At 41.9% G+C, this 144,179-nt stretch overlaps 4 long non-coding RNA genes across 11 annotated transcripts; 2 read left to right on the top strand and 2 right to left on the bottom strand.

Moving 5' to 3' along the window:
• Positions 1-464: 464 nt before the first annotated feature.
• On the top strand, positions 465-41,047 carry LOC135575562 (uncharacterized). Of its 6 annotated transcripts, none has more exons than XR_010466538.1 (6): positions 465-6,168; positions 21,705-21,796; positions 23,917-33,081; positions 36,652-36,706; positions 38,847-38,989; positions 40,015-41,047. It is a non-coding gene; the product is annotated as an uncharacterized LOC135575562 (long non-coding RNA). The 6 variants fall into 6 exon arrangements; XR_010466539.1 differs by having other exon boundaries at positions 23,917-30,425; positions 32,763-36,706; XR_010466542.1 differs by having other exon boundaries at positions 23,917-30,425.
• LOC110358955 (uncharacterized) lies at positions 26,045-65,601 on the bottom strand. Of its 2 annotated transcripts, XR_010466535.1 has the most exons (5): positions 65,452-65,601; positions 65,241-65,335; positions 36,354-36,530; positions 33,407-33,519; positions 26,045-26,352 (listed from the first exon to the last, which is right to left on the bottom strand). It is a non-coding gene; the product is annotated as an uncharacterized LOC110358955 (long non-coding RNA). The 2 variants fall into 2 exon arrangements; XR_010466534.1 differs by lacking the exons at positions 26,045-26,352; positions 33,407-33,519 and having other exon boundaries at positions 36,088-36,530; positions 65,452-65,600.
• Positions 65,602-88,853: 23,252 nt separating this feature from the next.
• On the top strand, positions 88,854-91,679 carry LOC135575563 (uncharacterized). The gene is made up of 3 exons (XR_010466543.1): positions 88,854-88,995; positions 89,792-89,837; positions 91,326-91,679. It is a non-coding gene; the product is annotated as an uncharacterized LOC135575563 (long non-coding RNA).
• A 20,618-nt stretch (positions 91,680-112,297) lies between these two features.
• Positions 112,298-115,092, bottom strand: LOC135575537 (uncharacterized). Of its 2 annotated transcripts, none has more exons than XR_010466492.1 (3): positions 114,371-115,092; positions 112,864-112,906; positions 112,298-112,665 (listed from the first exon to the last, which is right to left on the bottom strand). It is a non-coding gene; the product is annotated as an uncharacterized LOC135575537 (long non-coding RNA). The 2 variants fall into 2 exon arrangements; XR_010466493.1 differs by having other exon boundaries at positions 112,864-112,937.
• Between the last annotated feature and the right edge of the window lie 29,087 nt (positions 115,093-144,179).

The following is a 144,179-nucleotide window of genomic DNA, read 5'->3' on the forward strand; positions in this document are numbered from 1 at the left end:
TGCCATGTGGCTGTGTTTCAAAGAGAACAGTGTATTTTCGTGCAGCTAATTGTCAGCGGACTAGGGTTGTCTTAGCAGCCCTGATTGCTGGCTGAAATATGGAGTATAGTTGTTTGGCCCACGATCTAAGACTAAGGTCAGGCCTAAGGCAGCCCTCACACCTTGTCTAAAAGAGCCACATGAGACAAGTTCGTACAGCTCTGCCGGGAGCAGGTTGCCGAAGCCCCATTGCAGCTGGGAGATGCTCTGCTCTTGGGTCTTGCTTTAGCAATGCTGGGGCCATAGCATCAGTAGGAAAAGAGGAATCTTCTGTTTCTCAGAAAATATCATCTTCAGATAATTTCTCGGTTCCTTTTGTTCTCTGTTTCGTTTCTGGACTGTTCAAGCTGGGGAAGTTGTGGCCTGAAATTAAATATGAACTCATCCAATACGAATGTACATATCTATCTTGTGGTATAGGAAGACTCAGTTCAGTGAACTCAGGCTATTGGCATTTCATAATTTCCTCTTGTTCCAGCAGGTAAGGGATTAACCTGTTGTTATTCCTTTCTAAAGGAACAGAGAAGACATACTCTGCTAAGACCCTGATTTTTTTTTCTTTTAATAGTAATCCGTTGGGTTTTTAAAGAAGTATTTTATTGGAACCATAAGGTTTCTTTTTTTGAAAGAGAGAGAAAATTTGAAATCCGGAGTTTATTTTTCCTTCGGTGTCTTTCCTAAGAACCAACAGGAATTGAGATATTTTTTCTTCTCTCTCGTGTTTGTGCCTACTTATTAAATACACATGTGGCCTGGATTCCTTGCGTAGGTGCAAAGAGGTTTGGAAAAGAAAGAAAGGTGTAACCCAGTCCATTGACCTGTCTCTTTGCCCTTAGGACTCTTTCGAACAGCTGTGAGAAAAAGAAAAAGGGGGGGGGAGAGAGAAAAAAGGAGGCAGTTTAACGAGCCAAATCCAGATGTTCATTTCATCCACACACCCTGAACAGCTTTTGCATGGTTTATTTCGTTTTCTGAAACCATTTTTCACCAGCCTGTTTTCTCAGCTGGGAAACTTCTGGTGTAGTGTTTTCAAAAAAATATTGCATTTGGCATTACAAGAAAACAGAGCCTTTAAGACATTAAAAGGACAATATCCTTGTTTGACTTGGCCCAGGGAAGCAGAGCTATAGGAATTTTAGATTTTCGTACCACCCAAAGAATAGGTAAAAGAGATTTTCCACTCTTAAACCCAGTTTACATGGGAATTTGAGATTTAGCTTGATTTTTTTTCTTTCAAAGACTACTCTGAGGACTTAATGTTGTGAGACTTTATTACCGTGAAGGAATAAGCACAGCGATAGCAACCAGTTGACATCTAAATTCTGATGAGCCATGGTTCAAAACTCAAACTGATGCCGAATGAGCCACATTTTGGTTCTGTGGGGACCAGATCCCGATATGCTCGTTTACACCAACATCTACAGAATGTAGACAGACAAATTTGGAGTTATTTAACAGTGGCACAGATTCTCTTTGCTTACAGTAGAGGTAAACTACAGAACGTGAACCACAGTTCTTATCAGCTGTGCGAACAGCACTGATAGCAGAGATGGTGACAGTGTCTACACAGATTTTAGGGGTACCCCAACAGCTGGCAGGTAATAAACAAAATTAGGGAAGGTCAGGTGCAAGCCAGACCTACACCACTATTGCTTAGCTAGTCAAGGGATATATTGCCCTTCAGAAAATGCAGTATGTTGTAAAACCCCGACTCTCCTGAAGCCAGTGGGTGATTTGTGGTTTGCTGTCTTTCACAGCTGAGGTAAAAAGCCCCTATGTTTTTTACCTATAAGATTCTGCAAGTGCATTGACTGTTACTTGTTGTATTAGAGAGACACTTGATCTAAATTCCTCAATGTACAGAAAGGTCTATAACTTTGCAAAAAGTTTGAGCAATGCTTTGATGCTCTTTTTGTGGAAAAATGTGGAAATTGGGTATATTCAGATACAGAATTTGAAGACGTACCTTGAAGTTAAATTAAATAGATAACAAAAAAAAGAATTTGAAAGGACCTAACCGGAAAAACTGCATTTCTAATTTAACAAGTAAATAGACATTTTAAAGGTGTTAAAATGTCCCTTGTCATGTTTTGCTTTCACTTTGCTCTTGCTAAAATAAGGACAAATCATGAAGTGTCTCTCTTTTGGCATTACAGAGCATTCAAGTATATAGTGTCCGTGTGCCTGTTTGTGCGTATGTACAGGTATGTGCATCCTTAAGCCTTGGCAGTGCCTGGTAGTGGGAATATTGGCATTTTGGTGTCAGAACACCACCAAACAGGCTATAAATATTTGGTCCTTGAATTAATATTCTCTTTGGACAGAATTAAAAAAAAAAAAATAGTAAGAAAAAAATCAAATTAAGACGTAAAATGCATTAAGGAGATTATTTGGCCAGTACAAAACTAAAGTGGAAAGCTGCCAAGCAGTACTAGTAAGTTCTGTTGAGGAAACCAGTAGTCTTTTTAAAGCCACTGGTACACAGACTGAATAATCTTGGAAAACGTATATATTATCTGTCCATTTCAGAAGACTGAAAACTTGTGATGTAAAACAGTGCCCTGATGTGGTTTTTTCCTCTCCTGTTTATCTGGCAGTATGCATTACATATAGGTGTGTGTATGTCTCTGCATTTATTTGCGTGCTTACTGTTTTATTTGTAGGCTTGTGTAGGATATTATACACATCTATACAAAAGTGTATGTTTATTATTTGATTTAAAAGCACAATGTGTTTGTGTGGATATCAAACTTAGAACCCAAGCAGCTTCACATCTGACTTTTGGTAATACGAACTCCGAACATCCAAGCTCAGAGACAGATAAATCCAGGAACTTCTTAATGGATTGTTGTCATGACTCTGCATTTGGAAATATTCTGTCAGTCAATGTATGTACAATGCACTTAGATATTTGCCTTTGGAAATGTAATTTTAGATTCTCTCTAAAAGGCAAGCAAACTGTTGATATCGGGCTGTCAATGTATACAAACACCAATATATCCATCTCTGCTGGAATGACAGTCCTTGAGGCACGTTGGAAGTGGTGTCAGGGTTCCATTCGGTGCTTGCACGGTGCATCGTGGCCTTGGCTGGCGGGGCAGCTCTGTGCTGTGGTGAGACAAAGTCAGTAAAGGTGATTCAAGAGCTGAGAAGCAATTCAATGGTGTTGCATGGGGGAGTTTGCAATAATCCTGCCTTGTGCTGTCAGCCTGGACCCTTCCAGTCATGTAAAGCGAAAAGAGTCTGGTGAAGTGTGAGTGCTCTTATCTCATTCCATCTTTCAGCAAAGCAATGACCCATGCCACATGGCCTCCCAAAAATGCCTTCTTTGTTTAGCCAAGAATTACACCCTGTAAACATTCCCAATCGCTGCATTGAAATGGCTGCATTTATTATAACAGCCTGCCATAAACGTTGGTTCAATAGTCTGTTCTGAGAGGGGTTAATCCATGCTCTGGGAACATTGTTATCAGTGCTGAGGAGTCCCAGCAGTGGTCTCTGAGGTCTCATTTGGTTCTATACAACACAGGTGAAGCTTGGTGATGCCCACTCCTCTCCATGCTCTGTCTCTCTTATGTTTCCCTACAACTCCACTCAAGGTTTGCCTAATATTTTGCGAAGTATGGGGAAATATTTCCCATCAAGAAGATTGAGGTCAAGGGGAAATCATGATATGCCTCTTTGTCACACCCTGGTAAATTTATTTTGATACCACTAATTGTCACTGCAGGCAAGTTGTGTGTCAACCTTAGTTGTCCCCTCTGCAGGCTCTCTACCATCATGACTCTGACAGTGAGAACAGGTGCATCATGTACATCAAAGGTAGCTAAGGTTTCTCAGGGCCATGTTCTGTCAAGTTTTTAAAATCTGCAAGGTTAGGTGTTTTACCATCGTTCTGTGCAACCTGTTCCATAACTTAACTGTCCTCCTTTGAATTTATTTTTTAATTAAAATGGAATTTCTCTTTCTCGTGATCATTGCCTCTCATCCTTTCACTGTGCGTATCTGATAAAAGTTGGACTCTATCTTCTTTGTAGCCATCTCTCAGTTAGTAGAAGCCACCGATTAGATCCCCTCCTTTAACTTTTCTCAGTGCTGAACAAATTCACCTCCCTCAGCTTCTCCTCGTGTGTTTGGCTTTCTTGATAACCCACTGCTGGACTCAGATTTGTTGATATCCTTTTTGCACTAAGAGGAGAGAAAACAGTCCAAAAGTGGAACTGGGGTTTTAGTTGCAGTTCATGTTTTGTATTAACTGTCTATTCTGCTGACACCAGATGCTCAAGCCTGGGCCATTATTGTAAATATAATGGCTCTTACTCAACTGTTGGGAACATCAGGGCGTACCTGCTCAGCCTTCTTGGAAGAGCCTGTTTCCTGAACACGCTGTACCCAGGTCATCCTGTCCCAGTCATTTGTCTCTCTGTGATGGCAATACAATTGTTTGCCTTTTTCCCCCAATGCTGAACTGACTGGATCATCCTGGTGGTGCTGAATTTGTTTTCTGCTTTGACAAAGTGCATACACTCCTACAGCTTTTTACGAAGGAACCAGAAACATCTAGGAAAAAGCAGGAGGAGTGGAAAGCCCTCAATTTCTTTTTCTATGAATAATTTAGTGCCAAGTTAACTGAAACATTTGAAAAAGAGATTTTTGGTGCCTAGCTTCATTAAACCCTCTATCCCCAAATGTATTCTCTGTGAGTGCCAGCATCCAACACTTCATCTTGTCCCAGTCACAGCAAAGACCTTGTGGAAATAAAATGCAAGGGAAGGGAGAAGAAAAGCAGATTATTGTTGCCATTATGCATGTCTGTGTGTGCACACGTGCTCTACAAACTTACAGCAAGGGAAAAGAAGGAATGAAGCCCCAAGCCACATCAGCCTTCCAAACCGTGCACTCCTTTTGGGGGTACAAGCCATGCTCCATCCCATTAAAGAGCATTGTGCCACACTCCAAACCCGTTCTCTGGAGCACGTGTTTTAATCAGAGTATTATATTCTCATCCACTAAGCTTTTACCAGCTCGATGAGTGGGACCTCCTTCACTTGGCAGCGGTTTCTGTCAGCGATCTGTCTTTGCAGCTATTTCCGTGGGAAGGTCCCTCCATCTGGCGCTTGGCAGAGAGGGGAACTTTCCTCTCAAATGTTTTCTCTCTCTCTCTCTCGCCCTGTTTAAGGTATACCCTTTGGAAATCTTCAACTTCCAAGATTTATTTTTGCACAGGGTACATACTTTGTTTTACGTGGTCTGGCTTTCTTTTCTTTTAACAAAACGCCACCCCCGTGCTCTGCTTATCCTGGCAGAGGGAGAAGAATGCTGTTTGCTTTAATATTACCTTCGGTCTCAGTATGCAACAGGTCAAAAAGATGTGACAAGTACACATGCTAATCCCTTTCCCTTTCAGTTAATAGAATAACACAGATGGGAAAGTTTACATTGGGATCTGACACTCTCTCCAAGCTGAAGTTAAGAAGGAGACGGGTTTGGACGTTGCCTTTCAGATCAGAGCAGTTACTACACAAACTCACCTTCCCACTCAGCGTCAAGTTGCTCCTGTCATCCTGAGCTGTTTGCTCTGCTAAGAATGTTCCCCTTCCCCTTCTGCTCCCCTTGTAAAAGCAGTAGCTGGAGTTGGATAAGATTCTGAAAGCTTCTGTAGAATGAAATATTCCCCAAGAATCAGTGATGTTCCAGTGAAAAATATCAACGTTTTCCACTGGAACACCATCATTTGTTTTGAAATGGTGACTTTTTAAACATTTGGCATTTCTGGGCATTGAAATATCACATAAGAAAATAATTCCCACTTAAATCAGATAATTAGAAATATTAATTTAATTGCAATAAACCCCCATATCACCAGTTTTGTATAATCAGATTGTTTATCTTTCATTTGATTCTGTTTTCTGTCTCTTTGTAGCCTCCAGAATATGTTGTCTGACATTTTGCATGTCATAACCCATTTGTATATTTGCATGCCTGAAGATTTGCCACTTAGGCTATTTCTGCAAGAAAAGCACAGAAGAATAAGACCCAGGATTATGCCTATGATGGGAAAAGCTGCAGCAGGGACTGGCTGAAAGGGCTGATCCATCACACACCAAATATCACTTTCTTCCCAACCAGGTAGGTACCACTTCACAAAGTTTCCCATGAAAATGTTCTGCCAGCTCCCCACAAAGGAGCAAGTTTCTGGTTACAGGAAACTCCTTAACATAAAGGTTTTGACGATATCCCTGTACTGACATGAATATTTAGTGAATATCTAAGATCTGTTCTTAAGTAGACGTGAGCCTTGGAGTATAAATCTAAACACAGAGAAATTGTATTTTGTATTTTCTACCATAGTTATTTTTAAAATTCTTGATTGTATAAGCAAAGCTGTATGTTAATGAAAATAAGATCAGAAATACAATTAAAAACACAATATTTTTTTACTGAAAAAGACAGATATTCACACTCAACTTACTAGCAATGATAAGACTTAATTTGTGTTAGAAACTGTGCCTTTCGGGTTTGCACAACCACAAAGGGATTGCTCATGGGAAGCACTCGGTGACCTGCTTTCTGATCAGAGAACCAACATTTGTGTTTGAGAATCGCTGCGTTTTTCTTCTAGTTTCTTTCAAAATGTGCAGTTTCAGAACTGCTTTTTCACATTGCATTAGCCAACTCTCTATGAACTGCAGGACAGAGTGTGTACCTCTTTCAGCCTGCTACCCACCAGTAACCCTGATAACTCACTAATACTTGATTCAGAAATCAAGATCTCGAATTCACAATTCAAGATCTCTGTCTCTGACCTGGCAACAGCTGTGAGGCTCGTTCATTTTTGCACAGACCATGCAGAGGAAAGAAAAGATCAAACTCAGTTCAAAGGAGTTCAAAGCCTCAAATTTAAGTGGAGGGTCCATCTAGATCATTGGGGAGATGGTTCCCCAGAGGGAGTGTAAGGAAGATCAGCTTAAGCTAGATGCTTGTATTTTAATAACTAGGATAAGGTGAGAGAAATCCTGTGATCAGGGCTGGTCCACAGAGTGGCTTAGATACACAGGCCAAGAATCAGGACAGCATAGCTTGGGCAGTTTTCTGAGGTTTTATCACAGGGAGTCATGCTGATCTTTCTTTCTGGTTGATGCATGAGACCGGCACCCTCAGGGGAGCTGAGTGTCCAACAAAAGCTCTGATCTGACCTCTGGAGGTGCTTTTGTTCCTCCTGTGTAGAAGAACCTGAAACAGCAGCATTTTGAATGTAGTGATGAAATGTGGGTCAGGATGTGATTCCTACATAAGGTTCTGATGGAAGTTCAGGCTCCTTATTTGGGGCAAAGCACCTAAATGCTTTTGTCAATCCCGACATTTACTCTCTGTTGTAATTTCACTTCTGACTGCTTGACTAAAACCTCTAGCAAGGGAGAGCAATTAGTGCCCATCACAAGGAAAGCTTTAGCAACATGGGTGACTACCCGCAAGAAGCACAGTCGAGACCACCAACTGTTTTATTTGTTTTTATTCCAATTTCTGCTGATTGAGAAGCTGATGAGATACATCCCGTTTCCCTGGAGGTCCCCAGGGAAGCAGTGGTCAGACTATGCTTTTCTAGCCTGCTTTGGGCAACGCTGGTGGTAGAGCACTGCTGCCACTGCACTTGGGTCTCTGTGTTGGTAGGTCTCTTAGCACAGGGAGCTACATGGGTTATTAAAGTCTGAAATGAGCTCTGATTCAATACAACTTGAAGCTTATTTCAGCCACCAAACTCTCGTTGTTGGATGGTAAACACTTTAATTCATTACTCAGAGCATGATTTGAACAAGTTACCTAGAGGAAGATGGCTTAGGTAACTTAGAGCTACAGGTTGTGAAGAATTAAACAAAATTCTTTCATAGTGGGGATGGTGCTAGAGAGGCTCCATTATGGGTGTGAGCCACTGTCCTGGCCTTTTTAAAAATAGCCCCCTACACCCTGTATTGCCAGATGGAGGTTTTCAGATCTATATCTGTCTGCAGACCTCTGTTTTCGAATTTCAGATGTCCTTGCATTTCTCTGCACCAGGTTATGCCCACAGGTATTGCTCAGTGCAGTAGGTAGCATCTAAACTGCGTTATCCTATGGCTAATTGGAGCAGGAATTTTGGTATCGCTTGCAATCATGCTCCTCCCTTCTTCCTCCAGTTTGAGGGAGGCCAGTAATTTGCTGTTGGTCGTTTAACCTCAGGAGGCCTTTTCACCTTCCCGTCTCCTACCCCACACAGCCTAAGATGCTCTTGCCAGCAGGCTGAGCTGAGGTTCCCCTCATTTCCTCCCCTGTAATTCCACTCTGTACTTGGAAGAGAAAGGCGCTGAATAGATTGAACTTATTCCATCCTCTGTGGCCAGTCTATCAGTCCTTCCTGTGTATGGGAACACAGACCAAGTCACACCAAGTTCTAGTAGTAATTCAGATAGAGACAAAGCCTTTACTATAACAGGGCCTTGCAAATTAGTATCTCAAAGTATTAAAAAATTACAGTTCTGCTGTGCAAATAAAATGTGCCAGCACATCCATCTTGCAAACCATCTGTACTATACTTAGGACGTGCCTCTACTGATGTTATTTGGAGTATTTGCACCACGTTTAGTTTGAGCTGGATTATGTTAGAAATCACTTTTTTTTGATGGCGTCATTTTTGTTTCTTTGTCAGTTTTTTTAATTCTACCTGTTTTCACCTAAGAAAAATCTTTGCTTCCTAATGCAGCAGGTACAGCACAGACCTGATCCCTGCGATCTCACAAGCCAGAAACAGTTACAAGACCATGTCCACAACAAGTAGTAAAATCTTGTTTTGCAAAAATGTCTCATCTATCTAGAAAATGTGTTTTCATAACAAGACTAAGGCACAGCATGAGTGTCAGCCATTTAAAGCATACAATTAAATACATGTTTGTGTGTAGATTATAAAACTGTTAGGGGAAGAAAACAGCTAGGAGATAAATATCCAGTTTGTTATTTGTATGTTAAGATAGCCCATGTTTGCTCTCATTCCAGGGATCATGTGACTGATCAAACCAAATTTATAACAAAACATTCAAAATGTGGGTTGTTTTTGAACCAAGAGAACAAAGTTTTGCTCTGCTGTGATGCCTACAAAAGGAGCTGGCAATGCCAAGGAACGTGATGTGCTGAGACTATTGCTTATCGTAACTGTTGCACAGATCTCTACTATTTCTTGTTTGTCCCCGTCTCTCTCCAGCCCAGAATTTCAATATTAGGCTCCGTGGGTGGAGAGTGATTTTGCATTCGTTGTTACAACAGTTATTATTCCAAAGGAGCCCATGGTTTGGGATCAAGCAATGATGATAATAGATATTGAATGGAAGCCACCAAAGCAAGCTCCATAGCTGAGCTTGAATTTTAAAATGCGACCTTGTAAAAGGTTTATGAGAAAGCACAAATTTGCAGAGACACTCTTAGTTCCTCTTTCGGTCTCTGGTGTATTCCAGGGAAGAGGTGACCACACACATCTAGCAGAGTTTCCTCCTAGTGAGACCTCCGTGAGTCGGACGTGGCAGAGAACACTGGGTCACACTTTTATTTTTCATGTGACTTTCCTATGAATCATTTCTCCTGTTGTCAGCAGAGCATCCCATCTTATCACTCACTTTCTGAGAATTTAGGTGACTCATCCCCCCTAGGTTTCTTTTTCCTTGGCACACTTCTCTTTCCCTTCATCTGGTGCCAGTCCTGCCTTGTTCCTTGACACCGTTGTGATACATGGGTGTGTTTCAGTGCCATTTGCAGTGCCTAAGTGTGCCATTTGAACACAATCCTAGAAGAAGGGTACAAAGAGGTAGGTTAGAGTGGCACCATTCCTGGAAGACCAGCAGGAGATGGAAAAAGTCCATGAATTCAAGGCTGTTTTCAGGCAGTCTAAATTCTGCTTATGTTCTCATGCCTAATGTTATCCACAAGATAGTCTGGACATAAAGCATTGCCAAACCAATAGGCAACCCAAGCTGAACTAGGAGAATCAGATGGAATACAGCTGTTGGAGGCCGCATGTGTCCTTCACAGTCATGGAGCTTACTGGCAAAGCTATGTGAATAATGGAGTATTTTTGTTTTCTGACAATTCTGAAAACATGCAGCGAAAATATTTGTAAAGAACTGTTGAGTGTATTCAAAACAATCTGTCTTTAAAAAGTGCATGAACTGAAAAACTGTCAGCCCTCCTTTTTGGGTCAAATTAGAAGTTTCATTTAATTTTTGTTAATTTAATTGGTTTTGTTAAGGTAATTTTCTTTAAGCCTGAAACAAAAATTTGCAGTAACTTTAAAATTATTAATGAAAAATGCATATGTTTTGAAAATTTGAAAACTAAACATATACATGTTTTTGAACTGTTTTTATTGTTTAAAATGGTTATTTCAAAACACTGGATTTTTGAGAAACTAGCACAGAGCTGGGGAATATTTTGGTTGATCAGAAACGAGATTTTGGCAAAATCTGTGCTTTAGCACCTGGCCAAGGTATAGGCATCACCCACAGGTGTCCCGGGACATCCAAGAATTCAAGATTATTTCTTTAATAAGAGGGCAGTGGCACTAACTCAACAGCAAGACATGTTTGGTGCATGTGTTCCTCATGTGCTGTCATATGGTACCTCCTGAAACCACGAAATATGGTAAAAATGGACCTGTGTGTCTGGAAAGCAGAAAGTCAATATCTGACAGTCCTCAGCTGTGACATTCACATGAGAGAATTTAAGTAGTTGTGGTGCATCTCAGCACCCAATAAACTACTATTGTTTTCCACATCACACAACACTAAGGTTATTTTCCAGACTGAGGAACTCTCTCTTAGAAAGTGTGGTTCCAAGCAGCTTCTTTAACACCCTTCCCACCCCTTTTTCCTGCGTAAGATGTTTTATATACCATAGGGTGTAAACTTTCATCATGGTGTGATATTATTTGGCAAATGGTGACTTGTAGTGGTGCAGTTTTGAGTAAATAAATAAAAAAAATCTTAGCAAGATTCGGCCTTTAAGAGTGCAGAGCTGTCTCTGTGCAGTTGTTATAGTGACAGAAGTAAAACATTTGTACAGAGGGAATATACTAGTCACTAGCTGTTATTGTAAGCCTTTCACATTGTTTAACAACTGGAGTAGGCTTTAGGCAGCCAGGCAGGGGACTGAACCGGCCCCTAAGTGCCTCTTACAGCCTTGTAAATCCAGGGCATGATCTTACCCTCTCTTATCTCTGATGCTACTTGTGAAACAAAATGTACTGGTATTTGGCCTTCTAACCATAGATACAAACTGCTGCAGAGCTTGAGGGTGTTTCATTAGAATTCCATTAAAAATGGACAATCAAGATTTAAAACAAAAACCAGAATCCACAGAGCAAAGCCTCACAATATAAAACTTATCCAGTCTCCTTTCCTGTGAATATGAGTGTGTTGCTTTAATTTGCAGCTCTTGCAACTATTAAGAGTGGCAGAATACTTTTATTTATCTCTTTATTTAAACAGAGCTTTAAAACCCTGCACAAATCAGGGCACAGGCTTGTGAAAGAGAGCTAGCAAAGGCTTGGCGTGGTGCTGTTTTGTTCTGCTTTTAGATGCAATTTTATCCATTGCTGCAGCTGGCTGTTCCTCTTTTAACAGCCAGGCTCTTCAGACCATGTGCTTAGGATAGCTTATAAATTGCCAGGCTAGATAGAGATGATTGTGTCTGGCAGAATCTCTTTATGGTGTCGGTGGTAAAGGAAAAGCATATGCAATGCTATTGAATGCTGCTGGAAATGTGATACCTGGCGGGTGCCTCGTGCCATCTGTGATCCAAGCGGTGGTGGTTCTGAAGTGACAGCCTGCTTGATATTGGTTTTAAACTATTTTCCCTTAGAAGTGGCAAGCCTGATGGATATCTAAAGCAAACTTTAAGAGAATTTAAGACAGATGACTCGAGATTATTGGGGCCCAGAGTGGTTAAATTTGAAGGCACCTCTGATCTGTGGTAGCACCATTTGCTACTGAGATATCTACATGTATCTGCCAAAAAAGGGTGGATAAAAGAAATATCGGAAGATCAACACAGAGTTTTAAGGGTCTGCTCTCAGGAAGAAGATGATATGCTAGTGAGACACCCTACCTAGTATAACTTGGAGATCTCAGGCAAGCAAGTGTCAGTAAACTGAAGTCCTCGGGGAGCCACGTCCAAAGCAATGGTTTGATAGAGCATCTGTGTTCAGCACAGAGACCTCAGCCTTGCTCCTTCAACACCCTCAGACTAAGCTTCTTGACTCAAAACAGCCACTTTCACACACCAGTCTGCCTCAGCCACATGGCAAATCGTGGTCAGACAAAGCCAATATTCCAAAAACTTTTACAGTTAACTTTGCTCTCCTAGGCTGTCTTTGGAAAGCAGGTAGAAACAAAATTTCATTAACTTCTGCGGTGCTGGGATCTTAGCATGGAGCATCCAAAACAATTTTCCTTTTAACCATCTTTCTTTTACCAACATGAGCTGAGAATTTAAATCTCAAAACACTTGGCAAACAGGTAACTTCAGCATTTTTGGCATGTTCTGACTTAATCATGTTGAAAAACTTTGTTTGATCTTCAGTCTCTAAAGCGTTACTTGTTTGCTTATAAATGAATTAACATTTTTAAATGAAAAAATGGTTGTACTAGGAAAAAATACAGGGATTTTGGTGCCTAACTCTGTTAGTATTGTATGTAGATCCACTTGGCCTGTTTAATTACTGCTTTCCTTGGTTGGGAAGCCCGTTGCTGGGGGAAGACGCAGAGGTGCCACGTGCTGTGACCTCTCCTGGGATGGTGGGACAGGGGCTCACGGTGGTGGCCGAGCACGCCGGCTTTGCACGGCACTGCTGATGAAGTGAAGGGATCGTGTGCTGCTGGCTCTGAAGTGAAAACAATCACTCTGAAATCTCAGAGCTTCCTTAGAAATGTAAAAAAATGGGGTGGGAGCATAAGTTAATTGTGCTTTTACACACTGTTATACTTGTCACTGTGCCAGACTCTACATTTCTTCCAAGGGTGAAATGAAAACTCCAAATTCATGTGGTTATGAAACAATTTCAGTATGAGCACTCAGTGAAGAATTATAAAGTGGGAAAGACATAGTCCTGTGTCACAGCTGGTTGAGAAGGGTCAGAATTGATCAAGGCTTCTTCCAGCTTGGAGGAGCTATTTGGAGTGTATTGAAACCATTCTGCATCTGTATGTTGAATGTATATAAGGTACTGCAGAAAAGCTGATTTGTTATGACATTTCTTTGATTAGGAGATGAGGCAACTGGCAGAAAGCATCAACATCATCCAAGAAATCTCGTTTCTCTGCAACTGGAGAATTAGGAAGTTAATCTGGTTTGCCCTGATTTACACCAGAATAAATTCATACCTTGAAAACTGGGCATGGCAAGAAATCACTGGCACTACAGGGAACTTCTAGAGAGATATTGATTGCAGTGGGAGACCTTGGTGAACAAGGACTGAACACCATTTTCTCTCCTGCACCAAAGGAAACTCGGGCACCTGGAGACCTCTGTAAGCTAAGCTGGGGTCAGCCCTGCTTTGTTTTAATCCTGACACTGAGAGAGTGCAATGTCATTTTAAAATCACGTTATCAACCCTTATGATTTTATCCTGGACCACATGTACTTTATAGAGACTGTAATTACAAGGTCAGTCCTAATTGCCATTACCATGAAAGGAGAACCAGTCCCAAGTAAGTGTCTCATTAGACAAATAGTGTTTTGCTTGTTTTTGTAATTAGAGATGAGTCAAGGGGGGAAAGAAGTGCAGAAAGAGGAGGGGGTCAAAATACCCTGAGGCTAAATCTAAACTAGAGCCAACCCATATTAAAATCTTGAGTGTGCCTAAAGTTAGCACATGCAAATTTACTCTTTTAGATACATAAACTCAAATCCTTAAAGATGCGTCAGAGCCTCTCACTTGGGTGCTTAACTCTCATTGATAACTCCGTGTGCTAATTCAGGCACCCAGGTTTCTGTGGAATGTTCCTACTATGAAGAACAGTTGGTCTTGAGGGAAAACATTTACATAGATGACAGCTATTTTGAGGAAAATGAAAAGTACTGGGTGAAAAAGGAGGTTTTGACATTGTGTGAAATACGGGGTTTACACACAGTAGTTTTCTCTGTGCGTGTATAAATGGGTGATTTACCATATATTGATTCACACGCCATTTGTAAGCGTCTGATTTATTTATTTATAGGAATGTATGGAAACCATAGTTTTAAAAGCAGTTTGCATAACATCTGGTGTGTCAACAATGTAACCTTTCAATTTACTTGTTGGTGAAAATGTCAATATAATGAACCTGAACCCAGCATTGGTTTAGACGAATTTCCTGGCAGACAAAGCAGTAATGATTTGCATGTCAGCGTAAGTGACATGTGCCCTCCAGTTTTGAGTAGTTTACACAGCTAAGAGGTATAAAAAGGGTAGAGCACATGTCTGCTTCCTTATGTGCTTACTCTGGCACTACAAACTGTATTCGCGTAGTGTGAAACATTTAATATCGTTTTGACTTCCAGTTCTTCAAAAGTGGCCTATGGTTTTTTCATTTAAACTGGCTTGGTTTTGGGGGTTGTGTTTTTGTTTGCTTGTTTGTTTGGGGTTTTATATTGGTTGGGGGTGTTTTTTTTGACACATGGAAGAAGGTTAAGAGAAAAACTATAGACCTGACGGTGACTTTAGGTCCTGGTAGCATGTAATCCATGAGCCTTCCCTGGGTGCACATTGTTTCAATTACTTTTACAACTTATGTGTTTTTTACAGACAAAGGTATTGTACTGGGGCATCATAGAGGAATCTAGTGGATTCTTGATTGTTCTTCACCATGTGTCAACAGGAACGGAGACAATATCTTGTTTATACCTCTCATATTACTGCCTGTACAAAATGGGTCACATAAATCACAAAGTATGTTTTTCACTCTGTGCCTTGTTGGCTGATACTTTTGAAGTTGGACAGTAATAAATGCTGTTAATATTGAACAGAAAAAACCTCCCTTAAGCACAGAACCAAAGTCCTTTGATGGCAAGTCCAAGTCCATTGATTCCTTCAAGCATCACATTGACTGTTTGTGTGACATTTGTGGTTGTAACACCATTTAAGCAAAGTTTTTAAGTAATACATCATGTACTTCAAGCAAATGCTTTTTTAGCCTCGGCCTTTTTCTCAAAGTGAACAAATTCAGTGTTGTATCTGGCAGATAAGATGCATGTGAAACTGCATAGGAGAGAACCTCTATAAAGGTTATGGGGGAAGAAGTGCTGGAGAACACTGGCCAAGGTGGGACAGGACAAGACTGATGAGAAATATGTGTATTTCTAGACAGGTAATACATAAAAGTCACTAGTTGCACAAAGGAAATGTAGGAAATAAGGACCTTAGTGGCCAATGTTAATTATTTTGTTTTGTTGTTCGTGGGTTTTGTTTGTTTTTCAATTTCTTTTTCTTTTCCTAGCGTACCTAAACAATAATAACAAAACCCCTGTCAATATCTGAATGGCACTGAAGTGTAGTTATTTCGTTATTTGTTATTTTCTGCTTCACATGGGACTCCTGCCGAGTTTTCCCTGCATCTGTGTCGACGCAGGACCCCATCTAACTGCGGCTCTGGGTAACATCACATACAACTCAGAGCATCAGAGTCCTGGGCACAATTCCCCTTGCATTAAAATAAAATTGAGTTCTCACAGGTTATGTTGCTGGCCTAGCTGGTACAACCCTCTAAAACTCATTCTCCTTTCCCCAATTTGTTGGGCATTTGTTCTTTTTCTTCATCCATGCTGGAAAACAAGGACATGACTGAGTTGAAGCTCTAATCCCATTAAGTTTCTTTGCTGTGTATCCAAAACCTGCTTGACTCTGTTCTCCCTCTACATATTTTTCCTGCAACATTAACTTTCTCTGCTTCTTGTTTACACAGATGGAGGCAACACTTTGACTGCAAAAACAAAAGTACCTGACTGCATCTACAAACTTCAGCACATACGTGCGACCTCTTTTGTGTGGCCTCTGGGTTCCCCGCTTTAGACTAAATTTTAGCTTCTCGACTTCAGACTCCTGGAAAAGTGTAAAGCCCTTGAGTACCCACTTGACCACTCTCCTTTGTTTTAATGTTAGTTTATTTTTCCTGTTTTTTTCTCATACTCTGGACTATTAACAAAGCAAGAAAGTGTTCCTCAGGCTACAAAAACACCATCATATCAGCTAAGTCATCTGTGTATATGCACGAGCTGGGGTTTTGGTGGATACTGAGCCCAGTATTCAGAGGCTGCAAAGAGCCCAGCAGCACATGCCCATCCGTAGATAACACCGATCTTTGTTTTTATATTTTCAGAAATGCACGAGGGCTGAAAGCAAAGCTACTGATTAATGTGTATTTGAAGGGAAGGGCCAAGCAGCCACCCCCAAATGCCCTGTGAGGCTTTTCTCACTCATGCTATGAAGGAAACAGCAGTAACTAGAGGAGAGTTTGACTTGACTGGAAATGAGGTGGGGAAGAGAATAACAAAAAAAGCGCAAGAATTAGTTCAGAGGAGAGGCTCATGCAGGGTTGAGTTTCGTTTTAAGGTTCTGATTTATCGGAGTGAAGCATGGCATGAGCTGAAATTCAGAATGAAACTAGGACACAAACTTAATTACAAAACCAGCTGAAACCACAGGACACAGTCACAGAAAAATCTCACTGGTTTGAGGCTGGCATAGAGTTTCATTCTGAGCTTCAGCAGGAGGTTTTAGGGCCCCCAAAACAGATTCAGAGAGTTAAAATTCAGTTGCGTTTCCAAATTCAACCCTGGACTAGCAGAAGTATTGAGGAGGATGATTAGAGAGCGTCCACATGAGTAGGAGTGATGACTGGCTGGCACATTGCTTTCCCACTTAACAGTAAGTTTTGTAGGGGATATGTTGTAACCGTTGGTGTAAACAGATACGATCATCCTAAAATACCTCTTTTCGATGCCACGACAATGAGCGACACAGCTGTTTCTCCAGCAAAAAAATGAACCTCAGACCTACTGAGACCGGCGAGCCGCAGCGCCCGTGCTGTTCTTGTCAACTGTTGACGGCCGATTCCTGGAAATAACCCGGGAGAGAGAGGTCTGTGCCTGACATGAACAGACTTGTGGTTGTGTTGAAAAAGCCAAAACAACAGCTTAAAGCGAGTCATTCCAGCAGTGTCGCTCCCTCTTGTGCTTCTGCTGCTCCCTATGATAATATCTTCTGCCACAGACATTTATCCCACTTCAGATTTCACTTCTCTTGCCACTACACTGTTTTTGTCTATAAATGCTGACTTTGTCTGACTCTCAGGAGCCCAAATCATACTTTTTCCTGTGCTAGAAGCAGACACGGATCCTGTGGGATGGGTTCAGGCTCAGGGTGGTTTCACAGAGGGACTCACTGGTATGGGCACCCACCTTGAGCTGTCAGGGTGTCCCCCTACCTTGCTCCGGCTCCCTCATTGCAACAGGGGCAAAGACATGCAGGGGAGAAACGGCAGAGTTTTTGGTTCTACATAGTATTTTGGAAAGCCAAAAATTTCTGAGGCTGGGAGACGTGTTGCCTTCAGCTCTAAATTGTGCTCTCCTTGGGTATTCAGAAGGGCATGAGATTGTCAGGTCTGACCTGTGTGCGATAAACCCTGTTTATATCAAGCAAACAGTTGCTGCTGAGCTGAGTGGGGTTTTGGGTAGCAGAGAGGTGAATCCTGCTGCTGGGGTAGGCGAATGGTTGAAACATGAAGGTTTTTCTGGTGCGTTTGGAGTTAATGCGTGTGAAACCAGACTTTTCACTTCTGCTTTTCGTGTGCAGGTTTGGTGTGATGCACGTATGGTGTGGAGTTTTGCAATCAGTATATTTCCCCATCAGGTTTGGGTCGCTTCTCTCATTTTTACAAGGGATGAATGGGTATCGCTTCTGGGTGAAACATTCAGTAGTATATTGTGGGGGAAATCCAAGAAAAACAGTATCTGAATGTTATTTGTCTTACAAGCAAGCACATGTAGATGTTTATTATTTCTGAAGGCTCTCTTGTCAATGGGACATTGAACAATCATGACATCTGTTGCAAGATGTTGTCCCTCAGAGTCATTTCACACAGTTTGGAGTTTGCTTTTTTAATTCGCCCACAAATCAAGCCCAGAATTATCTCCCTGTCACAGAGGTGAGTGGGAACCTCCTGGGAAAACACTGCGGACTCCAAGGAGGTGGAGAGGTTTAGCAGAAGGGGGTGTTTGGGTCCTTTCTTTCCTACCACAGGTTGAGCAGTGAAACCCCCAATTCGCATTATGAAGTGGAACCCCACTGAGGTCCACGGGATATGAGACAATGGTCATTCCATTAGAGCAAAAACAAATACTGAGTGCAAACACTGACCTGCAGCTCCAGACCTTCTGAGCCATCATCCTGGGCTGCATCGGGGATCCTTGTGTCGGTGTTCACGGGTTTGCACGTTGTTGGGAGCTGGAAAGGCCACAGCCAAGTCAGCTTTCCCTTTCAGCCCGTCCGCCTTGATCGGGGAAGAAATACTGTCTGTTTGTTTAGGTGAGATATTAGTCTGCCCCTGGAGCTCCAGGTCACTGTAAATGTAACACGAGCCCCATTTCCTGTTAGGAAAGGGGAAAAAATATGCCTGTGAATTGGCTCTGATGTGCTGCCAATTGTCAGGGAAGATTCAATTTGGTGGAGAATTACTGTGCTCTTAAAGAGCTGCACTAGTGGCAGAGATTTAGGGCAGCTACTCCTGCCAGAAATGGGAGAATTCCCTTTGATTTCCATAAAACCAGAGTTGTGATAGGTAGAAAGTTGCCCCTGTGTGTTGGCTGAGGAAGAGTTGAATGTCTTGGAGAGGAGGTTGAAGCAGCGATTCAGGTTAACGGGTCCGTTGTGGGATGCAGAGGATGCTGAGACAAGGCTGAAGGGCAGAGCCTACAAGGAAGGCTGGGCAGGAATTTGGGGTAAGGCTGGCAGGTGCTGGGTCAAGGCTTTCTGTCAAGGCCCTGATATGATAAAGGAGGCAGGAATGGAATATTCTTGGCATCTAGACAATAAGCCAGACCAAAAGAGACAAGAAATTGCTCTGTATGTGTGCGTGTGATGCACACATGTGTTCACTTCTAATCCAATAAAGCAAATATGTGACCTGTGGAATGACCCAAAGCTGCTACAATAAATAGTGCTATAGATCACTCATGTATTTTCCTTTCTTTTGCATTTCCTGTATCAAGGCCAATTTCAGCTGTCATCTAAGCAGGGTATGTCTTCTACAAACCCAGTGGTGTGTGGACAGGCAAGCTGGATTCACCCATTTATTCTCTTTTTTGATAGAACACACCTCCCACCCCAAAAGTGGCAACAAAATAGTTTCTCCTTGTCATTGTGATTTGCTATTCTATGATTCTATTTTTATGTTTATTGTAAAAATTAACAACATCTAAACTTAGGCCTGGATAAAGGCTCAATCCAGTTAGGTAAAGCTGATGTTGACAGAGTAGGTCAAGCAACATCCCTGCCTTCAGAAACGTTCATCCTTCAAAGTTTTCTGTGGCAAAGAAAATTTAAAGAAATGTCTATGGACTGTATCCCATGAAATTGCCCATATGTTAACTGGTTGTCAAACAGGCACTTTGCGATCTGGCATTCTCAGTGTGTCCATGTGCCAGTGCTGAACCATCCACAAAAGAGACCATTTTTTTCATGTTAGTCTTAATGGCAGAGTTATTGTTAAATAAAAGCTGTATAATCTGTAAAAATAACCCCAAAGAGGCGTAATTTTTTTTTAGTGTACTACTACAGCAAACAGTGGCTTACTCATTGGTTGGATGGAGACCAGAAGGAATGCAGAAAAGCAATTTTGAAGAAGGCAGAGGATATAAGACAAGCTCTTTTGCCAGTTGGTTCCCTCTCCTACTTGTTCTTACAGAGCTGGTGGGATGATTTGGTTTGATTCAGCCAGTGCCCAACACTCTCTTTCTCCCCCCAGTACTTTCAGGTAGAAAACACACTTTATCTTTCAATGCATGGGCCCTCGCCCTGGTAGTGTCTGAGTATCTCTGAATCAGCTAGGGCACGCCTAGCGTCAGTGAAATGATCCTCCCTGCGGTCCTTTGAAATAAACTCCTCCTGTGCTACGGTCCAGGCTTCCAGGCAATGCTGTGGAGGTTTGACATGTTCTCCAGCCGTTTTTAAAATTCATCAAGGTTTTTCCTGGAGCGCTGGAGCTCAACGGAGCCCAACGATCGGCCTCTGGGTTGCAATGTGGTGGAACAAAATGCCCATGCAGGCTCCTGTGCTGCCCTGCTGGGATATTCCCAGCCCTTCGACTTTGCCCAGAAGTGCCTTGTTCTGTGGAAAGCACAGGAGCTACTCCTGGTATAAATATGTATTTCTATTATTTCTATCCTTCTTCTTCCACTGTGTTTTAGAGTGATGCTGTTGCAGGCAGGAAGAAAAACAAAAAAAAAAGGAATCATACCATTTAATCAAATGCTGCTTAATAGAGATGTGAGTTCAAATGTCAGTGTTGCACCCTGAGCCGTACGTCTGCAAGGCTCGTGGCTTCTCCGTTAGCCATTGCAATCGCTGCATTCTGCTGGTCTCCCTCCCTGCTGTCCCTCTCTCAAACGTTTGCCATTCCCATCCTTGGCTTTTGATAGAGCTAATTAGCTGATTATTTCTCTCTTGTTCCTTCAGCCTTTTGCTGGCTGCCTCCTGGAGATGTGCCTGCATTGGGCTCCTCATGCTTCCCCTTGTTGCATCTCTGCCGCAATATAATACCTATATACCTATTTTATATATTATACTAGCATTGAGGGAAACAAGTGACTTGGCATCAGTTTTGCAGTAAATGAAGGTGGGAGGGTATCAACAAGAAAGGAGAATCTTGGGAAAGATCCCTCTTTCCACCTCTTTTTGCCTATGATCTGAAATCTCGTTTAGAGATGGCTCCTTCTTTCCAGTCACCCTAAATCCTATTAATCCTTTTTGCTATTTCAGTCAATTGAAAAGTATGCCATTATTGCTTGAGGAAGTTTGAGATCGAATTTGAAAGGGTAAAATGGACTTAATCTATTTCTTGTGTGATAAATCCATTTTAAGCTTCTTGGACTGTCTGCACCAAAGATGTCAAAATTTAATGCTTTAAAATCAATGTAAGTGATAAGTCTTTTAATATACTTTCTAGCCTAGCACTTTAAAATACTTCCTACATTTATAAACATATATTCACAGAGGAGTAGTACTGCTTAGGACATAGGTGAGCGTATCTGAAATACCCAGGGAAAAAGCATCTGTTACAACAGTGTCATGAACTGTTGGGAAAAATAACTATTACCCACCAAATCTAAGATCCAGTTCCCGGGGAAAAGATAATTTCTCCTGAAAACACCCGCAGGGTGAAGTTTATTCCCCTTCTGTCAGTCTGAGTACAAAGTAAGGATGCTATAATAAATGATGGCAGGGGCTGAGAAAGATGTAAGAGGATGGAAAAGAAATCATTAATCCACTGCCCCAACTCTGCTGTATCTGATAATAGCCAGCAGATACCGGACTGCCAGCACATCACTTTTATCCACAGGTTTATCTCCTCATGTGCACTGTTTATTTTGCTTTTGTTTTGTTTTTCCTCCAGCAGCTCTGAATCTTGTACCCCTGTGAAAAGGCCCAGAAACACAGAAGTGCCCACCTTTGCCTCTGATCTTATCATCTTTATCTGCTGTAAAAGTGAGTATTTCCTAAAAATCCACCTCTGCTCCTTCCCTGCCTGCAATCTGCCGCAGCTCCATAGGTAGCCCATGGAAAACAGCCTAACAAGGTTACCCCAGTGTCACACTGCAAGTAGCCAGCAACTCTTTTCAGTTTGTTGTTCGTGCTGTTAAGTATGACCTGGAAATTTGTATCATTGTATAACCAGCTGTCAGTTCCTTCAATCTCTACAAAGCAACTCTTTTTCTCCCTTTTCCCCTCCTTTGCTGGCTATCCAGAGAAATGAAAAGCCCACAACGTGAGTTCACGCTCCTGACAAGATGAGTATTGTCAGGAATATACAAGCTGTGGTTTTTCCTTTCTGCATTCTGAAAGTGAAGAAAAAATACCTTTGATGTATCCAAAGCTCTGTTATTCTTTTTTCTTCTTTGAGCTAATAAAAGGTATCATTATATTATCACACTTATGTCCCTTCCATGTTTATCCTGGCTCATACTCCGCACTGCAACAACAAGAACGTAAAATATCCCATGAGAAACCCTAGGTTAAGTTTATTTGACTTTTTTTTTTTTAACCTATGTTGTAATCAGGATTGTTTTGCTAACTTAGCTCGCCAAGGTAGTTTTTGGTAAAGGCTAAGATTTGCTTAAGTGGCCAGAAAGAAAATACATATGACTGGTTTATGCCTTGCCACCCTGAATTGTAATGTTTTGTTTATTATGACTTTAAGCATGTTTTATTGGTGAGTGAAGAGGTCGCAGCCTCACATTTAGAACCTGTATTTGTGCTTTACGGGTTCTGGGATTTGAAACCACAGGCAGTCGCTGAACTTTTTGGCTGCCTTAGGTGACTGTGACCAAGTGCCAGACCAGGTCCTCTTCTCTGTGCTCAGCCTGAAGATTCTTCATTCTACAGATGGAAAAATGGCTTTGGGATATATGTCCAGTGCTTTGTATGTACAAAGAAATCGGTCATGGGACAAAGATGCCTTCCCTTTGAGAAGGTTTTCTAGCCTCAGACTGCATGGTGAGAGCAGTAGCATTGCCAGGTAATAGCTGGGGCTGTAGCAATCTTGGAGAGATTTGAGGCACGTTTGCTTTAAATCCATACAAACAAAAAGGCGTAAAATTTCTCATATAAAGCATTCAGTGAAGTGAAAGCTGTTAAGGTGTATGAGGAACAGCTATGTGCTAATTGTTGTGCTGTTTGATTTAAAAGCTGAGCAATTATGATATAACACAAACATGTATTTACTGCAATCAGTGGAATTGCAACATTCACCCTGGATGCTAAATGTTCAGGTGTTTTGCTGCCATATGTTTCATGTACGGTCTACATCAGGGGTATTCAAAATGAGCTCAGTCTGAAGTTCTTCACATACATTGTGTGTCCATGGCAAATGCCAAATTCAAAGTAGCATCTAAGAATAGCTGAATTCTCATTAAACTAATGGGTTGTACCTGTTTTAAGTGAGGAAAACTGAGGCCCAGAGAATTCATTGGCTGCATTATGCCAGCAACCCACAGCAGCCCCCAGGCTGATGGTTTTCTGCCACTTGCTTCTAGATTCTACTTATGTGATGATACTTTATGTCACTAATACTAATGGTGACGATGCTGGTGCAGCTATTCCCTCCCAGAACAAATACTACAGTGAAGCTACTACAACAAACAGTCCCTGCTGGCCAACATTAAGTGGTAAATCTCCTTTAAATATTTCTAAATTCAGGATGTTCAGTTTCAACCCTTTGTTGGAGACTCCTTTTATTAAAGACAATTTTTTTCCAGGCCTCGGTGGGATGGGTAAAGAGCTGCATTAGTCTGTAAATCACCCTGGGGAGATTCTGGTTCAGTTTTCACCTCCAGTTATTTTGTTCTAGGTAGCGTGGAATAAGCTACTGAGGATCAGCCCTTTCACCTTGGTCTTTGTTTATCTTGAAGAGAATAAGTGAGGTGAAATTGTCCTGCCTAAACTAAATGATCTCTTCAAATACAGAATTAATACATTATAAATACGATGAAAATACAAAATCTTCTTGCCAAGATTGTATATTTTTTCTTCCATTCTCTGTGTTTTCTGATGTTATTTTTGTCATGGCCATTTACTAAATATATATACATTCTTCCTATTTACTTAAGTATCTAGCTTCAAGATTCCTTGTGGTTTCTCCAGAATTCCTTAAATAATTCATCACTTGACCCTCAGAGAAAAGACATCACTGGAAGCCACCCGAGGGAAGAGATCACCCTGCTGGCTCCATGTGGAGAGGTGTGGGCATTGGAAAGGAGAACAATGAGTCCTCCAGAAGGTGTTTATGGATTTTTGGTGCTAAGAACATGACTGCTGGTTTCACGAGTGCATCAGAAATGAAAACCAAACAGTGTATAGTCATATGGAAAAGTAAACAGCAATGTATAAATGGATGAAGCAAATGTGGTTGAAAGCATCACACTGTCCCACTGTGTGGACTTCAGGGGAGGGAACAAACTAGCTAGAGGGAAACAGCCATAGAACCTGCTGTCTCCTGAGAAGTTGTTTGGGAAGTTGGGATGCAGAGGGAATATGGTGCAGTACAACCAGGGGGTGCAGTACTGTGTAACTGCAAAAGCTCTTTTTGTACAGATTGGAATATTTTCACCTTTGCTCCAGTTCTCTCTGCCTGATAATAGTCGTTTGCCCATCATCCCACAGTGGGAAAGCTCTTTCCACCAGTCAGTGTACATTGGCAGTGATTCTGCTTTCCACTCTGAGAACAACCCACTCTGCCACCAGCAGAAGCTGTGAGAGTTTAGTTTTGTTTGTTTTCCTTACCCCCCCCCACTAAGTGGAGGTTGTTCCCGAAAATGCTTGTAACTGATTCTTATTTCAGGTATATGTCTCTCCCGTGGGTTCTCAAGCTGTGGTCTGTGGAGTATGAATAGCACATGAAGTCATTCCTGCTGATACCCACAACGAAACATGAGAGAATCACGCAAAGATTGGCACATTAGTGGAGAAGGGCAAAAGTACCTCGTTACCCTTTCTTCATCAAACCCAGAGTTCAGCTCTGGCAATTGTGTCTTTGCAAATCAATCATCAGGGAGGTTCTTTCCCCTTTTGTGCATATATATATTTACTTATTCCATCTTTTTTCAACACCATGTTGGGCCTGATCCTGCAAACACCAGCTGCCATGGTTGTGGAGTTTTCTAGTGCTTAAAGTGCGTGTGCTGAGTGACAAAGCAACTGGTAACCCTGGTCTCAGCTGAACTGTCTCGTTTCTCCTCCCTGCAAGGCAACGCTCGCAGATGTGAGTGTGTGTGGAGAGCAGGGGATGACAGTATGCTGGCCTGGAAGGGGACCAGGCACTCGTCCCCTGGGTAAGCTGGCTTGCACGTCAAGTGGAAAGTTTCGTTATTTACCAACTGGTCAAAATTATTTTGCTATTGACAGAGGCTTCATTATGTCAGCCATTCCATTCTTTGAAAACATGGGCAAAACCGAGAGAGTGGTGGCAGAGAGGAGGAAATTCCATTTCTTCCTAAATTGAGTGGAAACATCTTCAGGAAAATTAAAGAAAAACCCGAGAGGAGGAGAAGAGCAAAAGAAATAACTGTAGCCAAAGCCACTTTCCTTTTTCTTTTTCAATCTCCCGTCCAACATGCTCCTGGTAAAATCATTACAAAGGCCGTTTATTTTTAAAATTGAAAGATTGGGGAGAGTCATAATGAGATATTATGTGTAAAAGTTGCACATAAATTTTCTTCTGTCATATTTTGGGCTCGCCTAACGCATCCCCTTGGCAGGCCTGAGGGAAGCTGATCACTTTAGTATAGATTGTGTGTGCTTCAATAATATTGCCCAAGGACAGAGCTACTGGGTGGCTGAGTTGGCTACATGCTTATTTAAAAATTAGCTGGGCTTTTATTGGCCACGCAAAATTGTTCAAAAAGAAAAGTTTTATACCAGAAAAAAGAAGCATGTTTGGAGCAAGACTCTTATCTCCTTTGTCTTTTGGGGAATGCAATTCTCTTACTTACTGGGGAGTTTTGTTCTTTCTCATCTTTATGGAGAGCCATGGAAGAAAGGTGAAGTGATTGTGGTGTGTAATATAGAGAAAAAGTCCTATGGTGTTTGGTTTCTAGAGTGTTTCCCTACGGGTCACCCTGCACAGATTTCAAGGATATGGAGTTGGACAGTATAATGTTTTGCTACACCCTGGTTTTGGTCTCAGGTCAAATGGATCTGTCTTCCTTTTTTAAGTGTGAGGACACAAGATGACATAAATTTATTACATAAAAGTCCTAAAATGTTTTTATTATTGTATTTGTGTTTAGGCAAGTTTGACGTTTACTGTCACATCTGCAGTCTGGGATTTGTGTCCGTTCTCTGGGTTGGGGGCTTCTCCCGAAGGCTGTGGGTGTCGTGTGGTTTTTCTGCTGATGAAGATTTTATTTGTTTCTTCATACTTTGTCTTCATTGTCCCCATCTCTTTCTGAGGTTTTAGTGCTTCCAGGATCTCAGCTGAGGGGTCTCCACAGCTGCCAAGAGCTGGGACATTTCCTTTTCTTCCTTGGTCTAAACCAGAAACCGGTCTTCAAGGAGGCAAAGACCATCAAAGAGCATAAGAATAAACAGTAATTCATAACAGTCTTTGCTAATATGCTTAATTTAGAGCTCTGGAGTCCAAGCCCTAGCCACACCTCCTCCATATTCACTTTCATGAAGCACTTGACCTATTTACTCACTTTTTGACCTAGCAGGCTGAGAAATGTGATGGAAAAGACATGACCAAAATGAGAGGTTTAAATAAATAGCTTTTAGTGTGGGAGTAGGCCAAGTTCATTGTAACTGTAAACAAGATTTTTTTTTTTACATGAACCCAATCTGAGTACCCTTATACTTTGGGCAAAGCTGAGTGAACCTGAGCTCGCATCTAGTCTTTCTCTCAGTCCTGTGCCAAACGAAAACTTGAACTGGAACTTGGAAAGACAGTTCTTTAGCTCAACTGGTTCAGGTAATCAAGCTCTGAAGCAAACCTCCCAATCTTGTCCTGTTGGGAGTTACAGTTAATTAAATTAAAATTTGAGTCTTCTGCACCGGTATCTTCATCTCTGGGTAGCAGCCTTGGGCGAGGTTGAAAGTGAAACTTGCTTCCTTTGCTTCAAGGCAGCTTTGTCTAAAATCGACTCCAGAATCAAAAGCACCATGTGCAGCTATTAAAACTCCCTCACCACAAGCTGCTCTGCCAGCATTTCTGAATACACCCGGTTCCTGCAGGTAACCCGGCACGCTTTCATCTTGTGTGAATTGTAAAAGAAGGCATCAGGGTTTATTAAAGAGTTTGTGTTGCTAATGTGTCATACATTACGCCATTAATTAAGAGAAATTACTTTTTCCCCGGTTGGGCGGCTACATAATGCTGCCAGCATGTGTATATTATCCGTGTCTCCCCACCCTGGCCTAACCCAAACGCTGCATGAGTGATTGTACCCCAGAGAAGCTCCAGCCTCTTCAGGTAATTCAATTGCTGAGTCTCCAAAACCAAGGAATTAAAGAAACTGGGCTCTGCTCCCCTTGTAATTAGTACCAGAGCGAGCAAGTGGGGTGCGGCGTGTACATGTGTTCCCAATCACAGCCCACACAATGAAAATGTTTTCTTTCTGGGACAATCTGAAGAAACCTCACAGGGATCTGGGGCTTTTATATATATATATGTATGTGTGTGTGTGTGTATATGCAATAATAATAATTATCCTCATTAGAAAGTTACCTCCAAAGCTCTGCGACGTGTTTTAAAAATTGGTGGGATAGCTGGATGATGCTCCAAAGAGCCCCAGCCCACGCGGGACCTCTGGCATCGCCCTGGGTGTTCGGGGCAGCGCTCGGACCGGGACCAGCTGGGTGTGCAGCACCAGGCTGTTTGCTGCCTGCAGCTGGGGCTGGACGGTTCAGATGGGTACATCCTTTGTCTGTCTGTAATGTTTTGTTTCATAACATTTTTCCACCGAGCTTTAATCCGGAGGGTGTTATTTATCCCGGGTGGTCAAAGAAGCAGCACACGCTCACCTAACAGCCCCTCAAATTTCTGTGCTTCTCACTAATGCTCTCCTTCCACATTCCTGAGGATCGGGGACACACAGTGGGATGCTGGACCATTATTTTACAGAGGGTAACAATATTCTCCCTCAGACTGAGCTGTAGGGTATAATTAGAGCTGTTCAGGAATTTTTGTCATTAAAAGTCTTTTGGTTGGAAAATGCCAGTTCTTTGAAACAACCTTCTTGGAGTAAAGGGGAAGGTTTCTTGAGTCAAAGAGGGACAAACTCTGGAATAACCACTAGCCCTGGGTTAAAGAGAGCTGTATTCAAGTCCCAGCTCCAGTGAAAGTGCAGGTTACTTATACATTAAAGAACAGCACTGTAAAATAGCAATGAAGAATTCTGTGCTCACCCAGTATATGGACAAATCATAAAGCTACAGTTTCAAAGAGATTCACCCTGCCTGAGCAAGAATTTGTGATTATTTCCTATCTCTCAGGAAGCATAACCAAGTTCTGGGTCTTGTGTAGCTCTCAAAAATGAGAGCACTTCTTCAAAAGGTCACATTGAAAACCTGTGCAAGGAGGAATAACCTTCAGAGGTGCTGCTGCTGAAGCAAGCTGGTGAGCAGTTGTTGGGGGGGAACAGAGGCTCTCCAGTCACAGACCTGGGTACTAAAACCATCCTGCAAGCAATTAATTAACAGCCTGGCACAATCATTGTGTTACTGACTCAGTAATGACATTAACACAAATCCCACATACCACCAACTAACTAACAACAAGAATTCACTCCATCATGAAGATAAAACTTCTCTGCTGGAAGTGGGATGCCTGATCTAATAAGCCATTAGCTTACATCCCACAACTAATGGCTCACTGGTGAGCATCACTTTGGTACCCAGCACTCATGATTACCTATGGAAGTGGTTGAGTCACCATCTCTGGAGAAGTTGAAAGGATGTGTGGGTGAGGTTCTCAGGGATATGTGTTAGTGCCAGAGTTAGGTTATGGTTGGACTTAGTGATCCTGAGGGTCTTTTCCAACCAAAATGATTGTATGATTCTATTCCTGCTGGAAGATGGCACTCTCAGGAGTAACTGCCACTGCCAGAAACGGCGAAGCTGCAGGTATCCTACAGAAATATCACTCTGTAGGTCACAATATGTCCTGGGCTGGATGGGGAGGGAGGTGCTAGGAAAGCTATTGGGAAGGAAAGCCAGGTTTCCAACTTCTGTGCATTAAAGGACATAACAAATTAACTAGAGTAGACAACCAAGCAACATAATTAATTATGACTTCACCTCCTTATCTATATATAAGAAAAATGCCCTTTTTTAATTATTATTTTTTAAATCAGGAATTTTTTTGCTACCCCAGGAAGTTGGTTTATTACATGATTGTTGCTTCAGTGAAATGTACCCAGTTCTCTGGGAAAGGCTGGTTTTGATGAATATTCAGATTTGAAGGAAATCTGAAACAAATTACTGAAGTGGGACTTTTCAATATTTTCATGAAGAAAGTTTGTTTCTCATTTGAAGGTGACTTAAGATTTGAAATTTGAATAGTGGTTTTTATTAGATAGAAAATAGTCAAATTCTGAAATAACAATGTTGTGAATTTTTTAATAACCCTATTGATGTGATAAAATTATCACATGTATCATTTAGAGTTATTACTGCAAAAGGAAAATATTTCAGATAATGCCTTTAAAGAAAAAAAAGTGATTTAGAAATGTCAAGAAGTCTTAAATGTAGGAAAATCTTTTCCCTCCTCTTTCAAGTACCATTTGCTTAAATGCCATTTAATGTTGGTTTTACATTTGGCTGAGTTTCCTCTGTTTTAAAGATCTTTAGCTTGCATTAAAAACAAAAAAAAAACAACCAAAAAAAAGGCTTGGAAATCCATGTGGTGGTCGCTGAGGACTCGTGCTACTGACAAACATTGCTAGGAGCTGCACATCCGAGAAATCAAACACAAGAAGTCTACTCCTAGAAACTCAGTTTCAGGGGAAATCCAGAAACTGGAAGAGTGAAGAGATCTATGAGTCACTACTGCTGGGGCCTGGGCACATGGTGTCAAGGGGGATGGAAAATGAATGTTGGGGTTTAGGGACACGACAACAGAGAAAGCAGCCATGACAAGGACAAGTGTTTCAGGACAGAGAGAAGAAAGAAACAACAAGAAGGGCGGTTCTTTTACTGACTTGAGTTTGCATCGGTGCTGTATTTCCAAGGTGACTGGGAGGCTGGGCTAACTCATCATGAGATAAAACAGCAATGCCTGATTTAGTGCTTTTTTATACCCTAAATTCTACTTATTGGGAACTTATTTAAAATAATGAAATATGGGATATCTGTTTATTCAAGCTAAATTTTAGCATAGACTTCTGTGTATGGGGAGCATCGTTTCTGAGCTAAAATAATGTATGAACTCTGTAAACTCGTTAGCTTCTCTTTGTAAACTTTCCCAGATAACAAAAGGTTTCATTTTCAGGAATGACCTTTTTTTTCTCTGTTTCATTTTCAGGTACTCTTTGTGATCTGTTGTCAGGTCATCACTCCACTAATGTGGGAATTTCCTTGTGATGTTTAGGAAGAAAAGGACAAACCTTCTGAAAAGACACCGGTAAGCACACCAATTACCCACACTGCAGTTTTTAGAAAAGTTTTCTAAGCCTGTTTTTACTCACGTAGATTTTTGATCTGGATTTTAGTAAGAAACAGGACTCAGTAAACTTGAGTTCAGCCTGAAATGAACATCTGAAGCAGCAGACAGGTTCTGACTCTGAATCTCAGTTTGTAGCTGGTATTTATAGCTGTGTCCACCATATCTCAAGACCAAGTTATAATTCACACCTGAATTACCTCTTAGCATGCACACAGCTAGTATGAACTTCTTGCAATAAGCCCTCAATGCTTGGTTTAGTTTGATATTTTTAAACTTGGAAACAAAATCATTTGAGTTGCATTTTCGCAAATATAAAAAATGAGGCATTTTGTACATTCAACTGTACATTTCAGAAGTGTTTGCACACTTAAACGCGCTATTTTGTGAGGACTTTTGCTGTGCAATGGCCAGATCTGCAGTGCACAGACGCTTTGAGAGCGTATTAACTGCTATTGAGCATGTGGATTAGGTGCACTTTTTGTATGCACCATTAACCACTCGAAAATTTTGACGACAAAGGAATCATTATGATCCTGAGAAAGTTTATTATATAAACATTGTCCTTTCTGGTTCAGTAATGTATTATCCTCATTCCTTTTGCACGGCCACAAAACTATTCCTGCTCTTGCTTTTCCAAACTGGTGTAACTGGCATGTGGAACAGCTGGTTAACTCTGCAATGATCCAAGAGCAGCAGAAGACAAGCAGTGCAGAGGGGGCTGCTTTCTTCTGCCAAGTGTAGAACTAAGCAGCTGCTTTGTATTTTCACATGAACTAAAACGTTTTGTTAACTGCTTCACTGCCGGGGTACAGGGTATATATAGCAGGGTATGGTTGCTGGCCCCCAGAGTTATTCAGCTCTCAGAGACTTAGTGATTCTCCTTTGGTTCCAAGTAGTGGCTGATAGCATCTAGGACAAATGCTCCTGTCACGGGGGGCTTGATTGTAGGATGGTATTCAAACAACTTTATTTTCTTTATTTTAGTGCATTAAGCATGCCCATATGTGCAAAAATCTGCCCTTAAAAGAACATTCTGAAGACTGTAAATGCTTAAAAGCTGGTAAATGCCAATGGAGACATATGCTTTTTGATCATCTTTAATTGTATAAAATAATAAACTTGCAAAAGAATGGGGTGGAAGAGACCTTGAGATGTCATCTAGTTCTCCAGTTGTCAAGCCTGTTCTTTAATGTCTCAGGTTCTCCTGATTTTCTCCAAAGAAATGTGGCTTTTGGGGATCCTAGGGAGGTTGCATTACACCTGTTCAGAGCTGCAGATCTGCATCTTACTGTGAAGGTGGGAACGTGAACAAGGAAGCTGTTGTTAATTAACAGAAAAGTAAGATTCCTCTGTTTAGAGTATCAGAAGTGATACTGGGAAGAGAAACTTTTACTCTTCAAAGGAAATACAGCCTGGAGAAACTGAGATAAGAATTACAAGGGCAGAAGTTGAACCCTATGTAGTATCTTTGCATCCAGTGTTGCTCCTGCTTTGCTGGTGCATGGGTGCTGTGGGAAGGGTAATTAGGAAAAGGCTGATCAAGAGTCTGAAGATGTTGTGTTTGATGTGTACTCATGTACAAATAAAAGAGATGGTGTAGGGGAGGTGCAGTTGCAATCTCAAAAAGAGGTTCTGGAGGAAGTGGAAAAGATGTGCTGCAAATATTCATGCTCCAGGCTCCAACTAGAAAAGGGACAAAGTTCATGGGACTGTGAAGTGCCAGAAACCAGCCCATGGGTAAGGTGCTGGAGAGCAGCTTGTGTGGCCTCTGGGTGCGGTAGAAAGCCTGACCTATTGGCAACTTTCCTCTTCAGCCACTGGAACAGCTGGGACATGAGTCCCTTGAATAGTGTGGAGCAGAAGCCCGTGGTCATTGTATTCATGAAATTCAGTAGAAAACTTAAGTTAGTCTAATTGGCCCGTGAAAGTGTCTGTGAGGTTGGGTGCTGACAGCAAGCACTGCAAAGTCAGAAGATTGCACACGGGAAGGAAACATTTGCTTACAATAGGATGTGAGGAAATGGGACTGACTTCACCCCCCTGGGCATGTGGCAGGGAATCATGAAACACCAGGTTTCAAGCTGAATATTTGCATTTATCTCCCAAACTTTGCTGTGTGCACTCTGATGTGCAGGACAAGACCTGCTGGATTCTAGACAGAGACAAGGCAATGAGAGAGTGATCCAGTTGCACTGCTGAATGCCTGTGCTTTATCTGCTATTTATTCATAACCTTGTGTTTAAAGTCATCTTTAACTTGCTAAACAAACCTTTCTTAAGTCTTTCTGTTTTGAAGGATGGCGGAGAAGTGAAGCGAAGTGAAGCAAAGTGAGACTGACAAACAGGATGAACTGTTTTGGGGAAGAGAGTGACTCCCTTTATAGAGATAGCAGCTTCTTGAGGGATGTGGACCCAAGAATAACTTTAGGGAAACCAGAGACTCTGCAACTCTGCAGACAGACTTGAATGGGTCAGTGTGGAAGCTCAAAAGGCCGAGTTCCAAATCTGGGAAATGTCACCTTCCATCAGGCATACAATACACCAGAAGAAAAGAAAAGAAAGCAGGTAGTAGGAATGCTCCAGGTGGACCAAATCTTCACAGCAGTGCTCTGTAGGTGAGTCACAGTAAAAGCATTGCCAAGAGCAAGAGGGAGGACAAAGCCATGGGCTCCTCTGCTTTGTTAAGTTTGCAAAACACTTGGTGAATGAAGCTGTGAACTGTAGGGCTGATGCTGAAGGCATCAGGCACTGTAGGCTCCTGGTTTTCTGCAGATGGAATCGGTTTGTGAACATTCTGTGTTGCAGAGATGCTGAGGCTTCACCTGCCTGCAGGTGTTGGAGCAGGGCCTTGAATATAAGACCTGCCATGTATTAGTAACTTCAGCTCTGAAAACAATGTGTCTCCATTATCTCAGGTACACCAAACTCACGGTGACTTACCCTAGTTTTTATGCCTCAGGACCTCAGACCTTCTCTTTTCCCATCCTCATCAGACTTCTCTGAAGAAACATCCATGGGTATTTGAGAAGTGCTCAGATGCTGTCATGATAAGCCTGTTGCAAAATCCATAAGAAAATGAATAATTCTGTGTTTGATGAAGGGTTTGAAAGGTGCGCCGTATATATAGTGCAGAGGCCCCTGTGGTTAGGCATAGGAAACATATAATATGGAGTATATGCCCCTTCAGAGAGCAGCATCTGACCTATATCTTGGAAGAAATTGTGAGGGCTTTGGAGAAATCCAGTGTACAACCAGCTGACAAAGGCTGTGTCACAGCACACGTGCACCAGCAGCTGGGGATGCTGCTTCGCCTGCTCTGCTGCGGTCGGCCAGGACCATTCCTCTGCCACCCACCTCCTCCATACACCTGCAACACTGAGGATTTATAGCCAGGAGCAGCCTGTGTCCAAACGGAATCACCAGCAGAGCAAAAGCTGAGACAACTTTGCCTTAATCAAGGAAAAGGAATTTCAGAAGGAAGTAATTTTATTTTCATAACACTAAGTAAAAACTCCTAGTGGATGGCCTGCTTGCTCTCTCATATTCTTTTCTGGCTTTGTCTTGGATGTGGAGATGTGACTCCAAAAAAGCATTATCTTTATTTCCAGAAGTTGGTGTAGAGGTTTCTGTTGAAAACTGCAAGAGCCATGTGTTCAAACACTCCAGTTCTGGATCTTTCCATTCTCCTTGTTATGCTCTGAGCATAACATTTTCATATAATCATGAGAAGCTGAACTGCTTTCTCATCTCCTGACACACCAAAACTGCTGTTGGAATGTCCTAGAATGTCTTAGAAAACTTAGAATGTTACAGTTGAGAGAAAAATGGTAAAGTATGTTTTTTGCTTTACATATCCTGAGAAGCTTCTCTGAGGACTTCACTACCATATACTTAGGGTTAAGCACAAACTGAGCATCATGAAGCAAGGGGAGTCAGCCTGGGTTTGGGTAAACTTCAACAACTAACTTTGAAGCTTTGGTGAACTGTCAGATGTCTGTTTGTTAGAACCTGGCCCTCAAATTAAATGGCAGCTCCAAGCATCCCACCCAGTACAGAGGACTTACCACATCCAGATCAGGTCCTGGCACAGAACCTGTATTTTCAATATCTGATGAGTGGATGATCTAGCCTTTAGGACAGAGTTTTGGATACTCAATGCAAATGAGTCTCAGTTATGTATCACTAACTTATTTTATGACATGCCTCCAGGAAAAAGAGGGGAGAAATGATACTTGAAACATACATTTTTAAAAACAAATTTTAGTTTTAAGAAAACCTAGATAAATTATGAGTCGATTCTTCTTCAGCCATTATTTACTAGACATTTTAAGAGATTATCTGTTTATTTATTGCCCTCTGAGACCACTAGAGTGGAGGGAAAATGCGGTTAGTCCATCACTTCCCCGGATAAAAAAAGATGCAAACTCTTAATAAAGTATCGATGGCACCCCAAGGGGACAAAAAGAGATTTGCATCCCAGAGGCCCAGCTGACAGACCACATAAGTTACTGCAGCAGCAGCGTGGTCCTGTCAGAGAAAGGATGATGAGAGAAGAAGGAGCAAAACATGATTTGTACTGGCATGCAGTGAACAAGCTAAGCTGTGTAAAAATGAATACATGAAATTAAAAGGATTAATGGGACAAGTTAGTGCAGGGTAGCAGGGAAAGTCCCCCGTCTAGGCACTTCTGCCAGGTTCCACCCAGACAGGTTATTTTTTTCTTTTAAACCTTCTTTTGTAAGTGAAATTTCATCTGGAGAGCACCCTCATGAGCGAAATTCAATTCCCCCCCCAGCTCCACCTGGATAAGGCCTTTGAGCTTTTAAAATTTGCTTTCATTTAAAAAATCATGGTGGTTTTCACAAAAGCCTGAAATCTTGGCTCGGTATGAAGAAGGCTAATGGCATGTTAGCCATCAGAAATCATCCAGTGAGTTCATTTGCATCGAATGCTCCTCTTAACCTCATGTTGTAAATCACTTTTAAATAGCTGCGCCGCTTCACCCCGGGGCTGGCTGCCGTTCAGGACTGAGCAGAATGGTTTCTGCTTATTCTGTGAAGGCCTTTGAAATCACTTGTGATAAAGATGTATAGATGTAAGGTTTTTTTACTATTTAAATCACAAAGCAAGGCCTAAATATTTTTCTGCAATAACATTTTGCCGTGGAGCACAGTCTGTTCTATCCAAGCCTGTCCGCTCCCACCCATGTGCAAGTATGCAGGGTTTATCCCATTAGGTAGTGGTTTAGGGTTTTTTTAGTACTATACCTGGTCTTCGTCTTGCAAAAGGCAGTTACAGCATTCACAAGATGACATTCATTTCATGCAACAGAAGGCTGACTGATTGAAGGGAAGGGATGATATTTGGGAATGAAAAACAAAGCTGTGACATGTAAAATTACGTATAAAGTGAGGTCTTTTTTCTTTCCCCCTCATAAAATTCTCAACAAGTGAATTCTAGATGTCAGCATTTAAGCATTGTCAGGTAATTCTTATGTTACTGTAGTATCTATACACCTGCAGAGAAGTCACAGGTGTTGCACGGTCTGAACCTGAGGGGCACAGTGTGCACAGAAGAGCTTATGGCTTTAGGTTGACCAGTCAGAAAAAGTGAAGACCAGGAAGTGTTGCCACTGTTTACTTCAGTTTCTTTCTCCCTTTAAAAATAACTGCAACAAGTTGCAGCTTACTTAGATTAATCAGCATTTAAGATGATGTAGAGATTGGTGCCATGGGGGCAAAAAAAAAACATATTAAAAAGACAAAAAGAAACCCTGAAGCCTACAGGTGCAGCAACAATCTACTCATATTGACCCAGGCTTTCTACTGAGTAGGTAGAGATTAGAATAAGCCTGAGCAGCTCCATTGGTCATCTGTTGTCATCACACCTCGATACTGCTGCTGTCGCACTGGTGGCTTCTTGAAGGAGAAAAACCATTGTCCTCCAGGTCACTTCTTCAATCATCGCAGTTGTATTCAGTCTTCAACAAGTTGTTGCTGACCGTGTGTGGCCATAATAGTTCAGGTTACATTACCTTGAAAGGTGAAGCATCTTCTCTGCTTGTCTGTGGAAGAAGTGACAAGAGGCTGTTTGAAGATGTTGGTGCAACTCCAGCACAGACATTTGATCTTTTTGTGGATTTTTTTTGCATCTGTTTTCCTAACTTATCATTTTCCTTGCTACAGAATAAAACCCAAGTCACGTTTGGAGGTCTTACTGCTCCTTCTGTCTTCAAAACAGGTGGGTTTGTATCTACTAAAGGAGTTGTATTGAACAGTTTAAGGATTTATAAGCCATTCCTTATATTCCTGGAGTCGTGTCCCAGAAGGCATTAGCATAAAAGCTTGGATGGATCCACTGGGAATGTCAGCTTTTTTCTGCTTGATCTGACAAGGTTTTATTCAGTCATACAAGACTTTCCTCCTCTCCTCACCACTGCCTTCTTCCACACCCATATGTCCTAGAGGGAGCACATACAAGCAAGTGCCTATGTATCACCTCGGGAAAACAGGGTAGCCAACACTAGTCCCTCACTTTTGGGAGAATGCTTTGTCTGAATGCAGGAAATATACCTGTAAGATCAAGAAGTTATCAAATGTCGCAACTGCTCACACAAGAGCCTTGCTGCTAAAGAGAATTAAATCAAATTGGACTTGGCCAAAAGGGTAAGGAGAGTCAGAGCTGGGAGGAAAAAAGAAAAAAATACTGAAAAAATAATGTTAGATTGTTGAAGTTAGGTCAAGGGAATGAAAAAGGGGACAGGGCTTTTGCGAGGAGTTACGCTGCGACAGGGAATGAATGTGTAGGAACATCTGGTATGTTTGGTCCTAACACTCCAGGTCTTTTACCATATCCTGCCCAGCACTGCTGAAGTAAACCAGGTGTAAGCGGTTTCAACAGAACAGCCAAAACCACATCTTACTCGGAGAATCGTGTCTTGAACATGAAGGCTTTGTTCTCCTGGGCCAGGGCTCCTCTCTCCCCGCTGGTAGCCCGTGAAAGTGTTTACAGAGGCCAGCAGCCCAAAGGAATTGAATTCAAGATCTTGAAAGCTTCAGCCTTCGCAAAATAAACCTTCAAAGGGGGTTCAGAACTATCAGCAACAAAATACTTTCTATTCTCATCCATGGCAGCCCCCTTCATTCCTGTGTCATGTTTATTTAGCAATTTAAAAAATAAATCCATTGCTTTGAGCTCGGGGGATTGATATTTTTAAGGTCTGTGGGGTTTTTTTCCATGTACACTTCCCATAATATTCTGTATTTTCTTTTTACTTTTATAATTTTACTTTAACCATTATTTGCTCTTGTTGGCAATTACAGCTCTTGCTTTTTTCTTTATGTTGGTAATACTATAGGTGAGGTGAGGAAATGCTGATGACAAAAGCTCCTGTACTCGTCTTTGTCTGAGTGGTCCAAATTGATTCCTCTTTTCCACATGGGAAGTTTGGCTTAAAATAGATCTAAACGGCTATATTTTCAAATATCAGCACTTAGCCATTTCTGCAGTGTCTGTTCCCTGTGCCGTAAGCACAAAGAGCGTAGTCAGGAGGCCGTTTAATTTTCATTAAAAAATAAATAAAACCCAAATCCCTGCAATCTACTTAATTGCCCCAAAATCTGGACAAACACCAGAGCTAATTTGAACTATTTGCTCCAAGTTGCCCTTGTGAGTTTCGTTCCTCGCTTCTTACTGGGTAGTTCAGAAATCAAATCAAATATATGGAGCAGACCTACAATTCTGGAAAAAATCAGGAGGATTTTTTACTGCATCCAAGTAGTTGGATGTGATTATTATTGTTTCTATTCCCTTCTTGTGTGGCTGAAGCATTTCAAATGGGGTAAAAAAAGCAAACCCCATAAGCAATTAAAAACAAACAAAAAATCCATATGACCTTATGCATATTTTTAAAGGGAGTTCAAGCCTGCTTTTCTAACTCTATCTCTTGTCTAACAAACTATATTGTTTTGCTATAGGCATTTTATCTTTTTTTAATGAATACATGATAGAAAGGCCCTTGCCTCACTTGAGTTTTCTTCCCTACTCGTGAATGCTTACACCTTAAATGTGGAAACCAAGAGGAAACGGATTCATCTATTATTAACTGTTTCTTAGGTTCAGATGCCAGTAAGGCCACACTGGAGATGGTTCTCAGCAGCTTCCCAACTACATGTAAAAGGAGAATAAAGCTTTTAGCCATCACATCTTCAGGGCTTAACCCACTTTTCTCATTCAACAACAACTAGATCACGTGTTAATGATCCAGTTCTATGCATGGACTATGTAGGTTTTCAGTCTGTAACAGTCCCAGCACGAAAAGCTTCTCTAATTGAGAGCATCTTCTGTAACTGGGAGCATCTCCTGCCATTTCTCTGTGCAGATGCTGGTGCCTTTGCCAAGGCAGCAGGTTCCACAGGAAGACAAGGCAAAGCTGAAAGACCACATCTCACCAACTGCTCCCGGTGCATGAGGATGGAAAGGCCACCCCTGGGGAATCAGCAAATCCCCAGCAGCCAGAGACAGGTAATTATTTGGGGGAGATGATGTGCATTGGGTCAGCTGGGAGGGGACTGGTAACACTTGAAGCACTTGTGCACAGGGACATGTGGGGACACATCAAGAGATTAACAAACATTCTCAGCACAATCACTTTGTCAGGACTACAAGACAAGACTCCCTAACAAGCAAAAAAAAAAAACATGTTAGAAACACATGAAGGGAAAAAGAGAAAGACACTTTACTCGTCAATATCGTTCTTATTGCTTACGTTCCCCTTCTCTACCTCGTGAATCTAATTTTACATGGCAACTGTGCAGGTTTGCCCCGTGAGGAGCAGCCACCATGCACCTTGCGGTTGAGTGGTGGTCCAGGAGGCTTCTCCCTGCAGAACGTCTGCGGGTCTCCTGCAGGGCTCAATGCATCACACAGGGCAGCTGATTTTCAAACCAGTTCAGCATGCCACTGCTTGTGCAAAACACGTGTCAAGCCACCAGGCTTGCATAAATTGGCTGCAAATAGTTAATTAAATGCATTTGTACCCCACCACCTGATTTGCATGCAGAATTGTCAAAACAGCCTGCTAAGATTAGACACAATGTACTCCCCGAACACAATTGTACCACTGAAACAGTCTGAAAATCTGGCGCATTGAGTTAAATTTTCACATTGTGCCTTCTTGTGTAATAACAATAATCTCCTCTGCCTTGGAGTATAATCGCAATAAAGAGCTTTTTGTGATTCATTCAGTGTTTATTCACTCAGTAAACAGCCCTTTATTGCTTTTTATACTACAAAGCAAATGAGATTATTGCTTAAATTGTCCGGTAGCAACTAGCTTCTGTCCTCTGGCTTGCTTGTTCAGTTTGTTTTTGTGTTGTGGTTTTGGAAAAGAAAACTTGTTTAAAATTAGCTCCCCAATAAATCACAATAACAATGAAGTGAGTGTTTCTGCAGTGTGACAGATTTGTAGCTTTTTATGTTTGTAATGATGATGATATGTTTTCTAGCTTATTTATTCCCTTCTGCCTTTATTCTCCCAAACTCTGAAGTCTCCTGCAGTGAAGAAAACCCTAAGATGTTGGAGTTTGGGAAGGAGGAACTTGGAGTTGTTGGACTGCATGGCTGCCTCTGTGGTGTTCCCAGGATGGAAAGATGCAGCAAAGAAGCAAAGTAAGTCAACAGGCAGGAGTCTGATGCTCAGAGTTGAGAGGCATCGACTCTAGTTCATGTCCTACCCTGCTCCTGAGAACATTGGTGATTGCCTTCACTTGTCCGTGCCTATACAATAAGGTTGGTGATGCTATCTCCTTTGGAAAGTGCCCCAACATCTTTCGATGGTTAGCAATAAACATTTTTGTATTCATTGACTCTCCAAGTACTTCCCAAGAGCAGCTGCTCTTAGCACACCATCTCCCCATGAAGATGTATGGTGGAGCAGCTCTGCAGGCCTCAAAATGGACTGGGAACATTGTAGTGTTCCTCATGGAGAAGAATAAGTCAGCTGTAGCCAACATTTGTTCATTCACTCCTTTCCTGAGTGTGCAAATGGAGCAGCCCCTAATTACTCCTTATTACGACGCCAAGTGGTGTATTCACCAAGAGAACGGGAAAGACTATTTCTCTCTTTCAGGCAGTAACATGTAAATGGCATTTCTTATTTCATTCCTGCCAACTTTCAGACGTTAGCAAAGCATTTCACTGATAATTATTGATCTTCTGTATTTATAGAAAGCTAGGACCTAGTACAATTCAGTATTCAGGAGATCCCAATTTTCTATGAATACCTGAGAATGACTTGGTCGTTTTCCATTTCTGTAATTCCTTCTGTGTAGCTGGAGTATGAATTGCATTCTTTAAAATCCACCTAGTAGTGGAACATGGCGAGGAAGCCGTGCCTGAATTTCTTTCTTCTTACTGAAGCCAGACATGTTGTTTTTAATTTGAGCACTTCCAGTATTAATATCCGACTTCATTTACTTACATCCAGTGTCAGCTTCCACACTCAAATGGATACCCTTGAACTAATTGATCAAGAATTGCAAATTGTGGCTCTCAGCTGTTAAATATGCAACTGGATCTGTATTTTCTCTAATGGACTCTATATTTTCTACAGCAGTCTTTGCATTTAACCAGTCTTGACAGCTTTTGAGTGACCATATTTCTCCTTTGGGTAATAGTGTTTCCTAGACTTTACTATTTTTCATCTTCTATGTTGGTACATTCAGTTGTCTGATTAGTTTATAGCACCTATTTTTACTCTAACGTAGGCAGTGACATGGTTCTTGAACACAGCAGCTCCACTGAAGTCCCCAGCAAAACCTCAGCCTGTTGGCACTAGAAGTGAGATGGCACATCCCCACTGCCTCGAGCTTGCAATACAGTTCAACATCTCAGAGCCAAAGGACTTGATCTAGTTGTTCCCAGGATAAATCTGACACGTGAGCTGGTCCCTACCATGTGCCTGACCTTGCTCACTGTACTAACTGGATAGTTTACGTGCTGCAGAGGTTGAGGTCACTGATCGTATGGATATCTCCCAGTACTTGAAAGTGAGAGCAAGGCCTGGAGCACCATGATATCATAGTTTTGAGAGCAAAATTTCCATAGGGTCCTCTTTGTGATGCTGCAGTATAAAAGCTATCCTGACCTTCAGCAAAAAAAACCCAAACAAATTCTTTGAACATCCTGTATTTAAGGGTTGTCAGGCATTGGAACAGGCTGCCCAGGGCAGTGGTGGAGTCACCATCCCTGAAGGGGTTTAAAAGGCGTTTGGATGAGGTTCTGAGTGACATGGTTTAGTGCCAGAGTTAAGTTAGGTTATGGTTGGACTTGATGATCCTGAGGGTCTCTTCAAAACAAAATGATTCTACGATGATAAAATAATCATTAATTATCAACCACTGTAGAACATCATCTGCATGTACGTTAAAGGGAAGGTTTTGGAGTTAGTACTGACAACAAAGCAGCGTCCTTGCTTCTGGAGCAGGAGGCAGGCAGACGCCAAACGCTCCAGGAGGCTGCTGAACATGTTGGTTCATCTCACACCAGGGGCTCTTGCAGAGGTGATGGCTCAGCCTCTGTGCTTTCCAGTCTGCGTTGAAAGTGCACTGGAGATAGGAAGCTGCCTTGCAGGCGGGGTGTGTGTTGCCCCTGCCCCGCTGCCGCAGCAAGACGTTCCCTCTGAGACTTCTGCCAGTTCTGGTGCTGGCTCCAGTGTGGATGTGACGTTTGGTTTCACTGGGTGGGAATACACCCTGCTTCATAGTTTCCATGCATAAGAAACTTGCTAAATGCATGGCCTCATCTGTGATTAGGTTTTTTTTGTTTCATAGGGCTACAGTGATTTATGAAGCATATTTTCATGTGGTAACCAGAAAATGTTTCCATTTAATGATTGGACAGTGTACTTTCCTTTATCAAACCTGCTTGAAAACCTTTTATTGTTTTAAGAATACAGTCTCACAGGAGATTTGTTGCTTTAACCGCATTTCATTTTAAAGGGGCTCTGCTCTGCTTTGCTAAAGCTTTCAGATTGCTGGATGAAGCGTGTGGTTTTTTGGAACAAGGTGAGGAAATGTGAGCTGATGGGCAGTGTCCCAAGCAGCAATTTCTAAGTGTTTCTTCCATTACCAGTCCTGACACTGGGTTTTTGGGTGCCCTTGGGCAAGTCACTTTGCCTCCATGCATGTCAGCTCCCTATCCAAAGAAGGAGAACAGTGCCATTAATTTTCCTTTAGAGTCCCTCGGCCTGTTTGTCTTTTCAGACTCTTCATCAGAGGCTCTGATTCTCACTGGGGCTTGCTGGGTGCCCAGCATGGTGAGTATGCAGTCCTGGCTGTCACAGAATATTAATTAATCGTTCTAATAAATCACGTCACAGAAATATTAATTAACTCTTGCTCCAGAAAAGAGCTCGCCGCACTCTCCGTGGGCCCTTGGTGTACAAGCCTTGGAGCTGCTGGGAATGCATTGTCTTTTCAAACACGGCCCATGGACGTGATTAAAAGAACTGCCTCAAATCATCCCAACTTTCTTACTATTAAACAGCAGCTACAGCTCCTTCTCTTTTTGATTTTCTTTTCTTTTTTTTTTTTTTCTTTTTTTGAACCTGGCAGCCTTAGTCAATAAGCCATAAGCACCTAGCTAAGAAGAACTGCTGTCATCAGACAAAAAGGCCTCCAAGTCCACATCCCTAACAACCTATTTTAATAACAAGAGCAATAACGGGATTTATTATGCATGCGGCTTTCTGCAATCATTTCTGAAGAGAAAATTAGTTTGAAGCCTCAGGCGACAGTTGAACTCTCAGAGGCGCCTAAAATAAAATAAGGAGGGGGGTGGGGAGGGAGGGGGCTGAAAAAATAATAACTGGGGAAAAAAAGTGCGATGGGAAAAGTTATTGGAGTAAGCACGCTGGTAAACTTTATCTGTGACTTGCTCGTGTCCTCGGGAGGGAGGGTGTGATGGCTGGAGCCGTGCGGGTTTGCCGGGCTGCGGGTGCTGCAGAACACGGTCCCGCACGGGCTGCCGGCGGCACGGCCCCGGCGCCTCCATTTATGGCAGAGGTGGAGTGGCAATAAATTCCAGAGGGGCTCTGTGCCAAAGAGTAAATCTCAGCTCAGCCAGGGGGTTAGAATAAAAAAAAAAATAATTAAAAAAAATGTAAAAAATTTTTAAAAAAAGAAAACAGAAGAAGAGGGGCGGGGTGAGCTGCTGGAGGCAGGTTATGGGCAGCAGCAAATCCAGCACTCATGGAACATCCTGAGCTGTGCAGGTGTCTGCACCAGGAACCCACTGTCACAACATTCATACCTGCCTCTTTGCAGCCACCAAAAACCGCATCTCTTCCCAACCAGCTTCAGTTCCACCTTGAAACAGAGGTTTAGATGCTGGCACCAGCCTGTCCTGAGGGACCAGCAGCATCCTCCACTGCATGGATGGAGAGGGGATGGAGTTTGGGAATGGGAGGCAGATTCTGTTCCAATTCACACCAATGACCCTGTGTGCTTCTCTAACCAAGGGGACACAATTGTTCCCTCTAAAATATAAGCAACATCAAGGGAAAAGAGTGTGTACGTGTGTGTGTGTGTGTATGTCTTCCTCTGAGAAAGACAAAGCCAATTACTTTGTGTATATAAAACTGAATGCTGGTTGTTTGTTTTAATTCCAGGAGATATTTTTCCCTTCCTCAGGCAATATAGATAAGTGCTGGAAATAGTGTAGATCCAGCTGACTCTGACCAATGATCTCAAACCTGCTATTTGATGCTCCTTGTTTTTAGGGCTCTGGTTTGAGGACACATTAGTTTTACTTGAGCTCTGGAGTCTGAGGCCGCCCCTTTGGAACTGTAACGGGTGGCCAAAGAAAATAGTGTGTGGTTATTGTTTAAAAAGTCGTCATACCAGAAAAGTATATGATCACTTAAAGGCAAAAGCAGAGAGCAGGGTCTTCTGCTGGCTTCATTCAGGGCCTTGGCTAACCAAATAATTCCATAGTGATATTTATGGCTTCTACATAAAAAAGAAAATGGTCTGAAATCCTGTGGCTGTTTGGTACCCACATCTTTAATGTCTAACTGCTTATTCATTCTAAAAAGTGGGATTTAATAAGACAGTTATTGTATGTTATTTAAATACCAAATGATTATTAAAAACATATTTATTTATAACTACAAATTATAAAGTACTTGGGGAAGTGCAGCCAATCAAATCAGTGGACTGCTTGATGAATATCCTTTTCTAACCCCATCACTTTATATATAGAAAAGAGGTTGACTTATGCAGCAGGAATAAAACTAACTTAACTGCCTTTATGGGTCATTTCTTTCTTTGATGAATACTTGTAACTCCCTTTAACAGTAATAGGACCTTTTTGCTTTCCAGCTGAGCAGAAAATAAACAGATTTCACTGTAGGGGCTGTATTACCTTTTGGGGGGCTCTGAGCAAGGTTAAGTAGAGGCAGATGAAATATTCTCTGCTTTAATAAAGCGTGCCTAAAATAGTCCTGAATAAGATCCTCTTTCCCTCTTACCTGACAAACGCTGCCCAGAGGGTCCTGCCACTTGCACCGATCCCTGCCAGCAAAGCAAAATGTCGCACTGGTGAGTGAAGCCCCTTTTTCCCTGGCAAACTCCCACTCCTTGGGAGTCACATCTCAAAGCTGGACTGATAACGAATAGATCGTCTCTAGACGTTAACGTCAGTTAAGTTATATCATTAGTAAAGGCTTGGAAAAAAAAAAAAAAAGCTCTTTTTCTGACTTCTTTCCCAAATGCAAAGTGCAGCTGCTGTTGCCGATACAGGTTCTACGACTCCAAGCAGCTTTCCAAGCACAGCAGGCCTGACTCACAGCCAAAACCTGATACCGTATTTATGTCTCTGTTTAGGGAAATTAACCCCAAACAAGGTGGTAGCTGAAAAAGAAGACAATGAGAGAGGGGAGAGGTAACTTGTTCTTTAAGGAAAAAAAAAGGAAAAAGGAAGCATGTTAAGGCAGGCTTCCAAAGAAATGATGAGCACTTTGAAATCCTGGTGGCTTTATGAATTAATTTGCAAACAAATAGCTTGTACTTGTTTTGTGAGTTTGGTTAACGTTTGAGGGTTACACACTGAGGTGTCATGTCACCAGGAGGTGTCAGTCAGCAGGACTCTCCTGAAATCAGTGTCACTTCAGCCACTGGCACAAGATCCAGGTCAAACAGACACATCCCAGGGTGATGGGTCAGGGAAAGCACCAGACTTCACTGCACCAATGTGCTTTTTTCCATGGGTTGCTCTTTTTAACTTAGGCATTCTTTTATCTTATTGATGTTTTGATCCAAAATGTATTTTGATTCTCTATTACAAATTATTTGCAATTAACAAATGTGTCGATTGAGTTGCTGATTTAGTGTATCATCTTTTCCCCTCTTAGTATAGCAAAAAAAGAAGAAAAAAAATCCATTCCTAAACAAGGTCTTTAAAAAGATCTTTGTTATATTTCAGTAGCAATCTTGCTTTGGTTCAAAGAGAATACTTCTCTTTATTAATTAAGAGGAATTTGCTTAAGTTAGTTCCACTGAACAAACACTTCGTTTTGCCACGTGAGGCCAAATACTTTGAATTTTCATTTGCTACTGAAGCCCTGCTGGTACTGAATGCTGAACAACCGACACAGAGCAAGAGCAAGAGTGGGCCAAGTCTTGCGGCTTTTTATGGACACCTCTGTAACCTTCCAAGTATTTCTAAGATACCCATTCACACCAGCATCTAAGCTCCAGATGAATCATTTATAACAAATACATGGCCTGTTAAACATCCTTTTCTCTGCCCACAGTTAGTGAAAAATAAAAATATCTATTATCTTTTTGCGGTTTGCTCAAAAGTTGATGCTAACAAATTTCTTTTTCTAATTTGCTGTGTATAAAGCATAATGTGAAGTTGGTAATACAGATCATTAATGTCATTTCCCACTTGTGCCACTGCAGCTACAAGGAGGCTGGGAAGGGGGCTCTGCAGGGGTCTCACTGCAGCTCTCAACTTTTGGGGAGTGAGATGAGCCGAAGTCTCACAGCCAAAAAAGTCCAAACATCAGCTACAGGTTTGCTCCTGCAATGATGAGAATGGTTTCCACCCAAGTCCGAGGTGATTTGATTGATTTTGTCCTTATTTTACTGAGAGAGACTGGTGTAAAAATGGGCTGGAGCAGCAGCTGGCTGATCAGTGTGCTTTAACAGAGCCACAGGAAACAAAAAATATCACATCATGCCAGGAAGCAGAGCCTTATTCTCAGCAGGGTGGTTGTTCTGGAAAGAAAAAGTTCTGGTTTGAACAGCATTTGGACCTTGAGCCAGCCCTGTGCATCTCGTCTTGTTGAACTTGAGCAGTGCTCAAGGAGGGCGGGATTTAAAGCCGGGTCTGGATTTTATAACTCTTCAGGCTTGCACATGAAAAAGGGTCTGGCGTGATTTATACTGCAGCTCTGTGCGTCTCAGTATTTCATACCTGGGAGCTCTGCACAGGCAGATCGTGCACAGCCAGTTGATGCTCCAGCTGGTTTGGTGTCCAGGCAAAGCCACCAGAGTGCCGGGGCAGACATTCAGATGTGAGCTTTTGGACAACTAACCTGCGCTTAAATACCATTTACACTTATTAATGGAATCACAGTGGCACCTGGTACAGTAACTCCAGGGGATTTTGTGAAGTGAAGGGTGGAATAACTTTGCCAAAAGGCAAACTCTGAAGCATTCCCTCTTGTGTATTAAACATTCCTGTAGGCTCTGTACTTGCTCTTTCAGACAACACTTCCTTGGCTGGATTATTGTATATCACCTCTCTAACCTGCTGTATTAATTTCCATTGACTGTGAAAAGAACTTCTCAAAGAAGGAGGGAAGAGACAGAGGGAGTCTTTTAATCCATAAGGCATAGTTCGTAAAAGCACCTTGTTGTGTAGTAGCTGCACACAAGTGAAGAATTTGTCAAGAATACAGGGCCGCTGCTAATTGTCTGAATAAATTACAGCTTTGGAGCCTGGAAGCCACAAATCACATCACTGTAGCACTAAGCCATTTCTTTATGGAATTGGTTTTTTTATAACCTAGGAAAAAATACCCAAACTTTTGAGATGACTGCCCTGTGGGAAAAGTGAGAGAGAGAGAGAGGGTGTGCGAAATTTTTTGGCTCGGGGGGGTGGCTCATGGTCACTTCTGCAGTACAGACCCCAGCTCACTCATCCTTGGACTATTAGGGCTAGCCAGCCTCAAAGGAAAATATAACATTTATAACAAAGTACATACTAGAGATGCATGTGACATTCACTTTGCTGCAGATGACTTGCACAAAGCACTATTGATTATTTAACCCTTTAAGATACAACTTCTTCACAAGCATGGAGCAACAGGTACATGTCACCCTTGTCCACACTTGTCCGTTCTGATTTTTCCTGCCAGCTTTAGCTCTGGTAAAAGAAAAAGGAATACAGGATTTTTGTCATTTTCTTCTGAAGTATCTGGTTTCAGACTGTGGACTGAGTCCTGCTCTCACTCCTGTCATTTCAAAGACTCCTACTGAGTTCAGCAGTCTTTGGATGGAGGCAAGTCCATGTGCAGTAATTCAGTGTGGCACATGCTTTAAAGGGGAGTTTAGCTCTGTGTAGAGAATGACTCTCCAAGATAATTCCCAGTTCATACTGCAAACTAGACAATAAAGTGGAAAGTGCTCACTAGAGTTTCCTTAAGGCAACCTGAAGCTGTGCTCAGGCTTTTTCCCAGTTTATTAGCAGTGTTTGGCAAAGTACTTCAGGTTTCTTTGCAGACCACAGTAATTGGTTACCAGACACTAGAGGACAAGCTGCCTGATAAAATTCAGAGTCTGTAACGAGGCAGACAGGCATGATAACATAGCAATAAATCACAGCCGTTAGGGTATATTCCTGCGATGGCTGGCAGAGGGGTTTCGATCAGAAATCAAGAAGAACCTGTAGCTCCATGTCATACTCCCCATCATGGTCAAATCTCGGCCTGGATCCTCTCCAGGTGTCAGGTCAAATGCAGCAGTGAGGCCCACGCTAAAGAGAAGGTAACTACGGATGAAATGCCAGACAGGAGATGTGCTCAGACTTGTTCTTCAGAGGTTGCATTGAAAAGAAAAAAGAAAAACACACGCTAGGAAATTCTGTTCCTACACCAACTATCCACTAATGCATTGTATGAATAATTAATTGCAAGTCCTGGTAGTTGCCTGGGATCATTCTCTGCACAGCCCAAAAGTGGCATGGGATAAACACACATCACTGTGTCAATAAGTTGACAAAAAGCTCAGAAAGCTGATGAAAAAGTTCTCAATGTCAGCTGTGGTTCCAAAGCCTGCAGCATCTGCTTGGGAGAAGCAGCGTGGGGACAGTTGTGTTTTGCACCAATAAAGGAAACAGCTGTTTTTCCACCACCACACACACCCCCTTCTTCCCTTTTTTAGTAATCTCTGTGGGCAGGCTAGTCCATGGGCCAGAAGTAGTTAATGAGAAAAAAGCCTTTCTTCCAACAAAACTACAGCAAATCATTCACTTTAATGCACAACTACTTGTTTCATCATGTATATTTTCACTTGGACATGTTCTGTTCCTTCAAGATGCACCCTGCCAAAACTCTTCTTAAAACATCAGCCCTGTCCCCAGATCTGTCAAATCACAGCAGATCACTCCATCTCCGCTTGTTCATAAAGTTTCTTCCCCCTTCCTTAGAAGAAACTGGGGAGGCAAAATGCTGACACAGATGAGCAAGCATTATGAACGAGTGTGGCAGTTTTGACAGAGAGCAGCAGATGGCTGGATCCAAAAGCACCGGCCTCATATACAGAGGTCACAATTTCAAGCTCCATATTTGGGTTCTGTGGCTTGTCTTTTGAAGTGTGGAAAATTCTCTGTTTGAGAATGATCTGCAGGCACTTACAGACGTGTCAGTATGTGCAGCGCAGAGCGGTCCCTGGAGAATCCAGGTGCCAATAGGCTTGTTCACTTTTATCACTGAAATTACAGGATGAGTTGAGCCCAGCCTCTGGTGATGCCAGTATTGTTTAATGTTCTGTATTATGGATTTACCTGAAGGTGAATGATAGTCTGTTCGATTTCCTGTGTGTTTTCTTTGGTGTTCAACTTTTTCTAGATGCTTATCATCACAGTTGTAACACAAGGTATTGTAGAATAGGTATAATCATGAAGAAAAATATACCAAGGGCTATATTTCTTAACAAAAGCATAAATAAGAATCCTTTCTTTGTTGTTCTTTTTTTTTTTTTAATTCCCACAGCTAAAGTTGAAGGAACTCATGACAGAACCCCTCCCAAAAAAAAGCTGTCAGTATTCAGAGGTTAAACTGTGTATTTGTAATTATATAGATTTTTGTTGTTATTTAGCTCTGACCCTGCATTTTGGTGCGCTCTGTTGTTTGGTTGTGCCCATAGCACTGCGGGAGTTACTAGATGTGATAAAGGTAAAAAAATACCTATTGCAATCGCTTTCAAAGGGACCTAAATCCTGCAGGATCGGGAGGAGGATCATGGAGTTCTATCAGCTGCCATCCCTAAGGGCTGCTCCTCCCGGGGTACCCTGGTGCTGGGGGATGCAGAAATCAGCCACAGTTGGGCTCTGCAAGAAAAGAATACAATGGGGACTATTTGCCCTAAAGATTTGCACCTCCTTCAGCCATGCAGCATCCTTTCAAGCTCCCTATGCAACCTTCTGATGAATTCAGGCCTTTTCATACTCTGTGCACCAGGTGAGTTGCTCTGATGCCACAAAGGGACTTTGCTGCAGCCCTGAACATGCACGATACTCCTACACCTTTGTGCACCTTGATCCCAGATGCAAAACTCCCCAGGGCCAATGCTCAGGCCCTGCACCGCGAGCTGACTACATCTGCATCTTTATTCCTCACCCAGATTACCGCTGGAGCTGAACTTGCTGTTTCTACGTGGAACTCTTGCCGTTAAGTGTAACCGTACCTTTATCTCTGTTTTCAGTTTGGTGCAGAGCAAATTAATTCTTTTGGCAGATTTTTCCACTGTCAGTGGGGGTTCTCATGGTGCATTATCAATGCTCCTCGCCCTGATGATGCATAACACTAATCCATCATTAGAGCAAGAGTGTGCTCTGATGATGGATTAAAATAATTTATCATAAGAACAAGGGGCTATAATGTAACACTGTCAAAAGATGGCACCATGCAGAGACCAACAGATCAACGAGGAAATTCAGTACTGCTCATCGAATCAAGTGGATCTGCTGCCAAGAGGCTCTTCTGCAGCAAAAGTTTGGCAACCTGCAAAAATACCATTATTCTTCTTGCTGAAACAACTCCTTGCAGTGAGGGCAGTGATTTAAGGAATTTCTTTTTTGAACAACAAAGAGAGCATCCCATTCCTAGCCACCCCCTTTTTGAAACTAAATATTCCAGGTACAATTACAGATCATTTTTGCCCTGTGTGAGTCTTGATTTTTAAGACCATTCATATAGTGAAATGCAAATACAGCAGCTATTTAAGCCATCAGTCCAAAGTAGGTTTGTTGCAGCACGGTTAAGTGACTGAAAAAAGAGGATTTAAAACTCAGGAGACATGGTTATAGTTTTAGCTTTCTTTTGGAAGCACTACATCTGTAATTCAGCATGTCATTCCTGTCTAGGACACATTTGCTCAACTGTAGCCATATGTAAACCTGAATTCTTCAAAACTCTGTTAAAATAAGGATTAACTGAAACAACTACTTAAATGTGTTCCTGGACATAAGTTTGTGAAACTTGGACTAAAAGCAAACATTGTACAAAATGTTTAAGAACTCAGAAGTTTCTATTTCACTGCCCACAGACAACAATATTTTGAGTTGCCTCTAAGAGATGGATTGTCAAAGGTTCTCTGTCAGGTGAAATGCAACAGAAAATGGATCTGTTGAAAGAACGGACCTGATAATTCACAGAATCATAGAACAAGTAGGTTGGAAGGGGCCTCAGGATGTCATTCACTGTATTTGTGTCTGGAAACAAGATAGTATATGGATAATTATTTAAAAAAATATCTAAAAAACAGAGTGATCTTAAATTTTCCCTATGATTCCAGAGTACATGCATCTAATGAAGGAGACACTTGATAGGATGAATAAAAGTACCTCTGTGTAACATTGATTTTCCACAGTCTGAATGACAGCGCTTGCCAGTCCTCCTATTACTGTAATTGCTGGCTAAATGAACTACAATTGTATTAAGTGGTAACTCTGAAATATGTATGTACTGTAAAAAGGAGCTGAAGCATCACAAGCATAAAAATTTGATTTGCAATATTTAGAATAAATTCAGGGGATGGGGAGGGGGCTGGTTGTAAAGAAACTGTTTCAAGAAGGTGTGGTAGCTCAGAGAAGGCTGGGTTTGGGGTAGGTGGACGGGGAATGAGACACACACCCTTGGGGTCTCAGTGCCCGCTGTACCTGGTACAGTAATTCTGGTGCCTGCATCACTATGAACCCAGCAATGCCAGCAGGCACCAATTTAAGCCAGCCCACACTTAATCATCTGTTTAACAAACAGACCTGCAGGTCCAGCCTGACAAGCCTCAGCGAAGCAGTTTCACCTGCAAATACCGTAACACGGTGAGTGATGCACAACCTGCCCTGGGTTTCATAAATGAAAATCACTGGCAGTATATCTTTAAGCAAGCGGAGAAACCACCCGTTGCAGTTTGTGTTACACGTCTTGGTGCCTATTGAGAGCACTGTGTGGGCAGGGAAAGGAGGTACCGCAGGCAAGGCGGCTTCGATAGGAAATTCTTTGGGTCAATGCTGTTATTCCATACTATTTGCACAGAGCCCACGCTTTCTGGCCTCAGATCACCCTTTCACTCACTAAAAATTGTTCCTTCCTTACATAATATCAAACAAAATAATGGTGGATTACATGTTGCTTCAGACTTCACTGCCTTTTCTTGTTTCCTTTGACTGCTAGACACCACTCTTCTTAATAATAAAAGAATTACAGTAGTTTCAATATGACTTTTCATCTTGATATGTAAACTAATGATACTAATATTTGTAAAAGTCAAACTGAACTGTTTTGACTTATCCAAACCAATTGCTGCAGCATTTTGGTTTGCTAAAATTTGACATTTTAGTATCATATTTTGTTCTAATTTCAGATAGGAAAATTGTTTCCTTCCTGAGCAATTTGGGATATATTTGAGAATATTTGTGGATGCTGTGCTTTGGAATGTGACTGAAAAGAGTATTAACAAGACTAAAAACATAACAGAAAATTATCAAAATGCTGGCTGTTAAATTCTGTTGTGAAGCCCCATATAATAGAGCTAACATTCTCATGAAAAGTTTTCCGAGTGAAACTCTATAAAATGTCATCTCCTTTCTGTGAGCCTGATGCAATAGTGGGTAACCACATTCTAACCCAGGAGGACTCGCTGCCAGTTTTTGCAACAATACTGCAACAATACATTTTATTTCCAGGGTGGGAAGACAAATGGACCTTTGTGCAGAAATGCAGCAGAATTCCAGCAACCATTGACACAAAGGGCAGGCTCGCCGTTTTTCTCAGCGTTCTTGGCTGAGTCCTGAACGTACTCGCTGAAAACGTTACAGTAACATTATTGTAAGCAGCAGGGAAATAATCTACCCTCAAAATCTTGCATGCTGTTCCTATTTAACCAGCAGCAAATTGATTGCTTGGCAGGGGAAGTACCCCCCCGCTTTCCCTTACTGGGGAAACTGGGAGCAGGTCTCCGCAGCACCCAGCGCGGGGTGTTCACCGGGTCTGCGCTGCCCGTGCCGGAGCATCCAGGGCAGGGACTGACCCAGGGCTGAGCCGCGCTGGCTTGGCAGCCCGAGCATTCTTAAGACATGGCAGTTTTGTGCCTTGGAAACAGCCCATTGTGGCCACTGAAGCAAAGATGCCAATTAAAGCCATCCTCAGGGCAACCTCGGCTTCCCTGGCAAACCAGGACCAGCACCAGGAGCTGCAGGGCCAACGTAGAGAAACACCGACCAGCCCGCTCACTTCAGTCAGAGTCACATCTGGGTATTTCAAGGCTTTACAGGAGCTGAGACTATCCCCGGAGGCTGCTGTAATAAAGACATTTCCTCATTGTCTTAAAAACTCTGCTTTACCTGAATGTGGTAGAAAATTCTTTTCACTGTGCTCATCTGCACTGGGACACTCAGGGATGTTAAAACAACTTTGCTAATCCACCACAGAGATTGTGCAGGGTGCAATGCTGATCCCTCAACAGGACAGAGACCAGACATGCTTTTCCATTTTTACATTAATATTGAGTTTGTTTATCTAAACTTCCTGCCCTAGCGATGCTACACATGCAGCTTGCTTGGATGGGTGAAAGGATGGATGGATGGATGGATTTTCAAGAGGAGCAAAACTCTCAAAACCAACTATAAGCAAGGATTTTATGTGCTATGCCTCCCTCCTCTCAGTGTTTAATTGAGTCATCTGTAAGCATTTTGGTAGGTCAGGAATGCAATTAAATAGCCTGTCTATCGTAAAATATTTGAGCAGCAATACCTGATAAAAATCATCATTATCTTGGAGTAATTGACCACATCAGATAATTAAGGTTCCTGAGGCAAAGCTTCACCCCAAAGGAAGTTCAGTGATATTAGAGCACTGCTGCAGAAGTCAAGACTATGCTAGTGTTTCCATTATAAGCCTTATATTTTAGAGCTGTGTAATTCTATCAGTAAACGCCTGTAGTCTGAGACTGTATTCATGATTTAATCTCTTTTTTTTTTTTTTTTAATAACAGAGTAAGAAAAAGACAAAGTATTTTGGTCTAAAAGACTGAAAAAAATCCTGCTGAAAAATGAAGTTTGAATAAGGCTTCACTTAAAAATAGAAAAATAAAAGAGCCAAGATTACGTTCTATCTACAGCCTGAGAAGGGTATAACAATTAGCTCAGCAGCTCTCCAGTGCTATGACTGCTTTCATAGTTCAAGAGCAGAGATAATGTCCTTGTTTTCTTGATAGTTCTAAATATATACATCTAGGATATCTTTTTTCCCAGGCAAAACCAGAAGCAGCTGTAAGAAGTAAAGCAGAACACAACAGGAGCCCCTGGTCTCAGCTGAACAAGTGGGACAAGTATTTCTCCCTCTCTCAGACATGACATAAGCAATAGCTTTGTCACAGAGCTAGTGACAAATGGAACGTATCCTAAACTTCACTTTGAATACAGGGGTGCCACATCAGACCAAAGCAAGGTCCACCCACCCTAGGGTTTGTTTCTGACAGTGGTTGGTACCGGATGTGTAGGAAGGATTATAGGAGCAGGGCACAAGTGGAGTGATTTCTCAGCATCTGGTAATCAACAATTTAAGGATTTCTTCTGCTATATTATTCCTTTGGATCGGAAGCTTTCTTGTGAATAGTCACCACTTGTGTCTCAGTCTCTACTTTGAAACTCAAAAAGGTGAAAAAGCACAAAGTGCTGGAAATTGAAGACTGTCATATCCTCTGCTTTGTACATCTGTACTGCTGAGTAAAAGCATCAAGGAGGGAGCTCAAAGCCTGGGTTGTCGCAGGCTTCACAAGTTAGTTGCCATCTCAGCCTGGTTTGCATTTGACCCATTGCAAGACAACTATCTGAGCTTTTAACTTTTTTTTTTTCCCCTATGACATCTATTCTTCGAATTACTCTGCGAGAGTAAGGAAGATATTTGTACCCCATTTAAAGGGAGACAAGTGGGATGCAGATACTGACATCTTCAAAGTGTGTAGGGATTCTGCCATTTAATATTGCAGACCCTTGCTGACTTAAAAACTTGAGTTTAGACCAAATCAAGATCAGATTTTACTTTCTAAAAGAGTTAAGATGAGTAGCACCCAACTGTATTGGAAGTACAAGAGGTAGGATTAAGTAGCCTGGCCCAGGTCTTGCAGAGGTTTTGCTCAGATCAGGGACTGAAATCACAGTTTTCATTCCCAAGACTTATCTCTCTTTGCCTAAACAAAAGGTCAAGCCATTCTTCTCTGATTTAAAACAGTTTTTTCCCCACTAAGTGATGGGAGTTCAGAGCAGGATGTTGTATATATTGAAGCCTTCTCATTTTGTGCACTCAGTGGTGTTGCTATTTTGTGCTTTGCACAGTTTCATTCCTCTGGAGTCACTCTCAAAACTCTTTGATTTTTTTCAATATCTCAGTACCCTTTAGGATTATTTTTGCTGCATATGTGTTCTGATTTTTTTTTCTGAAAAGTGTCTTAGTGAAAAATATGCACCAGACCGCTCTATGTGAGTAGCCTTCAACGCTGAAGATCAATAACAGTTTATTTGATCACTGACAGCAAATGCTCTTTCAATTAAGCAGGTCACATAAATAACTTTCTGGTTCCAACATTATTTGGAAAGGTTGAGTGTGAAATAAATGTGATTGGGTTGGTGGTAGAAGTCCCTCAAACAAATTGGAGTAAAAAGCCACCTAAGTACGTGGATGCTCATGCTTGATTTATCAGGAGGGCCCAAGACAGCCAAACTGGGTTTAGAATCCTCCATAGAGTACGCTTTTCTACAGATTTTCAGCACTTTGCTGATTTTAAGAAAGAGCTTGTCTGCATGCAACACAGGCTGACATTAAAAACACCAGATGTGGTGTAAAGTCAGAGCTCTTTCAAATCAAACAGTCTTGTGACAAGTGAGAGTAGCATCCTTATAACCAAAAGATACAGAAAAGCACATGGGAAGTACACTGAAAAAAGTGGAAAGCTACGAATGACACTTCATCATTGAAAAAAAAGTTTACACACAAGCAATAACAAGAAATCTGTATTCCACAATTGGGGACCTGAACCAAACAGTAGAGATTAATGATCTTTAGGAGTGTTTAATATTGAAATCAAAATCCAGAATAAATTTCTGCAGTTGTTCTTCAGAAATATTACAAGCCCAAAACTTGATCAAAGCCCTTTTGGATATTTTATTGTTCACAAAGCAACATGAATGGTCCTTGTTTCATTTGAGTTTGGCCCTGCAAATGGTGCTGCTGGCCTTGCCCCTTTAATTTTTCCAATACCTGGTTTCTGTGGAACAAGTTGTTGGGGGAGAAACAGATTTTGCAGCTGCTGAGAAAAAGATCAGAGAAACCAGCCTTGTTTAAAAATTCCACAATCAATTTAGGAAAAAAAAGAGTAAAACCCCAGGAAACTCCCCAACTTCACTAAGAAGTCCTCAGTTCAAAGATGCTGTACTAGGAGGAATCCACAGGATCTGCCTGTCAATAGGTTTCTTAGAGGGAGGATTTTTTTTCTCTGTCTCTGCCGTTGAGAAACAACTTTATAACTGCAGAAGGTGAAACTACTAACAGGGGCTGTGGGGAAAGGAGGGTCAGGGATGGAGTTAGTGTCCTGAGGATGACTTGCCTCTGAAGTGCTGCTGTTGATCTCACAGCTGCTGAAGGTTAGATTAAAATAATCTGCCATCTCTTAGGGTCCATATCTGCAGGGTCTGAGCAGCCCCAGGTTGCACAAAGCAGCTTGTGGTCCTTTGGACCCTGAACTCTTGGTTGTTGTAGTATGACTTTAATATCATCCCAAGAAGCATTAAATGGGCTTAACTCTTCACAGTCAATACACTTACAGGTACAGAGCAGTAGGTTTCCAAAGCAGTCCCTGAAAATACTCCATAAGATATCCTAACTAATATTACTTGTTTTTATTTTCTTCGTCTTCAAAAAAAAAATACCCCTCAGTGATAGAGCATCTACAGATTTAAGTTTCCTGCATCACTATGGTGGGGCATAGGAGTATAGATGTCTTTAGCTACAGGGACAAAGCAAATTCCAGTCTGTGCACCCCTATTCAGCCACAGCAGGGTGAAGGGGAGGTGCATGTCCGGTGCTCTCTTACCACCATAGAGCAAAGACTGCATGATCAAGGCAACCGGTGAGTGTTGGTCTCCTCAGCACAGCCTCCCCACTTCTCGTCATCTGCAGCTAGTGACAATGTTTAATAGCCCCTGCTGTGTTTGTCCTCTGGGATTTAGATCGCTTCCAGAACTAACTGGTACTTATGGCCTGTGCGATGTCCTGTAGACGTGCATCCCACCAGGAACGAAAACTTTTTTCTTTCAATTTAGCTCTTACATTATGAGTAACAGTGAGTAATCCAGCTATGACTATGATTCATTACTATCTCAGGATTGCTTGGAATATGAAGAAACCAGCTTCAAACCCTCTTTGAGTGCCACTTATCCCAAAACACTTTTGTTGTTCATGAAAAACCAATGCTGAATGGCAATGCAGAGACAACACTTAATTTTCCAGCACAGGAGCATGATCATCTTTGCACAAATGATGTAGGACAAATGCTGAATAGAAGCAAAATGAGCATGCAAATAACCCTGAGCACCAACTGGGGTTTCAATGCCTGCAGAACTGGGTGTTCACACAGGATCTTGCAGGCTCGTCTCGGGGAGGTCTGAAAGCTGAAACTGGCTCCATGCCAAAGTACATATTCACTTTTACACATGCACTTAAAAACAACGACAAAAACAAACCCACAAAAACCATCCTTCTTGAGGATCAGCCTAATATGATGAATAGTACACCTGGCCATGGGTCAAGAGATTGACTCCAAGCTCAATTACTTATGGAAACTCTGCATGCCTCAGTTTCCCCTCGTCCTATCTGCTCATTTTTTCTAGTTACACCAGCGCAAAACCATTTCCAGTCTCATCTCTCTTTATGTGTTCAGCACTACAGGGATGAGATCTCTGTGGGGAAAGGGACACGCTACCCTAATCCAAATCATAATAACGACAACTGCATGAAATTGATGGCCTTTTCTGCAATTTCCCTTTCACTAACTTTTATACTAGCCATCACAGCTACAAATTCCTTAAGTGACAGCACCTATTGCCCTGTCATTATTATGCATAATAATAATTTAACTAAAATAGCAACAGAAAATGTGCATTACACAAAATGAATTTAAATTGATTTTTTCTTCTTTCTCAACGCTTATTACTAATTGGTATTTTTAGAGCAGAGATTCATTTTCATACACTAAAATTAATGGGCCATATCAGCGGGTGTGAATCAGGATAGCTGCACTGAATTCAATGGGTCCTATATAATTTACTGTAGCAGTGAATCTCACCTACTATTCCAAAGAGCATTTTCTTTTTTGTAACTCACAGAGTAATTGCATTTTCAGTATGATGTCCTGATCCTGCAAATAATTGTGCAAGACATTAACTTTATGTAGATGGGAAGCACTGCTGATGCCATTGCAGCTGCTGGTATGAAGGAAGTTACAGTTTTGCAGGATTGGAACTTAAAATACAAATGAAGCCAGCACAAAATCTAATGTGTTCACAGTAACATTTTTTACAAATGGCCGCACTTAATCTGTGGTGCGTCCTAATACCCAAAATTTATGAAAATTATGTTGTACAGTAAAATGGCAGAAATTACAGTTAGGTTGCTTAATACTTTTTAGTATGAAAGAATCTCCAGGTTTTCCCCCTGGAAGCTTTGTATCCCACATTGTCTGCAGCAAGTCTTTGAAATCCAGCAGGGGGATAACCTTTGGAATAAAGAAGTGCTTTCTTCCTTAGCCCCCAAGAAATTCCAACTATAGTTTTGCTGAGATAGTGTGTTTTGAAATAGCCAATTCACTTCTTGCTAGAAAATTTGGCAATGAGTACTGATTGAAATAAGGATTTAGAAGACTTGCCCTTCCCTCCCTCCCTTTCCAAGAAAAGAAATCCTTTGCTACCGGGTATCCTGGATTTCAAATGGGATGTGTGTTAGCTGATGTGCTAGCAGTGCGAGGTTAAATGCTGCTGATGGTGCACAAAGGACAGGGTTACAAGTTCTTTACATAACAGGAAAACAATCCTCTTAAGGAACAAAAAGGAGAAAATTGAAGTTGCAGAATTAAGCAACCAAAGTTTACAAATTATTAGATCTTCAGGATCCTACAGTACCTGACCATCTTAACAATCCTACACACACCATCTTCAACACAAGGATCAAACCCCCTCCTTACTACCACTGCTGAAATATCAAGTGTATATGATGGGCACAATTAACGTAGTATGGGCTTGAGTTTAGCATGGAGATAACACTGTTTTCCCCAGTTTTTGTATGTAATATATACATTACCATGTACTTTGAGTTTTTTCCTGCTTTGAGGCAAATTGAGTTTGACATTTATACAAGAAGCAATAAAACTGATGCAGTCAAAGTATATTCCTAAAACAAGTTCAGTAATGTCTCTTCCAAACTACATTTGAGTTAGTGGAATAAATGCCTTTTCATGTTTGCAGTTGAAGTACCGGCCAATTCTGCCAAATGGTTTTTGGAAAATTGCCTTCAGAATTGACTTTCCCTGGGGAAGATTTGCTTCTATGGAAAGCAGAGATACTGGGAGAATTTGAAAGAGAGAGAAAGCAAAAGGGAAGGCAGTGGAAATAGGTTAAAGGCTAACTTTAAACAGGTGGCTTTCATTTCTCTTTGCCCAAATTGTTCTATAATTTCTTACCCTAAAACTTTCTGGTTAACTAGAGCAAATTTCATTTCAGTGAGAGCAGTTCCATGTTAAACCAGCTTTGCTATCACCTCTGCTCAGGATGGACGTTTGTTTCTTTCTCTGTCTCTCTGGGCTTCTCCTTTCCTAGGAGCAAATGCAAGTTTGGGAGTCTTGTAATTCTGATTCAGCTTATCCATCTGGAAGTCCTGAATAATTTTGAACCCCATGGATATGCTTCATCTCAGCTAGGAAGGGGAGAGGCATGGACCTTTTTCACCAAGCAGTTGGTGTTAGCTGACTTGAACAGAGATGCCAGTTTGCATTCCCATTACTCAGTTTTCCTCCCCTATCTAATATTGTGCAGAATGGGTGCCCTTTTCTCCAGTTTGCTTAATCTATTTTGCTACCTGAAGACAAATATCTACACAGGACAGTCCAATAGCTATTGAAGTGTGGTTCAGTTTACATATTTTTGGCTACTTCACAAGTTGGTAAGCTTTGGGAATCAGCAAACAGTCATGGTACAGGGAAGGAATCTGCTGTTTCATAGGTGTTGAATGATATTTCCTAGTAGTCCACCTATGGATGACCTAACAGAAGGAAACATATTGCAAGTGTATGTGTCATATATGATCAACCTCAATATATTTATTTTATTATAAACAACATTTTGCATCTTGGATTTTGGAGGTGACATGTAAGCAGAAAAATTTTGCACACACCGCAACTTTCAGATGCTCCAACTTGGCACTCTGAGATGCAGATCCTCTACAGCAACATGCCTTCAACTCAGTGGGCAGAGCTGCAGCAAAAAAAAGGTTCCAGTGAGGATTGCTAATGGCAGCGTTTGCACTGTAATTTCTGCTCTGCTGTTTTGGGACCATCCCCAAATAGGCATGTTCATACTGCCCAGTTACAGTGTTTGCTCTGTGTCATTTGCTGCTTGCAGTTCCTGAACACCCAGAGGCTGTTATGACTTTAATCCCAAACTCTTTGAGATTTCCTTCAGGGTGTTGAGGCACAGCTCCCTTCTGCCCCACAGACTGCATGAGGGGGATTGAGCCCACACTTGAGGCTCTTACTCATTACACTTGACATCTTGGGTTTGTGATGGCACCCATGAAAGCGATACGAGCAGCTAGGAAAGGAGGAGGGAGTTTATTTTTGGATTGCACCAAGAAAACAGCTGCAATGTTTTCTCAGTGGCAGAAGAGCTGTCCCAGGACAGAGGGAGGCCTGTCTTATAGCCTCCAAATTTTCCCCTCTGAAGAGTTTCAACCTTTCAAGACTCCGCCTGTGCAAACCTCCAGCTCATGTGCACGGATGAACGTAACTCTAGAGCATCGTGGAGGAAATCAGAACTATTTTTATTTTTGGTTGAGTAAACCTTTAGCATTTAACAGTCAGGTGTTTATTTCACTTCCCAAACTGCCTCCGGCTCCAGTAATGCTTAGCATGATCCTCTTCTCAGGGAGGGGATTGAGTTAAATGCTCCCAAAACTGAGAGGCCCGAGGAATCACAAACTCGTACCCACTGCCACACATCCCACCTCAGCCCCCCTCCTTCCTTGCTCCGGCCCTTCTTGGAAGGAACCTGACAGGAAATATTTTAGAGGTAGAGAATTTTCAATGAAAATATTATTTCTCCATCTGCCCACTTTTCCACCCTCGCAGGTTGTATGGCTAAGTGACATTTAGGAATGTGTATCCTGCAGGCCACTCGGTCGCCTGTCTTCTCACATGTTGCTTTCCTATCAGGAGCACATCAAGGCACCAGGTCCTTCTGCCTCCCGCATGTCACAGGAGACACTTGGCCTTTCAGAGCATCTCTGGGCTTTTTTGAGTCATTTCTAACCTCAGGGGCTCCTGTAAATGAAGGAGGTTTACCCTCTTTTTGATAAGCTTCCTCCCAGCTTTCCTGGGAGGCACAAGCAGGGTGAGGTCCACACTGCTCCAGAGCTCTGGGATTAAAAAAACCCAACAACCTTGAAACCTACAGAAAATTGGCTGATACTGCATGCATGGAGCTATTCAAACCAGATGCTCGCATGCCTTCCTGCCCACGCTACCTTACCCACACTGATCCATTCCTAGCCTAACAGGAAGCTTCAGGTTTTTGTACCTTGAGCCATTTTCAACAAAAGCCATACCAAGAGAGGGACACGCATGTGCTGTGATGACCTACGAGAGGCTGCAGTCAGCAAGAGACACACTGGCTACTTCATTCAAGGGCTGCCATGTTGCACTTTTTCCTTGGGCAGGCTAAATTTATTCCAGCTGGTTAGGAAGTGTTAAAGGAACATGGCTTGACAAATAGCATGTGTCTAAGAGCAAAGAGGAAAATAATTTAGGTTAATTTGTATTGGGGATTAACACTGGAGGAAAACATTAGTAATATCTCAACACATTTCAGCTGTGCCACCATACCCCTTTTGAACTGTTTTTAAAAAAGTAAATCTGTAGCCTGTGTCTAATTCTGTCTTGCTCTTCAGCCATGTTTTCTGGTCAGAACAACTCCACATTGCCTCAGGTGTCCTGTGTCTAAGCCCCTCATCCCTAATTCTTGGTTGTAAAACTGCATCCTTATCAGTATTTCTAACTCGCTCTTGATCGAATCTTTCCAGTGGTTCTAACTGGAACATTGTGATTTTAACTCATCCTACCCATGAAAACATAGGCTTAGAGCAGCAGTCACAAGCAAAGCTGTAGCAGATGTGGGAGGAACACCTTGTCCAGAACCCAATTGAATGTGTCTAGCCTTGGCAAGAGGAAGGTCAGGTCCAGGAAAACTATTTTATCCTTATTCCAATAAAACCAAAGCAAAAAAGTCAGAGGTTTGGAGAGGGCTTCACTTTTGAAGCTGGAAATCTCAACCCATACATCAGCAATTTTTGAAGAGTACTGAATATGCCCTGAAACTAGTGAAATATGTGATGTTCAGCTGTTGACTATAAATCTGCAGCTCAGGGCCCAGAACACCAAAGGGTCCTGGTGAGGTAGGGAATCTAGGCTACCATTTTGATAGGTTCCAGGAAAGCAGGAATTATCCAGCCTGGACTTGCTAAACAGTGATCACTTTGCCAATGTTTCTGTTTATTTTTACTTTAACTGCTGATTGCACTTCTTAGCCACTTATTCCCATTTCTCCCCAAGTCTCTTGGCAATTACTATCTTCCAGATAGAGACTGGTTGCACTCACACTCGAATTGACAAGGTGGTGTGAAAACTGCTGAGAGGAGGTTGCAAGGAGGTTTTAAAAGCTCCTAACCCTCAAATTACCAACTAATGATACATAAGGCTCAAATCCATGACCTTATATTAGCTTAATTCCACAGAATCTCACTGGTCAGATAAACCAGGCTGATCAGAGATAATGTTTCACACTCAGAGGTTATGTTTCCACGATACTTTTTCATCAGTAGTGTATCCAGTGCTTCTGGTGCCTACCCTGGCAGTATAATGCAGTGGCTGTGCTTTATGGTGGACCACCAAAATGATTTTATTTAGAAAGAACCAAGGAAAGATTTGTTTGTACCCCACAGGCTGATGTAGCAGCATAAGGAAGCAGAAAGAGCTGTGGCAGATGAGTGGGATTAAAATTGGGCAACCTGGGGGAGCTTCTGACCCCACATCACCCACACCTGTGCTGTGGTGCTTTGCTATTGAGCCTGGCTCTTTCACACCCAGCACACATCAGCCAGTGCAATTAAAGGCAGAGGAAAGACACATGTTAACAATTTTCTTATTGCAATGTATCGGGGTTTTTTTTATTACTTTTTACTCCCTGCAAAATGTGATTACTCATTGGCAAAAGTTTGAAGCTTGGTGGCTTTTTATAATGAGTAAGGAGGAGAAAAATCCCTTTGGTTTGTTACATGAGTTCATCAGAAAGGTGATCTACCACATAAACACATACATCCCCCACTCCTTCCCATACCCATGCATTAGCTCACAGCTGTGTGGATATAGACTTTGAGAGCTGAATAACCCATTAATCTCCATGTGGAAAATCAGTAGATTGAAAATAATTAGCTGGGTATGGGAAGAAGCAAAGAATCAGACAGCTGTTATTTAAAGCATGACTTAGGCATGTAGAAACAAGGTATAACAAGACATACAGGGAGCAGAGAAGGGAGGGGAGAAGGACAAGAGGACATGAAAGAAATAATAGAGTGGTGAATCCAAAGGTGCTGAAATGTGTGTTTGTATATAACCCTTTCTAAGTAATTCCATACAAGCAATGAGGACTGTGGAAGAATCAGAAAAGCATTTAGAAGGTGCAGCTCACTGGATGAAACTGCTCACTACCAAGGCTGAAGGGCTCCAGTAGTCACCAGCAACAGGAAAAAGGAACAAAACTCCAACCATTGTCAGCAGGCATTGTCAAAATCATATTCATCTCTAAGTAGGCAGACAGCAGGGTCTGCTACAAGAGTCAGAAACAGCAGCAGGATGGACACAAGAATGGGCCACAGTTACCCTGTATAGTCACAGCAATGGAGACACTGAATAGGTCAGGCAGAATACAGCCCTCTCCTCCCTCCTGCTTCATGTCACATTGACTCGGTGACAACTGCTCAATAAAAACACTCTGAGAGAAACAAATTAAGGGAATGAGAAGAATGTGCCTCACCAGAAGGGAGACAAAAACAACAGCACACCGAGACAGATCAGCAACGTACCAAAGTGTTCATAGCTCAGCTATAACAGATGGTCTTATGAAGGGATATCCCAGCTGAGCTCCTGAGTGCATTATTTTTAGGCTAAGATTTAACACCCATGTTCCTGTTCAAACCAAGGATTCTAGTTTCAGTTTTGAGTTATGAATCAACAGAAGTTTTGCCTTTTGCCCCTTTTTTTTCACCTTTCCATTTTGCTTGTAGTAGAATCCTCATAGGGTCCCTTATCACAAAAAACATACAGGACCTGAGCTAGAAAACTACCAGACAAGCTACAAGCTCTAGAAAAAAATCAACACAGAGAAAATTCCTTACAGAGGCAGAAACTGTTTACAAAGAGAGATTAAAGCAGAAACACTACAGGCCATATCTAGGATTATTGTTCTGGGAAGGATGCATGTTAACTAGATTAAAACATTTCATTTGTTCAGAAAACAGCAAAAAGAAGTACCTGAAGTATCTCCCCTTTCCTTCAAACTACTGACCAGAACACAAAGCAGGTACCCAAGTCTACCAAGAGCCTAAAACATGATCTTTGAGAGACATTAAGTACTTTATGTGCCACATTAGTATTTAGTTGAGCCTTACCTTCTCCAAGCAAATGTTCATAGACCTCTGCCAGTCCACCTGAGATGATGCTCTGACTCTCTCAAGGAGACACCTATGTCCACCTATCATTATTTCTGTGTGCAGAGAGACACAACATGTAAGGGGATACCTCATTTTTATACTAATCTAAGCAGCAAATACAACAACTGGTATAAAACTGTACAAAACAAAGAATAGAACAGTCATATACTTAGACACAAGTAGACCTGAGAGCTTCCCCCTTTGTAGCTTCAAGCACTGATTAGCAAGTGCTACCACCTGCAGTCTCATTAACCTGATTAGATTCAGGTCAGAAAAGGACCCACCCAGCTCTGAGCTAACTTTGGAGATGTGTTTGAGGAGAAGCTCTATAAGCAGTTGTCCAAAAGCTGGTGACTTGTATCCAAACAATGAAAGAAACTAAGTTTTCATGTCCTGGTGTTGCCCTATCCTTGATCTGTAGAGGAAGCTGGACTTTAATATACATTTTCTTGTTAGGTGGGAGTTGGTTTCTTCATCTATATATTGTGCTTTCTCAGGATAATACTACTTTTCTTCTCTTTTAATTTCACTTTCACTGACTGTTCAAAGCTGGAGTCTTGCTTCCATGTGATTTCAAGCCTCTGAAAAATCAGGATCTGGTTCCTATAGACCTCTACAAGCATCGTGAAAGCTAGAAATGTGAGGTGATTGCAGAGGAGCTTAATTCGATCTGCTCAATCTAATGAAAAGCTTTCTAAATACAATCAATATCTTCTTGTTACTCTATGCTATCAACTTATATTTCAAGATTTAATGACATATCTATGCTATTTCTCCTGATTTGCGGGAATATTCTTGGGGCCTTATCAAAATGTATTCACTATAGTGCAAAAGTCAGTTTTACGATTATTCAAGTGTAAAGTTATATCTTTAGATGTAGCCTGATGATAGGGAAGAGAGAGGCTGCGATGGCATAGTTCGGATCTGATTTCAAATTTGGGGTTGTTGGGATGTTTATTTTCAACCACTGCAGCCACTTAGACAGGGAAAGCACTTAAATTCCAGGTTGTGGGTTTATTCTGGGACTAGGCTGTTTTAGGAGAAAAAGAGAGGAAAAAGAGGTGTTTCATCTTCTCCACTTTATAAATGCAGTGTTTCACAGGATTTTTCATTTTATTAGGTAGGATGACAATTCCTTCTGCCTTTCTTATCATATAAAAAAATCCGAATATATTTGCCCTCCTCACTTAACTCAAAAATCTGTATGCCTGCACTTCTGTTGGGGGAAGAGATAAGAAGTTGAATAATTCTACTCTGAGAAGGCTGCTTTTAATACTTTGGATGGATCTATTTGACTAATAACAGAGAACAGGACAAAAAAAAAAAGAGTTATAATAGGAAATAAAAGCACTTGTCAGAGAAGAAGAGGATAAAAAGGCCATCTGAGTTTTAAGAATGAAGTCTATGCTAGTTCTCCACTTGGACTCTGTGCTCTAGGAAATCAGCGAAAATGAGAGAAGAAATCCAACAGGCTCCAGAGAGTAAATAAACTTGACTGTGATACATGAACCTCATTAAACATAAAAATGAAGGACTAAGAAAAAAGAGGTTAGAATAAGGACTAGGGTGACTCGGGCAAGTATAAGAATGTCGGCAAAGGTTGTATAAGGTTGAGGATGAATTCTGGCCAACTCCGATCAGCTTAAAAATTGTCCCTCAGCCCTTCTCCCCACCTGAAGAGAGGCTGCTCTGGGACCAAAGCAATTCTGGGGTTGGGAAGGCTCCAGCATCTCTGCTTGAAGCAATAACTATGTTCAGGATTATCCTTTCATTGTGTTTCTACTTCACTGTCACTTCAAGCCACTTAGCAAAAATAAAATACAATTAAATTACGTGAGAGAAAAAAAAAATCCTGGATAGAAGCGAATCACCAGACATCTGCTTCTGAAAAGCAACAAATTCCCCCGATACAGCTCTGTCTGGGTGACAAAGCCCAGGACGTGCTGAAAAGCGCTCTTTGGAGTGCAAGTCTGGACAGCTTTGCCAAGCCTGGGGAGCATCAACCGCTCTCCCGAGCAAGCCAAAGCCCGGCAGTTTCTCAAACAGCAGCGGGTGTCAGGCTGTTACTGAATGTACCCTGCTCCTGGGCAGCAGCAGGGCTGCATGTAGAGTCTTGTGGCAGAGGGAAGAGAGAGACGAGAGAGCTCCCAGACTGACAAGCAGGTTTTGTGGTTTTGTTTAAGATGCTGAATCAGAGTTTCACCTGGAGGGGAGGCAGAAGGGGATGGATCGCGGTTGGCAGGTGTCTGCAGGAATACTCCGCTTGGCCTATCTCGGAGGCTGGCAGACAGCACTGCTTGGCTGGGGTGGCTGTTTCTGCCGCTCCAGAGGCGGTTAACGTCATTGTCAGACGTGAACGTGCTGGTTCTTGTTCGTGTGGCCCTACCAACAAGAGAAAGCTCCTTTGAACAAATCTGCAGCAGTTTGAAGAGATAATGAAATTCAGCATCCACCCAAGCTGCTAAGCATACTGAATTATGAAATGTTTGGAGCCCAGTTTTGTTCTGCCAGACTGTCTTCTTTGCCCCCAAGAGCAGTTTCTGACATTGACTGCGCTTATTCCACAGTGTAGGCCCCAGCAATCGCTTTGCAGGGGGTGAACATTTGCTCTGTGTAACCACAAATGATACAAACACAAGCAGGGAGACTTGATCCTTGAAGATGCGATGGAGGAGCATCACTCCAAACCTGCTACCGGCTCAGAAACAGCTGTGCCATAATCACAGAAAGTCCTAAACATCCAAATATAGGCATGGGCCAGGTTTTCATCAGAAGTACATTAATATTCTCCCCACTCCAGTAAACTTCCCAACATTTGGCAGCGCTTTGATTATGGACTCCAGTGAGCTGTTCTGTAATTTTCTGCATTTGTCACGGATGGTTTTTGTCCATTCGGTCTTGTTGCACCGATGGATGTAGCTCTGCTTCCCAGCTGCGCTGCTGTGCTGGGTCACTAGATGGTGTGTAGCTGTGCTGGAGCAGGGGAAGTCAAACCAGGAACAGGCTGAGAAGAGGAAGTGGAAATAAGACGTTTTAGCTCAAGTAGGAGAAGGTTAGAGCAGCAGCAGTGCCTTTGGGTCAAGATTAGGTACATGAGCAGAGCTGGTCGAGGAAAGCTTTCGTAGCTCCCAGTGACCATATTATGCCAAGTTTAAATCAGTCTTTTTGTGCCCTCACTTCCTCGTGTATTAAAATTCACCAGGAGGATAAATAGTTACTTCATTGCCATCTGTTTTTATTCTGCTAGATAGTGCAATCAAGACTATTCTATACAAAAGAGATATTGCTTAACTAAATATCATCCAAAACACAACCTACAGATTTTTGAAAGTCACCAGTATTTGTTGACATTGGACACTGAAGCAGCTGGATCAAGACAAGGCAGGTTAGAAACCAGGCATTTCTCTGCCCCTTCACTATTGCTTGAAAACTGCCATGAAAGGGTTTGGGTTTGCATTTGGGTTGGTTTGTTTGTTTGTTGTGGGGTTTTGCTTGTTTGTTTGTTTAGGTTGGGTTTGTTTTATTTTTTAAGTGGTTGCTAAAATAGAAATTTGTTTTCTGGATTTGCTTTGGGAAACTGCAGTTTTGGTTTAAATATGATTTATTTTCCATGTTTGGTTTCAGGAAACTAAAAAAAAATAAAGGAAGAAAAGAAATGTTTGCATGTGAGAGAAGGCTTTTTAAAAAATGTAATCTCTTCTCCCTTCAAAGAAAAGAAAATATTGCTGCGGATAGTTTTTGCATTGGCTGAAATTTTCATTAGAAGCTAACAAGCACATAAGTGAACATGCTATCAAGCCAGTTCGGTGACTTGCCCAAAGCCACAAGGGCAAAACAACAAAGCGAAGCACTGAGTACTTAGGTCCAAGCCCCAGGCTCTGCTCTGGCCACTGGGCCTTGCAGATTGTAATTAGCCACGAGAAGACGAGATCCACCAAAGATAAGTGGACCCAGCTCAGTCTCTGACTCTGCTAAGTTTGCCTCAAAGTGGTTATGTGGGTGGTGCAGAATTTGTCAAACAAGATGTTCACAAAGATCTCCCTAAGCACAGCTGAGAAAAAATGAAGACAACCCTACCATAAAGTGACACATAATTCAGCTGAAGTGAAACATACTGATGCAACAGCAGAGAATAACTCATTCCCCTTAGGCAAAACTCATCCAAAAAGCTAATAATGAAAACCGAAGGACTCCAAACCATTATTTTTGCTTTCCAGGCCAGCAGCAAAGATAGCTTATGTGGTTAGCAGCTGACTCCTAAGTTTTATTCTTGTTTCCACCACTAACTCATTTTATGATCTTGCAGCGTCACTGTTCTGGGCCTCAGTTTACTTATCGGTGTAACGTGGATTTAGGTCTATTACAGAATATTTAACTAATATGTGCAAAATATTCAGAATTAATACAGATGGGACTGAATGTTGAGGCCCACGCTTCTGTATCTGTTGTCCAGACAGATTCTTGAAATCATAAGGTATCTCATATACTTCAAGATTCTGCAAGAAAAAAGAGAGAGTACACCTGCAGATATATGGTGACTTAAATCTGCTGGTGTCAGTGATTATGACTCAGAAATCAAGGGAAAGTGGTCAATGCCTTAACAATGGCCCATTTTTACATGCATGCTGGTCTGTAGTTTGGGAACAGAGTATAAATGCAACTCTTTCTTGGAAGGTCATTGAATTCAGCTGAACTGACCCAACCAGTTACTACTGGCTTGTAGAAACACCATGGACAGCAATATTTATGATGATTACCCTGACAGGCTGAGTAATTGCTTTGCAGCCAAAATGCTAAAAGCAATAGAGCTGGATTTTCAAAAGAGCTTTTCATCAGAGCTTCCTAAATAACATAATTGTGGGAAGTAACTGGAAAATGGAGCTGGTGGCTGGATTTGTGTTAATATATATGTGTGTATACGTAAGTACACAGATATTTCTGTATACATGTAGAAAGTAGTGTAGACCAGGGAAGGGAAGAAAGCAGTCTCTTTAGACTGAAGGATTCCACAAATCTTCCTGAATGTGTCTATTGCTACTAATGTTACTAGGACCATTATTTCATTCGTAGTACTCATATACATAAATATATTTTTTCGAAGACCCGAAATGTAAAAATCAGGAAAGCTATACATGGTCTAGAGTACTCAGTGTGGTCTATAGTGTGAATCCGCAGCTTTGAATATTTACTTTAGAGTTACATGAATAGCGAAAGTGAGGCAATTTGTTTCCTCAAACATTTGGGTCTAAAGTAAGAATCTGTACATTTCTATCAGTTGCCTTATTGGGCAACACACACAATATTATTGCACTTTTTATCCTGAAAGAATTCTCACATCCAGTCTATTTCTACCAGTTACTAAAAGTTGCATTGTGGAATTAAGCAGGTGAACTACTGCAGCAGTTCATCTCATTATCTTCTAAACACTTTTGGTATGAGGGCAAGATTTTGAAAGGACCATTTTTACACGCTCATGCTGTATATGAATCCCCACTTATGAGTTACCAGGTTATCTGAATTTCAGCTACTAAATGAGATTCAGATCTGCTTGGTTTTCAAATGAGCTGAGACATTTAAAAAACAGAGAGTGTAGGGCAAGTGTTTATTTCAAACTGGTTCATGAAATTGAATTCTTTGGTTAATGGATCTTCAAGATATTTAGATGCTGAAGTTTCTAAATTGGCATGATCAGATAGACATCACAACTGCTGTGCAACAGTGGAAAATGTGTAAGTGTTAAGATGTGGAAACTACTTTTATGGCAGGTACTTGGCCAATGCACGTGTGTGTTGACATGAATGCTTTCATGAAAATGTGATCTTCAAGGCCCAGCCAGTTTGAATAATCAATAGCCATCTTCATACTCAGGTACCTCTTTAATGCAATGCCTGGGAATTTACCACAAGCTCTTGTAAATGCAAACCCATAGCTAAATCCTGTCAGATCAGACTGCACTGGAAAGAGCCCTCCAAGGAGCATTTCTTTTTCACAAAGGGGTTTCCTTCAGTGCTGGTTCATAGACCAGCTTGCTGGTTCATAGACTCTTTGCTTGCTTTAGAATCATCATATGCACCCTTCTCAGCTGCTGCAGCAGTATGTGTATGTAATCACTGCACAGGAAATAAACCATTGTCTAAGTTTCAGGACAAGCCCTACTTTTGTGTGTTCATGAATACCGCAAAACCACTAAGCAGTCAAGCTAAACATAGATATTCTAGACACAGAAATGTGAGCTGGTTTGTATGTGTTTTTGGGGTTATTTTGGCAGATTTTGGATTTGAGAGTAACCTAGGCTACTGAAGTCTTCTATGCCAAACTCTGTGCTGGTTCCTGGCTTCAAATGTCATGCCCAGCTTCCTGGACACTTAAAGGACATAGGGGAGAAATATTCCTCCAATAGATTTGGCAGCAGCCTATTTTATCAAAGCCAGCAGAGGTGGGGGAGAAAGTAGAGATTTCCAAATTTGGGTCAGAGAGACCTGACAAATCTGCTTTACTCTTAGAAACACAAATATAGAAAGTTCCATGGGTGGTGAGTAAATGGGACAAGAACTCAGGATGACTTCATTCTTTTTTCCCATTATTACCAAGTATTCTGTAATAGCACTTGCAGGCTATAACCAGGACTGGGACCTGCCATGCTACAACTTGTATGGACAAGCAAATAGACACTGTTCTTGCCTCAAAAGGTTTGGAATGAGATCTTGAAAGCAAGATCATTTTGGCCTTAAGGATGGTATGACAGACAAAGAGCAGCAAAAGAGGGAAGTGAAGTGACTTGCTCAATGTCAGGAATACTTTGGAAGTCTTCTGCTGCCTGTTCTGCCAGTTTAGAAACTCATGTGCTGTCCCAGATAAACACCACCACAAAGTGGAAGTCACTTAGTGGAATTAGAAGCAGAAGCTGCTGTGTTTACTGAGAGCCCAGAGTTCACAGATACCAGCTACAGTTCTTTATCATTCAAAATTTTAACTCTTTGGAGATTGATTTTACTTAGTATCTCTCTGGTTTCCCACCACACCCCTTGTGAAGAAATCAGATGTTTGGAAAATTGTAATCTAAGTAGCAATAGTTGCTCCATATCCTGGAAGGAGATTTTTCATGTGTATGCATATTTTCAGTTTCTTTCTCTATCATGATAACCAGGAGCATTTGCAAATCAGTTAAAAACGTCATACCATATCAGATATGAATAACTATGTTCCTTCTCACATATCCTCATCCATGCTCCAGGCTTCCACTTTCCTAGGCAAATTTCTTAGGAGGAATCTGAGTGAATAGCTAGCCTTGCTGGATGCTTTGAAGGGCAATAGAGATAAACTTTAATGAACCATTAGGAAAAGCAAGTTGTTGCTTAAGCTGAAGGTCCTGATTAGGAAATGCTGCCATCCGCAAAGGTGCATGTCAACCCCACCCGCACACACAGAAAGTTCAGATCACTTAGATGCAGGATTGCAGTTGATCTCAACATCTGTAGAGATGAAAGGAGCTGCAGCATCTAAACCATGCTGGGCTTTGTGCGTAGGGACCCAAACTGGGAATTTGGATTCCATTGCAACTGGAAACGAACTGGTAACCGGTTAAGCCTGTCAAGCAATGCATCAGTTAATGAATGCTCCCATAACCTCCCTGATAGATTATTCCAGCAACATAGTTTGCTCTATGTTTAGTTTGTTAGTTTTGGGGTTGGTTTTGGTGTGTTTTTTTTTGTTGTCATTTGTTTGTTTGTTTGCTTGTTTGTTTGTTTTCTGGAAACTTAAACAACAGCAGCTTGACACAGCCACAATCCAGACACCTGGGGAAAGTAAAATACACCACTGAGCTGCCCCTAACAGGTAATACTTCCTGAGTTGCAAACACCAATTCAATGTGTCTCAACAACAACAGAAAAAGGTGCTGGAGAGCTGAGAGACACACAGAAGCAGCCTTGCAAAGCCATCCACCATACAAGGCCGTTTTCTGTGACATAGGACATCGCTTCAATCCTTGCCTTGTCAAGAAACTGAAACCCAAGTGTCGCAAAGTGGAGAGAAGAGGCATCCCCAGTCATTCAGATGAAAGCTGAGACAGAAATGGGTCTTGACGCTTTCTGCTCTTGCTCACAGGATCCCAACAGACCACTTTTTGTGCCTTGACATCCCTTGACATTCTCTGTAAGTGTGACTCACATATATGCATCTTACTTGCAGACTGGAAGACACGGTGTTCTCTCTAATCCTGAAATTTTTGACTCAGTACATTCTCAAGTTAGCAACTAATTCTGGTTCCCATTTCTGAGGGACACTGAGAAACGAAGAGCCAAAATACTGAGTACCTCACTGCAGCAGACCGAAGGGATTCCCCTGACTGTAAACTTCTTAACAGAAAAATGTCTGTTGTTTTGGGCAGGCTATCAGGAAAGGAATAAAACACCTCCTCCTCTTCTCATCCTGCTCACTTCTGTGAAGGGAATTCATCTGAATTTTCAGAGGTCCTGAGGGATTTTGAAACCTTTTTCTTTATTATAATTTTGGACTGAGAAGTCCCCTTGATTCCTCTCTATTTGTTTCAACACAATTCTTCCTGTTTACATAAATTAAGGGTCTGGCCCCTGGTTTCCAACCCAACCAAGAAGGACTCAAGTACAATGAGACAGATGGTCCTCACAGGATTTCTAGCTGTGTAGAGGAACCAAAGTGCCAGGAACCTTGTGGGAAGGACTGTTTTCAGGGAAATTCCATCCCATAGTTTCCATACATGTAATGTAAGTAATGTCACCCCAGACTATAAACCTTCTGAAATCAGCCTGCTGCATTCAACACTTCTGGCTATATATATATATGTATATATATATTTATATATATACATATATATATATATAAAATTTCTGTTTTAAACTACCTCACCTAACATTCAGTTGTGACCCCAGCATTTCTGATTCTCTGGAAGCATGGAAGGATTCATCTGGATGGTGCCGTTGTTAGCTGGTGAAAAAAAGTGCCACTGAAACCAATTGTAGTTGTGGCACATGGTGTAGGTATAGCCAAGTGACATGTTAGGGCCTTAGAGGACATCCTTTGAAATTAAAGCACGTTACCTAAAGCACATTAACTGATGCAGAGGTGTAGGAAGCAGAAGACGGAGCTTCATTTCTGGATCTGTCCTCACTGAAAAATCTGAGCAGTCGGTGCTAATTTTAATCAGATGGATTCCTCCTATCAGGAAGAAAGGCAACGTATGCCGGTACTTCAATTTCATTTCAATTTGCTTTAGCAGAGATTTATAATTATTGTATGGAATGATTTTATAATGTAATTCTGTGTTGTCAGAGTAGGTTAGCTTTATGACCTGCTTTAAAAAATAAATGCGGCTTTAATTAAAACAAAACCAAAGAGAGAAGTACGGTCTTGTACCAACATGTTGCTGTCAGCACCCTGCTAACTGTCTGAATTGAACTGTAAGCCTCTGCTCAAAGATACCAGTGCCAAAAGCAAAGCTCATGGCACTTTTAAAGGTACCGCTGGCTTATTTTTAATTTGTATCTCAACTTAGTATTGCTGGAGGTTTTCTAATAACAGTTATGATGACTGTCAAAAATCAGACACTAATGAACAGCAACCTTTAGTGGGCTGTCAGCTTTTACAGGAGTGTAGCTGGCCGCATTAATAAACCTGACTCCTTTTGCTTAGCGGCAGTGCATTTCCATTACCAGAAATGGAGTCACTTTTGGTTTAACCCAGTACAAGATCAGAATCAGACTCATTAAATTTAGCCTTCAAGCTGCCGTCTTTCATGAGGTAAGATGATTTTGCTTCTACATAATAGATGTCACAGAGCTCATCTTCAGTACATGCTCATACTACTTGTAATTTTCTCTATTTGCATTACCTGACATGTGAGGCAATACTAATGCTATATCACACTGAAGTCTCTCTGACATCAGCAAATAGAGCCACCATGCAAACCAGAGACTTTCTAGTATGCATGCACCACACATAGCCCCATTTTTGCCCTTACGTCTCCTTCACAAGGGCAGTGATACTAAGTCGACATATTAAACTGTTGTAGTATCACTTCATCAGAATTCTTCATGTCTCGGTGTCCATCATACATCAAGATCTAAAGAGCTGTTGTATGGCTGATGCTGCTTGGTTATGTCGTATGTCGTATTCTGGGGGGTAAAATCTGGCTCCCTAAAAGTCAATGGAGACTTGGATTTTGATTTTATTAATGTTAGTGTTAATATTAATAATTCTATTGATTTCCTTCTCATTAACTTCAGACTTAGAGAATTATCTAGTCCATAGACTACATTTTGGGATAATATTAATTTTTGAATTAATTTTACTCTGCATTGTTGAAACAGTTCAGTATATTCCTCCTTTGTTATTTGATAGTAGATGAAAATACAATGATAAAATTAATTCTGGGTCCCTAGTAAACGATACATACTCAGCACAAACAGGCAACAGTTTTGAGGCAAATAGAGAGATGCAGAAACAAAAGTGTGAGGAGCAGAATTTGTTCTTTTGGTGTCCTCCAAACATTGTTCCTCCATTTTGGGTTTGGGGATTTTGTTGTTGTTGTTTTGTTAAAGAAAAAGCAGTTGAAATGCCCACATTTAAAAACCTCAGCCAGCTGAACTACTTTCAGTTAAGTAAAATCACTCTAACAGTCTCTTTCCATGTGGAAAGATAAAAGCAAGAAAAAGGCGTATTTATATTTTCCCTCTTCAGATTTAAGTGAAACAAAATGTCTTCCTGTTATCCCATTGGACAAATCTAACCTGAAGTGTTGAAGAAATTCCCCTCCAGAGCTCAAGGCCTCTGTCTACAATGAAATAAAAAGGAAAACAACCGCTAAACAAGTAGACTTTGTACTGCGTGAATGACTTTCCCTGTATTAGCAAAGCAGACTACTAATATGATATGATGGGACATTACTAATGCAACGGAGTGTAGCTAGTGCAAACAAAATATGTTGGAGTGCCTAGTTGAACTGAATAGAGAATTTGTTTGTCTAGGACCCAGATTCTGAAAATCAAAGTAAATCCCACAAAAATAAATCTTACGGATAATTCAATAAATAAGCCAAACCCATCAGATGCACCACTGGAGGTACAGATAGATCCAGGAGCCTAAATCCTACACTGACTTTTGAAGGGAGTGGGATACTAGGCTGTCCTTGGTGCTTTGGAAAATCTCATCTTGTATAAATAATAAATGATGATCATTTGCATTGACATAATAACTAAGTATATGTGATTATCAGTAAAGGCTGTAAAACTGCGATTCAAGCCTTTGAGAGCATTGCTGTCATTGAATTCAAGGCTGTGTGTTCATAGCAAGTTCATCTCCGAGAAACTGCTGGTTGTAATGCTCTCTTAAAAGAGTAGCAGTGATTTATTTTCTGCCACCTTGCCCCTTCTCCCACTGCCAGCTCTTCATGACAGTATTGTCTGCTGTAAATGGACAGGTTTGAGCAAATTAGAGAATCCTACCCCTAGTTTCAACTGAGGGTAATATCTCCCACAGCAAAGGGTCTGCCTAGGCTTTGATGCATTTCACTGAAAAGACCGTCTATTAAATTGAATATTGTGTGCTCTCCCGCAACCTCAAGGGCTTCAGCGGGAGCCGCTTTGCAGCCAGTAGCAAGTAGTCGCAATTTGTTATTAAAACTGCAGCTCCCCACTGCTTGCTGCTGCTGACTACCATGAGGCTGGAGTCTGCTCAAGAAACGCAGAGAAAGCAGAAACTGAGAATATTCCCAAGCTCGCCTTTTAATGAAGGCATATGGCATTCAGGATATTGTTATTCATGTAGTAATTGGCAACAGCGTACACATATTTATGGTACCACTCATCATGCTTAGGAAATTTTGGAATTGTTCCATTTTAATGGGCCATAAACACTTACCTAAAGTAAAAGTATATAGCAAATACAAAGAAACATGAATAATTCTTTATAATTACACACATATATTTATGTACACACACATATAGCCATCAGGCAAGGAGATTTTTTTTTTCATAATTATTACCGAATGAGAAAGCAAACTGCGCCTAAATTGTTCTAAATCAAGATTAGTAAATTGGATTTGTAACTGTCAAATTAAAAATCAAATGCAATGTTATGAGATGTTTCCTCGGTTTTGGGGACTCCATATGAACCAGAAAGAAACAAGATGAATTACACTGTGTAGAATTAGCTGCAGAATTTGACTCAAACATATGCAGAAAAACTGGGGCTTGACCAAAAGCATCAACTTAGGGAGACAGGAAAAAACCACTACTTTATAGTCCTCTTTATATTGACATAATAGAAAAGGGTTTTTTGTGTTTTGTAGGGTTTTCCTTTTCCTTTTTTTTTTTAGTGCAACTAGTACTTGGAGGTTTATGTCTATTGATCCTCACAGAGAGATGTGACTGTGTGGCTTATGTGCTTACTTATGGAAACTTCTGTTCTAATCTGTAATTGTAGACTTAAACTTGTGCTGCTATATTTACAGAGCTATCCATGTGGACATTTTAGTTTTACTTTCATTTCAGAATATTTGATTTTTCTTTTCTTTTTTTTTTAAATTCAGTGGACTTCTTTTAGATAGAAATAAGAACTCTTATGCCAAAGTAAAGCTTTCACATAGAAAGACCAGGTAAAACAGTGTTTTAAACCCACAGATTTAAATTTCTGCTCCTGAGAAGTTTCATCGGCTCGAGAGTAGACTTGCTGAAAAGAAAGGGACTGCCTAGAGGACATAAAAATCAATTGTACATGCCAACATTGGAGTCTGTGTCTCTGAGGACTGAAAGGGTACATATTTCAAAACATTAAAATTATATTTCTATTAGTTCCAAATTTACTAAACCTCACCTAAGTATTCACACAGAGACATTTAGGATGGATTTTCAGAAGGGTGCTCAGCTGAGCACTCAGCAGTACCCATGTTCTCTATATAGGAGTCAAAGACTTCGAACTGATGTTGCTGATGATCTGCAGATGCAGACCTTGTAATTTGCTTATTTAGTATTTAAGATAGATGTCTGATTCTCCTGCTCCTCTTCTCCCACAGCCGGAAGTTACAGTCCTTTTGTCCCAGCTTAATATCTTAAACATGATGCTTGCAAAGACCATCCCAGTCAGGCTAGATTTTGTATTTCTCTACTAGAACTCCCCTTTATCTTTCTACTCTGACATCTGGTGGTGCAGGTAGGATACCCTGCATCACAACATCTGGGCTGAGAAATGTTTTTTCTCCTTGGAGTCCCGGGTAATTCAGAAAAATCCTTCAGAAACCATTTATCAGACTCAGCACTGAAATGTTCAGTAAAATTTACAGTGAACCGTTTTCTTTCCCTTCCCGCACGGTTGCCCCAGACTCACTCCAGCAGAGCGGCTGTTAGCAAATTGGTTAATTGCCGGTGCTTTGCTGATGTTTGCCATTCTGAATCAGGGATAGTCAACTCCGTTTGTACCAATTTGGAAATGACCTTAACCATTGTTCAGAATTAAAACAGGATTTCTTTCGAAGTTTAAAAATCTCTCGGGCAATTATTTATTTTGGTAATTGATTCTCAGTATCCACACTCATGCTTTTTTGCTGCGAAAAAAGAGAAAATGAAGAGTTTTCTCAATAATGTGCTGGCTGGCAGCTCAGAAGATCTGCTTCAGTCCCTGGCTCTGGCATGAATCTCAGTCGTGATCTGAGGCAAGTTCTGTCATCTCCCCACAAGACTGGAGCGATGTTACTTCATTTCCTGCCTTTTAAGATGTCGTATATGTCTAGATTGGATCCTTTTTTCTGGAAGGGTTGTGTTTGTAGGGTTGGATAGAACCTGCCACAGTGTAGGCTCATTAGCATCATGGCATTCTCAGATGACATGATAGTATTCATAAAAGTAAGTAATGGAGATATCAAAAAAGAGACATGAAGGAAAGGAGTGATCTTGCAACATTTCTGTCCTGACAGTGAAAACAGAAATTTCAGAAATCTTGTGAAACATCTTGCTCTCCAGAGTTTACCGCTTGAACTTTTTGCAAGAGTAGTATTTCAGTTGTTTGGCTAAAGCTGGAGAAATATCCAAACTTTTGGGTGCTGACTGGAAACCTCCAAACTTTCTGAGGTTTCTCTATCATTGACATAAAGCATGGTCTGTGGCTTTCAACAATAACATTTGTGCTGATTTTAGCAGTTCAAATCCAGATGCAGCAACTGAGCTTAGCAAAACAGATGAGCCACAGACCAATTCTGTCTATCTGAACATGCAGTTGTTTTTGGTAACAAATTATCTACACCATCACAGGCAACCAAATTCTCATATGGCTTCTCTGACGTGCAGGAGTAACATTGGTACCGTAACAGTCTACAACAGATATAAACTATCTGAAAGTTTTTGCTTTGGAGTACCCGCCTTGCTTATGTAGCTGGGCTGACATCACTGTGTATCTGAGTGTGCTTTTGCAGCTTTTATGGGCATAAATTCTCTGCTAGGAAAGGAGGCTTCACTTAAAAATTAAACCTACCAGAGGAGAAATGAGAGTCTTCCAGAAATACCTGTAGGAAAGCAATTCATGGAGTGATGGCAAATGCAATATCTTAAAGGTATGCAAATATCTAGGCTCACCTAGATGTAACCCTTGCTTCTCCAAGGTGAGACACTATGTCTTCAGGGATTGCATGAAGACCACTGTCAGCCTCTACTGGCAAGGGCCAGAGTTGCCCAGCAAAGCAGCAAAGCCTTAATGTTCCTCTTGTCCAAGGGTCAAGAATTAGCAGGTTTGCAAGGGCCAGGTAGACAGTACATCTCATTGGCACATCTGTGATTGCCTACAGTCTTCAGCTGCGAGGTGATATTGAGGCCTGCAAGGGAAAGTTTAATAATAATAGACTTAAACAAAGCTTTGACTCAACTTTATGAACAGGAGAGAGGCAATTCACACTGCTTACCCAGAAGCAATGCTCACACCAGGGAGTTGGAGGGAGATATTCAATTAGAAGTATCACTTCACAAGGGAAAATTCTACCAGGAGTGAGATATGAAATGTGAAATTTCACTGGGAGCTGCATTTTCTTTGAGGGAGTTCAATGAAGATTTTGTTTTGGTAGCCAAGCTCCTAATGGAAAGATAACTTCATCCTTAAATCTCAAGTGATTTCTGCCAATTCATAACAATTTACACCTACAGGGCATCAGCAAATTAAGTCCAACTACATCACTGTCATGAGAAGAAGTATTGAGTACACTGGAGCATGGAAAGACTGGTTTACAGAATGACATATGTTAAGAAAAAGAAATAAAATTCAAGAGTCCCAACTCCCAGTCGTCTGCTGTAATCACTGTGCCTTTTTTTTTAAACTCTTCTACTGCTGGAAATAAATGAATTATTTAGGTTCTGCCTGACCATTTTTCTCTTTCCTTTTTTAGCATTTTATGCCTCAGCTTTAATTCATTTCCAGTATTTTTTCCATTTTAGTTTCTAGCAATAACATTATTAAATTTCATGTCTGCTTCCGTTTTTATTTCCATCTTTCACCAAAAAGATATAAAGTGAAATGAATCCAAATGAGAGAGCTTTTCTCTTCAAACCGCTCTCGGTATCATCGTTGCCTTAATTAAGTAATTGAAGCTCTCCCAACACACACAACGTCATTCAATCTACTGCGGTCTCCCGTATATGCTGGCGCTTAGATTTGTTCCTATAGGAGACTCTTTTTCCAGCCCATCAGTCTCTTATGCATCTTTCTTTTAATAACCTCTCAGGCCTGGTTCTCCTGGTACCCCATGGTGCATATGCAACATGACTTTAAAACAAGGAAACAACATAAAGACAAGATTGCTTCAGTAATATTCATAAGGCTCTCTATCCTGGGGCTCGTATGGGACCAATCTTGATAGATCTGACTTCCTTCCTCACATTTCTGTCCGAACAATTATATTCTTGTGCTTTAGTTCTGTGTTTGTGCCCTTAGTTTCTTCCTTTGAAGTGAAGGATTTTACGTTATCAGTTACTAAGTTCCTTCTCTGACACTTTAGGCTGTCCAGACTTCTTTTGCTGCCTCTTTGCTGAGCAGTTGCTGTTTTCCCTGGATTCTGGATTGACGTATTTCTATGCTGGAAATCATGGCCAGAAGAGTTTCCAGACCAGAAAGACATTTCCAAAGGATAAACAACACGTAGCCAATGCTAAAATTTGGCAAATTCTCATCCTCATGACAAAATGTCCAGGAAAACCTCATAATACCCATTAGGTCCCACTAATTTAGACAGATACTCAACACATCCAATATAATGGCTGTAGCTGGGAATTACAGAACAATTTTTTCCTGTGGAAAGTTTCTCAGTTGAAAACTGAGATTCTGTTTCAGGATATTTTTCAGGAAAAGGATCCCCTCAGGACTCCAGGTGATATTTTGCTTGGGGTTGGAAGGGAAGGAAGAGCAGCTAACGCTCTGTCTTCCTTATCTTCTATGGACATCAGATCACTCTCTTCCCTTCTCACTCCATTCCCATCCTTGTAATGTGAAATATAGTGAGAGATGAGGGAGTTAATGTCAGTAATTGTTCTCTTCCTGTGAATGTGTGATGATAAAGAAGGAGAACCTTTTGCTACTCTGTTTCAGGCTTGGTAAGAGGTGTAAAGAAACCCAGGAGAAGGCAGAGAAGGGGACTACACTGTGGTGGAGTTAAGCAATGGCTGGAACTGATTTAAATTAAAATAAACTGTGTAGGTGAGAGGGTAAGAAATAAAATGGGTGAACTCAAACTTGAGGTTTGAGGAGAAACAGCTAGTAAGAGTTGTATTTGTATGGAGGAGATGTTGTATGCAAAAGCACTAAACAGGTTTTCAGGCTTAACCTCTCATGACACAACAAATGGCACAATATAATTTTTCAGATCCCTTAATCTCAGGATCTTAGCATGAAGATCCTGAAGTTTAACATCCAAACTCTGTGAGCATCCTTACTAGTTCTCACTGAAGTCTTCATTCTCCTAGATGACCTAGCTCTGACTCTACATCTGAATTATTTCTGTTCCATAATTTTATAAGGTTGTGACAACCTGATGGTGAGAAGAGAATTCAGATCCACTTGGAAGAGCTAATTCCAAATGTAATTCATGAGTGGCAGGCTTGTGCCATTAGCAGGAATTCATTCCACCCTTCTCTTGCTCAGAGTTTTGCAGAATGGATCTGTGTGATGTCTTTTGTAGGCTGAGCATCCATAAGCCCAACCTGTGACAGTTCAGCTCATCACCCATCTGGTGAATGAGTGGCCTCCCAGCTTATGGCCACTAAAGCAGAGGAATTTCACCATCGATCTGGAGAAGCACTTGAGACAATGGGAGTAACAGGGTAATAAAGATTGCAATATATCATCGGGCTTGGCTGCTGGCTTATATAGATCAGAGTTGCATTAAGATCATTACAGCCTGCCTGTGACTGAACTAAAGACAGTAAGCCAGCTCTAGGACGGGAAAGAGCTTCTGATAAAGAAACAAAACCAAAGTAACTAATGAAAAAAATATATATATCAACATGGCAATATTTATTTTACCAGCCAGGACAAATGCCTTCGAATTCCCACTGTAAGTAGTTCTCAGTGTGAAACACATGCACTAGTTAAAGCAAATTATTAACCCCCTCTTGCCCCAACAGAAACATCCAGCTTCTGAAATAATGAGTTACGCTTAAAAGAAAAGGAAAGGCAACCAGAAAACATGAAAGAAACAAAAAACAGGAAACCACTTCCTACGTAAATCCACACATCGGCAATACGCTTAAGCTGGTCTCTGACTGGAAGCACAAAGACAAATCGCTGTCTTCACCAGGCTGGCTGGTGCTGAGAGCTGGGGACATGGTCATGGAATCACAGAATAATTTGGGTTGGAAGGGGCCTTCAAAGGTCATTTAGTCCAACCCCCCTGCACTTACTGCAGTGCAAATACAACCACTTCTACCAGAGGATTGGCCAAGCAGGTATTCAGCTTTTCAGGACACGTGTGTCCCCCGGGTGTCTTAATCTTTCCATGTCACTGCAGATCACCTGGATTGTCTGAAGATTCTCTTGTGTAGCAGATCCACTGATAACCTGTAAAGGAGCCAAACTAGAAGCAAGAGCAATTGCAAAAACCCAATCGCACATGGTGACTCTTTGTCACTGCACACAAATCTAGGATTAAATTCCCTTTTCTGGGCCCTGATCTTTTATTGCCTGTAAAGACATTTTCTGTAATTGTCGCCTTCTTATGGAAGGAAGAACTGGAATTTGACACTTTGTGGAGTATGAAAAAAATCTCCATTAATAGAGGAGGAAAAAGAAGAAGGACTTTCACTCACGTGTCCCCATATTCCCCCAAGTCACTTCTCTTCGCTAGGGTTTTGCCAGCACCCATAGGATGCTTTTAACCTGCAGGCACTGAAGCAGCTACTTGCAGTGCATTGGGCCAGGTGTGCTAAGCTATTGAAATGCATTTTTATAAGCAGGCAAAGGTTTCCAGTCAGACTGGAGAAGCCTTAATCCTCCTAAATAGAGTGAAACCTCCCTGCAGATAAAAGACTTGCCTGGCTTGTTCCAGAGGGAGTTGGTGACATGGCTGCACCCTCACCCCCTTCCCCCTTAGGAAAATATGGCCCTGCAGGAAGAGTGGAGAGGGATGATCAAAGGGAGCTGCAGTTTAGCTGCCTGCTTCCAGCAACAGAAAGGCAAACCCGTCATTACCGGGGAGCAGCGCTATTAGAGGTAAATCGTGAATGGAAGGGATACGCACTTAGGATCTTTGGCAGACAGAGGAATTGGGGCTATGCCACTGCGTAGGAGAGATTTGGGCTTGGGAGGGGACCTTGTTTCTTCCCACTCCTTTGGCAAGGTAAAACCCAGGTGTGTCCCTGGGAATCCCTAGCTTTTTAACTCATTTAGAAGTATTAATGAGTGGATGGTGGTTTTCACCTGCTCAACTCATAGGCAACTCTGGACTGGATTTTCTACTTCATCTTGCCTCTACAAAACTTCTCTCTCTTTCTCCTTATCTCTCCTTCCCCAGCAAAAATTAAGCAAGTGTCATCTTTGAGATTTGATGTATTTTTTTTTCCTTTGGCTTTAGAGTAGAGGGAGTGATGAGGGCAAAAGGGCAAACTTCCTTGAAGTTTTAAAGCAGGGCTAGGAGAGTAAAATGATTCTCCAACATATGCATGTAACAGTGCTGGAGTTGGAGCAGGCTGGGCAAGCTCTGCACTTTCTCCTCTGAGTAATGTTGGCTGCCTTGGGATGGGGTCCAGCTAATTATCAAATTACATGGGTTTTGGAGGTTGAGTAAATTGTCTTGGTGAGACATTGGAGGGTGTTGGTAAAAGCATATTTTTCAGTTGGCTTTTTAAGACAAGTTAAATGGAGACCGATCTGTTCAACAGCTTGTCTGCATGAACCTGAAGCTTTAGCTTCAACATATCCATGTTACCGGTTCTTTTACCGCACAGCTGGCAAACGTAGAGGTTTCCAGCACAGATTTTTGTTGTCAGTCACAAGTATTGTACACAGGGAGCCGAAGAGAAGCTGTGCAGGAAACAAGAACTAATTAATTAGTGATCCTGCAGCCCGCTGGGATGGTGAAGGCTGAATGGACATGGAGAGGGTGCAGAGAGGGGTTTTACATTCACCCTGGGGATGAGTCTGCCTCTGGGATACGTGTATTGAGTGTGGCCAGAGTTTGAGAATGCGATTGTTGGGTAAAGACCACGCACAGCCCTGGGTGGCATCAGTGTCCCTTAAGAAAAGGGTCAGAGTGCGGTGCCCGCTGCCAAGTCCAATGGCTGCAGCAGCTACATGGAGCTGCCACCTCCCTGCAATCCACTGGAATAGGTTGTGTCATGTGTCCCCCAGGGGAAATCCAGTTATTCTGGGTGCAACTGACACAGGGCCATGGTTTCTCTGGCTCCTTTGGGTAGTGCAGCATTCCTCTTGCGTCCAGCCTGGAGCCAGTGTTGCATGTGAATACAAGGAATGGGGTTGAGTAATGGCTTTTTGGGAAACCTTCTGGTGTCTCTGGCCCTCCAGACCACAGCGAGAAAAAAAGCAGGCATTTGCTTTGCAAAAATTCACCATCTGCCCCTTAGGATTTTATGTATCCCATGGTTTGATCGCATTTTATCCACCTTGCTATGCAAGAAACTCTATAATTTTTGATTTTTAATCCCTCAGAATGGATGTTCCAAACAGGGAATTTCCAAACAGGCAAGTGGTTATTAATAATAAATAAAAACAACCTCTTACATGGATGGAGCACCTCTCATAGAAAGAAATAGATCCAAAGGTGTTATATAAACAAGTTTCTGCTTTTAGGAATCACCCTCATGTGGATTTACAGCACAGAGACTTTTTGTCCTCTACCAACCCAAAATCACGTTATCCAGACAGCAGCTGTCTCAGGGGTTGAATGGGAGTGACATTTGCCAGAATTAGCAACTAGTAGTGGTTATGAATTGCTTTGCATATTTTTGTGAATATGCTTTAATCTCACCTAATATGTAGAGACTCCGAGTTTCTGTTTGTCATGGTGAGATCTATGTCTAAAACTTGGTTTGAGCCCAGATTCCACTTTTATTGAAGCACTGACATGGACAACCTTTTAGCCTTCCCTGGTGAGAATAATATTTGCTTTCTGATAGGCTGAATTTACATACTTTTCCTTTTTATGTGTGTTATGATTAGAAGTTTTAAAACAAATGGAGTTATCCCCAGCTGCTAAGTTCTGACATGTACTTTAAATAAGTAAACCCAGGGATGTGACAAGCTATGAAGGAAAGGAGAGCAAAATTGGCTTACATGTTGCACTGATCACAGAATTATCATCTGCTATCACACAGTTTACCATTAGACCCAGCTGCTGCCAACCTGACCGGTGCATTTCTTCAAGCTAAGCTAACAAAGCACTTATTTGTTATCCAGGGAACTACCTCTAATAGACTTCCAGTGAAATAATATTTGCTTTCCAACCCTACTTTGAATCCCACTCACTTTGTTAAAAAGATTGCCTCTGGCTGTCTCTGCTGGTCTAATCTAATAGTTTCTAGTTTGTACAAGCAAAGCGCTTTCAGCCAACTATATAAATAACTTAAAGAGAAGAAGACACTTTTACAGCGCTCTGTGCCGGGTGCTATAGAACATGACAGATTAGTAAATGACGCCTCAGTGAAGCTCATCTGGGAACCTCTGCCAGTTGAATATGAGCAATTACAATATTGTATTTGGGCTGAAAGGGTTGTCTGTCTTCTTACAAAAAGGCTAACAAGAAAAATAATTCCTGTCTTACTTCTCCTGTGCATGAAACTGATCTAAGAGGCTCCAACCCCTTTTCTCTTCCCCTCCCATCGCCGTCGCAGCAGCAGGAGGGGAGAGAAGGGGAAAAGCAAGCAAGGAGAGAAAAGAGAGGTATTTTCTTTCTGTTTTCACTTTTGGTTTGAATTGAAGATGAAGAAAGAATAATATTAGGAGACGGGGCTCCCTGAGGTTTGAGAGGGGACGTTATATCATTATATCAAAGAGCACTTTCTGCCACCCGCCTCTTCTACTCCAGCAGTCCAGTGTGCTGCTGAAAGAGCAGCTCGATTTATCTCAGCTCACCTGCTAAGATCACCAAGGGCCTAGAGGTTCAAAGAGTTGCCCAAGGTTTAGCCATGCTATTCCCACTGCTGCTTTGGCTTTTCTTCTTTTCTTTTTTTTTTTTTTTTAATAATAGAAATGTGGAGCCTGAGCATCATGAAACCGAAAATATGCCATACAAACAGAGATGTCCAAAGGAAAATTTTTCACATCCTGTTGAAATTTCCTTGAGGCGCTTTTGAAACTGCCTGTAGGACTAGAGGGCTGACACCACATGTGCTCCTCAAGGATCAGTGAAGTTACACCTCTAAATCTGCTTTTGTCAGAGTTTGATGTGGGATTTTGCAAGCATCTACAACCAAAGCCACTTCTTTTTTCTTTCTTTTTTTTTTTCCTCTTTTTTTTTTTTTTTTTCCCTGAAGAACCATGCCAGTATAAGGAATTTCTTTTGTTTTCATCTTTTTCTCACCACAACCAGTTACTGGGGCTCTTTTCAGGCATGCAACTTCAAGCACACAAATGTACATCAGCAGAAATTTACACTCCTATTATATGAGATCCTCCTTCTACGGAGAGGAAAAAAGCATTGTTCCACCTCCATTCTGCTACTAAAACAGTGGGTTCCATGTCCTGTTATACCACGAGGCTGATGAGGGGCTCAGATATGCAGACTGTATCTGCTGATAAATAGGGGGGTTTGGAACAAGATGAAGCCACGAAGGTCTGAGCATTAACCTCCCTAGTGCTATGCCAAGGAGGCCCTGGCATTCCTGGGGTGGGAATTACTTTCTGAGGCCCAATATCTACTCTAGAAGAACACAAACCCAGGGTGAGAAGTGACCAAGAAGCTGCCATTCACTGAATGTAAGTCATCGTCCCTGTTGGTGGGGTCAAAACATCACATTTCAGTTGGGATAACGGCCAGGAATAAAATAATCTAAGAATTGCACAAAAATCTCTGTGTGGAACAAAACCTATACAAGCCTAATTCTGCCATTCAGATCTAAAATCTGCCTTGGGTCATGCTCATGCTGCTGCTGGTGACAGTGTGGACTGTGTGCTGGCAGCTCAGGGCAGAATCTGATCCACTCGTTTCCCTTACACTGGACAACCACGTTGTACTAATGCTGAAAATATATCTGAAAACAGGTATACAAAACTGATATCATTTCAAGCAAATCAACTATTTTTCATCCTGAAACATACAGGATTCCACAGGCCCTGTTTGTGGTTCATGGCAGGAATTGCAACCCCTGTGATATCAGGGGTGCAGCCATGGGTTACATATTGTCACCTCCTGGTGCTTGGGAGTTGAACAGGATCTGGACATCTGGTTTCCTCCTCGTTTTGCTTTGTTCACAGGTGATTTAGTCACAGGTTATTTTTTTGCCAGATAGAACGTACGTGTGCAATGAAACAGCAGTACTGAATATAATGCTGCCTCTTGAAAGATGAAGCCTAGATGGAAACTTAAAAAGATGTCAGGTGGGATGACTGGAATGAATCAGCCAGCAGTTCTGAATCAAAGGGCCTGGGCTCTGTTCACTGATTTGGCTAACAGGTTAGTGTTTGATCTTGGACATGATATTTCATCTCTCTTTGGTCCATTTAAACTCTGAGCTCCATGGAGCAGGACTCATCACTCTGTGGCTGTGTAATATGCAGAATGTGGAAAATATTTGTGTTTCATATTGCATCTGACTTTGCATTAAAAAAGAAAAAAAAGGAGTTTGACTTTCTTCTCTTATATGAAAAAGTACAAAATCTCTTCCTCAGGATTTCAGAACACAGTCACTCACATCTTCAGCTTTAAAAACCAGATAAGTCTTCATGTTTTTCAAAATGCTGATTTCAGTCTTGACACTTTTATTTCAACCTTGGGCACCATATTCTCAAACATAGGTGAATGCAGTTTTTCAAAACTCTGGGAAACACATTTTAGAAAGGAAAGTTTGTGGGAAGTCTTCCTGTTCCTGTGGGAGGCAAAAGAGGCAGAATTTGGCAGCCTCGACAAGTTTAGGACTGTGCTGAAGGGATCGATCTGTTTCAGATTGGATGCTCTAAACACTTTGCAGTGGCTGGAGTGGAGCACCAGTAGCAGGACTGGGACTGCTGGGGCTTAACAACATCAGTGCAACGTCTGGTGAGTTCATGAGCATGGTGCCAGCAGCGCCACAAGCAAGGGCAGGGGCAGCACCTGGGTATCCTGGACATATTTTTCCCATCAAACCTTCATAAAATGGGTGGCTGGACCCACAGGCTGTTACAGGGTTGAGCAGAGCTGGATCTTGTTATGCAGAGATTGTGCAGCTGTAACTAGTCATAGAGATCCACAGAGGCACATCAATGCCTGTGTCCACTCATTTTGGTTAGCATTATGTTCCCAAATATATTTATGGATCAGGGCCTCTGACCTCTGGCTACTGTGCAATTAGATAATATCTTTCCCCCATCTTCTCTACTCTTAGACCACAAAAATTACGGAAAAGCATTCTACCACCATCCCCCAATTTTCCCAGTTGTCAGCAGGGAGAGATGCCCCTCTGAGCCTTCATCTGATTATCTCCCGTTGAAGTCCAGGACAGCCACTTGCTCACCTAAATCTCAGCCCATGCACACTCCTTGGAGGAGCAGCCCTGGAACAATTCAGCCTGTGAGACCTGTATTTCTCAAACTCAGGGTGGGATGAAAATCAGTGTCTATATATCTTTCACATCCTTAATTGTGAAGTTGTTAACCTTGCATTTAGTGCTTGAGCAGTCTTGTGATGGGCACTAGAGATAAACCTCTGAGAGCCAGACATTGAAATAACACTGTGAACATTTTTTTTTAACCCAGAGAGCTGTTACTGACAGGGTGTCAGCTGCTGATGTAGGGCCCTGAAATATTTTATGGGATGTGACAGCTAATAAAACAGGTTGTTTTTAATTGTTTGGCAGGTAGCAGTGAATTGTGAACAGATGTGAACTGGGTGCAGAGAAGTCAGTAAGTTTGCCTGAATTTCTTCCGTGTTCCACTGCCACCACCAATGCTGAACACGAGAAATACTAGTCCTCTAATTTTCACCCTGTGCCTTGCTGCTTTGGTCATATTTGAAAATTGCCAACTAAAGTGCTCTGCAAAATTCCTGGGTCCCAATCGGCCAAGGCAGGGGAGGTTGACTTCAGTACAGAGGGTTCTTTATGAAACAGGTCACATTTTTCCATAGAAAGTTTTGCAAATGATCCTGTCACCGTTGATCTGCTACTCACACAGATGGTGTGCCTCTGCTGCGCTGAAGACCGCTCAAAAGTGTTCTGAGACCTATGTCCTCAGGAGACTACTCAAGCTAAAAAGCATCTGTATTGCACTGGGAATGTGCGTGCAGGCTGCATGGCAAGAAGGGAAATCTGGGTCTTTACACCCCACTGTGCAAAGCTGAGCTTTCCAGAGCTGCTTTGGGTACAAAACTTAATCTCAGTTTCAGGTTGGTGCCTTGGCTCCTTCAGCCTGCTGCATAATTAGCTCATTCCAACACCTTCCATAGCGCAATGTACTTTTGGGAGGCTCCAAAGAGCTTATTATATATCTGTTTAAGAGACCCAAAGGGACTGTACAGGCCTTGCATTGTCTGAAATGAAAGATGTTTCATCAGGTTGCACATTTCTGCTCCTATCTGTACAAGCATGCTGATAAGTGGTGCTTTTTATTCCTCCATCCCCCCCCCCCCCACTCTCTCTAATATAATCTTCACCAGATCTAGTCAAAGCAGAATAGCTGCAGGGGATTCATTAATCCTAGTCTGGAGCTAACCACCACCACCACCAAATCATAAAAATAAAAATTTAAAGCACCTCAGTTTATTATTCATATGCTCTCTGTCCAGCGTTTTTTCCTTTCCCCCCATGCTGGGACCCTTTCAGTTGCTCCATCCTCTGCCTGATCTTCTGTTAAACAGTTATCAGTTCCCTAGGGAGACCTGGGATAAAATGACACTCCTCTCATGTGCCGAAAGCTGCCAGGGTTGTGTACACTGGCACAAGTACAACAGAAACTAAGCCTTGGCCTGGAGCAACGTAACACCCAGATAAACAAGTCTGCCAGAAAGAGGCCAGGCTGAGGCTCTGCGCTCGCAGCACTGCGGGACACGCTGATCCAAACACTTGTGAGAGGCAGATAGCTGCGAGACAGGGTGGACCCAGGTACCCCATGGTGTGATGTCCCTCCTGGAAACAGTCCAGTGCATCCCCCATGACCTCCCTCCCCACACCGCACTCACCCCATCCACAGAGGTGTTCCCAAATAACACAGACACCAGCAGTGCCTCGGTGCAGACCCAGGCAGGTGCATCCTCCTGCTCTGTTGTCTTAAGGTATTTGGCCATGGGAATATGCTCGATGTGGTGAGAGGGGAATCATTGGCTTGCAAGTTTGCAAAAAGAGCAAAAAATCTGTTATCTCCTCTACAAGCTGAGAGTATTTCTGTCTTTCTTAGTGCTGGGCTCCAGCAGCACTGCGTGCCTGCCGCGGCAAAGCCTGTCCCCTGCTCCTGAGCACTGACACCAGGCAGGAAAGCTCTTCTGCCAGACGAGCAAGAAGAGATCTGGGCTGGCAGAGCATCCTCCGGAGGAGCAATAGGTTCTTTGTGTTTAAACCAAGGAGACGGCCTCTGTGGATGATTTGGGTGCTCCCTCAGTCCCTGTGTTCTGATTTACCTACTGTAAAATAAACTGCTTTTTGAGAAGAATTGTATTCTCTAGTTGCCTGAGTGCTGAACCTCCTCCTGCTTCTACCAATGGGAGCAGGCAAGGCCAAACCCCCATCTTCTCCCCATCCTTCACTGACGTGTTCAGGCTGCAATCCCTTTGCTTTTCCCTGATTTTTGGAAAGACTTGTAAGGATCCTGTGCGCAAGGAATGAAGATCAGAAGTCATTCAGAAGTGAAAGGCACTCTCTAACTCCAGTCATCCCCCAAATCCTGCCCAGGGAACCAGCAGCCACCCATCGAGAGCAGTTTTGCTTGTTCAGGGAGAGGAGGTTGGGCTGTGCCATATTCCCCACGTCTGCCTGCACAGAGCAGTTATTGCGACTTGGGCCACAGAGCTGCTTGCATGTTACACGCAGCCCAAATGTGGCTGCTATTGTCCGCTCTTGGGTTTTAAATTATAAGATCTAGATGGATTAGAGGTGTAGTAATGACAGGCTGCTCTAGGCACCCACTCCTTCCTTTCATGTGTGACAGAGAGCTGCAGAGGGTCAGGATGGGCCATGAGCTCCGTCGATGCCATCACCTGCCCCTGTTCCCACAAATATACCACCTTGGTTGGCGGCTCCATTAATATCAAGACATTCTTTGTAATCAGGGTTGTCCTCTCCTGCCATCAGAATTGATCTGTTTTGTGCAAAGCCCTGAACAGCAATGGGCTTGCCAGGCTCTGTCTGCAGACAACCTCTGTGACTCGAGAATGCACAGAGCAGCTACACTGGACTGCCTTCAGTGAGCAGACAAACTGCACCCAATTAAAAATACTCAATCGGTGTAGAGGCACGTGCAAAAAAAGACAAAAAGCTAATACCGATCTTGTTTGCAGTGAAGAGACTGGCAGCCTTAACATAACAAGAAGTATGGGCCATGTGGTGCCTTGTACACCATCTATGTTCAAGGGAATCATTTTGCAAACGTGTGCAGGATGTCTGTTTGCAGCATCCATTGCAGAAAACTGCAATTTCATCATGAAGCCTGTCAGCAATAAATGGTAACTGGAAACCACCAAGCCAGTTTTTCTATGAAGTATTTTCTTCTATCTTAAAACTGGAGAGGATGCCTAAGTACTAAGCTGGGAACGGCACTTTAAAACTGAAAGAATAGTACACGCCAGCTTGGCTTCATCTGGGGGGATTTGAGACTGACGAATGACTCAGGAAAAAAGTTTCCACAAAATGAGACTCTAATTCATCAGCGGAGGGACAGAACACCATCGGCTCTGCCGCAGCCTCTGGCTGGAGCAATCAAATGCTGTGGATGTGACACAGAGGTGAGCTGCTGCGAAACTGAGGGATAATTGACACCTAATAAGTTTAAGTGCTATCAGTGGTATTGTTAAATATAGTTAAATGCAGTTTATCCACATCTAATTCAGTATTGAGCCGCTTCCACTGTACACCAAGGAGACTGTACTTGCTTTTCAGTGCACCACTTCTACATCAGTAACTGCCCTGGAACAAGTGGGATGGTTTGGAAACTGCAGTTGACCTGAGCAATATCCACTCTGATTAGCTTAACGCAACTCCTATGATAACTGCAGTTTCACTAGTAAAGTGCCAGCTCCTTGAGTCATGTAACTACGCAAAGAACTCTTTTTCTCCCTGTTTCTTTAAACATTTATAAACTCCAGCATGACACTTGATAAAAGCTCAGAAGTCTGAACCCTGAAATCTCAGGACCTGAAATTCAAATCAAAAGGTTTTGACAATTATTATTTTTTTAAACCTACAAGATTTCAGTGAAACTCATTGCCTTTTTGCTGCCTGACTCGCGCTACTCGATCGCCCGAGGCTGGCAGTATTGCTTCCCTGTGCACCAAACCGGAGCAGAGAGAGAGCAGCAGATGTACGAGGGATCAATCCTGCAGCACACCAAGCACCCTCATCATCCCGCTGCCTCCTGCTCTCAGCACCCTGCAGGATCAGGCCCTTTCTTATGAACTGTCAAGTCATTATCATCTTTCCCTGTTTGGCATTTAACGTCTCTTGGCAAAAGATTAATGAATCGACTGGCTTTCAACAGGTTTTATGAAGCAAGACAAGAGCATGCCAGCACAGACAGAATATTAAAGGCGTTCGGCAGGGAAGCCTCGCATGCCTGTTGTGTGTCTGTGCAGCCAGTGTCTGTGTGCAGGCACGAAGGGCTCCGAGGGAACCGTTGGCTCAGAATGGCAAGCAGGGGGAAAACTGCAATAAAAGCAACATGTGGCCTTTAGCTTACTGCCTTACCTCAGATGAACCTTCGTTAAAACTGCTCGGAGCCTGCTGATTTCACACTAAGCCCTGCCACACACACCATGAAGATGATCGTCATATATATTCACATGATGGAAACATATGATTTATGGACTGGGCGATTTAAAGCATCGTTCGTATTTCTGTGGTTAATTCACCCCAGTGTAGTTGCCCTCCCAGCCATGCCGTTGCCATTGGGGACACAGGCTGGCCTTGTCACCTGCTGCAGCAGGCAAAGGGGGTATAGAACAGTGAGAGGTGCCTGAGTGATTCAGACAGGAATAACCCAGCCAAAGAGTTCTGGTGACTTCAGAAACCACTGGAGCAGAGACCTCCCCAAAACAGATTTCATGCCATGTAACATGTCATTTGGTTGTTTTGTTTTTAAAATATATGGATCGAGTGTTGATTTAGGTCTTTAAAACAAATGAACCATTTTATTCAAGTAATAGCTGTGTTAGCAGTGACTGAAACTATTGCAGCACTTATTTGCATGCAAGGGTAAAGTAATGGAATTTCAGGCCTGATGAGATCAAGCCAAAATGCTCCTAAGTGTTAGAGAAGTTTCAGTTCTGGACCTACTTTGAACTCCATGACTCACATCTCAGACCCAGATTTTAATCCTCTTTAGTAATTGGGAATATGTGGCACAGCACATCTGCTTTTGGAAAGTTTAAAGACATAAAGCCATAGCACATTGTTCTGATGTCAGAAGGTCCTGACACTACGAAGTGCTGAGAGGTGCAAGGAATTTCTGATTCCCATGGATGTGAATGGGAAATAAATTTGGTCAACATCAGGCTTAGACTTATTAAGACAAATGGAATGATGTGATGGTCTATAATTGTTGCCTCTCCCCATATAATATTGCATGGTTACGTTTTGAATAGAAGTTAACAGCGCCAGAACCTCAGCTGGAGCCAGCCAGACTAGATCCATGGGAAAATAAGGGTGAGACTTTATACCACTCTAAGGCCACATGGGATTTGTAAAGCTCTCTGGATCCTCGTCCTAGTCCTGAAATATCTGCTCAAAGTAATGAAGAAAAGTAGTTCACAGTCAGGAGCACCTTTGGAAAATACCTTGGGGAACCCACAGATCAGAAGAGGCGAAGGCCACTGCTCTAGGAGGGGCACCAAAAGGCGCAGGGGCTGTCCTGCCGTTTGTGATAACATGTAAGTCAAGTGTTGCAATGTTGGGACGATGTGCTGGGGGTTCCTGGTGTGACACACACTCCTCCTCCTCGCACACCCTTTGCCCCATGGCAATGCTGCCTTTCTCTACCTGCTGCACAGGCAAAGCCTCAGCAGCCAGAGAGGGGATCAGAGAATATTAATAATGTCAGGGCTCTTGTCCAGCACAGACAAGAGAGAAATGGCAGAGATCTCATCCCATGTCCTTCCTTAGCAGACTGTGTGGAGATTTATGACACACGCGATGTTATGCAGGTAAACATTTCCACTTGCATTTACGGCACGGTGAAGTTATCACACACCACCGCTCCTGCCAGCAAGCCTGATGGCAGGGAGAGCAGAGAAGGTCATAGAATCACAGAATCAGTTCAGCTGGAAGAGACCCTCAGGATCATCAAGTCCAACCATAACCTAACTCCTTTTCAGGTGGCAACACTCTGTGCTAAAGATTAGAGGCATCCTGTTTCTTTTGGTTTTATATTAATAATAAAGTGTACTGCTATGAACTGGGGCTAGACTTGCAGTAGTCGTTCCTATCTGGCTGCGGTCCTGAGGCCAGCTGTGTGGTGTTGAATCCAGCATAAACGTAGTTGGCACAGGGTATCTTCTTCAGCAGTCTTAGGGATACCTGTAAGTTAATGTAGAGGCTAAAAGACACTCTTTCCCTCCACATGGGCTGCCCTGGAATGAGACTGTATCATTATGAGTGTCCCCTCCCTCCCATTTTGCAAACAGGTACAGGAATGTGGGCTGCCACATGGATATTCAAATGATCCATATACATACAAGCCATTATGTCCCCTTGCACAGGGTTCATCTGACAGTCATTTTGCAAGTGGTTTTCTTTGATACGACATCATGATCAGCATGTTCTAACTGGAACGGCGACATCGTTCCACACCTTGAACCACCCACATGTATATCACCACAGCCTCACCAGATGCAATATCCTCATATAGGTAGGAGTTTCCCTGGAGGGAAAAAAAAAATAGAAAAAAAAAAAAAATACAACCTAATTAGGGAGCTTGCAACATCATGTTCTCTATCATGTCTTTGACATTTTCTACCATTACTGCTGTGGCTGTGAAGTGAAGCCTTTAATGGCACAGAAGTAATGAATACAAGGCACGCAAGGCAGGCATTGCAACAATCTTCCAGCAGTGAGAAGTACGAATGACACGAGTTACAGCTTTTGTAATGTCCCATTTTTCCAGGTACCAATTCCACACAATCATCCTAAACCCATAATTTTTGCATATATGCATTTAAGACTGCATTAGTGCAGCAGTGGTTTTCATGCTGTCACCAGCTCTGGCGTACACTTACATACAGTCTTTTGAAAATTTGGATTAAGCTTTTTTCTTCAAGAGTTTTGAGTTCAGAGAGCTTTCCATGCTCAGAAATAGAAGACACAATACATAGGTAATTGCAGCTTTCATTTTTATATCTACATCTACATCATCTATATCTATATCTCTCATCAGCATACTTCCTTGAGGCTCTCTAGCAGAAGGACTGGCACTCAGACCTTGCTCACTGCAGCAGGTGGTGATGACCACACTGCTCCATAACATCAAAGCACTCTTTCGATACCAAGGAAGATTGGGTTCTCTGCATGGAGGAAAATCTGCAGGAACCCTGTTTCCCTGAAAATAAGACAGCATCTTATATTAATTTTTGCTCCAAAACGTATTGCTTTTTTACATGTAAAGCTGTCTGGACACTATTTAAATTGACTTTTAAAATGAACTGTAACTAGGGCTTATTTTTGGATGCTTATATTTTGAGCATCCTGAAAAATCACGGTAGGGCTTACTTTTGGGTTAGGTCTTATTTTGGGGGAAACAGGGTATTTATTTGCATGAAAAAACCTTTCCATACATTTTGTGGGGGTAAATGATGGGGCAAACAAACCGCTTCACATCATCTGCCTTAGAAAATATTCCCTTTGTATGCCACCATCCACTCTGCATGAAATGTGTGTAGGCGCTGTCATATAGGTCTGGTGGAAGCTGGGGTCCCCGCAGCCCCTTTTGCCCCCTGTCCCTGCTGTGCTTTGTGCTGTACCCCCCAAACGGCGGGGCTGCCTGTGCTTGAAGCTGCTGAGACCACACATAAGGTGTCACTACGCAACAAGTGAAATGGGTATTTGTTTGCCAAGCAGAAGCAGAGGTGGAAGAGATGTAATTCCCTAGTTTACACACGCACACATCTGCAGCGTGTCAATGTTTCAAAAGCACAGTTTAAAGGCACATGTGATCTCTGCTGCAAAATGAATGGCTGTTCTCAGCCAAGAAGGCTAAGTGAACCTGCACGAGTGACAGATTTATATGCCACTGCATTAATGGATAAACCAATAGTTTAAATACAGCTTACGTACATGGAGCAGTTCTATACCTTGGTTCACATCCATCCATGCAGGGTTAACTGGCTAATAGTAAATGAGATCCCTACAGTGCACACATTCATAGACCCATCTATAGCACTCCAGCCTAATTTTTTTACAAAGTTGGGCTGCGAAATTCTTACTGTCTGTAGCTTTCCATCCTTATCAAACCCACAACCTGACAGAAATACCTTGGGCACGCCCCACACTCCCATCTCCCCATTAGACCTTGTAGAATTAAGGCTTACAGGATAACAGCTGTCATCAGATACCACCACAACAGCCTCTTTTGTCTTAGGAAGAGCCATCGTCACCAACAACCACAGGAAAGAGGCAGAAAACCATCTCAGGCAAAGGGAGTTTCTTTCTCAGCCATGCCAGCTCCATGAAGCATCCTCAACAAAAAAGGTCACTTGCTGTTTAAGTACACCGCTTAAAAAACAGGAGGTACTTGCAGTTGTGAAGTCTCCACAGATTTGTATTAAGCTGACTCACTCTACTCCCTGCTGAAATGTAAATGATCATCCCGAAGGATGCTGTAAAACCTTTGTGTGAAGCACAGAATCACTTCTGTTGGAAGACACTCTCAGGATCATCGAGTCCAACCATAACCTAACCTAACACTAGCACTAATCCATGTCCCTAAGAACCTTGTCTAAACGCCTTTTGAACACCTCCAGGGATGGTGACTCCACCATTACCCTGGGCAGGAAGCAAGATCTGAGACAATTTCTGAAGTTTCTGAGGAACCGAACTAACTCTAGGGTGGGGAGAGGATTGTAGCCAAAGGACTTATTGGACTAATTTCAAGAGTATTTCTTGAAAACACAAGAAGGAGCAGGAATGTATGAGTGTGTGTGTACCCAAATATATACATCTCTTTCCTTCCAACGGCTTTTCCTGCTCATTCTCTCCCTTAATTGAGATTTTTAGCTACAACAGTGGATCACAGCAGTAATTATTTTCTTGATCTCTTGCCACACAGTCTCTTTCATCTAAACTATCTCACCCACTCACTTTTGTGCAACTAAATGAGACGCAGCAAACACGTGAGGAGTGCATTCACGCAGCAGAGGGAACAGGAAAATTCAAATTGGGGCAGCAGGGCTGTCTCTAGGTTTGCAAGACTCTATGGAAAGTGCCTTTTGGGCCTTACATAATTTCCTCTCCAATTGCAATTTACTTTTCCCCAGTTCAAAAACTTGTGTTTCAAACCCTCATCATGCCAGAACTCTTCATGGCTCTTAGGAATGAACCCAGATACTCTGTTCAAGTCACTGGGAGAAGATCAGAAGAACTCCTGACCTCTCGAGTTTGATATAGACATCTCTTGGCATTTTTCTTGCTGCTTTAACCTGGATAATCTCTCCAAAATAACTGCCATTGATTCATTTGTGTTTTCAGCAAAACAGAGGTTTCGTTCTTTCTGGTAGAAAAAATGTTTTGTCAGAAATATTTTGACTTTATTTCCAAACTGTGAAGCACTTGCTAGTTCCTTTCTGTAATTATTACACATTTTTTACATGTCAGGGAGAACACTGAAATGAAAGGGACGTACTGCTCTTGGCAAATCTGATCTTCTTTCCCCATTGTTTCTTTTCCATAGCTGAGGGAGGAATATATCATTTTGTTCAAGAAGGGAAAATTCGTGCTATTTTCAGTGCTGTGAACACTGGGAGTTCGATGACATGCAATCACTGTTCTTGCCAATGCAACAGGACACCAGTTCAGCTGTATTTTTGGCTCAGTCCTGTGCTTTCTAGGAACCGCTTCGCAGCACCACCACCACCCATGAGGAGTGCGAGGGAATCAGGTAGAGCCCTCTTGTTGCAACCCCGGATCCCTTTCCTGCACCTTGCACTGAAGCTGACTTTTGAAAAAGCAATGAAACAGCACAGAAAACTTCTGGGAGTGCATTACTAACACACACCGAGGAACTACAAACCTTCACAGAGGGGGTGGTTGCAGAAATCCTCTTTGCGCAGTGCTCCAGCTCCCAGCTTTGCTCGTGCATGCTGAACTTGGCACCAAGGTTCTCCAGCTCCTGCCACCTGTACGTGCTGACACTTGTGCTTGTTCTCCAAGCAGCTGAACACCTGCGGCGTGCTCAGACGTCACCGCTCGCCCTTTCAAAACCCCTCTACAATCTGCAGTTGCTCACTGTTTTTCTTCCTCCCTTCCGTTTTGTGTCCGCTGTGAGTGGTTATGACAGAAACCAGAATTTAGTTCTAGCCTTTGATATTCACAGCGTCTGCTTTTCAGCTGTGGCTTTCTTAAATGTGACTGATACTGAGGGAAATGTCCATTTCTACCCAGCTGCTACCAGATGCCATGAGCAGCAACCCTATGAAAAAGTGGGAAGGTTTTACCAGCACTAGTCCTGTAACAGCAGTTACCAGATACTACCTGTAAGGAGAAAACATCAAGTCTGAGACCTGGTGTTATGTTGACATCTGTTAACATCTTCTTCTTTATCTAGCAGTGGTTTTGTTATCTGGGAAAAACAACCAACCCTGCACATAAGTGAATGCTAAAAAAACCCACAATCAAACAAAAAAACCTCAAAAGAACGAAAACAAACAAAAAACCCAACAAACAAAGGAGCAAAATCCAGAAAAACCAACCAAACACCACCAACACCACTAAAACAAAAGCCACAGACAATTTCGAGGATGAAAATACCTTCAGCTACATACAAACATGGTTAAAAGTGTCACTCATGGGCTCAAGAGCTGTCAGTCTTGATGTTCTTTTGGATGATTTTTAAGTTTCCTTTATTTTATCCAATAATAGACTTGTCCATATGGACTCCACAGGAAAATTAGGGAATTAAAGGATTCTCAGGGAATGTTGTGGGAAGGTGATTCTGTGAAACTGCTTCCTGCAAAGTGACTGGAGTTAGGACAGCAAAACCAGGTGAAGATCCAGACTGACAACCAGCATCCCCTTAGCACTGGCATCCTGGCATGGCTGAAGTAACATAATTGCCCTTCAGTGGTGTTGTACTGTTATTGAACAGGTTATTAAGCAAAAAGGGAAATTGCCTCTATTATTAAAAGCTTTTTTTGTGATGATAGAACCGTTTTGTTTATTAGTATCACCTTGCTGGGAAAGTAAACCACCTTCCTTAGAAATAAAAACCCATCAGTAACAAGACTGAACAAAAAGAAGAATCAAGAGGCAATGGTTATTAATATTTCATGCTGTGTGTTTCCCCAATCCCAGATCGAGCTCCTTGAAAGCGTACTGGGTGTCAAACTGCACAGTACACATGCAGGAAGTCAGCAAAATAAGAGAGTGTTTCTCAAGCTGCAGAAAAGATGTTTGCAGTGCTTCTAAAATAAAATCTCTAAATATGGAGTTTGTTGGGATGAATTTAATTGATCTAGTGCCACAGTAGCCCAGGTGAGCTTTGCAAAACTGTTCACTGAAAAAAAAAACCTCAACATCTGCCCTACACATTGAGGTACAGAAGCAGGCAGAAGGACTTACCCTGCTGAAAAAATAGTCATCTTTCCTGAGCACATGTGCTTCACCCGGACTGAAGCCATCTGTGCAGAAGAGTGTGTCATCTTACAGCGCCAGCCAGTGTGTGTATATAGGAGTGTGTGTTTTTTGCTCCCTGACCTAGAATCATGCTGTTATATAAACCCCGGGATTATCAATAACCTCACATTACAAACCAGCTCCTGTTCAACTCATTAAAGGATTGTGTCTCTGCCTGTTCTGACTCATTTAGCCTCCTTGGCATTTTTTCTGTTAATGAAGATAGCAATTCATTACTCTGCAGTAGCTGAAACACCCAGAGGTTAACTCAGTTTTCTATTTTGAAATTATTATTTTACAATGGTATTGCAGTAGTTCCTTCTGCCCTGGCAAAAAAAGCATCAGACCGGCCAGCAACAAGATATTCCAACCTCAAATACTTGCTTCTGAAATTCCAGCATGATGTATCTGGAGTACTCAGACCTGGATTAAACCAGCAAACTTCCACCGTTCTTGGCCCAAGCTCGGTTCCCTCACTTTATCACATACAACATTACATCACCACCTTGCAATGAAACATATAATCAAAAACCCAGAAGCTGACTCTCTCTAGGGGTTTTGAGAGAACCAGTTTTTAGGGAGAAGAAGCTGAGATATAACCTTATTTCTTTAAGCTTTTGCCATATTGAGTGAAACAACTTGTTTATGATTAGGTTCACAGTGCTGTCCATTTATTCTTTAACCAGCTCCACAATTTGACTACGCCACCAGGGTCACCAAAAATTCTGCAAGAAGCCTTCATTGGAAATCCAGGAATTCGCTGTTCTGGTTCTTCTGGCTCTCAGCTCTTGTGCATCCAACACCTTTGCCTGGAGCCGTGCTTGGTTTCACTGCCAGGAACTCATCCTACACAATCCACCATGAACACCAAAGGTCTGCTGGACAGACCCAAAGGCTCCTGTCATGGCTTTTTTTCTTAATGGTCTTAGTCAGCTTTGATCCCAGACTCTAAGAAATAAGCCAAGCTTAAAGGTGTAAAATTTCTCAGTGTTGTCCAGAGATCCACAAGTTTAAAGCTCAAGGTAACTGGGGAAGATTTAAAGATGCTTCCAGTCAGTGGGTGATGTCTCTGTATGGCCAGCACCATGGGGACAGTTTTGAGGGAAAAACATTTCACTGGCTGAATAATCGTCACTTTAAACAGGTGAATTTCCAGGTCACTTTGTAAAGCAACAGCCTGGACAAAAACAGGGTAAAGAAATAGGAACAAAACCAAATCCTGCAGGAATCATGCAAGGTTAGAGGGCACCATGGCTGGAACTTAAGCAAAACAAAACCAAGAGGGGGAAAAAAAGAAAAATAGAAGAGAAGAAACAAGAAGAAAAATGGGGGGCAGTTCATTTTTTTTTTTTTTTAACAAAGCTACAGGCAAAACCAAGGAAAATTATTTTGCTTTTCCTGTGGAAAAATTATGAAATTCAGATTGAGAGAGTGCTCTGATCCATCTGAGTTTGGCATTTTAATGGGGCTGGCTTCTCCAAGGCAGCCCGTTACAGCCCCATTCAACAGTTCTAACCATTGTGGAAAAATGCCATGTGCCAACAGCTATTTTCCACAATTTTCTTTAGAAAATCTGAAAGAAATGCAGAACATTGATTTGCAGCCCTGGCAGAGAGATAAAGAAACAGTAGCACAAGGCTGCAGGCCAGTAATATATGTTTCGAATGTCACTGAGTCCTTTGCCTATAATTTCAAGGGAGAATGATAATAATTAAAAGCACAAACTCTGCAGTCATTTCTTACAAGGGAAAAGTCTGAATGTAGTAAGTGTAGAGATTTCTCTAAGTGCTTAACTTTTCCAGTGGAGTTTCAAAAATTAAATATAGCAATAATATCTGTCATCCAAAATTATCCCAATGAGCTTTCCAATGTAGACAGGGGAAGCACTTCAGCCGCCACTAAAATGCAGGCACTGCTTGGATGAAACGTGGCAGCTGTTTAACAACAGGCAGCTCTCCACGGCTCCTTCAGCCCACAGACATGGGCCAGAGGCTGAATCCTTCCTTCCCTGGGACATGCAGGAGCTGCCAATGCTGTCACTGGGAGAGCAGGGAGGATTCAATCATTCCAGCATGTCCCTACCCAGCACTTCGAAAGGTGGTGAAGATAAACCTGAGGCAGAGATGTACAAAGGTGGATAGCCCAAGTGGTTCTGATATCTTGTATCAGGACTTGCTCAGTTGGATTTTGCCTGGGATCCCTTGCGTGATGCTGTGTTGCACCATGAAATGAGGTTTTTGTGAGGAAGCAGTCTGTAGTAAATCTGCACACATATAGAAGAATGCGAGACGCAGTGTTATCAGAGCAACCAGCACTGTTTCTGGCTCCAAGTTCACAAGATGTAAAAGATAACTTCTATACAGAGCATTGGCTCCAATTCAATGCCATCAGTGGTGGTTTGGAGTGTATATTTCCTATGCAGTGGTTACATTTGGGTACTTATTTGGGTCTACACCAAGCCCAAGCCTCTCCTCGTCTGGTTCTGTAACTTGCTGGGATACTGATTGAATACCAGCTCCCAAATCAACTCAAGTTGTGGGCTACTTGCTTAGCTGTAGAGAACAGGGAAAGAATCACTGCAGCTAAAAGCAGTCCTCTAATACCCTTTCTAACTACAGGTTCCTTGGCAGGGAACACAATACCAAGCTGCAAACTATAGCTAGATTTCCATAGGATTCTCCCATGGGAATGTCTGAATAAATGGTTGAATTCACCTCCATCCTGTGTTTGAATAAAACCAAGTGTGCATGCTCCTGCGTGCATGGCCCAGGAGGATGATTGTTCACCCTACAAATACAATGTACGTTCCTATCAGTGGGAGCAGAAACCCAAATAGCAATTGAAATTGCAAAGGACACATATGAACCACATGAGCATTTCCCCCTACTATTGCTAAAGCTAATACAAATTAGGTGTGTGCACCTAAGAGGAAACTTTCTTCAGTCTGAAAATAGGGATAAAATCCCCTACAAGGTATTTAATTTGCCAGTGACTTTAATCTGTACAGAAAGAAAACGCACTGGTAACTTTCCACAGCCATTCTGACAACCATAGGAATAGGGGCTGAATAAGGACAAAGTATAGTAAATTTGGGTATCAGCACTGCCCCCAAAAGGATCTTCATTAAAAAAAAAAAAATATATATATATATATATATATACATATTCATATATATATATATGTATCTTCTAATAGGTATAACGTTAGGTATTCCTTTTATAGGAGGAAAAATTTGGAAAAGTATTTGACTGTAAATGACACAATCTCTGCCTTCCTGAGTTTGAAGAGAGTCTGAAGAAAGGTACAAATAACTAAGTCCTGTATGCATCTCAGTTGGGTGTTAACTTACTTTGCTTCTTAGAAACACATACAAGAAAGCAGAGGGTGATCTCACAAACCGTTGTGCTGACTTGTTAGAAATTCCCACTGGAAAAATTCAGAAGGAAAATTATCCCCAGGGATCACGCTTTGAAGTTCCCAGCAGCTTCCCTGGATACATCCAGTCTTGTGGAAGAGAAACAGCAGAAAAAAAACCCAAAAAACAAAACACCACCACCAACAACAAAAAAACAAACCAGAGAAATGCAAAGCCCATGGAAAAGGGTTTCTGAATCTCCCTTCTATGTGTTACTAAAGTGGTGGTGGTCACGTGCTTTGCTGGACACTGTAATCCCATCTCGAGTTATAAATACTTGGTAAAATGTAGATGATCCTACTCGGAAGGACTTTTGCTCATTCTCGGAACTGGTGCACTCTTGAGAAGTGGCCTTTAGTGCTAGTTTTTGATTGCACCAACAAAATTACACACGTTGCCGATTATACTGAGGGCAGAATTTGACCCACAAGCCTCATTAGCTCCATGCAATGTCAGAGATGCTTCAACCACTGGACCAATGTTCCAAGCCCTATTATGGTATGTTATCATATAATAAATATGTGATTAATGATTACTAAACATCACTTAATGAAAGGTTTTCTTGCTTTTTCCATTTACATTACTGCATGTAATTTGAACCTTGGATAATTAAATGCTACATAAAATATTCCAGTACTAGCCATCCTGAGAGCATCTTTTTCAACACTTGGCAACCTTGTGATGGTTTGTCATTAACAAGCACGCCCTAATGTGACATTCCTCTTCCACAGCCTCTCTGAGAAGGTCTTTTTTTTTCCATTGCAGCAAGAAGATGAAGACTGAGTTATCCAGAAGAAGCAGGTGTTGCAGCGTTGCTCCCTGTGGAGGTTATTTCAATACCCAGACGTCATTAGCACTGAGATACAGTACGTTGTAGTACAGTAAATGCGTCACGTTGCACTGGCTTCCATGGTCCTCTAGTGCATCCTGCCATGTATCATTGCGGGTTTCTGTCAGCAAAGGTTGTTTGAAAGGGAGGGACTAGTCACGGTAAGCAAGAACTGCAGAGCAAAGGAAAACTCTGCTATTTCCCCCCCTTCTATAGACATTATCTTCTTTGCACACGCTTGGCATTTAAATAAAAGAAAAATGCTGCAAACTCAGCGATCACTGGGTCCAGTTTTGTATAGCTGTATAAATAGCAATATTAGCTGAAAAAAAACCATGATAAGTAATACTGAGTTACAATGATGTCTCTGGTGCACCAATGTTGCGCTGGTCTCACTAGGGAAGGATTTAGCCCTGTTGTCCCATTGCCCTTTTGTTGGCTAATGGTACCATTTCTGAACAGGTAACATCTTACTGTGGAGGAGGTAGATGAGACATGGGTGTAGGTGTGTGTGCAACCTCTCTCTTGCCATATGGGAGAGGCTAAACTCATTCTGGGGACCTGCAAGTCCCTTAAGCTCCTTGTCCCCAGAAAACCTGCTCCAGTTTTACAGCACAAGTGCCCACTTTAGGATGACAGGATTAATTCAGGTTCAAAAAGACCTCAGGAGTGTCTGCTGGATCAGACCAGGTCATTGAGGGCTTTATTCAGTCTTGTCTTGAAAACATCCATGGATGGAGACAGCACAGCTTCCCTTGTTATTTCTGTCTATCAAGCTGCCTTCTCTTTCATCACACAAGTTCATTCCGCTCACTTTTACACGCCTGAATAGCATCATTTAATCTCTCGGCTAAAATGAATGGTGAAGTCTCTTCACTGAATTAAGCTGGGTTTGTGTAGCTTTACATGAAGTCTGGATTGTTCTAATAAAATCTGATGTCAGAAACACATGAAGTACTAGATAATATTACTGTATGTAGTGTGATAGGAAGGTCTTACTAATACAGCAAGGAGGAAAACACAAACCCCTGGTATGTGGAAGTAAAAACAGGTAGAAACAGGTACTCAATGAAACAGTTCAGAACGAGATGCTGCTGCAGCTCAGTATCTGTAAATCCAAAGTACGAGGAGGCTCCTGCAGACACCCAGTGAGCTGTCATTGCCATGGGAGAGACCTGGATGAATTTCTGCTCTGGTCCTTTGCCCTGAGAAGCAGCAGCAGCAGTGCAGGGTGTTGCAGAGGTTTTGGGTTGTGATATTCAGCAAAGACCTTTCAGATGGATTGCAGGGCAGTGTGGATGAGCCCCCGAGGGACCCAAACCTCCTCAGCCAGGCAGCATCACTGGAGGGGACTGGGGACAGGTGACAGCCCTGGCAAAGGAAGAGGACTCAGGGATCCTTCAGGGGCACAGGAGTTGTCCACAGGCTTAAAAAGCGAAAAGCATATAAAATGGCACACCCCACTGCCATAGCTAGGCAAGATGTGGGAAATTCAACAACATATTATTTGCTGGAAAGAAAACATATTTTTTTTTTAAATGTGGCTCTCAGTGAAAACCACGTTTATAAAATTTCAAACAATGTATGTTTTGTGGTTGTTGGGACTGAGCGCAGCTCTCCTCACGGAGCTTTAAATCTTTTCATACGAACGCAAAAGCCCTCTCTGCTTTGCTGATTCGAGAGACCTCCAAAAAAGCCTGAATGTGAAAAGAAAAGCAACAGCTGAAAATTCCAGCCAGCGGGTTCGAGTTTTCCAAGGCCTGTTTGCTTTGGCCTGCCTCTGCCATTCCTTTCTTTCTTTCTTTAGAAGTGTGAAACTGGTTGGTCGCTGGTATTTGTTCTGTGGTCTGCGCTAACTGTTCCATCTGTGTAAACTCCGGCTCGCCAGCCTGGGAGTTTAACAACACTTTCCCTTCAGCTGGAAGGAAAATGAAAGTCCCGTTAAGTGGCACTTTGAAGCTTTGCAAAGCACACGGCGTTGAGTTTGAACATAGAGCGGGAAGGTTTGCACCCGCCCAGGGCTGCTCCGTGCCCTCTGCACGGGATCAGCCACGGCTGGAACTGGCCATGTGGTTTGGGGGCTGCACGCTCAAAGCACCCCATGGCATGCCAAAAAGTGCATTAGCAAATTAAACAGCTGAAACCTAGAGAAATGCAAAGAAAGCCACGTAGTCAAGTCACCTACTTCTTTGCTAGGGGTATCTCTTTGTCACTAGTTACCAAGACTCTGATCTATGAAAGTATTCAGGTTCTAAAATAGCAGCCAAGTAGGAGTTAAATGCCTAAATATCTCAGTGGGTCTGCTTTCTAGCTAGTGTTGTACATTAGAATTGCTGGTTTTCTTGTCCTGAATGTCCAACTTAGTCCTAAAGTAAATCCAGTTCCCTCCCAGTCAACCAGTTCAGCTGTGCCCAACATGATCAAATCCTTGATTGCCTCTGATTTTTAGGATTCACAATATTTCTGTGTTGGGATTGTCGTTCCAGGTCACCAGTATAATTGATATTTTATGTCTGTGGATTGCTGAGCTGTGATTTAAATCAGAGTCCAGCTTCCAGACAATCTTTGTGTCATTCGCTAAGTCTTGGAGAGCATAGGCTGGGGAGTAACCATCTCCAGCACCCTGTTGGTGTGATGGAGAATGGACTCATTCCGCATGTCAGAGTGACCTTGATGGAGGATTGATCCCATCCTGGCAGCTCTGGTGGCACCTCTCTGTTGTTGGGCCAGTTCTACTCTAGAGCTAAGTCTGGCTCAGTTTTTGTTTACAGATAAAATATTAAAAAAATCCCTGATTAACTCCACCTCAATGACAATGTTCTCAGCCTTTTCTTTGCACAGAAAATAAAATTGAAATACTGGTTTGCTTCCCATTTTCACGCTGCTGTTCTTCTAACTCATGGTGTATATTTGTCCTTCCTAAGTTTGATCAGCCCTGCCTAGATCATACCCAAAGCCCTGGGCATACAGCTGCCTTCTCCCCTTCCTCTTTTTCCATGTTGTTTTCTTTTGTTTCCTGACTCTGTGCTTAGTGAGGTTATATTTTCAAAGCTATATATGGGTTTTAGCTTCTTGAATACTGTTATGCCTGACAGACAAACTGTGCTGCTAATAGACAAGTAATACTTTGAAAATGTGTAGTAAAAATCAGGATCAGTTAATGTCAGCATAGGGGAGGGAAAACTTCATTGCTGCTGAGAAAGCAGAATTCATCAGATTCTTCTAAAATAACATTTCTGAACACTCATCTGAATTTCCAACAGCTGTTGAGTTCAATCATGTTTTCTCATAATCAAAAATATACTGTTGTTTTTTCATAGAAAATTTAGAGGAGGAGAGAGAGGACTTCAAGTGTTTTAAAGAAAACTAGACATAACATTGAAATAAATGTATTTTTGAAGATTACTTTCAATAAATAACAAGCTTATTGAAAAATATTCTTTCTTGAAATTCAAACCAAAGAGTCACTGAACATTTTTCAGATTTGGCTTTCCTTTGCTGCCTTTTTCTGTTTAAAAACAAGATTCTTTTGAAATACTTTTTACTTCAGCTGCAACATCTTATTTCTGCTGAAAATAAATTTCTGTTGAAAAGTCCAGCCAGCTTTTCTCTGTGAGGATTCAGGAAATCTCTTTAACAAATCTCAGCAAAATGTTCTGTCACACAGTCTCTGCTGTAGATAATTGGAGATATTTGTTCTCTGAAGAAATATCCATTGCACAATGCGGACACCTCTCATTTTTCTGCGCTCCTGCTCAACAGCCTGTACCTGCCAACTTACTTTGACTAAAGAAAGGTCAGTTGTATATTTGCATAAAATGGAATATATTTGCATAATTCAAGCTGTAACTTTCTATATTACATTGATCTTGAACGTGTATTTTGTTTTTCATGGTGACAAGGGATGAGAGGCTGCAAGAACCAGTTACATATGTGTCTATCTTAAGGTCCCTCCTGCATTGAAGTGAGTAGAGATCAGTCCCTGAGTCTACCTGAATTCTCAGATGTCAGTTCTGCTGCTGCTCAGCTCAGAGGATCAGAGATATTTTCCCCCCATTTCTTACCTATTCCACTGTGCAGAGCTCTACTGAAGTCATGGAAGCAAACCGGTAGGTGTTCAGAGGTCCACACAGGCTAAGAATTCAGATTAAAGTATCCAAAATTAGGCTTTGCCAAGATCATCATTAAATTAGTGCACTTGAGATTTTTATAAAATAAGTTTTAGTTCATTTAAGTTTACCCAAAGTAGGAGGGTAGTGATACATTTGGATCCAATCTTTTGTCCGATTTGATGAAAGTGGCAGAGAAAATGGAGACTCTTCTGACTTTAGGAACTTAAGCCTTCAAATTAATTTCAAATTCCAGGAAATATCTAATAAAATCACTGCAGCTGACACTATTCAAATTGCCAATATATTCAAAAGCAATTTAGAAGTGCCAAAGGGATGACATGCCAGGCCGGCCTCTGCTCCTGCTCTGAATCCACAGTGGCACTAAGTCCTGCGCTGGAAAGCCAAGGGGCCAGGTCACCTGCTCTCCATCCTGACCTCTGACAAAGCTTTTTCTTAAGAAACCACCTAAGCAACTCCAGACTGACCCTTTAGATAACCTGCCTGATTACTTTCACCATCAAATAGAAGACTCACAAAAGGACAGATCTTAAAAACAGACTCTTACAGAGACATAGAGCTTGAGCTGCTCTACAGGAGGAAAGCAGATACGGTTTGTTCCAGGGTCGGAGCTTCCTCTCATTCTGGAGCAAATCAGGAGAAATCCTGTCAGGTCCACAGAGAACTTGTCTCCTATTTCTAGAAACGCTGCTCCAGCAGGAGCGAGCTGGTATATTTGCACCTGTTTGAAGCAGTCTTGAGATCTAACCCATCCAAATTAAGCAATAATGCTTTAAGGAAATGACAGGTCATAAACTCAAACCTTTGATGCTATCAACCAAATTTCTGCTCCAGTATTCAACAGGACCATTTGGAAGGCTGAGATAATGACTTGAAAATTGCAGCTGGCCTGAGCACAGCACAGTGGAATCTCTATCAGTACTAGCTGAGAACGTGACACATTTAAACCAAATCAACAGCATATTTATTTTATTATAATCTCGTAATAGCAACAATGACCTCAGTGCAGGGTCTTTTCAGAGCACTAGAGATTAGCTGGGGTTAACAGTCCCCAGGACACTGATCTCTTCAAGACAGTGATGAAGATGTGGAGCCTTTTAAAATAACTCCTTAATGGCTGCTGAAGTCCCTATCTAACAGCCCCATAAGATCTAGGCATGGATTTTAATAAGCTAGATCTTGCCCTCCATCACCCCGTGCGTTACCTCCTAGCCAAAACTGCTTTCTTCTGGCATTTTTAGCAGCGTGTCTGTTCTCACTGCAAGTTTGCTTCCTCTGCGGTTTTGCAGCATGTTGCCTTCCATGCTGGTAGGACCAACAGAAGGGGAAGTAGGTGGGGAAATGCCACTCCTGTTCCTCTGCCAAAAGCAGAGGAGAACTCTGCCGTCTATCTTTAGCTGGGAGGAAGCAGCATTCCCTCCTGCTTCCCTTTCCTGTGCCAATGTGCAGCGAGGGGTCCCCAGCAGCTCAGTCCCTTCTGAAGGGAGGAGTAGATGGCTCTCACCTTGGAGATGCTCAGTGCTTCTCCTTCCGCATGCCCGTCCTTGCCCTACTGAGTTTCAGGGCTTTTGCACCGCAGCATATGCAGTAAATATCAGGCCAGGGAAAGTGCACACAAACTTAAAACTTAATTTAAAAAAATATATATCTGCCTTTGCAGAATGATTATAAATAAGAGGCCATTTAAAAAGTGTTACCAGGATTTTGAAAGTATCCAGAATATTTTGGCACCTCTACTGTCCATAGTACATTGTCCTGGTGTTTTTCTTGGGTTGCTATGTGATATTTTAGCTAGATAGTTATCAGACAAATATCCCGTAGTGCAGAAACATGAAATCATTACAAGACCCTGGAAGAAAAAAGTAAAATCAAACTAAACACAAAATAAAGCAATATCCTGTGAACAAGCGATCTGTCTGATACCATTCTTCTGCTGGAGGCATCTCCATTAAGTTCAAGTGACAGCAGATGGAAAGCAGGATGCAGAGAGGCCTCTAGGAAGACTTCTTCGAGCCTGTGCTAAAGTTGCTTTTAACTACAATAACTAAGTCAATTAGAAAGTAATTTCAGCACTAATGAAACAACGAATGATTGATCCTTAATAGTCTTGGCAGGCAATCCAGCCCAGTAAATACAGCTGTACAAAAAAAGGCAATTCAAAATTACAAGATGTCAGAAGTTTAGGGGGTTTGTGCTTGTGAGTACATATAGATATGTGAACGTGTGTCTGTTTTCCAAAATCAAAGCATTTCAGTTTGGGATTGCAAATGAATATCTTAACAAGCTGAATTCTTACTCCCAGCCATCCCTGCGGAACCCAAAATGTGCTCAGGCTGGCAAATCTGGTTTCAGATCCCCGGCGGAGTTCGGAGCACTTCACTGTGCACACCAGGTGCCAGGTGACCATTTTTCTCCATGTAGCAGTGTGTTTTGTGCAGAAGTAGGGATGAAGGAAGCATAAAACCATACATGTATGATAGATATATATTTCTCTCCATATATACATATAGAGATGTATATGCATTTCTAGATGCCTCTGCCTTGACAAGGCGATAGGCCAATGCATTATCCTCTTCTCTTTCCTGTGGCTTCTATTCCTCTCTCTGGTTGTAAATGCAGTATTGATGTTGTGGTGTCTCAGCCTACAAATCTAATCCCAGATGAGATTAGAAATCTTCTCTGCAGCAGGAGGAGAATCCCAGGCCGGAGGGATTCAGCCTGAATCAGCTGCTGAGACAGAGGTGTTTCTGAGCTTTTTGTCCAAAGGATTTCAATCCTGGGACTAGGCAGGTATTTCCTTCACCCTGTACAGCAGCGCGGAGCTGCCGGGGCTGCAGGACACTCCAGTGTGAGCGAAGGCAGGTGCCCAAAGCTGATGCAAAGCAGAAGAGTTAAAACACCTGTAGGTGTTTTCTCTGCAGTGAAAACTGTTTCAGCAAGAACTCTTTAATATAAGTATGCTGTCCACACACAGACACAGTTTGAAACTTAATACTAGAGCAGAGCTGCTTGTGTGTTAAGATTATCTCATAGAGGTTTGACTAGCAAGAGGAATATCCTTAGTTTTTCTGTAATCCCAGTGAAACCTGATTGCAGCTATCCTTTTTGCAAGGACGATGGGAGTTCTGGGATCTCTGTTTCCAGTGAAAAATGCCAAAGTTTGGCTCATCAGGACAGTTACATCACTGTCGATGCAGGACAACTCCACTGGGCATGGTGAAGCTCTTTCTTCTCAGGCAGTCAGTGCTGTGCTCAACTTGGCAATGCAGCTTCTCCCGGGTATTTCTCTGCAATGGTTGTGTGAAGATGCCAGGATCAGACTCTGCTACCTTCGGTCCTGGACACAAACACAGACACAGTCTTAAAGAGTTTGATCTACTCGTTTTAACCATGCTTTATTCTTCCCATCTGAGGATTTCAACGTACTTTAAAGCTACGTTCATAGTGCCTGATCATTTCGGAGGCAACTGCTTCCTTGAGGACTTGGGCTCAGAAAAGCAACACACCTGTGATCTGTGTGAGTGTCACTGCCTACCTTGCACTCCTTCCGTCATTCCTGTGTCCTGTGTCTTCTTTCTCTGTGAAATTACATGGAAAGGTGCAATTTAACTGCAAAAGAATCGCAACACACGGAACAATTGGCCAGACTGAAACATTTACTTAAAGTTGTTTGCTTGTAGCATCCTTTCACTTACTGCAAGACACTTTTTTTTCAGTTTTAATCCGGGCATATGAGGGCTGCATCTTACAGATGTTGCAGGTTTAAGCTACCCTGAGAACACACCACCTTCCTTACTCCTGGGACCCCTGAGCTCGGTTTTTCTCATAATGTGTTTGGTCTGTCTCTAGGGAGGCTGCTGTAAAATGATTGCTGAGCCCATCTCCAGTTCATTGCTGCTAATTAAACACCTCTGCTTCAGTGCTTGCTCACTTCATTTTTTTTTTGTTATTTTTTTTTGTTCCCTTTTTTTCCCCTTTTTTTTTGGCCAGTTCCAAGAGGATATTATTTTTAGCTCCGGAGGGTTAAAGGGGAAGGGAATTGTGCCAGAATCAGGTTGTTAGGAGATTGAGAGAGAGGAAAAAATGCGGGGGGCGGGGCTAGATCTGCAATGATTAAAATTCCATCTAATAATAAGACAGAAAGCTCTGGTGCACGGGCCCAGCCTAAATTAAGCTCCTGAATTAGGAGCGCTTTCCAAAATTCCTCTCTAGACAATTTAATTAGGCAACAGGTATTTCCGGAGTCACACAGTGGTTCCACTTGGCAATAAATAAAGCCTCCAAGAATTTTTTACCGTAGAATCACACGAAGAAAACAAAACAAAACATTCAGCGGGAGACAGAGCAGCGTGTTGTGAAATTGGCCTGACTTTGCACCCCGCAGGCAGACTCTGCCCCCTCCTTTTCCACCCCAGCCCCTGCCCAGCTCTGGTAATAGATGGTGTAACCAGCACAATCCCGATTATTAGGGGGCCAGGGGGTTAATCTCTAGGTTGCTATCTGATAAAGTCCATATCCAGGCACTTGTATTCCACAGCCTATTGATAATCTTGGGGGTTTCCTATTATTTAGTGTCGGTGCTGGATTGAGGTGTACAGTCTGCAGTCCTGGCACAAACGATGTGATCCATCTAAGTCAGCTTTGCTCTTTTCTTATGCTGTTCATTCCTGCCGCCCCCCCTTCGCTCCCTGGTGCAGTGATTAAGGATGCTGGATCCGCAGCTGCTCCTGACAGTGCTGAGCACTGAGAGAGGTGATGCTGTCGCCTTAGACAGTCTGGAGAACGGGAGAAAGAGGGACTGGAATGAAGAGAGAACCTTTTTGCTTCCCCGAAACATCTAATCCATTATCATTATTAAGAATAATTTTATTATTTAAAATTATAATATAAGAAATAATAAAGTCAATTGTTTCATTTTATTGTCCAAATGATCTTTCTAAAGTATGAAAGCAAGACTTTTACCCCTCTCTCCAAAAAATCTACCCAGACTTTGCTGTGCTGAATAATGTGTAGTGACCCACAAAAGAAATGCATTCTTTTACCTGAAAAGTATAACTGGTGTTATTCCAGACACAGAACAAGTGTAACAACATACACCATGTACTGGTAGGAAAAATGGGAATTTCTGGAATTCCCAGAAAACATTCCTTCCAGCCACACTAATTTTCTTATTTTTCTTCTTTCTACTGGCTGGTTTTATACTAATTCCTCCTGAATTCTACTACCAAACATTAGATGCTGCCTTGACAATGCCTTGGAAACTCTACATGACTGAAAATATTCTTTAGATTTCCTTGGGGTGAAAAAGAGAGAAGTTATAAACAAGAGTTATTAAGAGAGTGTCCGAGTCATAGACACCCAGCTCCTGTGGAATATTGACCTGTGTGACATCATTAAGTGACCTCATAAGTCTCTATTGGAGAGTAATGTCTTCACCAGCAGCCTTTCCAATATCAAAGGCTGGATGGACAGACAAGCTGAGCAAACCCAAATTCAAATTAAGCACCCAGAATGAATGGAAATTTGGAAAATTCTTAAGAATACTTAGTGCATGAGAGTCAACTCAATGTCCGTGAGAAGAATGTTTGTTTCTCACATGGATGTTCTAAACTTTAACAAACATGGTCTCTAGTAACTATTAACTATTGCCAGAAAGAACTGCCTAATGTTTTGGGAAATGGCATCCTAGCCTCTGAGCAGTCCTCTGCCCTTCTTCTTGTGTCCGAGTGCTCAGGTTAGCAGGGCGTTGAGGATAAAGCATCAATTTTTGCACCAGGCTGGAAGAAAAGAGAGTATTTCAGTTCATTCTTGTTTCGAGAGAACTTTGAAATTATTCAAATGTAGCTGTGTTCCCATGTAATATATAATAATGATTTCATTTAAATCTGAAGGGATTCTTCTAGTTGCAAGACTTATTACTCCATCTTAATTAAATATCCATTGATTTCCAAAACAAAGGAAAACACTCATGCTTGTTGAGATTTTACTGTGATATCCAATATAACATGGGTCTATTGTATGGTTTAATCCTCTGCACATTTGCATTTAATAAAGGACAGTTAATATATAGCAAAAGATTGTTTAATAAAACGTAATCAGATGGCAAAACAATCACTGGAAATGGTAAGAAGGTAAACTGATGGTTAGTTTAAAATCAAACTGGACAAAGCTCCCGCCACTGAATTCAAGGGCAGTTCTGTCATTTGATTCATGTAGAGCAGTTCCAGTCCCACACCGCTGTGCAGAAAACCACTTTGTGCTGCTAGCGGGGTATTGTGGGGACCCTGATAGGTTGTGCTACTATGGAATGAAACTTATTGCAATTGCTTATGGTGGTATAACAGCTCCTTTGTGCAACCCGCAGCTTGGCATCTTGCTTTCCCAGTGCTTTGTATGAGGCTGGTGCATCTGACACAGTGAGGGAGTCGCAGCCCAAGTCAGAGACTCAAGAATAATTCGCTGCTTTATTGAGCTTGATTTTCTTCTGTAAATCTACCCTGTAGACCTTAATGTATGTAGACTTTCTCTGAGGCCTTTTGTTTCACCCAAAACTAATATCAAATTGGAAGTCAATTAAAAAATATTATTAGGAACATCATATCATTTTCATGGGATAGACTCTTTTCCTTTATTTTTTCTTTTTCTTTTTCTTTTTTTCTTTTTGGCTAATACATAATTGGAAATACTAAAAAAACAAAAGATGTATTTTTAATCTAACTTGTTTTTGGTTTAGTCCACAGGGGAAACGTTGAGGTCTCATGTATTTATACAGCTAAGACATTTTAAGGGACTATTTGGAACAGTTAGTAAGTCTGAGAGTCAAGGCTGGAAAGCATTAGCCCAGAAACTCTGTTTAATACGGACTTGATGATACGTGCTATAAAATCATTGCCTTGGAAAAAAAACATTAAAAAAAGAGAGAGAGAGGAGGAAAAGAACTAAAAAAAAGCCTCTCAGCTCTCACTTACCTGAATTACAGCTGTAGAATTCTTCCCCCATATTCACCATATGCGCTGTTCTTCATCCAAGTGTTGGGTTTCCCATGGTGCTGCCAATCTGGAAAGTAAAATATTAAGGCATGTAAAAAACAATGAATCCTGTCCACTAATTGTTTATTTTTTCATTTGGTTCCTGCCTAGCACGACATCTTCCATCTGAGAAAGCCATTAGCACTGGGAAGACGGGCACTGAATAAGCGTTTTGCTGGAAATGGGACATGTTTGCTTTCTTTGGAAGGCGAAAGTAGTGCAAGAAATAGAATTTGACAATAGGGTGAAACTGCAAAAAAATGGGGGTGGGAGGTGGATTTATAAAAGAGAAAGCAAGTGTTCCTTACCGTAAAGACTTCTGCTTGGATTTTCGTGTATATACACACCCTTACACCTTAACAGCTGCTTTGAAATACCTCTGTCCTGGTAATAAAGCGGTGGGTTCACAGTCTCTGAGCTTTTTTCCATATGACTCTATGATATTGTTTGTGTTGCTAAATTTGGCTGTAATGTAAAGTTGAGAAGAATAGTCCTGCCGTGGGCAGAAAGCCCCAGAGGGTCTCCCGTGCAAGCAGGTGGTGTGCAGCCTGTCCCACACAGAGCCTCCCAGACTTGCTTTTCCATGTTTTTCCCAATATTTCAGGCTAATTCAGGTCCTATATTTCACATGAAGCAAGAATCACATCTGCTTAGACCTTGGTGATGCTGCAAAAGACAAAATAACACCACAGACTCCATTCAGATATAAGTTTGATTTGCATGGTCTGCACTCACATTTTTCCCAGTGTTGTGCTACGCAAATATTTGAGGCAATCGACTTTCACTTGCACAGAACCTGGTAAACAATGAACTTCAAGTGGCTGCATTCGAGAGTCACTTGGGTTATTTTCTTTTTGGAAGAGTCTCAGCAGATGGAAGCCTGGAATAAATTGTCTTCCAGTCAGGACCTGGGCAAGGAGGATTTGGGGACATATTTTCTTACACTGAGTCAAGAATCATACCCACAAAAGAAGGACTGGAGTGAAACTCATGAGATTGTCTAGACCATGGACTGGCCACAAAGCAAGATTAATTCAATGGTGTCCTTCCTGACAGGTGGTTATTTAACCTGTTCCTAATGATCTCCAGCAGTGGACATTCAGCATGTAAACATTTCCATGTCCTGCAGAAGAGGAGCCCTGTTCCTCCTGTGACCTCAGGTTGTGTACTCATGTGTCCAAGTTTTTGAACTAGATCCAGGCTTTAGACACAGCCCTGGGGGAATGGATGAGGTGTAAAATTCCTCAACTGAGGACAAGCACTGAGATACCATTTTGTCTCAGTCTCTCCTTTAGTCACAATTATTGTGTTCCTATAATATATTTTTTCCCCGCTGGGAGGTAAAAAATTTGTTGTTGGCTTTTAGTGACAGCAAAGCAGAATCCTTCCCACTGCAGCTCAGAGCACACCAGTCAGACGGCAAATGGTAAATCCAAGATTTGCACCCTGTAGGTTACTTCTTATGCTCACTTTCCATTCTGCATTTGTTACAGATCCAGGACTAGTTAGGGCATGCAAAGGTAAAAGAGACCTTCTGGCTCTCTGCTGTAGGCTGCTGTCTGAGATAGGCAAGGAGAAAAGATTAAATATAAACTTTGCACCCAGACGACAAATCTCAGGGAGGCTGATTTTTCCTCTAGGATGCTCCAAGTTTAAAACTCCCTTAACCTGTTTATGTGATCCTACTCCCTTAGTACCCATACACCTTAGTACGCATACACCTTTTCTTCCTGACTCATAAGATTTATAGCTGTCAATTGTAGAGGAGAAATGATGCCATGTGATCCATGTGGCCAAGTCATTGGCTAAATCAAAACATATTTTGAATATTAAACAACATATCCCCTCAGAGAATTGCTTCTAATCAGTCAATATTATTTATTTTTAAAAGGGCAAAGGATACCATTGAGTAAATTTGAATAAGAAATAAATTGGGAGAAATTGTAATCAGCCTGTGAGCATTTTGCAAGCAAAGAGAAAAAGAAATGAACTGATTAAATTATTTGTGGCAAGTGCCTCTCTCTTGGTTCTAATTCTCTTCTCAGTCCCATCAGTAATTCTGATAGCAAATCTTAAGCCTGACCTGAATCAAACTCTGCTATTCCAACTGGAGCTCTTTCTGTAGTGGAGACTGCCAGTCATACTCCATCAAATGACGGTTTTGCGTTATCAGCAAATGATCCTGACAGGAGCAGGCTGATAACATAAATCTCGTTTTCACTTGCAAACAAAGTCTGTTCTCTAGGTGCAATAGAGACAGGTATTTGCTCTTTGTCTTGCTTTTCGGGGGCTTCCATCCCAAACCAGTGATACAGTTTTCAGGAAGGTGTTTATTACCATATGCAGTAAGTCAGTAAGTCTCTGATTTTCTACCTACTGAAGAAGTGCAAGTAACATCTGATCAGCTGTAGCTCCACATCCAGGGATGACCCTGCTACACAAGAGTTTTCTTGAGGATGATAACAGCTAGGGGCTTCCATCTGGACCAGAATAGCACTAACGGCTGGAAGACTTGTTGATCTCAGCATGGTACCTCCCACACTGCAAAGCATCCACCAAGATGCTCACCAGACTGAAGTGTACGTGTCAGAGGCCTCATCCACTGAAATAGCTTCCTGATCTTTCTATGCTTTTGAGCTCAACTTAACTGCCAGGAATGCCCAGGAAGGAAGGAAGGAAGGAAAGAAGAATATCCTCTTGCTCCTCCGTACCCCCTTGTATTACAACTCAGCACTCTGGTTTGATGCTTTGCTGTAAGAAATCCTTGGCTGCAGCTAGAAGATACCAGGAGACAGTCAGGATACTCGTTCTCCTTTTCAGCTCTGCTGGACGAAGTGGCTCTGGAGCTTTCTCATTCCTGCCTCTTGCACCTGGAAGCTGAAATTTCCAGTATAAGAGTGTTTGGCCACTACAGCAAGGAGCTGAACTGTGCTAGTACAGTGATCTGTGCTTATGTTGCTTTCCTTGGTCCATAGACCCTGAGGACTCAGGATGTGGGTGAACAGAGTCTGTGTAACTGCATATTGGATGGAGGAGATACGAGGAACTGTATGGAGGAAGAAGTTGAAAAGAAAACATTGAAAGGAGTATGACACTGACATTTCTGACCCCAACACCTGCATACAGAGGGCAGCAGCAATATTACTATAAAGGAACAAAGCAATATCTGGCCCAGCTTTTACCCAGCCAGGAGGGAGGCTGCCAGGGAAAGCAATGGGAAGAGGGTGAATCTGGAATTTCAAGTACAAAATGAAGAACGAGGCCAGTTCACACAGACAGGGTGTACCACAAGTACCTTTCCACTTGCCTGCTGATGGTCATGGTGAACAAGGAAGAGAGCAGCAGGAAGGCTGCTGTGATCTGCAGGGGTGGTTTGATTTGGTTCATTGAGCTAGTGAACCTCAGAAAGAGTGAATTATGGGCAGTTTTGCATAAACCACTTCAGGTGAAGAAGGAGGCGGTTGTGATTGATGCCAGGAACTTACTGAGCTGAGGTGAAAAGTGTTTGTGTATTTCAATGTAGCGTGACATATAAGCCCTTCCAGTTACAAGGTGCTACCCAGCATAACCCAGCCCAGGGGCTGCCTTTGCAGAATGCTAACCTGTGATGCTGAAGGTTTCAACCCGATGTAAGGTCTCTTACTTGAATTTTTCATTCTTTTTCCCAGCAGGGCTCTGTTCCTCATTCTTGGAATGTAAAAAGGGTGGTAAAAAGCTGCAATCTGTCTTCACCTTGGTTTAGGCTTGGTATTTACTGCGAAAGACTGTTCAACATTACTTTTCCAAGTCATGCTTTTTCTCAAAACTACCTGCACCTACCCATAAGGACACTAGCAGTCCCACTGACTTGTAGGGCTCTGCTTTCCAGATTCTTCACCAGCTGCTGAGCTCCAGGCGGGGGCAGGTCCCTCTTCAGCCAGGACAACACACAGGCGTTCCCAATAGAGTTCTTCTACTGGGAAGGAAACTAACAGACCTCGGTGGAAACACAATGTGCCCAGAAAAGGAACCTGCCCCTTTTCTCACTGTGAAAACAAGAAAGCTGTGGATTTGTTTCATCAGCATAATACAAAAACAGCTGACATTGGGACTTTTAATACCCAGACCAAGGGGCAGAGTTGACTAGTGCCAAGGAGGAACGGCTCACAGAGGCCAAACAGTAAGACACATTAACAGAGCATCTACAACATACACTTTCTTACTGTCACGCTACTGTTTCCAAAATAGCAATTTTCCTTCTAGCATGTCATTTGAAGGCTACAGACTGTAATGTGGAAGGTTACAAAACAGTAAAGAGAAAAATATCAAACTACCTCATGACCATCCCTACACAAGGCATTGTGGTTAACTGTGATTAGGTAATTAATCCAGTGTGATATATACTGAATTCTCAAATTTACAGATGTTTGGTAGCTCATGGAAGAGACAAATGTTTCAATATGCCTTAGCAATGAGTCTGAAAGACAAAAGTCAGCTCCAGACTGGACTCCAGAAGTCAAATTCCCTTAGTAGATGCAGCTCCTAACACCACTTTTAGATATAACTAAAATAAAATAAAACAAAAACAAACAAACAAACAAAATTAGACAATTAGCTATTTCTCCCTCTCAAACAAGAACTGTTTTGTCTTTGATGCAAATAGAGACTCACTTCCTCAAACATTCTGTGTTTACGCTCTTTATGACAATAACTCAACTTTCACAAGACACTGATTCACATCAGATATTTCTTATTGCTCTAGAAGCATATTGGTACTTCAGAGGCATACTGAACTGTATTTGCCTATGTAGCAGTGATAGACAAAGACTTATTTCTTCAGTGCGTCTTTTCATTCAAGCTCATTCCACTTCTACTCTGTCACTTGTTTGCTTGTTTTTCATAGATATAAACATCATTGACATTGGCCAAGTCCTACTTATGGTGATATACAAAACAATGTGCACATGAACAAGTAATGCTCTAAGAATTAACAAAGCCTTTAACTATAGAATATGAAAACATGGATTTTCACTCATCTACAAAGGCATCTATAGTATTCATGCACAAAATTAAGCATGTCATAAATTAAGACTGCTATTGGATATCAATGCTTCTCTTAAAAGTGTATATCTTTCCCCAAGGGGGTAAAATCAAATTATTAGATCTCATATGGTATTTCCATTGTACTCTGTGGAGCAGTACTGGTGGAACTCATGCATATGATTAAAATCAGCTTTACTGGCAAAGTATTTAATATAAATGCAGTGTTTCTAAAACCAGAACTGTCCTTAAGGAAAGAAAAAAAAAGAACACTCTACCATAACCATCAAGGTGAAAGAACTTTTTCTTCCTATTTGATCTGGAGATTTTTGAATACATGAATGTGTGAATGGAGGACAAAAGCCCCTCACAGACTAATCAGAGCTAGAGGTCAGGCCATAAGTTATTGGAAAGGTAATTTTTTCTAGAGATGTAATATGGTTTTGAATTTGACCTGTGACTTCTCAGTTGTTACCCATGACCCCAAATAATCCAAATGCAGCTTCTTGAAGGCTATTAGGAGTTGGAGGTCATGCCATATGCTTCCACATTTCCAAGGTAAAGTGTTAGGCCAAATCATAGGCCACTCAGAAAATCTGTAGGAAATAACGTGGTGAACAAAGCATTTCTTTATGTTTCCCACCTAGTAGGATGTGATTTCAGATTAACCTGTAGTTGAACAAGACTCTAGCAGATAATGTTTCCTTGTTTTTTGCTAAAAAGCAGGAAGAGATAATAATTAGCTCCTGAATTTCATAATTTCAAAGAGTCAGATATATGTTTACGAAGAAAAACCTGTCACCGTGATCTGCGCTCATACAAATATCCACATTTTCATATTTTTCGTGTTATTTCAGAAAAAAAGATGTGGAATTCATCTTGTCTAAACTTTCACTGTGGATATGTATACTGTAAAGCTCTGAACATCTCCATATGAGCAGGTTGTGTAGGTTCTCCTACAGACTGTGGAGAACAGTCAACAGCTCCAAAGCACAGTTCACCTCATCTTGTTGTGCTTGACAAAAATTGGTCATTCATCATGATTTCAAAATCCCTATTTCTCTCCATTGACTCAGCTATAAATGAACCATGGATGACTGGATCAAACACAGTTGTCCACACTAGAGTTGTCTGAAGTCAGGTGAATCCCTCCCCAGGTTTCTAAAGAGATCCATGCCAAAGACAGATCTCTTCTTCAGAGGAAGCTCATTCAAACTTTAACGAAATTCACATTTCCATCAACATCTGAGGGAAGTGTGGGACAGGAAGATTGTTAAATGCTCACTTTTTTTTTTTTTCTCCTCTGACAATTGTATGTATTGAGATTCTCTTCAGCAATTTATTTGTAAAGATGTCAGCCTCTTCTCAGCATTTACTGCCTTGGTGATCTAATAATTTACATGATAATTTCCTTTTTAAACAACACCGAAGAATATCTGCCTTGAATGCTCATGGTAAATTACAGTAGTTGGCAATGGGACTTCCAGCTTCTGCAGCCGCTTGTTGCAGATCTGCAGACACCGGAGCTGAGTTCAGGCCACCAGTCGGATCAGGTACGAGCAATACCGGGTCAGACTCCAGCTCCTTGTTGCTGTTGTGAACCCAGAGCGATACCACTAGCAGAACATCTACCAGCAGTTAACACTGGTCTGCCTGAAGGTCCAGTTTTGCATCTATGCAAACATATGTACTTGCTATTTATCAAGTAAGTATCAGCTGAGTGAGGCTGAACTGTGTTATTGAGAGTGACCGAATCATAAAAAATAACCAAGGTCTTCAAAACAGATTTAACAATTTGGTATTCTGCTAAATGAAAAGCTGGAAAACTAGAATGTCCTTTGTAAAAACAAACTTCCCTCAGAGGTCTCAAAAATATAGCTATTCAAAATTATTAAGCTTTCAAAATCTTAAGCATCAGAGCCTTGCAATGCTGTTTTCTGTTCAGTGGGGTTTATCAAACCTATTTTTTTTCTTCCACATTCTCTATTCATTTAACTTCTCTCATCCCACTTCCCAAAAGCCCAAATACTTAGTTTAATAAAAGCAGCGATGACTTCCATCTATTTCCCCTCCGGGCAAGACCCTCCAGATATACCACTTTTTGTAAAACTTCACTGTCTGGTACCTAAAAATGCATGTGAGATGAAAGTGTGCCTGTTTCTCCATGTGACATCTGATGAACTGAGCCAAGTGAACAGAGATGTGAAACTTTGAGGGGAAAAAGGGGTGCAGTTGAAATGCTGAATGAGTGGCTTGTGTTGCCTCATTCTTGCTCATTTTTTATCATCTGATGACTCAGCATCACAAGGGGAAGAGTGACTCTGCAGTTCTTGTGAATCCTGTATAGTAATTCTTTCCACACATCAAGGGATGAAGTTTTTTTTTCCAAAGCAGCTGAAACTAGTTTGACATCTGACTTTGAATCCTGCTTGTGTGCTGCCTGCAGTTTATGTTTTTCTCTTACAATGTGGAGTGATAGAGTATACCAAAACATGGACATCTTTGTTCCCGGATGCTCTGGGGGAAAAAAAAAAGAACACCCAACAAAAAAACACACCTGCAAAAAATTAATTCTTTACTTCAAAGACTTTGCAGTGTAAGTAAGACAAATGCAACAAGCCATACCATGCTGAGTGCTGAGGAATATCTTTGTGTTGTGTTGCTGGAAGCTTTTTTCCATAGCGGACAAAATGAACACTACTGGGGAAGTCAAGCCAGTTTAAGTACACAGTGCAGATCTCACATGATGACTGCTAGCTTCTTGTAACTCTTGCTAGCACAGAGAGCACAGTCAGCAGAAGGAGCGTACAACCAGAACACCCTCAGCTTCAAAGCTGAACAAACTCTGAAGTGTATTAATTGTGCTTTATTAACTTTTTTAATTGTAACATTAGTTTTGATTGTTGCCAGCAATATGGTCTGTAGAATACGTCTGGTACAGAATCATAATGAAAGGGAAAAAAAATGGTGGCATTAGCAAGATGTGTTGTGGTGAATGACTTATGGAGACTTGCCAACTAACAAAACTGTCCTGGGTGTCCTAAGAAATGTGCCCAATATTTATGGCATCCTTTAGCAGCGGCAGACAGATGTGACTAAGAAATGAAACCTAGTTTGGATTAATAGAACAGCTGTTTTCTTTTTTTCTAGCTGCTTTTGTAAATGAGTGCTGTCAGAATATTTTTGTAGAAACTATGGAGGTTTTTTTTCCTAGAGACCTATCAAGTATGAAAATGTTTAGGAATGAGAAATTATGTTATAGATTACAAACACAGTAAATGTTTGAGGATATTTGAATACTCTGCTTCATTTAAAAAAAAGGGCTTTTTTGTGTGTCTCCATAAAAGTAACACAGGCCAGTGCTATTATCACCTGCTGATGAGGCGTTAATTGCCCTAATCAGGATCACATGGGACTCACACCCACCAGTCCCAGAGCCACATTTAGGGCAGACTGGCCCCTCTGTGAGGTTTTTTTTGCCTGTTGTGGACACCTCTCTGCTCAGCCCTCTCTGCTCCTGGGTCCCACTTGCTGATGCCCGTTCAGGTTCCTCTCGGACCTGCTTCTCCTTTGGTGTGTCGGTGGAGATGCTGCCACGTTGTCGTTCTGCAGAGCTGCTCCTGGATGCGCAGCCCCATCTCTGCGTGCTCAAGGTGTGAGGTAACTAGTGCTATTGTGTTTATGGGGCTCACTGCATCTGATTGCTTTACAGCTTGTGCTTCGTGGTTTTCTTTAACCTCTGCAAAACCTATTTGAGTTACGGAAGCTGTGGTCTCTGTTTTTAGAAAATGTAGAGTTGAATCAATTAATCTTGTCGAGGGTTTTGATTGCAGGGTGACAATAAAACCCTGGCAGATGTATTGTTAACCTCCTCTCCTCCCCCCAGTTCCCCCGTTTGCCCCTCCCTCTCCCCCTTTCCCACTCAGGACAGGCAATTGGGAGGAAAAGGACAGAGAGAAGAGAGTTGGAAAAATTACAAATGTTTTACTAATGCTACTAATAAGAATAGAGAAAATAATACAAAATATACAAAACCAATCTTGAAAGTCTCAGCAACTGTGGAGCCGGCAGCCGAAGTCCTGGATTGGACTCTGCAGCCAACCGGAGCTGGACTCAGTCTCTCGCTAGGCCTCGTTTTGCAGGGATGACTAGCAAGGTCCTCTCCTAATGTCGGCCACAAGCAGAAGGGAAAAGGGACGACATCCTCGCGATCTCCCACTTTTATATGAAGTATTCACGTGAATGGAATGTTATACACAGTTGGTCAGTTTCTTGGTCACCTGTTTCTCGTTGCCCTTCTAGCGACATGTCCATCCATGCTTATCAATAACTTCACATTCCATTGCTATGTTTACCAAAACATGTATCTGGTTCTCCAGGAAAATGCAGCTAATATGAAGGCTTTAGCTGACAGGCAAATTCACTAAAAGAGAAACTTGCTTTTTAACAAAACCAGGACAAGATGATAGGTGGGAGCTTTTATTTCTGAAGAAAATGAAAAAAGAACTCCCTTAAGCAGCATTGCACTCAAATAGGAAGAGAAGGTTCTCCAACTCTAATACCTTAGGTGCTTTTGAAGTTTGTCTCCATTCGGTAGCAGATTTCCCTTCAAAATGTGACCTATCTTGCCTTGATTATAAGATAAAATAGGATGTCGAGCAGTTGTTTCCTGTTTATGCAGATGTATCTTCAGTATTCAGGACCTCATTTTAAATTTTGAATCCACATCCCTGTGTGGTAAGAACAAAGCTGGAAGTTCATAGGAAGTTATTTTTCTTAACTATTCTTGTGCTTCTTAGTTACACCAACTATGAGTAGATGGAGAGCACTAAGAGAGTAAGGATCTTCGACTGTGCCAGACTGCAAAGCCTCTAACCGCAAATCCAGCTTCTGTTAGTACTAGAAGAGTGGGACACACAGGCATGGACCCAGTAGGGTGTCTCTGGCTATGATGGTACTATTTTGGCCAACGCTAGGGATTCAAAGCCACAAATAGACCAAGCCTGGTGTATCTGCTGTGCAGTGGGATCCAGTTGTTAAAACCTTAAACAAGCAGAGGAGTCTAAGGACTCTGTTGGGGAACAAAGAGAATGGTGGGAAAATGCCAAGAGATTATTAGCTTAGCCAAAGATTACACATTTGCACTAGTAATTAAAGTATTTTGCATTGGATGCAGGCTTTGGCAAGTACGCCTGACAAAAGATTTCACACATGTATGCATGCGTGCGTGCAAATACATAGGATCTTTCTCTCTCTCCCTCTCTCTCGCACACACAGGCAAACAGAAAGAATGAAATAAGCCATTAAGAAATATTTCCGCATAATGCAATTATTACAGCTGTATAATTGAATGGGGAAACCATTGATCTGTGGTAGAAAGGAAATTGCTCTTTTCATTGTGTTCCTATGAATATGTGAACATTAATCTCAATCTATAATCAACGTTCATTTCAAATCTGATTGCGTGCCACTAAACACCCGTAGCTATGCTAACATTATGTTAATACGGTTCAACATCATAGCTCCCAGCTTCACAGCACAAATATTTTTCTTTGGCAATCAATAGTAATTTCAGCTGAGTGGATGGAAGTCACGTTTTAATGGTAATCTTTCCTCCAAGCCTCCAAGTGGAAACTCGACTGGTACCTTAACACGACTGCAGTGCATTGCATGTAATCAGATAAATTAACCTAAAAGAGAGAGAGAGAGAAAACACAGATCAGGAATAAAAAGCGGCGCCAAGAAGCTTTACATTTTCCTGATAGATTAAAGTGCTCATTACCATGAGAGAGAGAGTGGATTTCAAGAGGGGGAACTGAATTCCCTTGGCTTCGAGCCACGGCTGGAGAGGCGAGAGGTCACTTGGCACAGCCGGGGATGCCTCTGGGGAGGGGGATACCAGGCAATTCGGCGAGGGCTGACCTGAGCTCTGCTCCTGAGAGCCTGGCTGGCCTCAGGGCGCCGGTGGTTGTCCATGAAAAAGGAATCTCAGTTTTAACACTGTGGTGCACTGCAGGCTTCCTGCGGGACCTTGGTAAATCACTTCTTCTTGTGCTTTGCTTCCCTGGGTTTGTAAAAAGCACATGATAAATAGTGGTTCACAGTCCCCTGGGGGTGCCGTGAAGATTTTTGGGGTGATCGGTTCCTGGGAATGGGAGCTAGAGAGCTAAGTTGCATTAGTTATATCTCTCTTGGCTTTGCTGTCTCATAGAGGCAAAACGTAGACACATTTATGCTGCTACTATGTCAAACTGCTTTATTTCCTTAATGGCATCTATTTTTAGGTATTTCCAAAGCTTTTTTTTTTTTCTTTTGAGGAGCTAAATTGCTGAACTGATATAAAATATCCTTAAAATATTCCTTCTTTCTAAAGTAGAGAAAAAAGAGTAGTCATTGTAAAATCATAGAATGGTTTGTGTTGGAAGGCACCTTAAAGGTCATTTTCCAGTGCCCATGCCATGGGCAGGGACACTTTCCACTAGACCAAGTTGCTCAAAGCCCCAGCCAACCTGGCCTTGAACACTCCCCAGGGATGGGACATCCACAGCTTCTCTGGGCAGCCTGTTCCAGCCTCACAGTGAAGAATTCCTTCCTTATCTCTAATCTAAATGTACCCTCTTTCAGTTTAAAGCCATTACCCCTTGTCATATCAGTTTTTCCTCTTTTCTAGATCCCCCAAAGTTATTGGCTTCCAGCAACTTGCCTAGATTTACCAGTGAGGAAACCAGAAGCAGAAAGACAGGTTCCATGTGAACAGGCTCCTTTTGTGAGAATATCAATTTTCCCTGCTTTGGGTCAAATCAGAAATCCCTCAAACTATTTCATCCTTGTAACTTAACCATTTTGACTTCTCACCCTGTTCAAAACCAGAAATTCTGAGTAGTGGTGACTTTACTGTCACTATTGATTCAAAGTTTTCTGAGTTCTGTTTTGCATACATTCTCAGATCCCTCTTTTTACACCCCTCGTTGTTCTGCACAAGAAATTATTAACCACTTGGTAAGCTTTTGTTACTAAAGATGTCCAGCATTTGGTTCAATAGTTCTTTTCCACAGGCTGGGTGGGAAGTGTGTTGGAATACAGGACTTAAATCCATCTTGGCTAACTTGGATATGTCTAAGGTAGGTCCTTTAAAACAATGTTATTTCAATATTAACAAAACATACTTGCATGTGTGAGGTTACAGCAAGAAGCAGTCCCTTCCCTTCTTTAACCTGAGCCAGAGTTTCAACTGGCCTCTGAGTTTTCTCAAGATCAGAAAGCCAAAAATGGGATTGAGCGCCATCTCTCTCTCTTCTCCTATTTGCTTTTTGTGCCCAAGCCACTGTGGACCTGACCCCAGGACCTCCTGGCTCTAAAAATGGATATTGTACTGCCCAAGTGGCTCCAGTAAAGTGTGGGATTGGAAATGCAGTGTTTCTAGTTGTAATGGTTTTGCAGAACAGGTGTCTTTGAAAACAGGGAAAATTGACTGCCATCACCTCAGTGGCTTCTCTGTGTGGACCAAAGAAAAGGAGAACCAACATCCCCTACTTGCTGCAGATTATTCAAGTCTTATAGCTGATGGGCTAAATTGCAACTGATATAAACTGAATTAGCTCCACTGGAGTAAATGGAGCTGAGCTGTTTCACATGCTGGCTTAGGGTTTCTTCTGCTGTTTTTGAGCACGGGTAGAATAAAAATTGTAGCATTACAATTAAAGTCCCTTATATGCCGTGGATGATAATCCATGCCATTCCTTGCCCCTTTGTAGCTGAATAAAGTTGTCTCAAGATTATGAGTCTTAGATGGTTAGAGCAATTTTGACTGGATCAGAGGTTATAGCCTCTGCTTTTTAACATTCTGCTTTTATTTGCAGGCTATGAAGTGTAATAGTTCACCATTTTGGTTTAAGTATCACAATAAAAGTCAGTGAGATGGAACAGGCAATAAGCAGCCGTTTTACATCAGTGCTGCCGAGATGGAGTGCTTAAGTCTTCATTAACCTACGGAGGAAGGAGTTACAGAAAAGACACTTGAAATAAAATACCATGGATGAGGCTCAGATCTCCTCTGGATCTGCACAGGCAGGAACATCAGAAGGTTGATCTCTGGTGTGACTGTCTCTTTGTGTCGGTGCTGTCACGCAGAAAGTGGGAGGGTGAGGACACCCCATGCTGGTGTGACAGAGGTGGGGGTGGCCAGCTGTGTCACTGCTCACGGACACCAGGAGCTGAAGTGTGTGTATGCCAGACAGGTTGTACTACAGGGTTTTAATAACCGAGGGATGGCATTTCTATAGGGTGCATCTGCAGCATCTCTTTGTTCTTCATTAGAGCCTTCATTAGAATTAGGAGACTGCTAAGTCTCCTTCTGACACATGGTATTTTGTTAATGGTCCGTGTGTTTCCACATACAGGCCAGGAGAAGGTGAGGAATACGGTAACAGGACAAATTTCAGGTTTCTAGGTACCAAAACAGCACAAAAGTATGACAATGTTGTGGCGGTCAAGGCATGCTGCTAATAATTCTGAAATATGTATTATTTCACTACTTTCCAAGTATTTAGAGCTTGATGGTGTCCTATGTTAGACTTCAGGTTCATTTTATGAGGGAGAAATCACACTTTCCCTACATCCTAGAATCAGGAAAGCCCAGCCTACATGAAGGTATTGCTGCTTTCTCTCCTGAACTGACTCTTCTCTCTGGTCCCATATTGCAGCACCCCAGCCCTGGGCCTTACGTAACACTTCTTTGCTGCTTCTTTAAAAGGTCTCCTTGAGATTGCCTCTATTTACTTTTCAGTGTAATGAAGGTTGTTTCCCTTCTCTTGGGGAAACACAAAGTAGAAATGCTGAAAATTGATTGTTCAAGTTATTGCTTTAAAGAGATTTTGCTGTTTTGGGGACAGAACTTACTGTGCCATGCGTGTGTCTCTGTGCCCTGGGTTTTGCAATGTATGAGTATTTCCAGCATCTTGTGCAATCTCTGTAGGATCTCTCTGTCTACTGGGCTTCTGTTTGAAATCCGGTACAACGATTACAAACTTTCCAAAACACAGTCCCTGCCTGTGTTTGTGATTCATTTTTTCCCCCATTCTTATCCCAAATTTGCTCTTTTTCCAGGCAAGTTAAACACCACCTCCTGAATGCTGAACAGAGATTGATAATCCTTGTTTTTGCTTCCTAAGATAAAACCAGGAAGAAACTATAAGCAAGGAAAACATCTATCTTAAAATAGACAGATATACCTCTCTATTTATGTTACTGCAGGAAAACACACAAAAAATAACCAGCTGTAGGGTGAAAGAGAGAGTTTAGAGTCTGTTCAGTTTTCAGCTTTGTTACAGGCTTAAGTTGCTTACTTATGAGGATAAATTTGAAGATATCTACCTGTTATTCCAAGTCCTTGTTTTCTGTGGTGTTACACAGAAAAGGCTGGTTGAAAGTAACTTCTCTTTCAATTGTAGTTACACAGAGTAGCCTTGTGAAGTACATCTGCTTTATCAATCTGCGCTGCCAAGTGGAGATTCGCAACTAAGTGTAAATGAAGCAGAAGCAATACATTCACACCAGTTTACGTGAACCTGTACTTACCTATAGAGATTGGGATGCTGTATGGACATTCAAATCATGGCTTCTAGTCCCTCATCTCATGAAAGGGCAGAAAAGTACTTTATTTGCATGGCAAAAGCAATATACTAATAATGAGGAAGATTCAGGATAAATACTTTAAAGTTTATGGAGTATTTTGATGTTACCACGGTGAATATAAGTAACTAAGATAAATGGATGGTCAGGAGCAAGTAATAAAGTAAATAAAAGTAGATAAGCAAGTGTTTCATAAAGCTCTGCTGTTTGTTCAGAGAATAATGAGCTTTCCCAGTGTCCTAAGATTGGTAGGTTGTGTGTGATTTTAGTGGCTACCAAAATTCACATGAGAAACTGAACAAATCACAAAGGTCTCCCCTAACTTTGTATTTATATGTTTAGGTCTCTGAATTCCTGTGTGTGTCCTTGCCCTAAGAGGCAAGAACGCACTAAAGCTGTGCTGGAGTCTGCCTGGTTTTGAGCATAGACTAAATGAAGCATTTTCCACTATCCAGCTTGTGACTCAGTGTAAATTTTATACACTACTTGGAGATAACATCTAATAAAAGTGCTTTTTTTCCTCTCTTTTTCTCCATGGCCACTGTTGTCCTCTGAGAAAGGACTGTGTGTTTAAAAGATGATGGACTCTTAGGTAAAGAATCAAAACAAAGGGAAAATACAGTCCCCAGGAGGGGGTGAACAGTGAGGGCTTCTCTGCCTTCGCCCTGATTTCTGCACCCCCCCTTCAAACAGCTGTAAGTTTTCGTGATTGATCTCCTTGTCCACTGACTGTGCTAGAGGCAGGAATACGCTCCAATATTCAACCCTAGAAAGTGAGGAAAAAAAAAAATGCCCAAACAATCCCTATTTGCACACCACCCCACATTAATTCTGCCCCCTCTCCATGCAGAGGTTTTCTCTGATGTGTTTTTAGATCCCTGCTATTTGCTTGCAGGACGTAAGCAAGTGAGAATTTTATAAGGGGCTGATTGAGGATAAACAGAAACCTCCTGTTATTCCCATTTCAATTTTCTGAGTAGCAGCATCTATTTCTATCCATCAGGGTTTGGAAAAGGGGCACTGCCTCCCTCAGAACCCTTTATTCCCCTCTATTTTTTTCCTAACTAAAAGAAAGGATAAAACCCATGAGAAGTGTGTAGCAACAATGAATTGTCACCATCCAGTCTGTGTCTGGGAGTCCACGTGGGAAGCTGCATTTATACCAGCCCAGGATGTGGCTGCGATACCCGTGTGCTCCTCTGCTTTCAGGGGCATTGGGAGCACAAATCTGGGGCAAACACAGTGCAAGAGTGACGTATCTGGTACAGACCACATCTATCACTCCAAGAATTATGATGTAAATACAAAACAACAGTGACTGAATGAACTTGTAAAACCTTCAAGAACTGCATCTCTAGGGGACTGAGTCTAGGTCGCTTTGTTTTTGCAACAAAGTTACTCTTTCTGTGTTTGGGTAAAGGGGATTTTAATAATTGCTTTTTTGCAACAAAGTTGCTCTTTCTTTGTTTGTGTAAAGGAGATTTTAATAATTGCTTTTTTGCAACAAAGTTGCTCTTTCTCTGTTTGTGTAGAGGGGATTTTAATAATTGCTTTTTTGCAACGAAGTTGCTCTTTCTGTGTGTCTGTGTGTGTAAAGGGGATTTTAGTCACTGCCTTTAAAGAAGAGTAATTTCAAACAATATTAGGATGATTTTCTCTTTAGTTTTATTTGATTTTTTTCTATATGAAGTGCAATAAGAAGTAGTATATCATACAGAGACTCACAAAAGCTTAATAATTGGCATTTTTCCATCATATCGGACATCTGCAGGCTATGAAGATCTGACCCACATATGTATTTATCCAAAATTTCTAAAGTTGCTTCAGTCTTTGGTGTTTAGCACCTGGGGACCCGGTGGATGAGTCTCAGTGGTGAATTTGAACACACAGCAAGACTGATGCAGGGGTGACTCCACATGGTCTCTAATCTGGTGATATAGAAAAGAAAAATCCCTCACAAGTTGCTGAGTACATCGTGTACATTTTGATCACCAGTGAGCACAGCCAGAGTATCCTCATTATTTCTCTAGGAGAGAGCTCCTGCACCTTTAACTGGTGTGACAGTTCCTTAGCTGCTGTGCCCCTCACCAGAGGTTCACATTCTTCCCCTGGGATGTCACTCAGAGTAATTGTCCCCAGTAATAATCAATAAATCCAAATTATCTTGAATAAAGCCAGATTTATTTAACACAGTGTAACAAATAGAAAACCAGAGAGAAAATCCATGTAAATACAATTTAGAGAGAACAGGCTTGTCTGAGACTATAGACTACCTAGTAAGCACTCCAGCTGGCCAAGATACTTTACAACACTGTGTAGAGACCAGTTCATTAATTCTTTATATTTAGGAAAGTGCATTTCTGACCTGGGAAGACTGCAGGCTGCATAGGACTTTCTTTTCGAAGTCTGTCTCTTAAAAACAATTGCTTAGGTCTCTGCTTATTAACCTGCCTAGTACTAAAGATGGTTGCAGTTCTGTAACTGGAAAGTCACTTTGGATAGTGCCACTCTGGAACTCCTTGTGGAAATGCCTGAAAGCTTTTTTCTTTTCTCTCCAATGGGAGGCAAACAGAGTATTCTCTGAAAACATCTATTGGCCCTTCAGCATTTTGGACTTCCATGACGCTAGGATCAAATTCATAGAAAACAATTTTCGCATCAGATTTCCTTGCTGTAGCTTAGAAAACAAAATGCCACTCTTTTGTTTTCCGTCAGCTGTTTTTTATTTCCCTGTTCCTAGAAGACAGGTTCTCCAAGGCAGTGATTTCAAAATGCCTGGGCCTGCTGCCTTCCAGAGCTGCTTCTCTATTTCTGTGGTGACAGTTTTTCCCAGAGCAACACTGCTGAGGCTCTTTCTCCAGCTGATTAAAAGCTTACGCCTACAATTTATGCCGTTTTGGTTTTGCCTCCATCACCGAAAACAAGTTGATAGCAGTGTAAGTGGGATTGCTCTCCTCTTGGACCACTCCATCAGTTGCTTTTCCCCCTGAATGTCCCTTTATTGAGCTTTATTTGATTCTTCTCTATTAAGGGCAGTCAGAGCCTGCATCATACAGAAACTTAAAAGGGATTTCAGTGGGAGGTTTTGGTGTATTTATACTTTCATGAACTGGGTATTTAGAAGCTAATTTTCAAGGCTTTCCATGTCAGATGATAGTGCTGTGATGCCATCCTCCAGGTAACCTCTGTTGGAGTCCCAGAGATCAATTCCCATATAGAGGGTCTTGAAATTTCAGCAGCTGCTTAGTTACAAAGGAGTTTTCCGACTTTGGTGGTTTAAATGTGATTGTTGTTGTTGTTACAGCTTATTGCAGTGTTGAAGCAAGGAATTTCATGAACTTTAGGAAACTGATTTTATTTTATGCGCTTGTGCCTCCAAGTTGAGGTCCCAGGTGGATTCTGCACTGAGGTATCAGTGCACACTGCAGCTTTTCCCTTTCCTCTGAAAACTGTTAGGACTTTAATAACTTTGGAAGTAGTGCCTCTGCCAAATACAGTTAAAATTAACCAACTGTTTTGAAAGTTTAGAGTGCTCATGCACATGCCCAGAGCACGAGTGTGTAAATGTTATTCCCTCAGAGAATGGATCTAAAAGGAAATTGGCCACTATAATAGAAATTTATACAAGTATTCAACATTTTTAACAGAGCAGATCAAGACTGTTCTTATCATGTCCTTGCATTTTTGCAAGAAATAGTAGTGACCCACATCCTCATATTTGTTTTTGCCACTGAATGAAAGATTGTGATAAGTGAAAAATTATGCAGTGATGAAGTATACCCCAAAATAGCTGCGGATGCAGATAATTCCCCCTCTGAAAACCTTGTTTGACCAGATTATTTTGCAGTTCTCAATGTGTGCATTTAGAATTTGTGGGCAGCTTTTAGCATGCACACAATTCTCTACAGACACATTCCTTCTCACGCCTGACCTCCGTTTTACATGATTTTAAGCTGTTTTCCTCTTAACATGAAGCTATTCCCTGTGCATTTCAACAACATATTTAGCATGCCATTAATTTTTTTTCCCCTTCAAATCTCATTCCATCTGATAGCCTGGCAGCTCTTACTATAACCAGTTTCCTTCTTATTATCAGTCCTTTAAAAGAGAGGAAGAAGACATCTTCAGGATTTCATTATCATATTTCTTTACCATTGTGAATTTCCTACATTGTCAAAAAAAAAGCGGAGATTGTTGTTCACAGTACGCATCCCACTGACAGAGAGAGAAATAATAAAACCATAACGCGCAAATTGAATCAAATGCTGTCATTGTGTTGCAGATAATTGAGCATATTTTTAGAGGCCTCTGCGGAATTGTTTTGTTTTTCTGTTGAGTCATTCTCTGTGCAGGTTTTTTCTTTGGAGGCGGGGAGGACTGGGGGAGCAGTTGGCCACAACAGTGGTCCTAAAGGCAAAGCAGAAGTTATGCAGAAAGTTATGCAAAACATGTCCAATTTTCTCAAAAAAGTAACCTCTCACCATATATGTAAGTCCCATAGATTCAGCAGTTAGGGTATGGCTCAAAGACCATGAGCTTCTCAGAGATGGGGTTTTAGCAAGTGCTTCACTTCCAAGACCACGTGGGTCTGCACCATGATCGTGCACAAAGCTCTGCTGAGTAGGACCGGGCTTAAGACTGGGCCTCGAGTTTTCACAACTTGCATTATTTCCGCATTTTCTTTTCAGTCTGAGTATCTCTCATATATCAGCCTTGCACATTTAATTCCCTGAGTGCCTGTAGCAGCTCTGTTTCTGAAGCATCAAGCACATCAGCGTTACCAGATGTCTAACACAACCTTCGCCACTTTTCTTAGATTTTACCAAGTTGTTGCAAGGAAGGTCTGGTCCTGTCTCTACCCCCATAATTAAGTGTTAGTATCAGCAGAGACTTTAACAATCAGTTTTGTTTCTTATTTTCCTTCCCCAAGATGAGGTGGAGTTTGGCTTGTTGGCTCCCTTCCCATCTTTTAATAGAGTGGCCCTTGGAAGTCGAGTCAGAAATGAAGTCCCATCATACTGGGCACAGCTGAGATCTGTTCAGTTATATATCTGCCACAGGAGGAGGTGATTCATTGCAACCAAACTCGTCTGAGTGAAAGGGGGAGTTTCCGTTTATTTTTTTTCATTTTTAGGTGTTTTGCAAGGATTTGCTTTAGCTGCCAAAATCTCCCTTCTGTCTTGTTTTTTTAAATGAAAAGATTCCGACTCCTGTTCCGAAGTGATTCTTTGCATTTTTAAAATTGCCTTTGGTTTTTAGCAGAAGATTTTACATGTTCCTTGGCCAGATCCTGCATTAGGGGAGACTTCCATTTGTAAAAGTACTTGAAGAGAGTTGTTTTTATATTGTCGTCCTAGTTTTGCATAGGAAAATATTTCAAAGCTCCAAATCTGATGGCATGGAAAACACTTTCCTTCCACTTAACTTTTTTGAATAACTGCCTCTGTTGAAATACTATTCGGCTTTTTTCCTAGTACCCATCAATAATTCATTACATTATTAGGAAATGGATAAAGCTGGAATAAATCATTTAATATAGTATTTTCCAAATTCATATCAATGTGAGTTTGAGTGTGCAGGTTGCAGAAGGTGATTACCATTGTCACCAAGTACAAGAAGCAGATGAACTGTAGAGAATATTCAGGAACTGATGTATCCTTGGGAATGCAGCTTTCTGGCTCCCTGGGCATCACACAACCCAGATCACTAAAAATCATAAACATACAGATCCAAACACCATTCGATGTGGCTGTGTGTGACTGGGCTGTGAATTGCCAAAGGATTTAAAGATTGTGCAGGCACGATAGCTGCTTTTTTCCTGAAATAAGTGTAACCTCTGTTGTTGTATATCATTGTCTAAAGCAAGCCTGTTTCTGCCCCTCATCTTTTTCATCTTTTTCAACTTGCAAATATGGAGCTTTTTCTTTTGTGTGTGTTTTTTTTTTTTTTTTTTCAAATACAGCTCCTGGCTGGATCCCAAATGTGGAACTGCACCTCTTTAAGTCCCATAGTCAGCAATGTTAATCAGCTAAGTAAAAGTTGAACACGTGCTGAAACGCTTTGCTGACGGGGAAACGCAGGCTTAAACAGTTTAGAACCTGTGGAGACCCAAACTGGGACCTGAACATGAAAACCACTGTAATATGCCCACTCCCAGTTAATTTCCCCACCTTTCAGTCTTCATGAGGGAGGACTGAAAAATATCTGCCCAGAAAGTGGAGCAGAGCAGGGCCAGTGCTCACAGACATCACCAGGAGCAGGACCAGCATGGGGTGCCTTCATGGGCATTTAGGCATTACAGAAGGAGCCAAGACTGGCTACTTAAATTGAGGTCAAGTTTAATTGCTCTAAAGTAGGGCAACGGAAAGGAGGGTTTTACTTAGCTGCTCTACTGGAGCTATCAGAAAAGTAACCGTGGACTCAGCTTATTTAATACTGCCTTAGGAACATGTGGTCCATAGGGTGGACGTGCCCTCTTTAAGACACTTTGGCCATGGAAGTCCATTCCTGCATGATTTATAGGAATGTAGAACAGGTAGCTGTGTGACAAACCAGAATGTATTCCTTCTGTGCTCTTTCCCCAGGTTTTATGTTGTGCTAATGGTATTAATAAGGATTAATGTAGGCTTGAAAGAATTAGAAAGGCATCCCGTATGTCAGCCCTTCAGCGAATCCGTGTCATATCTATCAAATTTATCAACCTTTCTCGCCAAAAACCAAACCAAACAAACAAAACCCCAAAACAAAACAAAACACACCCCTCCTGCCCAGTCAGAGCTGGTGGCAGAAGAGTTCTCAGGCTGAAGGGAGGTGGAGGACCCTGAAGACAAGCAGAGACAAGGGGCAGCTCAGCCCTAGCCAGGGGTAATGCTGAGCGGAGGAGCTGGCAGGGCTGGCTCGGCCCCGGTGCCAGCGCTGTGCTACGGCATGGGATCCAGCTGGCAACGGGAGCTGCAGAAACACTGCCTTCTCGCTCAGCAGATCTGCTCTTAATTACCTGCCTGTAAATTGGGATTCATTTCTTAAGTCTGTAGAACTGGACGGGATATAGGCTATGGTACTCGCAAATGGAATTTCTGTGTGTATGCGCATTTTTCAGCTACAAAAATTCTATATTTTGCATCACGATCGAGAACTAAAACAGTCTTGAGACAATAAGCAGGGTTCAAACATGATTAGTGTGGCGAACAAGAGTGTTGCAGCTCTAGCAGCAGGGCAGAGATAGCGGGTCCTGGCTGCAGCACAGGGCCAGGAGCAGCTCTGCGGTCCCCAGTGCTGAGGTACCACAATGAGCAGGAATGCAACAGCGCGGTGGTCTGCACAGATGAGAAGTATGAACGAGGGCAGTTTTTCTGAATGCAAACAGCCAAAACAAAACAAAAAGCCAAAAAAACCCCAAATCTAATAAACTCAAGTTTTAAAAGGCCCTTGACAAGGTTGAACTCCAGATGTTAAAAGCCCCTGACAAAACTGACTTAGAGGTCAGAGGTGCTGATTCCAGTTGACTGCTGTCAGTTGCACACCCCAACCCCAGAAGAGACTGAGATCTGGAGCTTTCAATAGGGCAGTTGATGGATCCTGTTTTAATGCCTTTAGAAATGTGTCCAGATCAGAAAATTCCATTTTCTCCATTACTTTGTGAACATTCCCACAAGTAACCCAACCAACATTTCACTCCAGAGTTTATTCAACTTTAGTCCATTTTATTGCTCCAGCAGCAGCCCTTGGCTTTCATAAGGGATGGGTGATTGACTGTCTAATGCAAAAAAAAAAAAAAAAAAAAAAAATGAGAAAGCCTCTTCTGTCACTGTCTTAATTTCTAATATACATCCACCGACAACTCCAGTTATATTCCTAATTCTTGGCTCCTAAAAGGGAAGCTTTTCATACATTCATCATTAAGCAGAATGAGCCAGTCCATCAAACACAGGGGAGTTTGGGGTAGGGAGGAGCAAGGTCTAAGTCCACAGCTTTGGGTTCTAATTTCAGTTCGATGGTGTTGAAAGAGATCATCCTCTGTGAAACAAGGTCAAGGCAACAGTAGCAGCCTGGCTGCAGAGCACTCCCATATGCCCAGCTATTAATCATCCCATTTCTCAAGTTGTACCAACCAGCTTAACTCTGGAAATATCATTAAGAAGTAGCTAAGTGTTAAATTGCCAGGAATTTCCAGAACAAGGAGGGAATGAGAAGAAGAAGGAAAAGAGCAACCTTCTTTTTTTCTTTAAAAGAAGTCTCTTTTTTTTGTACTCCAGCCAGATGGAATTAGGGCAATTATTCACTTGCAAATACTATGGAGATTAATGAGGTCCAGAGGCAAAGCCATGAGAAAATAGAAGTGTAAAAAAGAAAAGTTTCCAAAAATACAGCCACCACGATACTATAGGGATGGATAAGTTTGAATATTTCATCTCGTGGCATGACTGGGCAGGCTGCCTCAAGTTCTCAGCTTATTAAAAATCTGAACCCTTTTTTTCACCCTCCTAGACCAACCCTTGTGCAAATGGAGCTCATGCTCAAGGACTTGCAGGTCTCTACCCAAAGAGTCACAGGCCCTAACTCTGCCAAGGGTTTAACAATACACTTAAACTCATCAAAATGTTTTAGGCTGTTATATTTGCATTTCTTTGGTGAGCTCACTTTGAATTAAGTCATATAGCACTGACAAAGTGTTTTCTCTTAGTTTTAGGAGAGAGGTAGGGAGGACTGTGAGGCTGCAGTGACTAAAATGGGGACTCCTGCAGATCTGGGCTTCTTGGGTCTGGGCACTTAACTGAAGTTCACTGTGAACTCGGCAGAATATACAGGGTTCCTGAACTCGTCCTACTGCAAACACAGGCTCTTTGGGTAGATGCTTACAGTTAATTAGCATGTCTGAAACTCTGAATGGTGAAGTCCTTCTCGTTGTCTTCTCCAAAGTCAAAAGGAGATTTCCATTCAATTTTAAATTACAAATGGGAAGCTTGCACCCTCAGACTTTATTGCTGCCTCTGTTGGGAAGTGAACAGACTGTTCAGCTACATGTCACATCTCATCATCCCAAGGTACCATGTGAGGCTAAAAAACTGCCTTGCCAATGACTTAGTCCCACAATCTTGCTCACAAAGTGCTTTCACAGCAGCAAAGATGATGTGCAAAAGAAAGCAGTAGTGATATACCTGCTAATGGTCAACTCCCTAGAAAGGAGTGAGAGATCTTTAACCTGTATACTTGTACACACATTACAGCCCTGACAAGAAATGCTAGGAAGAAACTGCTGCCCACTTGAAGCTGTCAGTTACTTAAGAGACTGTTATGTCAAGGTGTTGGTACAAGAATATCTGCAAAAGAGTTACCCAGGTTGTGGGTCCAGCTTTCTTGCATACCCATGGTTAATATATCTTCTAAGTCTCAAAATCATGTGTGGAGAAGGAATGGGGAGAGTCGCTTAGAAAATCATACATTTCTTTTCATGACTTTTATCTTTTGGGTGTTGTTTAAACAGTTTTTATTTTGATAGTGGACCCAAGATGGGCTTTGTTAGAGCAGGAAATACTGTTTAAAAGTGCTTCTTAAAACCATTAAATGTAGTCTGAATCTTGTTGTGTTAACAAGGTGTAGAGAGCAAAACTCATGAAGCAACTACTGAAAAATGTCAGTATTCAATGCATGGGACATGTAAATTTAAAGCAGCTTAAATGACTCTTGTGTTTTACCTGCTGTTGCTGCCACACACAGATCTTGTCACTTTAAATCTTCATTTAGCAATTTTCTGTTCCGTAACTGTAGGGTATATACTTGGATCCACAGAAGTATAATATTCTGACAGCTGTTTCCTTTGCTAGCAGTTTATTTAAGCACATTATTTGGTGCAATTTAGACCTCATTCAGAACTGCTTCAAAAATTTAAAAAGGCTCATTTCTCCTCCCCCTTGTCTGTCTGTCTGATACCACTCCAGTCTTCAGAGCTTCCAGTTCATAGGATCATTTCAGCCATAGTTAATCAAACTCAAAGAGGAAAGACATATGTTTTCAGGCTAGATTTAACCTTTATATGGGTGCCAGAAAATCTTTGGACATAGAAATAAGAAAATGCTTCTGTTGAGAATAGCAGGAGTGTATTGCTTTCATTTACAAGGGTTGCTCCAGATCTTGGATTATATAGAGCAAATTAACTGATATTGATGAAATATGATTCTGGTTTAAAATTCTTTTTCTTTATGCACTAGCCCCTGGAGCTCACGCACATGCTCTCAGAGCTGCAGGTATCCTCAGGTACCAGACTCCTGTTGAAAACAGTGGGAATTCAATTCCTGAGCACAGCAAATAAGGAGGGTCTTTTAGAGTGAAATGATTTTACAAGAGCAGATGGAAAGAGAGGGGTTATTGACAAGCCATTGCAGATGTTTGTGTGATATGGGAGACAGCAGTGGTGTCCCCCTGCCTCACTGTATGTTCTGCCTGAGTACTGGCAGGCAGCCGAGATGATACAGCTCCCAAAAATGGGGAAAGCAAAGCTGGCTTTAGGTAGTTATCATAGATACATGTGCCATTTGATGGCTCTCACTGGAGTTAAGGACAAACAAAAAGCCAACGCAGCTGGACCCATGCCCAAAGTTTCCTGAAGCCCGAATGAGCATCGTGTCTCATTTTCTGCTTGAGCCTCTTTGCTGTGCTGAGAGCCACCAGGAGCTTTTGCAGGCAGCGGCAGACGAGGAATCATGGCAATGAAATCGTTTTGCAAACTGGGCTGAAGGAGGGTCACCAACCCTCCCACCCCAGAGCACTAAATGAGATGGAGAAGTCCAGGGCTGTGCCTTGAAATCAGAGTTTCCAACCTGATTCCTGCACCCTGCCAAAAGGCAGAAGCCATGTACCTCACCGTGCATCTTGCCACACATCTCGCTGTGCATCCCTCCTGCTCGCACTGGCTGCACTGCCTGTGCTGCCCTCCTGCCCGAACCTGCGTGTGCTGCAGGAGGGGCTGACAGTAGCCTTAGTCATGTGGCTCAGCAGCCAGAGATATCAATCTCCCAGAAGTAATTAAATTAGCCAGATTTATGCAGGCATTTACCATGTACTTTGGATTTTCCAAAGGGCTGCCAAGATATGGGGCTGAGCCATGTGATGGGAGGGATAGGAAGGGGGACAGGAGGCTGGAGGTGGCCATCCCAAGCGGAGCATAGAGGAGATGTCTCTGCCCGCTGCCTCAAAGCCATGTCTGCCTCTTCCCAGCAGCTGGTCAAAGGGCTGTGGTGTTTTGGGAGAGGCCCTGCCCTGCTGCAAATCTCTAGACAATCTTTGACTGGCAAACAGGTCTTTCCAGGTTAGGGCTGTTCCTGCCATCCCTGTGCTATCAGGCTGCATCAGATGTGGGAACTCTTCCTGAGTTATAAACTAATTTGTAGCGGGCAGCAGAGTGTTTGGTGGTTAGAGAGAAGAGGTATCCCTGCATCTGCCAGATGATCCAGATGTTTCAACCAGCCTCTGCAGCTCAGCCCAGCAGATTAAACCAACTGATCTGCTGCTAATATCTGAACTAGCTCCTTTTAAAGTGAATTTAAGTAGATCTAATCTACAGTTCAGTCACAATACAGCCTGTGCTCTCAATCACTTATTCAGTGCCACATCTTTCTCTTTGTAGTAATTTAATCAGACCCATATGCTATAAGGAGACTAATTGCCTGGATGAGATACATTATATTTAGCCAATGCTTCAAGTATCTGGGCAAGTCATTTTAAAAGCCCGATGACTCAGTTTATCCACCTGTGTAATGGGGCATTCCTTTTGTCTCAGTGCTATTGAAAGTCATAATGAGATCTAGCAGAGATGTTGGGCTGCAGGTATTCAGTGTCTCTCAGGGCTTGGTCATTAGGTCTTGCTGAAGCCAACCTTGCTTATGAAAAGAGAGGCAGGGACTTTCCAGAGTCCAGCAGGACTGCTCAGATGAGGAAGTGCTTTCAGCTGGAGAACTTGCTTTGTGAAGCACTTTGCTCTTTGTAGAGAAGCGGCTATAACATGAAAAATCTTGCCCTTGCCTATTTTAATGACATATGACCAAGTTTGTTTTAGTGGGTTTTACTTCAAAATGTCCTTTTGTGTCTGAAGAAAACAAAGTGACTTTGTCAGCTTTGCTTGTGAGGTAGCAAAAGTATTATTTTTGCAATGGACCTGCAGAGGAACAGTCTTTTAATTTAGTGGTACCATTCAATAAATGTTTCAGCAGACTAGCAGCAGCTAGTGTTTGTCTCAGAGCTAATTTTTGGTGCAGATTTCTCCAACCTTGGAGAAAAAAAGACACTGAAGAATAAAGCTCATTAAAACTGTACGAGCACCACTGTGAAGGTCTGCTTTGTCTTTCTCCTTTTACATAGCTTTTCCTAAAGCCTGGCTCAGTTAACCCTGGCCTTGTTTGGAAGTGCTTGTCCTACTGCAGCACTGATTGTCACCATGGTGTTGGAAGATCACGTGGTTTCAAATGGCTGGAGGATGCTGTCAAACAAATGGTCACCAGCTTGTTCCCTCAGCCAGAATTTTGGGGATTTTGTGAGTTCACTGAGTTTTACTGTTATGAAACATCTGTGATGTTATGCAGTATTGTGCAGATAACCAGGAGGAGATGACTCTCCCAGAATGATGGGCAAGAATATACAAGTTATTTCTATTTCTCTCAGACTCAGGACTTTGTATCTCAGCCACTGATATACCTCTGGGGATTTCCCTTTCTGCCCATAATATCAAAGTTAAAAGTAGATCAGAAAAAATGCCTCTTTTAAAATGAGACCTATTTTGTGGATTGAGAGAAAACCATTGAAAAATCCCTGATCATTCTGCCAAGCCTATAAATTACAAATAACATGCTGGCTCAAGAAAATCCTTATTTGCCAAGTGCTCACCATTATATTCTTTGTGATGTTTCTTACAGGAGTCAAGCTGCTGTGAGCTTAGCAGACACTACTGATTTTCTTGGACAGGCTAATACCTTTCCAGAGAGACATCTTTACCCAAGGGACAACTGGAAACAAATGTCTCCTGTATCTTCTCTGTTATAACTCATCTTTTCAGGAAGGCTCATGGACGGACTCTGTGCTATGACTGTTTTCTTGTTTAAGGCAGGATTAAGCACCAGTTTAGCTTCTCTAAGGCCCTGGCTTGTGGCATGCAGGTATCTTCTTCTGAGGGACTATTTCCTTT

Source organism: Columba livia, chromosome 16 (genome assembly GCF_036013475.1).
Source record: "Columba livia isolate bColLiv1 breed racing homer chromosome 16, bColLiv1.pat.W.v2, whole genome shotgun sequence".
Taxonomy (NCBI): Eukaryota; Metazoa; Chordata; class Aves; order Columbiformes; family Columbidae; genus Columba; species Columba livia.